Below are 122,957 nucleotides of genomic sequence, written 5' to 3'. Positions count from 1 at the left end.
CAGTGCTATCAGTGATTCTAGTAGGTCTAGTGATTAAGGGTATGAGGAAGCAGGAATTCATACAGTTGAGGAAGCTAACAGCAGTAGGGTGTTCTGGCTCGCAGAGGTCAATATTAAAGTCCCCTGCAATAATTAGGTGGTTTTTGTTCAGTCTGTTATCAAGTATTAGATTTCTAAGGTTTGAGTTGAATTCGGACACATCAGTGTTAGGAATTCTATAAACTGCACCCACAGACAGGATAGACTCGGCACCCTTGACTCTGAAGCTGGCGAAGATATACTCCCCATAGCAGTCTCTAGTTCTAATTTCTTTTAAGCATGTTAGTTCTTGGTGGTAGTAAAGAGCAGTGCCACCACCTCTCTGAAGTTGACGACAGTTGTGGATTGCTGAGTAGTTAGGCATGTTAAAGAGTTGAGTAGTATCATCTTTCAACCATGTTTCAGTAAGTATAATAAAAGAGAAATTGTTGTCAATAGCTTCAATCAAGGCACTAACATCATCGAAGTGTTTGCCTAGGGATCTAACGTTCAAATTGATTACAGAGATATTGTGACTATGAGTTAATACATTGTTTACATCATGTGCTGCAAAATATCTGCAATTTAGATCATTAAAGTGATTATTGTCATAGATAGTGGATAAGAGGTTAAGTTCTGGGTCTATACTTGACTGCATAAAAAAAAGCTGATTGCCGGAAAAACAAGAGAAACAAAAAGAAATAAATGTACACAATACTGTACCAAACAAACACAAAAGGGGCTTACAGGGGTACAATGGAGTATGGCTAGGCTAGGAAACCTAGGTAATGAATGAGATTAAAGAAAAAAACATATAAACATGGACTATACAAAACACAAGATATAGATATACAAAACAAAAATATAAACAAGACTAAGCAATACCAAAAAAATTGAGCAAAAATGAAAAATGAGGTAGATTGCTTACAGGTACTCTCAGGTACAATGTAAGTAACAATAGACAGAAAATATATATCAATATAGAAAAGAATGTCACAATACAATAAGATAACAATTACATGAACAGATGAAAAACAAATCTGCTGTAAAATAGGAAGTAATTATAGCAAAACACAATATACAAGTTTGGCGGAGAGAACAAAAAATCAGTAGAGACTGTCAAGATGAATATATAAAAAAATTTGACAAATGATAATTGTAAAGTAAAATAATCTTAAAGATAATAAATTTTATTAAGCTTAGTTTTAACTTATAATTAGTATGAACTTAATTAAAAGAACAAAAATGAGATCAATAATTGATTTAAAAAAAATGACATAGATCAATACAAATAAATTTAAAATATAAATGGAATAGGGTAAGATTAGATTTAAGAGTAAAATTTTACAATGAAACTGAGGTAGATGCTTGCATAAGTGCATGGAGACTTGATGGATTATTTAGGAAATTATAGGAATAGGAGAACATCAGGTAAATGGTATGGCAGAGACAGCACCTTAGACAAAGTTAGATTAAGTTAGGTTAAGTTAGGTTAGGCTCAGGCACTGAAAGAGTTAATTTAAGTACTGGCATTGGTCGGGTTCAGGTTTTCAGATATACCACAATCACTTAGGAAGGCCAGGAGTTGTTGGTCACATTTTATTTCATACCTTTTTCCTGTAGCTTCTTTCTTCGCAAAAATCGTACCATTCCTAGTGTAGCACTGCTTGATAAGACCAGGGTTTTGTTTGCGAACTTGGCGCAGCCTGTAGAGGAGGGATCCACGCTGCTTAGTAAGACACTCATTTATATAGAGGTTGGTTTTTTGCTTAGCAGCTGTTTGCATGAGGTCAAACTTCGCAGAGGGATTTGCAAGTTTGATGAGCATTCTTCTACAGTTACGGGGATTGTTTTTATCTATCCTAATAGCCGATTTGATTTGAACATTGAGACTGATCTTTGAATTAATTAGGGTGTTGGCTATGTTACAGCAATCCTCACCTTCTTGTTCAACAGGTAGATCAGTAGAGCTAATTATCAGGGAGTCATGAAGTTGTTGTTGCTCTTGGTCATCTTCGGAAGCCGCCTGGTGAGCCTGAAGGAGATTGATCTGTTTTTCCAGCTTTTTAAGGAGGTCACTTTGAGCTGAGAGGGTTTCTTCGGCCTGAATCTTACGTATTTGATCCATTGCACCATTTGCAACAGTTTGTATGTTGAGAATTTCTTGGTTGTTGTTCGTCGACGATTCAAGGAGGCGGTCTATGGTATGTTGTTGTCGGGTGACTGTGTCTTGGAGGGCCAAAATAGCTTCTGATTGCATTTTCACAAGGTTGTGCAGTTTCTGGAGCCATGGATTACTTCGGAGAGGTTTGAAGTTTAGACAGGGAGCCATAGATTGAGTGAATTCTAAAGCTAGAGATCCGAGGTGAGTTGAAGGGGGGGAGTGAGGAGGGGGAGCAGATGCTGTGTTTACAAACATCGGCGAGGGTTGCGGCGTTGCCAGTGTTTCATTCAGAGCTCTAGGAGTAATGGAACCAGTGCGGGAGGCACCCCTACCTTGCTTGTTGTTATGTTTGGGCATGTTTTCGACGAATAGATTCTTGGTAGCGTTTCTAATGGTAGATGCTTGGTGAATTATAGTAGGGGATGACTAGCGTATTGGGAACACTTGGCAGAAGGGTCGTAGAAAGGCAGGCGAAAATTGGTTAATTTTGGTTGATTTCTGTTGAGGTTCACTGTGAGTTATGTCATATTAAGTCTCCATGCACTTAACTCGTGCTAGGCAGCAGTTAGGCCATGCAACGTTGAGTGGAGACGAAATTAAACACGAAATTTCAGCAGCTGTGACGGAGCCGGTACCACCGCCAGCGTTTCCCGCCAATGGCCAAGATAACGTGATAGATAATAACAAGATACGTGCCACTCACAACAAGATACGTGCCACTGACAACAAGATACATGCCACAGACAACAAGATACGTACCACTGACACGATGATACGTGCCACTGACACGATGATACGTTCCACTGACAACAACGTACGTGCCACTGACATAATTATATGTGCCACTGACAACAAGATACATGCCACTGACAACAAGATACGTGCCACTGACAACAAGATACGTGCTACGGACAACAGGATACATGCCTCTGACATGATGACGTGCCACTGACAACAAGATTCGTGCCACTGACAACAGGATACGTGCCACTGACAACCTGATACGTGCCACTGACAACCGGATACGTGCCCTGACAACCTGATACGTGCCACTGACAACATGATACGTGCCACTGACAACAAGATACATGCCACTGACAACATGATACGTACCACTGACCACAAGATATATCACACTGACAACAAGATACGTGCCACTGACAACATGATACGTGCCATTGACAATCTGATACGTGCCACTGACAACATGATACATGCCCTGACAACCTGATACATGCCACTGACAACATGATACGTGGCACTGACAACAAGATATATCCCACTGACAGCCAGATATGTACCACTGACAACATAATACGTACCACTGACAACAAGATACATGCCATTGACAACATGATACGTACCACCGACAACAAAATATATCGCACTGATAAAAAGATACAAGCCACTGACAACATAATATGTGCCACTGACAACAAGATACGTGCCACTGATAACAAGATACTTGCCACTGAGAACAAGATAAATGCCACTGACAACAAGATACATGCCACTGACAACAAGATACATGCCACTGACACCATGATACGTGCCAATGACAACATGATACGTGCCACTGACAACATAACATGTGCCACTGACACCATAATACGTGCCACTGACAACAAGATACATGCCTCTGACAACCTGATATGTGCAACTGACAACTAGATACGTGCCACTGAAAACAAGATATGTGCCACCGACAACATGATACATGCCACAGACAACATGATACGTACGACTGACAACAAGATACGTGCCACTGACAACAAGATACGTGCCACTGACAACACGATACGTCCCACTGACAACATGATATGTGCCACTGACAACATGATACGTGCCACTGACAAAAGTGCCACTGATAACATGATACGTGCTACTGACAATAAGATATGTGCCACTGACAATAAGATACGTGCCACTGACAACACGATACGTCCCATTGACAACATGATATGTGCCACTGACAACATGATACATGCCACTGACAAACGTGCCAATGATAACAAGATACGTGACACTGACAACAGGATACATGCCAAAGACAAAATGACATGTGCCACAGACAACGTGATACATGCAACTGACAATATGATACGTGCCACTGACAACAAGATACGTGCCACTGAGAAAACGATATGTGCCACTGACAACAAGATATGTGTCACTGACAACAAGATACGTGCCATTGATAACAAGATACGTGCCACAGACAACAGGATACGTCCAACTGACAACAAGATACATGCAACTGACAACATGTTACGTGCCACTGACAAACGTGCCACTGATAACAAGATATGTGCCACTGATTACAAAATACGTGCAACTGAAAACAGGATATGTGCTGATTATAACAAGATACGTGCCAGTGACAACAAGATACATGCCACTGATAACAAGACACGTGCCACTGACAAAAAGATACGTGGCACTGACAGCAAGATACGTGCCACCTATAACAAGATACGTGCCACTGACAACAAGATACATGCCACTGACAACAAGGTACATGCCACTGACAACAAGATACGTGCAACTGACAACAGGATACGTGCCACTGACCACAAGATACATGCCACTAACAACAAGATACATACCACTGACAACAAGATACGTGCCACTGACAACAAGATACGTGCCACTGACAACAAGATATGTGCCACTGACAACAAGATACGTGCCACTGACAACAACATACGTGCCACTGACAAGAAGATACGTGCCACTGACAAGAAGATACGTGCCACTGACAAGAAGATACGTGCCACTGACAACCTGATAGGTGCTACTGACAACCTGATAGGTGCCACTGACAACAAGATACGTGCCACTGATAACAAGATACGTGCCACTGATAAGAAGATACGTGCAACTGATAACAAGGTACGTGCCACTGTTAGCATGATACGTGCCACCGACAACAAGATACGTGCCACTGAGAACAAGATACCTGCCACTGACAAGAATATACATGCCACTGACAAGAAGGTACGTGCCACTGACAACAAGATACGTTCCACTGACAACAAGATACGTGTCACTGACAACAAGATACGTGCCACTGACTGCATGATACGTGCCACTGACACCATGATACGTGTCATTGACACCATGAAACGTGATATTGACAACAGGTACATGCCACTGACAACCAGATATGTGCCACTGACAAAATGATACGTGGCACTGACAACAAGATACATGCCACTGACAACATGATACGTGCCACAGACAACAAGATACATGCCACTAACAACAAGATACATACCACTGACAACAAGATATGTGCCATTGACACCATGATACGTGCCATTGACAACATGATACATTCCACTGACAACAAGACACGGGCCACTGACACCATGATACGTGCCACTGACAAGATACGTGCCACTGATAACAAGATACATGCCACAGACAACAAGATACGTTCCACTGACACCATGACACATGCCACTGACAACAAGATACATGCCACTGACAAAATGATACGTGCCAATGACAACATGATACGTGCCACTGATAACAGGATACGTGCCACTGAAAACCTGATAGGTGCCACTGAAAACATGATACGTGCCACTGACAACCTGATACATGCTACTGACAACCTGTTACGTGCCCTTACAACCTGATACGTGCCACTGACAACATGATTCGTGCCACTGACAACAAGATACATGGCACTGACAACCTGATAAGTGCCACTGACAAGATGATACGTGCCATTTAAAACATGCTACTGATAACAAGATATGTGCCACTGAAAACAGGATACGTGCCACTGACAACAGGATACGTGCCACTGACACCATGATACGTGCCACTGACAACAAAATAAATGCCACTGACAACCTGATATGTGACACTAATAACAAGATACGTGCCACTCACAACAAGATACGTGCCACTGACAACAAGATACATGCCACAGACAACAAGATACGTACCACTGACACGATGATACGTGCCACTGACACGATGATACGTTCCACTGACAACAACGTACGTGCCACTGACATAATTATATGTGCCACTGACAACAAGATACATGCCACTGACAACAAGATACGTGCCACTGACAACAAGATACGTGCTACGGACAACAGGATACATGCCTCTGACATGATGACGTGCCACTGACAACAAGATTCGTGCCACTGACAACAGGATACGTGCCACTGACAACCTGATACGTGCCACTGACAACCGGATACGTGCCCTGACAACCTGATACGTGCCACTGACAACATGATACGTGCCACTGACAACAAGATACATGCCACTGACAACATGATACGTACCACTGACCACAAGATATATCACACTGACAACAAGATACGTGCCACTGACAACATGATACGTGCCATTGACAATCTGATACGTGCCACTGACAACATGATACATGCCCTGACAACCTGATACATGCCACTGACAACATGATACGTGGCACTGACAACAAGATATATCCCACTGACAGCCAGATATGTACCACTGACAACATAATACGTACCACTGACAACAAGATACATGCCATTGACAACATGATACGTACCACCGACAACAAAATATATCGCACTGATAAAAAGATACAAGCCACTGACAACATAATATGTGCCACTGACAACAAGATACGTGCCACTGATAACAAGATACTTGCCACTGAGAACAAGATAAATGCCACTGACAACAAGATACATGCCACTGACAACAAGATACATGTCACTGACACCATGATACGTGCCAATGACAACATGATACGTGCCACTGACAACATAACATGTGCCACTGACACCATAATACATGCCACTGACAACAAGATACATGCCTCTGACAACCTGATATGTGCAACTGACAACTAGATACGTGCCACTGAAAACAAGATATGTGCCACCGACAACATGATACATGCCACTGACAACATGATACGTACGACTGACAACAAGATACGTGCCACTGACAACAAGATACGTGCCACTGACAACACGATACGTCCCACTGACAACATGATATGTGCCACTGACAACATGATACGTGCCACTGACAAAAGTGCCACTGATAACATGATACGTGCTACTGACAATAAGATATGTGCCACTGACAATAAGATACGTGCCACTGACAACACGATACGTCCCATTGACAACATGATATGTGCCACTGACAACATGATACATGCCACTGACAAACGTGCCAATGATAACAAGATACGTGACACTGACAACAGGATACATGCCAAAGACAAAATGACATGTGCCACAGACAACGTGATACATGCAACTGACAATATGATACATGCCACTGACAACAAGATACGTGCCACTGAGAAAACGATATGTGCCACTGACAACAAGATATGTGTCACTGACAACAAGATACGTGCCATTGACAACAAGATACGTGCCACAGACAACAGGATACGTCCAACTGACAACAAGATACATGCAACTGACAACATGTTACGTGCCACTGACAAACGTGCCACTGATAACAAGATATGTGCCACTGATTACAAAATACGTGCAACTGAAAACAGGATATGTGCTGATTATAACAAGATACGTGCCAGTGACAACAAGATACATGCCACTGATAACAAGACACGTGCCACTGACAAAAAGATACGTGGCACTGACAGCAAGATACGTGCCACCTATAACAAGATACGTGCCACTGACAACAAGATACATGCCACTGACAACAAGGTACATGCCACTGACAACAAGATACGTGCAACTGACAACAGGATACGTGCCACTGACCACAAGATACATGCCACTAACAACAAGATACATACCACTGACAACAAGATACGTGCCACTGACAACAAGATACGTGCCACTGACAACAAGATATGTGCCACTGACAACAAGATACGTGCCACTGACAACAACATACGTGCCACTGACAAGAAGATACGTGCCACTGACAAGAAGATACGTGCCACTGACAAGAAGATACGTGCCACTGACAACCTGATAGGTGCTACTGACAACCTGATAGGTGCCACTGACAACAAGATACGTGCCACTGATAACAAGATACGTGCCACTGATAAGAAGATACGTGCAACTGATAACAAGGTACGTGCCACTGTTAGCATGATACGTGCCACCGACAACAAGATACGTGCCACTGAGAACAAGATACCTGCCACTGACAAGAATATACATGCCACTGACAAGAAGGTACGTGCCACTGACAACAAGATACGTTCCACTGACAACAAGATACGTGTCACTGACAACAAGATACGTGCCACTGACTGCATGATACGTGCCACTGACACCATGATACGTGTCATTGACACCATGAAACGTGATATTGACAACAGGTACATGCCACTGACAACCAGATATGTGCCACTGACAAAATGATACGTGGCACTGACAACAAGATACATGCCACTGACAACATGATACGTGCCACAGACAACAAGATACATGCCACTAACAACAAGATACATACCACTGACAACAAGATATGTGCCATTGACACCATGATACGTGCCATTGACAACATGATACATTCCACTGACAACAAGACACGGGCCACTGACACCATGATACGTGCCACTGACAAGATACGTGCCACTGATAACAAGATACATGCCACAGACAACAAGATACGTTCCACTGACACCATGACACATGCCACTGACAACAAGATACATGCCACTGACAAAATGATACGTGCCAATGACAACATGATACGTGCCACTGACAACAGGATACGTGCCACTGAAAACCTGATAGGTGCCACTGAAAACATGATACGTGCCACTGACAACCTGATACATGCTACTGACAACCTGTTACGTGCCCTTACAACCTGATACGTGCCACTGACAACATGATTCGTGCCACTGACAACAAGATACATGGCACTGACAACCTGATACGTGCCACTGACAAGATGATACGTGCCATTTAAAACATGCTACTGATAACAAGATATGTGCCACTGAAAACAGGATACGTGCCACTGACAACAGGATACGTGCCACTGATAACCAGATACATGCCACTGATAACATGATACGTGCCACTGATAACATGATACGTGCCACAGACAAAATGATACATGCCAGTGACAACATGATACATGCCACTGACAACAAGATACATGCCACTGAAAACAAGATACATCCCACTGACAAGAAGATACGTGCCACTGACAACATGATACGTGCCACTGAAAACAGGATACGTGCCACAGACAAAATGATACATGCCAGTGGAAACATGATATATGCCACTGACAACATGATCCATGCCACTGACAACAGGATACGTGCCACTGACAACTTGATACATGCTACTGACAACACGATACATGCCACTGATAACACGATACATCCCAATGACAACAAGATACGTGCCACTGACAACATGATACATGCCACTGACAACAAGATACGTGTCACTGACAACAAGATACGTGCCACTGACACCATGATACGTGCCATTGACAACAAGATACATGCCACTGACAACAAGACAAGTGCCACTGACACCATGATACGTGCCACTGACAACAAGATACGAGCCACTGATAACAAGATACATGCCACAGACAACAAGATACGTACCACTGACACAATGATACATGACACTGACAAAAAGATACATGCCACTGACAACATGATACGTGCTATTGACCACAAGATACGTGCCACTGACAACAGGATACATGCCACTGACAACATGATACGTGCCACTGACAACCTGACACGTGCCACTGAAAACCTGATACGTTCCCTTACAACCTGATACGTGCCACTGACAACATGATACGTGCCACTGACAACAAGATACATGCAACTGACAACCTGATACGTGCCACAGACTACATGATACGAGCCATTGACAACAGGATACGTGCCAAAGACCAAATGATACATGCCAGTGACAACATGATACATGCCATAGACAACAAGATACGTGCCACCGACAAAAAGGTACGTCCCACTGACAACAAAATACGTGCCACTGACAACATGATACGTGTTATTGACAAACGTGCCACTGATAGCAAGATATGTGCCACTGAAAACAGGATACGTGCCAATGACAACAGGATACTTGCCACTGATAACAAGATACGTGACACTGATAACAAACTACGTGCCATTGACAACAGGATATGTGCTACTTATAACAAGATACGTGCCACTGATAATTAGATACATGCCACTGATAACTAGACACATGCTACTGACAACAAGATACGTGCCACTGACAACAAGATACGTGCCATTGATAACAAGATACGTGCCACTGATAACAAGATTCGTGTGACTGACAACCTGATACGTGCCACTGACAACGTGATACGTCCCACTGACAACAAGATACGTGCCACTGACAACATGATACGTGCCATTGACAACAAGATACGTGCCACTAAGAAAACGATATGTGCCACTGACAACAAGATACGTGTCACTGACAACATGATATGTGCCACTGACAACAAGATACGTGCCACAGACAACAGGATACGTCCAACTAACAAGATACATGCAACTGACAACATGATATGTGCCACTGACAAACGTGCCACTAATAACAAGATATGTGCTACTGATAACAAAATACGTGCAACTGAAAACAGGATATGTGCTGATTATAACAAGATACGTGACAGTGACAACAAGATACATGCCACTGATAACAAGACACGTGCCACTGACAAAAAGATACGTGGCACTGACTGCAAGATACGTGCCACTGATAATAAGATACGTGCCACTGATAACAAGATACGTGAGACTGATAACAAGATACGTGCCACTGACAACAAGATACCTGCCACTGACAACAAGATACATGCCACTGACAACAAGATACATGCCACTGACAACAAGGTACATGCCACTGACAACAAGAAACGTGCAACTGACAACAGGATACGTGCCACTGACAACAAGATACATGCCACTAACAACAAGATACATACCACTGACAACTAGATACGTGCCATTGACAACAGGATATGTACCAATGATAACAAGCTCAGGCCACTGATAACAAGATATGTGCCACTGACAACAGGATACGTGCCACAGACAAAATAATACATGTCGTGACAACATGATACATGCCACTGACAACATAATACATGCCACTGACAATAAGATACGTGCCACTGACAACTTGAAACATGCCACTGACAACAAGATACATGCCACTGATAACAAGATACATCCCACTGACAACATGATACGTGCCACTGACAACATGATACGTGCCACTGACAACAAGATACATGCATTTGACAACCTGATACGTGCCACTGACTACATGATACGTGCCACTGATAACAAGATATGTGCCACTGAAAACAGGACTCCTGCCACTGTCAACAGGTTACGTGCCACTAATAACAAGATACATGCCACTGATAACAAGATACGTGCCACTGACAACAGGATACGTGCCACAGACCAAATGATACATGCTAGTGACAACATGATACCTGCCACTGACAACATGATACGTGCCTCCGACAACTAGGTACGTCCCACTGACAACAAAATACGTACCACTGACAACATGATACGTGCCATTGACAAACGTGCCACTGATAAAAAGATATGTGCCACTGAAAACAGGATACGTGCCACTGACAACAGGATACGTACCACTGATACATGCCACTGATAACAAGATATATGCCACTGACAACAGGATACGTGCCACAGACAAAATGATAAATGCCAGTGACAACATGATACATGCCACTGACAACATGATGCGTACCAATGACAACAAGATACGTGCCTCTGACAACATTATACATGCTCTTACAACCTGATACGTGCCACTGACAACATGATACGTGCCATTGACAACAAGATACATGCCACTGACAACCTGATACGTGCCACTCACTACATGATACGTGCCATTGACAAACGTGCCACTGATAACAAGATATGTGCCACTGAAAACAGGATACATGCCACTGACAACACGATACGTACCACTGATAACAAGCTCATGCCACTGATAACAAGATATGTGCCACTGAAAACAGGATACGTGCCACAGACAAAATGATACATGCCAGTGGAAACATGATATATGCCACTGACAACATGATCCATGCCACTGACAACAGGATACGTGCCACTGACAACTTGATACATGCTACTGACAACACGATACATGCCACTGATAACACGATACATCCCAATGACAACAAGATACGTGCCACTGACAACATGATACATGCCACTGACAACAAGATACGTGTCACTGACAACAAGATACGTGCCACTGACACCATGATACGTGCCATTGACAACAAGATACATGCCACTGACAACAAGACAAGTGCCACTGACACCATGATACGTGCCACTGACAACAAGATACGAGCCACTGATAACAAGATACATGCCACAGACAACAAGATACGTACCACTGACACAATGATACATGACACTGACAAAAAGATACATGCCTCTGACAACATGATACGTGCTATTGACCACAAGATACGTGCCACTGACAACAGGATACGTGCCACTGACAACAGGATACATGCCACTGACAACATGATACGTGCCACTGACAACCTGATACGTGCCACTGAAAACCTGATACGTTCCCTTACAACCTGATACGTGCCACTGACAACATGATACGTGCCACTGACAACAAGATACATGCAACTGACAACCTGATACGTGCCACAGACTACATGATACAAGCCATTGACAACAGGATACGTGCCAAAGACCAAATGATACATGCCAGTGACAACATGATACATGCCATAGACAACAAGATACGTGCCACCGACAAAAAGGTACGTCCCACTGACAACAAAATACGTGCCACTGACAACATGATACGTGTTATTGACAAACGTGCCACTGATAGCAAGATATGTGCCACTGAAAACAGGATACGTGCCAATGACAACAGGATACGTGCCACTGATAACAAGATACGTGACACTGATAACAAACTACGTGCCATTGACAACAGGATATGTGCTACTTATAACAAGATACGTGCCACTGATAATTAGATACATGCCACTGATAACTAGACACATGCTACTGACAACAAGATACGTGCCACTGACAACAAGATACGTGCCATTGATAACAAGATACGTGCCACTGATAACAAGATTCGTGTGACTGACAACCTGATACGTGCCACTGACAACGTGATACGTCCCACTGACAAACTGATACGTGCCACTGAGAAAATGATTCGTGCCACTGGCAACAAGATACATGCCACAGACAACATGATAAGTGCCACTGACAACAAGATACATCCCACTGACAACAAGATACGTGCTACTGACAACAAAATATGTGCCACTGAAAAAAGATACATGCCACTGACAACAAGATACATGCGACTGACAAAAAGATACATGCCACTGACACCATGATACGTGCCACTGACAACATGATACGTGTTACTGACAACATGATACGTGCCACTGATACCATGATACGTGCCACTGACAACCTGATATGTGCCACTAGTAACAAGATACATGCCAATGATAAAAAGATTCGTGTGAGTGATAACAGGTGTGGGAACCGACCTGTGAGATTTATATTTATTTAATTTATATGAATTTATATAGAATTTATATTTACGTTAATTTGTATGCTTCGATAGCAATTTGTATAATGTTAAGTGGACTGTATTTCTGCAATAATCTCAAAAATCGATCCTTTACACATTAGGGGGGAGTTTATATTGAATTTATATATATGCAGCCAATCAAACTACAGTATTAACTACACATTAGTGTACATTGAAGAGGTTCCTTATCTTATTGTACAGCAGGCCTTAGTGCACCAGGTATAACCAGGATGTAGACACCAAATTATCCTCTTTGAGGTAGCTTCCATCACCCAGTAACTGGTACATAAAGCATGCTTCCTCGTCTTGACCTGTCAAAAGGGCGCTAGCTATAGAAGCCAGAATCCTAATATATGACAGCTATATCAGAGAAAATACTGTACATGGAACCATAAAGACCTAGGCTTAATTACTTTGTTTGAGTCGATCATTCTTGTTCTAACCGGTACGCCCTATCTAATGACATTAATGGCCAAAAATGATTAGATAAACGGGTTTCGGAAAGACACTTCCCTTGAAATTGATGACAGCGTGTTGATGATGGCAGATCACTACTCTGATCTTCCATAACACTTCGTCCAAAAGAATTTATAGGAGCCGTAATTCGCTCCACGACTCTGTGGTCTTATACAATAACAATGGCTGACCACTCCCTCCTCCCTGACGCTACTCGCCTACATTGTCCAGATGACAGTAAGTGATAGAAGGGTCACATTTACTCTATTTTAATTTATATAATTAGGTTAATTTATATGAGATGTTTTTATGATAGTAAAGTCCAAAGACTAATGTATTTAAGAATAATTCCCACCATAATAGGTGGTGAATTTATAATAGTATGTGGTAATGATATCCCGTTTTCTATAGACGGAAATTTCACTACAAGTTACATTTTCTATGGGTTAACTTGTTTATACAACACAGAAATATTATCTGCCTATATGATATTATTAAATGGTGTCGAATTTTCCGACATAATTCCCCGGGGGCTGCTAAAGGTTCGAAGTCCTATTTAGAACAGACGAACACCGATACTCCTCCTTCGAATTATTAGATTAATTTGATGTTAGTAGTTAGTAATCACACATTTGTGCGTCTGTTCGTACAGGACGGATGTCCCGTACTAGAGTTGCAGGGGTTAGAAGTCTAATGCGATTTCATTTCCCTGTTAACTCTTGAAAGGCTAAAATTCAAGCCTAATTACATATTATTTAACTCAGAAGACTGAATGTGATCAAGTACTACAGTCAAGTATGATTCAGGGACTGCAGTGAGATCAGTGACAATAGATATAACTTGAAGTTTGTTCAGGTAACTGGTCACTGATATATAAACACTGAGGCCCATGGAATACATCTTGATTAAATAATAAATGTATCAAATCAGTCATCAGATTTATTGGGGTTTAATTTAGTTAATTGATTCAGAAGATTGAATAGCTCATCATTAAAGTAAAGTATGGTTCTGAGACTGCAGTGGGTTCAGTGACATTGGTCGCAGTGACTTGTAGCTGTTTAGGCTACTGTTCACTGATTTGCCACTGAGGCCTCATGAACTCATCTTCAGCTTTAAATGATGATACTAACATCAACCTCTGTTGGTATAGTCAGCTGTAATCTCCTTAGAATAATGCTACTGGAGAAATATAATCAGCTGACAAATTTAGATTTCTATTGGTATTGTTTATCTGCAGGCATAGGTCTTCTCAGGCTTGATACTGGGCCTGAGAGTAATTTACCTCCTGCAGGATTTAACATGGTTATGCCCTGATATTTAGTAGGGCTACCAATGAATTGATGGTAGTAGTCTGTCCCCACAAGGAGAGCTATTTGGCATTTGATTTGATCAAATTTACCTGCAGCTGCCTCATAATAGCTTTCCAGGTCAGCATAATCAACTTGAGATTGTTGTGACAAATCTTCACATTTCTTGATCTGTCTTGTTAAGTGGCCTTTAAGACCTGCAAGGGTTCTTCTCATTCTCCCTGCATTATCCATACTGGCTAGTTGGTGAGGCCTTGTGGGTCTTGTACTTGGGTCGCTCATAATACTGAACAAGTACTGATGGTAGCCTAGGGTAAAATTTCTGCACTCACAAGGCTGTAATCCTACCTCCACTAGAGGTTAGCACTTAAAATTAATACACATTATATATACACAATCATACACACTAATGATTTGAGTGATAAACCAGTGTCATTGGAAGTACCTTTAGATTAGCTCTTCTATATCACCCTAGGATGGTATAGACACTAATTAATCACTCAAAGGTGTAATGATCATAAGTAAATTATTATATATACACAACTCAACTCGAGTTGATAAGAGTTACACCCAAAATAGGGTCTGCACCATTCATTAATGGTGTTAGGTTGTTTAATATAGTACAACTAGACTATGGTAATAATGGGACTAGGATGAACAACAAATAGTTCAACTAGTCAATGGTAATATCCTACCCTGTTGTGGGTTGGCAATTAGTAAATATTATATTGAGATCACTAGTGCAATATATATTAAATAATTCTCTATTTTGGAGAAATAATATACACAATTATTGATAATAGCCTCTTAATCACCTCTATAAAACTTCTAATATTATCAAGAAGTATTAAATATTATTAGTGACATCGCGAAATAAACTCCACAAAATTCGTGGATAATCTCTCGCAAAATTTAACACCACGAAATCCGTGAACAATCTCGCGAAGACACAGCCACTAATTTGGCTGGCTTCAATATTAGCGCTGTCATATCACGGAATAACACGCCACCAAATTTGTGGGTGACCATATGAAACCTCTGATAAGGCTGAAATGAACTGAGGGGGGCTCCTGAGCTCGCACGAGGCAACGCCGCCGTCTTTGACTGCTGGCTTTGTATAAATCACACTGCACTAGCACATTTAATGAATCCACTGGTTAACTGGTTCATCCGGTACTAAGATGACCAAATAATCTGTAATCTGACTCGAAGATGACCAATAATGTGGGTTCATAGGACCAATAATCTGTCATCCGGTTCGAAGATGACCAAATAATATGGGAACCGACCTGTGAGATTTATATTTATTTAATTTATATGAATTTATATAGAATTTATATTTACGTTAATTTGTATACTATTTTATTTACTATTACTATTTTATACTATTTTATTTACTATTATATTTACGTTAATTTGTATAATTTGTATGTTCGTATGATGTTAAGTGGACTGTATTTCTGCAATAATCTCACAAATCGATCCTCTACACATTAGGGGGGGGTTTATATTAAATTTATATATATGCAGCCAATCAAACTACAGTATTAACTACACATTAGTGTACATTGAAGAGGTTCCTTATCTTATTGTACAGCAGGCCTTAGTCCACCAGGTATAACCAGGATGTAGACACCAAATTATCCTCTTTGAGGTAGCTTCCATCACCCAGTAACTGGTACACAAAGCATGCTTCCTCGTCTTGACCTGTCAAAAGGGCGCTAGCTATAGAAGCCATAATCCTAATATATGACAGCTATATTAGAAAAAACACTGTACATGGAACCATAAAGACCTAGGCTTAAATACCTTGTTTGAGTCGATCATTCGTGTTCTAACCGGTAGCTCTATCTACTGACATTAGTGGCCAAAAATGATTAGATAAACAGGTTTCGGAAAGACACTTCCCTTGAGATTGATGACAGCGTGTTGATGATGGCAGATCACTACTCTGATCTTCCATAACACTTCGTCCAAGAGAATTTATAGGAGCCGTAATTCGCTCCACTACTCTGTGGTCTTAAACAATAACAATGGCTGACCACTCCCTCCTCCCTGACGCTACTGGCCTACATTGTCCAGATGACAGTAAGTGATAGAAGGGTCACATTTACTCTATTTAAATTCTGATAATTAGGTTAATTTATATGAGATGTTTTTATGATATTATTAAATGGTGTCGAATTTTCCGACAACAGGATACGTGCCACTGAAACCATGATACATGCCACTGACAACATGATACGTGCCATTGACAACCTGATACGTCCCACTGACAACATGATACGTGCAATTGACAACAAGATACATGCCACTGACAACATGATACGTGCCACAGACAACAGATATATGCCACTGACAATACAATACATACCACTGACAACAAGATATGTGCCACTGACCAGATATGTGACATTGACACCATGATACGTGCCATTGTCAACAAGATACATTCCACTGACAATAAGATACGTGCCACTGACACCATGATATGTGCCACTCACAACAAGATCTGTACTACTGACAACAAGATACATGCCACACACAACAAGATACATACCACGGACACGATGATACGTGCCACTGACACGATGATACGTTCCAATGACAACAAGATAAGTGCCACTGACACCTTTATATGTGCCACTAATAACAAGATAAATGCCACTGACAACAAGATACGTGCCACTGACAACAAGATACGTGCCACTGAAAACAAGATACGTGCCACGGACAACAAGATTCATGGCACTGACATGATACGTGCTACTGACAACAAGTTTCGTGCCACTGACAACAGGATACGTGCCACTGACAACCTGATACGTGCAGTGACAACCTGATACGTGCCCAGACAACCTGATACGTGCCACTGAAAACAAGATACGTGCCACTGAAAAAAGATACATGCCACTGACAACAACATACATGCCACTGACAACAAAATACATGCCACTGACACCATGATACGTACCACTGACAACATGACACGTGCCACTGACAACATGGTACGTGCCACTGACACTATGATACGTGCCACTGACAACAAAATAAATGCCACTGACGACCTGATATGTGACACTAATAACAAGATACGTGCCACTCACAACAAGATACGTGCCACTGACAACAAGATACATGCCACAGACAACAAGATACGTACCACTGACACGATGATACGTGCCACTGACACGATGATACGTTCCACTGACAACAACGTACGTGCCACTGACATAATTATATGTGCCACTGACAACAAGATACATGCCACTGACAACAAGATACGTGCCACTGACAACGAGATACGACTACGGACAACAGGATACATGCCACTGACATGATGACGTGCCACTGACAACAAGATTCGTGCCACTGACAACAGGATACGTGCCACTGACATCCTGATACGTGCCACTGACAACCGGATACGTGCCCTGACAACCTGATACGTGCCACTGACAACATGATACGTGCCACTGACAATAAGATACATGCCACTGACAACTTGATACGTACCACTGACCACAAGATATATCACACTGACAACAAGATACATGCCACTGACAACATGATACGTGCCATTGACAACAAGATACGAGCCACTGATAACATGATACATGCCCTGACAACCTGATACATGCCACTGACAACATGATACGTGCCACTGACAATAAGATACATGCCACTGACAACATGATACATACCACTGACCACAAGATATATCGCACTGACAACAAGATACGTGCCACTGACAACATAATATGTGCCACTGACAACAAGATACGAGCCACTGATAACAAGATACTTGCCACTGAGAACAAGATAAATGCCACTGACAACAAGATACATGCCACTGACAACAAGATACATGCCACTGACACCATGATAAGTGCCACTGACAACATGATACGTGCCACTGACAAAATAATATGTGCCACTGACACCATAATATGTGCCACTGACAACAAGATACATGCCTCTGACAACCTGATATGTGCCACTGACAACTAGATACGTGCCACTGAAAACAAGATATGTGCCACCGACAACATGATACATGCCACTGACAACATGATACGTACGACTGACAACAAGATACGTGCCACTGACAACAAGATACGTGCCACTGACAACACGATACGTCCCACTGACAACATGATATGTGCCACTGACAACATGATACATGCCACTGTCAAACGTGCCACTGACAACTAGATACGTGCCACTGAAAACAAGATATGTGCCACCGACAACATGATACATGCCACTGACAACATGATACGTACGACTGACAATAAGATACGTGCCACTGACAACATGATACGTGCCACTGACAAAAGTGCCACTGATAACATGATACGTGCCACTGACAATAAGATATGTGCCACTGACAACAAGATACGTGCCACTGACAAAACGATACGTGCCACTGACAATACGATACGTCCCACTGACAACATGATATGTGCAACTGACAACATGATACATGCCACTGACAAACGTGCCAATGATAACAAGATACGTGCCACTGACAACAGGATACATGCCAAAGACAAAATGACACGTGCCACAGACAACGTGATACATGCCACTGACAATATGATACGTGCCACTGACAACAAGATACGTGCCACTGATAACAAGATACTTCCCACTGACAACAAGATACGTGCCACTGACAACATGATACGTGCCATTGACAACAAGACACGTGCCACTGAGAAAACGATATGTGCCACTGACAACAAGATACGTGTCACTGACAATAAGATACGTGCCACTGACAACATGATACGTGCCACTGACAAAAGTGCCACTGATAACATGATACGTGCCACTGGCAATAAGATATGTGCCACTGACAACAAGATACGTGAAACTGACAACACGATACGTGCCACTGACAATACGATACGTCCCACTGACAACATGATATGTGCAACTGACAACATGATACATGCCACTGACAAACGTGCCAATGATAACAAGATACGTGCCACTGACAACAGGATACATGCCAAAGACAAAATGACACGTGCCACAGACAACGTGATACATGCCACTGACAATATGATACGTGCCACTGACAACAAGATACGTGCCACTGATAACAAGATACTTCCCACTGACAACAAGATACGTGCCACTGACAACATGATACGTGCCATTGACAACAAGACACGTGCCACTGAGAAAACGATATGTGCCACTGACAACAAGATACGTGTCACTGACAACAAGATACGTGCCACTGACAACAAGATACGTGCCACAGACAACAGGATACGTCCAACTGACAACAAGATACATGCAACTGACAACATGATACGTGCCACTGACAAACGTGCCACTGATAACAAGATATGAGCCACTGAAAACAAAATACGTGCAACTGAAAACAGGATATGTGCTGATTATAACAAGATACGTTCCAGTGACAACAAGATACATGCCACTGATAACAAGACACGTGCCACTGACAAAAAGATACGTGGCACTGACAGCAAGATACGTGCCACTTATAACAAGATACGTGCCACTGATAACAAGATTCGTGCCACTGATAACAAGATACGTGCCACTGACAACAAGATATGTGCCACTGACAACAAGATACATACCACTGAAAACAAGATACGTGCCACTGACAACAAGATACGTGCCACTGACAACAAGATATGTGCCACTGACAACAAGATACGTGCCACTGACAACAACATACGTGCCACTGACAAGAAGATACGTGCCACTGACAAGAAGATACGTGCCACTGACAAGAAGATACGTGCCACTGACAACCTGATAGGTGCTACTGACAACAACATACGTGCCACTGACAACACGATACGTCCCACTTATAACAAGATACGTGCCTCTGATAACAAGATACGTGCAACTGATAACAAGATACGTGCCACTGTTAGCATGATACGTGCCATCGACAACAAGATACGTGCCACTGAGAACAAGATACCTGCCACTGACAAGAAGATACATGCCACTGACAAGAAGGTACGTGCCACTGACAACAAGATACGTGCCACTGACAACAAGATACGTGTCACTGACAACAAGATACGTGCCACTGACCGCATGATACGTGCCACCAACAACAGGATACGTGCCACTGACACCATGATACGTGTCACTGACACCATGAAACGTGCCATTGACAACAGGTACATGCCACTGACAACCAGATATGTGCCACTGACAAAATGATACGTGGCACTGACAACAAGATACATGCCACTGACAACATGATACGTGCCACAGACAACAAGATACATGCCACTAACAACAAGATACATACCACTGACAACAAGATATGTGCCACTGACACCATGATACGTGCTATTGACAACAAGATACATTCCACTGACAACAAGACACGGGCCACTGACACCATGATACGTGCCACTGACAACAAGATACGTGCCACTGATAACAAGATACATGCCACAGACAACAAGAAACGTTCCACTGACACCATGACACGTGCCACTTACAACAAGATACATGCCATTGACAAAATGATACGTGCCAATGACAACATGATACGTGCCACTGACAACAGGATACGTGCCACTGAAAACCTGATAGGTGCCACTGAAAACATGATACGTGCCACTGACAACCTGATATATGCTACTGACAACCTGTTACGTGCCCTTACAACCTGATACGTGCCACTGACAACATGATACGTGCCACTGACAACAAGATACATGCCACTGACAACCTGATAAGTGCCACTGACAAGATGATACGTGCCATTGAAAACATGCCACTGATAACAAGATATGTGCCACTGAAAATAGGATACGTGCCACTGACAACAGGATACGTGCCACTGATAACATGATACGTGCCACAGACAAAATGATACATGCCAGTGACAACATGATACATGCCACTGACAACAAGATACATGCCACTGAAAACAAGATACATCCCACTGACAAGAAGATACGGGCCACTGACAACATGATACGTGCCACTGACAACAAGATACGTGCCACTGACCACATGATACGTGCCACTGACAAACGTGCCACTGACAACAAGATACGTGCCACTGACAACATAATATGTGCCACTGACAACAAGATACGTGCCACTGATAACAAGATATATGCCACTGAGAACAAGATAAATGCCACTGACAACAAGATACATGCCACTGACAACAAGATACGTGCCACTGACAACAAGATACGTGCCACAGACAACGGAATACGTCCAACTGACAAGATACATGCAACTGACAACATGATACGTGCCACTGACAAACGTGCCACTGATAACAAGATATGTGCCACTGATAACAAAATACGTGCAACTGAAAACAGGATATGTGCTGATTATAACAAGATACGTGCCAGTGACAACAAGATACATGCCACTGATAACAAGACACGTGCCACTGACAAAAAGATACGTGGCACTGACAGCAAGATACGTGCCACTGATAACAAGATACGTGCCACTGATAACAAGATACTTGAGACTGATAACAAGATACGTGCCACTGACAACAAGATACCTGCCACTGACAACAAGATACATGCCACTGACAACAAGGTACATGCCACTGACAACAAGAAACGTGCAACTGACAACAGGATACGTGCCACTGACAACAAGATACATGCCACTAACAACAAGATACATACCACTGACAACAAGATACATGCCACTGACAACAAGATACATGCCACTGACAACAACATACATACCACTGACAACAACATACGTGCCACTGACAAGAAGATACGTGCCACTGACAAGAAGATACGTGCCACTGACAAGAAGATACGTGCCACTGACAACCTGATAGGTGCTACTGACAACCTGATAGGTGCCACTGACATCAAGATACGTGCCACTGATACCAAGATACGTGCCACTGATAACAAGATACGTGCAACTGATAACAAGATACGTGCCACTGTTAGCATGATACGTGCCACCGACAACAAGATACGTGCCACTGAGAACAAGATACCTGCCACTGACAAGAAGATACATGCCACTGACAAAAAGATACGTGCCACTGACAACAAGATACGTGCCACTGACAACAAGATACGTGTCACTGACAACAAGATACGTGCCACTGACAGCATGATACGTGCCACTGACAACATGATACGTGCCACTGACAACATGATACGTGACACTGACACCATGAAACGTGCCATTGACAACAGGTACATGCCACTTACAACAGGATACATGCCAAAGAGAAAATGATATATGCCACAGACAACATGATACGTACCACTGACAAAATGATACGTGCCACTGACAACATGATGCATGCTACTGACAACAAGATACGTGACCCTGATAACAAGATGCTTCCCACTGACAAAAATATACGTGCCACTGACAACATGATACGTGCCATTGACAACAAGATACGTGCCACTGACAAAACGATATGTGCCACTGACAAATGTGTCACTGACAACAAGATACGTGCCACTGACAACAAGATACGTGCCACAGACAACAAGATACGTCCAACTGACAACAAGATACATGCAACTGACAACATGATACGTGCCACAGACAAAATGATACATGAAAGTGACAACATCATACATGCCACTGACAACATGATGCGTGCCACTGACAACAAGATACGTGCCACTGACAACATGATACATACCACTGACAACAAGATACATGCCACTGAAAACAAGATACATCCCACTGACAACAAGATACGTGCCACAGACAAAATGATACATGCCAGTGACAACATGATACATGCCGCTGACAACATGATATGTGCCACTGACCACAATATACGTGCAAATGACAACATGATACGTGCCACAGACAAAATGATACATGCCAGTGACAACATCATACATGCCACTGACAATATGATACATGCCACTGACAACAAGATACGTGCCACTGACAACATGATACATGCCACTGACAACATGATACATTCCACTGAAAACATGATACATCCCACTGACAACAAGATACGTGCCACTGACAACATGATACGTGCTACTGACTACAAGATACGTGCCACTGACAACATGATAGGTGCCACTGACAACAAGATACGTGTCACTGACAACAAGATTCGTGCCACTGACAACAAGATACGTGCCACCGACAACAAGATACGTCCCAACAACAACAAAACACGTGCCACTGAAAACATGATACATGTTATTGAGAAACGTGACACTGATAGCAAGATATGTGCCACAGAAAACGGGATACAAGCCACTGACAACAGGATACGTGCCACTGGTAGCAAGATATGTGCCATAGAAAACAGGATACATGCCACTGACAACATGATACGTGCCACTGACAACAAGAAACGTGCCACTGACAACATGATACGTGCCACTGACGAACGTTCCACTGACAACAATATACGTGTCACTGACAACAAGATTCGTGCCACTGACAACAAGATACATGCCACCGACAACAAGATATGTCCCAATAACAACAAAATACATGGCCACTGAAAACATGATACATATTATTGAGAAACGTGCCAATGACAACAGGATACGTGCCATTGGTAGCAAGATATGTGCCACAGAAAACAGGATACATGCCACCGACACCATGATACGTGCCACTGACAACATGATACGTGCCTCTGACAACCTGATATGTGCCACTGACAACATGATACATGCCACTGAAAACAAGATATGTGCCACCGACAACATGATACATGCCACAGACAACATGATACGTGCCACTGACAACAAGATACGTGACACTGACAACATGATACGTGCCACTGACAAAAGTGCCACTGATAACATGATATGTGCCACTGACAATAAGATACGTGCCACTGACAACAAGATACGTGCCACCGACAACACGATAAGTTCCACTGACAACAAGATACGTCCCACTGACAACATGATATGTGACACTGACAAAAGTGCCACGAATAACATGATACGTGCCACTGACAATAAGATATGTGCCACTGACAACAAGATACGTGCCACTGACAACACGATACGTCCCACTGACAACATGATACGTGCCACTGACAACATGATACATGCCACTGGCAAACGTGCCAATGATAACAAGATACGTGCCACTGACAACAGGATACATGCCAAAGACAAAATGACACGTGCCACAGACAACATGATACATGCCACTGACAATATGATACGTGATATTGACAACAAGATACGTGCCACTGAAAACATGATACGTGCTACTGACAAAAAGATACGTGCCACTGATAACAAGATACTTCCCACTGACAACAAGATACGTGCCACTGACAACATGATACGTACCATTGACAAAAAGATACGTGCCACTGAAAAAACGATATGTGCCACTGACAAATGTGTTACTGACAACAAGATACGTGTCACTGACAACAAGATACGTGCCACTGACAACAAGATACGTGCCACAGACAGCAAGATAAGTCCAACTGACAACAAGATACGTGCAACTGACAACATGATACGTGCCACTTATAACAAGATATGTGCCACTGACAACAGGATACATGCCAATGACAACAAGAAACGGGCCACTGATAACAAGATACATGCCACTGATAAAAAGATACGTGGCACTGATAACAAAATACGTGCAACTGAAAACAGGATATGTTCTAATTATAACAAGATACGTGCCAGTGACAACAAGATACATGCCACTGATAACAAGACACGTGCCACTGATAACAAGATACATGCCACTGATAACAAGATACGTGCCACTGATAACAAGATACGTGCCACTGACAACAAGATACAGGCCACTGACAACAAGATACATTCCACTGACAACAAGGTACATGCCACTGAGAACAAGATACGTGCAACTGACAAGAGGATACGTGCAACTGACAACATGATACATGCCACTAACAACAAGATACATTCCACTGACAACAAGATACGTGCCACTGACAACAACATACGTGCCACTGACAAGAAGATACGTGCCCCTGACAACCTGATAGGTGCTACTGACAGCATGATACGTGCCACTGATAACAAGATACGTGCCACTGATAACAAGATACGTGCCACTGATAACAAGATACGTGCCACTGATAACAAGATACGTGCCACTGACAGCATGATACGGGCCACCGACAACAAGATACGTGCCACTGAGAACAAGATACCTGCCAATGACAACAAGATACGTGCCACTGACAACAAGATAGGTGCCACTGACAAAAATATACGTGCCACTGACAACAAGATACGTGTCACTGACAACAAGACACGTGCCACTGACTGCATGATACGAGCCACCAACAACAGGATACGTGCCACTGACAGCATGATACGTGCCACTGACAACATGATATGTGCCTCTGACAACATGATACGTGCCACTGACACCATGATACGTGCCATTGACAAAAGGTACATGCCACTGACAACCAGATATGTGCCACTGACAACATGATACGTGGCACTGACAACAAGATACATGTTACTGACAACATGATACGTGCCACAGACAACAAGATGCATGCCACTAACAACAAGATACATACCACTGACAACAAGATACGTGCCACCGACAACAAGATACGTCCCACAAACAACAAGATACGTGCCACCGACAACAAGATACGTCCCACAAACAACAAAAAACGTGCCACTGAAAACATGATACGTGCTATTGAAAAACGTGCCACTTATAGCAAGATATGTGCCACAGAAAACAGGATACATGCCACTGACAACAGGATACGTACCACGGATAACATGATACGTGCCACTGACAAAAGTGCCACTGATAACATGATACGTGCCACTGACAACAAGATACGTGCCACTGAAAACAAGATACGTGCCACCGACAACACGATACGTCCCACTGACAACAAGATACGTGCCACTGACAACATGATACGTGCCACTGACAAAAGTGCCACTGATAACATGATTCGTGCCACTGACAACAAGATATGTGCCACTGACAACAAGATATATGCCTCTGACAACCTGATATGTGCCACTGACAACTACATATGTGCCACTGAAAACAAGATATGTGCCACCGACAACATGATACATGCCACTGACAACATGATACGTGCCACTGACAACAAGATATGTGCCACTGACAACATGATACGTGCCACTGACAAAAGTGCCACTGATAACATGATACGTGCCACTGACAATAAGATACGTGCCACTGACAACAAGATACGTGCCACCGACAACACGATACGTCCCACTGACAACAAGATACGTCCCACTGACAACATGATACATGCCACTGACAAAAGTGCCACGGATAACATGATACGTGCCACTGACAATAAGATATATGCCACTGACAACAAGATACGTGCCACTGACAACATGATACGTCCCACTGACAACATGATACATGCCACTGACAACATGATACATGCCACTGGCAAACGTGCCAATGATAACAAGATACGTGCCACTGACAACAGGATACATGCCAAAGACCAAATGACACGTGCCACAGACAACATGATACATGCCACTGACAATATGATACGTGCCACTGACAACAAGATACGTGCCACTGACAACATGATACGTGCCATTGACAACAAGATACGTGCCACTGAGAAAACGATATGTGCCACTGATAAATGTGCCACTGACAACAAGATACGTGTCACTGACAACAAGATACGTGCCACAGACAACAAGATACGTCCAACTGACAAAAAGATACGTGCAACTGACAACATGATACGTGCCACTGACAAACGTGCCACTGACAACCTGATAGGTGCTACTGACAACCTGATACGTGCCACTGACAACAAGATACGTGCCACTGATAACAAGATACGTGTCACTGATAACAAGATACGTGCAACTGATAACAAGATTCGTGCCACTGACAGCATGATACGTGCCACCGACAACAAGATACGTGCCACTGACAAAATGATACGTGCCACTGACAACATGATACGTGCCACTGACACCATGATACGTGCCATTGACAACATGTACATGCCACTGACAACCAGATATGTGCCACCGACAACATGATACGTGGCACTGACAACTAGATACATGCCACTGACAACATGATACGTGCCACAGACAACAAGATACATGCCACTGACAACAAGATACATACCACTGACAACAAGATACGTGCCAATGACACCATGATATGTGCTATTGACAACAAGATACATTCCACTGACAACAAGACACGTGCCACTGACACCATGATACGTGCCACTGATAACAAGATACATGCCACAGACAACAAGATACGTTCCACTGGCACTATGACACGTGCCACTGACAATAAGAAACATGCCACTGTCAAAATGCTACGTGCCAATGACAACAAGATACGTGCCACTGACAACAGGATACGTGCCACTCAAAACCTGATACGTGCCAATGACAACATGATACATGCCACTGACAACCTGATACATGCTACTGACAACCTGTTACGTGCCATGATAACATGACACGTGCCACAGTGTAAATGATACATGCCAGTGACAACATGATACATGCCATTGAAAACAAGATACATGCCACTGAAAACAAGATACATCCCACTGACAACAAGATACGTGCCACTGACAACAGGATACGTGCCACTCAAAACCTGATACGTGCCAATGACAACAGGATACCTGCCACTAATAACAAGATACATGCCACTGATAACATGATACGTGCCATGATAACATGACACGTGCCACAGTGTAAATGATACATGCCAGTGACAACATGATACATGCCATTGAAAACAAGATACATGCCACTGAAAACAAGATACATCCCACTGACAAGAAGATACGTGCCGCTGACAACATGATACGTGCCACTGACAACAAGATACGTGCCACTGACAACATGATACGTGTCACTGACAAACGTGCCACTGACATCAAGATACGTGTCACTGACAACACGATTCGTGCATCTGACAACAAGATACGTGCTACCGACAACAAGATACGTCCCACAAACAACAAAAAACGTGCCACTGAAAACATGATATGTGCCATTGAAAAACGTGCAACTGATAGCAAGATATGTGCCACAGAAAACAGGATACGTTTCACTGACAACAGGATACGTACCACTGATAACATGATACGTGCCACTGACAAAAGTGCCACTGATAACATGATACGTGCCACTGAAAACAAGAAACGGGCCACTGATAACAAGATACATGCCACTGATAACAAGTTACATGGCACTGGTAACAAAATACGTGCAACTGAAAACAGGATATGTGCTGATTATAACAAGATACGTGCCAGTGACAACAAGATACATGCCACTGATAACAAGACACGTGCCACTTACAAAAAGATACGTGGCACTAACATCAAGATACGTGCAACTGATAACAAGATACGTGCCACTGATAACAAGATACGTGCCACTGATAACAAGATACTTGCCACTGACAACAAGATACAAGCCACTGACAACAAGATACATGCCACTGACAACAAGATACATGCCACTGACAACAAGATACATGCCACTGAAAACAAGATACGTGCAACTGACAACAGCATACGTGCCACTGACAACAAGATACATGCCACTAACAACAAGATACATACCACTGACAACATGATACGTGCCACTGATAACAAGATACGTGCCACTGACAGCATGATACGTGCCACCGACAACAAGATACGTGCCACTGAGAACAAGATACCTGCCACTGACAACAAGATACGTGCCACTGACAACAAGATACGTGCCACTGACAACTAGATGCATGCCACTGACAACAAGATACGTGTCACTGACAACAAGATACGTGCCACTGACCGCATGATACGTGCCACTAACAACAGGATACGTGCCAGTGACAGCATGATACGTGCCACTGACAACATGATATGTGCCACTGACAACATGATACGTGCCACTGACACCATGATACGTGCCATTGACAACAGGTACATGCCACTGGCAACCAGATATGTGCCACTAACAACATGATACATGGCACTGACAACAAGATACGTGCCACTGACACCATGATACGTGCCATTGACAACAAGATACATTCCACTAACAACAAGACAAGTGCCACTGACACAATAATACGTGCCATTGACAACAAGATACGTGCCACTGATAACAAGATACATGCCACAGACAACAAAATACGTTCCACTGACACTATGACACGTGCCAATGACAAGATACATGCCACTGACAAAATGATACGTTCCAATGACAACAAGATAAGTGCCACTGACAACAGGATACGTGCCACTGAAAACCTGATACGTGCCACTGATAACAAGATACATGCCACTGATAACATGATACGTGCCACTGATAACATGATACGTGCCACAGACAAAATGATACATGCCAGTGACAACATGATACATGCCACTGACAACAAGATACATGCCACAGAAAACAAGATACATCCCACTGACAAGAAGATACGTGCCTCTGACAACATGATACGTGCCACTGACAACAAGATACATGCCACTGACAACATGATACGTGCCACTGACAACAAGATACATGTCACTGACAACAAGATTCGTGCATCTGACAACAAGATACGTGCCACTGACAACAAGATACGTCCCACAAACAACAAAAAACGTGCCACGGAAAACATGATACGTGCCACTAACAACAGGATACGTGCCAGTGACAGCATGATACGTGCCACTGACATGATATGTGCCACTGACAACATGATACGTGCCACTGACACCATGATACGTGCCATTGACAACAGGTACATGCCACTGACAACCAGATATGTGCCACTAACAACATGATACATGGCACTGACAACAAGATACGTGCCACTGACTCCATGATACGTGCCATTGACAACAAGATACATTCCACTAACAACAAGACAAGTGCCACTGACACAATAATACGTGCCATTGACAACAAGATACGTGCCACTGATAACAAGATACATGCCACAGACAACAAAATACGTTCCACTGACACTATGACACGTACCACTGACAAGATACATGCCACTGACAAAATGATACGTGCCAATGACAACAAGATACGTGCCACTGACAACAGGATATGTGCCACTGAAAACCTGATACGTGCCACTGACAACATGATACGCGCCACTGACAACCTGATACATGCTACGGACAACCTGTTACGTGCCCTTACAACCTGATACGTGCCACTGACAACATGATACGTGCCACTGACACAAGATACATTCCACTGACAACCTGATACGTGCCACTGACAAGATGATACGTGGCATTGAAAACATGCCACTGATAACAAGATATGTGCCACTGAAAACAGGATACGTGCCACTGACAACAGGATACGTGCCAATAATAACAAGATACATGCCACTGATAACATGATACGTGCCACTGATAACATGATACGTGCCACTGATAACATGATACGTGCCACAGATCAAATGATACATGCCAGTGACAACATGATGCATGCCACTGACAACAAGATACATGCCTCTGAAAACAAGATACATCCCACTGACAAGAAGATACGTGCCACAGACAACATGATACATGCCACTGACAATATGATACGTGATATTGACAACAAGATACGTGCCACTGAAAACATGATACGTGCTACTGACAAAAAGATACGTGCCACTGATAACAAGATACTTCCCACTGACAACAAGATACGTGCCACTGACAACATGATACGTACCATTGACAAAAAGATACGTGCCACTGAAAAAACGATATGTGCCACTGACAAATGTGTTACTGACAACAAGATACGTGTCACTGACAACAAGATACGTGCCACTGACAACAAGATACGTGCCACAGACAGCAAGATAAGTCCAACTGACAACAAGATACGTGCAACTGACAACATGATACGTGCCACTTATAACAAGATATGTGCCACTGACAACAGGATACATGCCACTGACAACAAGAAACGGGCCACTGATAACAAGATACATGCCACTGATAAAAAGATACGTGGCACTGATAACAAAATACGTGCAACTGAAAACAGGATATGTTCTAATTATAACAAGATACGTGCCAGTGACAACAAGATACATGCCACTGATAACAAGACACGTGCCACTGATAACAAGATACATGCCACTGATAACAAGATACGTGCCACTGATAACAAGATACGTGCCACTGACAACAAGATACAGGCCACTGACAACAAGATACATTCCACTGACAACAAGGTACATGCCACTGAGAACAAGATACGTGCAACTGACAAGAGGATACGTGCAACTGACAACATGATACATGCCACTAACAACAAGATACATTCCACTGACAACAAGATACGTGCCACTGACAACAACATACGTGCCACTGACAAGAAGATACGTGCCCCTGACAACCTGATAGGTGCTACTGACAGCATGATACGTGCCACTGATAACAAGATACGTGCCACTGATAACAAGATACGTGCCACTGATAACAAGATATGTGCCACTGATAACAAGATACGTGCCACTGACAGCATGATACGGGCCACCGACAACAAGATACGTGCCACTGAGAACAAGATACCTGCCAATGACAACAAGATACGTGCCACTGACAACAAGATAGGTGCCACTGACAAAAATATACGTGCCACTGACAACAAGATACGTGTCACTGACAACAAGACACGTGCCACTGACTGCATGATACGAGCCACCAACAACAGGATACGTGCCACTGACAGCATGATACGTGCCACTGACAACATGATATGTGCCTCTGACAACATGATACGTGCCACTGACACCATGATACGTGCCATTGACAAAAGGTACATGCCACTGACAACCAGATATGTGCCACTGACAACATGATACGTGGCACTGACAACAAGATACATGTTACTGACAACATGATACGTGCCACAGACAACAAGATGCATGCCACTAACAACAAGATACATACCACTGACAACAAGATACGTGCCACCGACAACAAGATACGTCCCACAAACAACAAGATACGTGCCACCGACAACAAGATACGTCCCACAAACAACAAAAAACGTGCCACTGAAAACATGATACGTGCTATTGAAAAACGTGCCACTTATAGCAAGATATGTGCCACAGAAAACAGGATACATGCCACTGACAACAGGATACGTACCACGGATAACATGATACGTGCCACTGACAAAAGTGCCACTGATAACATGATACGTGCCACTGACAACAAGATACGTGCCACTGAAAACAAGATACGTGCCACCGACAACACGATACGTCCCACTGACAACAAGATACGTGCCACTGACAACATGATACGTGCCACTGACAAAAGTGCCACTGATAACATGATTCGTGCCACTGACAACAAGATATGTGCCACTGACAACAAGATATATGCCTCTGACAACCTGATATGTGCCACTGACAACTACATATGTGCCACTGAAAACAAGATATGTGCCACCGACAACATGATACATGCCACTGACAACATGATACGTGCCACTGACAACAAGATATGTGCCACTGACAACATGATACGTGCCACTGACAAAAGTGCCACTGATAACATGATACGTGCCACTGACAATAAGATACGTGCCACTGACAACAAGATACGTGCCACCGACAACACGATACGTCCCACTGACAACAAGATACGTCCCACTGACAACATGATACATGCCACTGACAAAAGTGCCACGGATAACATGATACGTGCCACTGACAATAAGATATATGCCACTGACAACAAGATACGTGCCACTGACAACATGATACGTCCCACTGACAACATGATACATGCCACTGACAACATGATACATGCCACTGGCAAACGTGCCAATGATAACAAGATACGTGCCACTGACAACAGGATACATGCCAAAGACCAAATGACACGTGCCACAGACAACATGATACATGCCACTGACAATATGATACGTGCCACTGACAACAAGATACGTGCCACTGACAACATGATACGTGCCATTGACAACAAGATACGTGCCACTGAGAAAACGATATGTGCCACTGATAAATGTGCCACTGACAACAAGATACGTGTCACTGACAACAAGATACGTGCCACAGACAACAAGATACGTCCAACTGACAAAAAGATACGTGCAACTGAAAACATGATACGTGCCACTGACAAACGTGCCACTGACAACCTGATAGGTGCTACTGACAACCTGATACGTGCCACTGACAACAAGATACGTGCCACTGATAACAAGATACGTGTCACTGATAACAAGATACGTGCAACTGATAACAAGATTCGTGCCACTGACAGCATGATACGTGCCACCGACAACAAGATACGTGCCACTGACAAAATGATACGTGCCACTGACAACATGATACGTGCCACTGACACCATGATACGTGCCATTGACAACATGTACATGCCACTGACAACCAGATATGTGCCACCGACAACATGATACGTGGCACTGACAACTAGATACATGCCACTGACAACATGATACGTGCCACAGACAACAAGATACATGCCACTGACAACAAGATACATACCACTGACAACAAGATACGTGCCAATGACACCATGATATGTGCTATTGACAACAAGATACATTCCACTGACAACAAGACACGTGCCACTGACACCATGATACGTGCCACTGATAACAAGATACATGCCACAGACAACAAGATACGTTCCACTGGCACTATGACACGTGCCACTGACAATAAGAAACATGCCACTGTCAAAATGCTACGTGCCAATGACAACAAGATACGTGCCACTGACAACAGGATACGTGCCACTCAAAACCTGATACGTGCCAATGACAACATGATACATGCCACTGACAACCTGATACATGCTACTGACAACCTGTTACGTGCCATGATAACATGACACGTGCCACAGTGTAAATGATACATGCCAGTGACAACATGATACATGCCATTGAAAACAAGATACATGCCACTGAAAACAAGATACATCCCACTGACAACAAGATACGTGCCACTGACAACAGGATACGTGCCACTCAAAACCTGATACGTGCCAATGACAACAGGATACCTGCCACTAATAACAAGATACATGCCACTGATAACATGATACGTGCCATGATAACATGACACGTGCCACAGTGTAAATGATACATGCCAGTGACAACATGATACATGCCATTGAAAACAAGATACATGCCACTGAAAACAAGATACATCCCACTGACAAGAAGATACGTGCCGCTGACAACATGATACGTGCCACTGACAACAAGATACGTGCCACTGACAACATGATACGTGTCACTGACAAACGTGCCACTGACATCAAGATACGTGTCACTGACAACACGATTCGTGCATCTGACAACAAGATACGTGCTACCGACAACAAGATACGTCCCACAAACAACAAAAAACGTGCCACTGAAAACATGATATGTGCCATTGAAAAACGTGCAACTGATAGCAAGATATGTGCCACAGAAAACAGGATACGTTTCACTGACAACAGGATACGTACCACTGATAACATGATACGTGCCACTGACAAAAGTGCCACTGATAACATGATACGTGCCACTGAAAACAAGAAACGGGCCACTGATAACAAGATACATGCCACTGATAACAAGTTACATGGCACTGGTAACAAAATACGTGCAACTGAAAACAGGATATGTGCTGATTATAACAAGATACGTGCCAGTGACAACAAGATACATGCCACTGATAACAAGACACGTGCCACTTACAAAAAGATACGTGGCACTAACATCAAGATACGTGCAACTGATAACAAGATACGTGCCACTGATAACAAGATACGTGCCACTGATAACAAGATACTTGCCACTGACAACAAGATACAAGCCACTGACAACAAGATACATGCCACTGACAACAAGATACATGCCACTGACAACAAGATACATGCCACTGAAAACAAGATACGTGCAACTGACAACAGCATACGTGCCACTGACAACAAGATACATGCCACTAACAACAAGATACATACCACTGACAACATGATACGTGCCACTGATAACAAGATACGTGCCACTGACAGCATGATACGTGCCACCGACAACAAGATACGTGCCACTGAGAACAAGATACCTGCCACTGACAACAAGATACGTGCCACTGACAACAAGATACGTGCCACTGACAACTAGATGCATGCCACTGACAACAAGATACGTGTCACTGACAACAAGATACGTGCCACTGACCGCATGATACGTGCCACTAACAACAGGATACGTGCCAGTGACAGCATGATACGTGCCACTGACAACATGATATGTGCCACTGACAACATGATACGTGCCACTGACACCATGATACGTGCCATTGACAACAGGTACATGCCACTGGCAACCAGATATGTGCCACTAACAACATGATACATGGCACTGACAACAAGATACGTGCCACTGACACCATGATACGTGCCATTGACAACAAGATACATTCCACTAACAACAAGACAAGTGCCACTGACACAATAATACGTGCCATTGACAACAAGATACGTGCCACTGATAACAAGATACATGCCACAGACAACAAAATACGTTCCACTGACACTATGACACGTGCCAATGACAAGATACATGCCACTGACAAAATGATACGTTCCAATGACAACAAGATAAGTGCCACTGACAACAGGATACGTGCCACTGAAAACCTGATACGTGCCACTGATAACAAGATACATGCCACTGATAACATGATACGTGCCACTGATAACATGATACGTGCCACAGACAAAATGATACATGCCAGTGACAACATGATACATGCCACTGACAACAAGATACATGCCACAGAAAACAAGATACATCCCACTGACAAGAAGATACGTGCCTCTGACAACATGATACGTGCCACTGACAACAAGATACATGCCACTGACAACATGATACGTGCCACTGACAACAAGATACATGTCACTGACAACAAGATTCGTGCATCTGACAACAAGATACGTGCCACTGACAACAAGATACGTCCCACAAACAACAAAAAACGTGCCACGGAAAACATGATACGTGCCACTAACAACAGGATACGTGCCAGTGACAGCATGATACGTGCCACTGACATGATATGTGCCACTGACAACATGATACGTGCCACTGACACCATGATACGTGCCATTGACAACAGGTACATGCCACTGACAACCAGATATGTGCCACTAACAACATGATACATGGCACTGACAACAAGATACGTGCCACTGACTCCATGATACGTGCCATTGACAACAAGATACATTCCACTAACAACAAGACAAGTGCCACTGACACAATAATACGTGCCATTGACAACAAGATACGTGCCACTGATAACAAGATACATGCCACAGACAACAAAATACGTTCCACTGACACTATGACACGTACCACTGACAAGATACATGCCACTGACAAAATGATACGTGCCAATGACAACAAGATACGTGCCACTGACAACAGGATATGTGCCACTGAAAACCTGATACGTGCCACTGACAACATGATACGCGCCACTGACAACCTGATACATGCTACGGACAACCTGTTACGTGCCCTTACAACCTGATACGTGCCACTGACAACATGATACGTGCCACTGACACAAGATACATTCCACTGACAACCTGATACGTGCCACTGACAAGATGATACGTGGCATTGAAAACATGCCACTGATAACAAGATATGTGCCACTGAAAACAGGATACGTGCCACTGACAACAGGATACGTGCCAATAATAACAAGATACATGCCACTGATAACATGATACGTGCCACTGATAACATGATACGTGCCACTGATAACATGATACGTGCCACAGATCAAATGATACATGCCAGTGACAACATGATGCATGCCACTGACAACAAGATACATGCCTCTGAAAACAAGATACATCCCACTGACAAGAAGATACGTGCCACAGACAACATGATACGTGCCACTGACAAAAGTGCCACTGATAACATGATACGTGCCACTGACAACAAGATATGTGCCACTGACAACAAGATACGTGCCACCGACAACACGATACGTCCCAATGACAACAAGATACGTGCCACTGACAACATGATACATGCCACTGACAAACGTGCCAATGATAACAAGATACGTGCCACTTACAACAGGATACATGCCAAAGACAAAATAATACATACCACAGACAACATGATACATGCCACTGACAATATGATACGTGCCACTGACAACAAGATATGTGCCTCTGAAAACAAGATACATCCCACTGACAACAAGATACGTGCCACTGACAACATGATACGTGAAACAGACAAAATGATACATGCCAGTGACAACATGATACTTGCCACTGACAACATGATATGTGCCACTGACCACAAGATACGTGCAAATGACAACATGATACGTTCCACAGACAAAATGATACATGCCAGTGACAACATCATACATGCCACTGACAACATAATACGTGCCACTGACAACAAAATACGTGCCACTGACAACATGATACATGCCAATGACAACATGATACATGCCACTGAAAACATGATACATCCCACTGACAACAAGATACGTGCCACTGGCAACATGATACGTGCCACTGACAACAAGATACGTGCCACTGACAACATGATACGTGCCACTGACAACAAGATACATGTCACTGACAACAAGATTCGTGCATCTGACAACAAGATACGTGACACCGACAACAAGATACGTCCCACAAACAACAAAAAACGTGCCACGGAAAACATGATACGTGCCATTGAAAAACGTGCAACTGATAGCAAGATCTGTGCCACAGAAAACAGGATACGTGCCACTGACAACAGGATACGTGGCACTGATAACGTGATACGTGCCACTGACAAAAGTCCCACTGATAACATGATACGTGCCACTGACAACAAGATACGTGCCACTGAAAACAAGATACGTGCCACCGACAACACGATACGTCCCACTGACAACAAGATACGTGCCACTGACAACATCATACGTGCCACTGACAAAAGTGCCACTGATAACATGATACGTGCCACTGACAACAAAATATGTGCCACTGACAACAAGATACGTGCCACCGACAACACGATACGTCCCACTGACAACAAGATACGTGCCACTGACAACATGATACATGCCACTGACAAACGTGCCAATGATAACAAGATACGAACCACTTACAACAGGATACATGCCAAAGACAAAATGATACATGCCACAGACAACATGATACATGCCACTGACAATATGATACGTGCCACTGACAACAAGATATGTGCCACTGAAAACATGGGACGTGCTACTGACCACAAGATACGTGCTGCTGATAACAAGATACTTCCCACTGACAACAAGATACGTGCCACTGACAACATGATACGTGCCACTGACAGCAAGACACGTGCCACTGACAAAACGATGTGTGCCACTGACAAATGTGCCACTGACAACAAGATACGTGTCACTGACAACAAGATTCGGGCCACTGACAACAAGATACGTGCCACCGACAACAAGATACGTCCCAATAACAACAAAATATGTGCAACTGAAAACATGATACATGTTATTGAGAAACGTGCCACTGATAGCAAGATATGTGCCACAGAATACAGGATATGTGCAACTGACAACAGGATACGTGCCACTGATAGCACGATATGTGCCTCAGGAAACAGGATACGTGCCACTGACAACAGGATACGTGCCACTGACAACATGATATGTGCCACTGACCACAAGATACGTGCAAATGACAACATGATACGTGCTACAGACAAAATGATACATGCCAGTGACAACATCATACATGCCACTGACAACATGATACATGACACTGACAACAAGATACGTGCCACTGACAACATGATACATGCCACTGACAACATGATACATGCCACTGAAAACATGATACATCCGACTGACAACAAGATAAGTGCCACTGACAACATGATACATGCCACTGACTACAAGATACGTGCCACTGACAAAATGATACGTCCCAATAACAACAAAATACGTGCCACTGAAAACATGATACATGTTATTGTGAAACGTGCCACTGATAGCAAGATATGTGCCACAGAAAACAGGATACGTGCCAATGACAACAGGATACGTGCCACTGGTAGCCAGATATGTGCCACAGAAAACAGGATACATGCCACTGACACCATGATACGTGCCACTGACAACATGATACGTGCCACTGACAACATAATATGTGCCACTGACAATAAAATACGTGCCACTGACAACAAGATACATGCCTCTGACAACTTGATATGTGCCACTGACAACTAGATACGTGCCACTGAAAACAAGATATGTGCCACAGACAACATGATACGTGCCACTGACAAAAGTGCCACTGATAACATGATACGTGCCACTGGCAATAAGATATGTGCCACTGACAACAAAATACGTCCCACCGACAACACGATACGTCCCACTGACAACAAGATACGTCCCACTGACAACATGATATGTGCCACTGACAAAAGTGTCACTGATAACATGATACGTGCCACTGACAACAAGATATGTGCCACTGACAACAAGATACGTGCCACTGACAACACGATACGTCCCACTGACAACATGATACGTGCCACTGACAACATGATACATGCCACTGACAAACGTGCCAATGATAACAAGATACGTGCCACTGACAACAGAATACATGCCAAAGACAAAATGACACGTGCCACAGACAACATGATACATGCCACTGACAATATGATACGTTCCACTGACAACAAGATACGTGCCATTGAAAACAGGAAACGTGCTACTGACAAAAAGATACGTGCCACTGATAACAAGATACTTCCCACTGACAACAAGATACGTGCCACTGACAACATGATACGTGCCATTGACAACAAGATACGTGCCACTGAGAAAACGATATGTGCCACTGACAAATGTGCCACTGACAACAAGGTACGTGTCCCACTGACAACAACAAAAAACACCCAACTGAAAACAAGATACGTCCCACTGACAACATGATATGTGCCACTGACAAAAGTGCCATTGATAACATGATACGTGCCACTGACAACAAGATACGTGCCACTGACAACATGATACATGCCACTGACAAACGTGCCAATGATAACAAGATACGTGCCACTGACAACAGGATACATGCTAAAGACAAAATGACACGTGCCACAGGCAACATGATACATGCCACTGACAATATGATACGTGCTACTGACAACAAGATACGTGTCACTGAAAACATGATACGTGCTACTGACAAAAAGATACGTGTCTCTGATAACAAGATACGTGCCACTGACAACATGATACGTGCCATTGACAACAGGATACGTGCCACTGAGAAAACGATATGTGCCACTGACAAATGTGCCACTGACAACAAGATACGTGTCGCTGACAACAAGATACGTGCCACTGACAACAAGATACGTGCCACAGACTACAAAATACGTCCAACTGACAACAAGATACGTGCAACTGACAACGTGATACGTGCCACTGATAGCAAGATATGTGCCACTGACAACAGGATACATGCCACTGACAACAAGAAACGGGCCACTGATAACGAGATACATGCCACTGATAACAAGTTACGTGGCACTGGTAACAAAATACGTGCAACTGAAAACATGATATGTGCTGATTATAACAAGATACGTGCCAGTGACAACAAGATACATGCCACTGATAACAAGACACGTGCCACTTACAAAAAGATACGTGGCACTAACATCAAGATACGTGCAACTGATAACAAGATACGTGCCACTGACAACAAGATACAAGCCACTGACAACAAGATACATGCCACTGATAACAAGACACGTGTCACTTACAAAAAGATACGTGGCACTAACATCAAGATACGTGCAACTGATAACAAGATACGTGCCACTGATAACAAGATACGTGCCACTGACAACAAGATACAAGCCACTGACAACAAGATACATGCCACTGACAACAAGATACATGCCACTGACAACAAGGTACATGCCACTGAAAACAAGATACGTGCAACTGACAACAGCATACGTGCCACTGACAACAAGATACATGCCACTAACAACAAGATACATACCACTGACAACAAGATACGTGCCACTGATAACAAGATACGTGCCACTGACAGCATGATACGTGCCACCGACAACAAGATACGTGCCACTGAGAACAAGATACCTGCCACTGACAACAAGATACGTGCCACTGACAACAAGATACGTGCCACTGACAACTAGATGCATGCCACTGACAACAAGATACGTGTCACTGACAACAAGATACGTGCCACTGACCGCATGATACGTGCCACTAACAACAGGATACGTGCCAGTGACAGCATGATACGTGCCACTGACAACATGATATGTGCCACTGACAACATGATACGTGCCACTGACACCATGATACGTGCCATTGACAACAGGTACATGCCACTGGCAACCAGATATGTGCCACTAACAACATGATACATGGCACTGACAACAAGATACGTGCCACTGACACCATGATACGTGCCATTGACAACAAGATACATTCCACTAACAACAAGACAAGTGCCACTGACACAATAATACGTGCCATTAACAACAAGATACGTGCCACTGATAACAAGATACATGCCACAGACAACAAAATACGTTCCACTGACACTATGACACGTGCCACTGACAAGATACATGCCACTGACAAAATGATACGTTCCAATGACAACAAGATACGTGCCACTGACAACAGGATACGTGCCACTGAAAAATTGATACGTGCCACTGATAACAAGATACATGCCACTGATAACATGATACGTGCCACTGATAACATGATACGTGCCACAGACAAAATGATACATGCCAGTGACAACATGATACATGCCACTGACAACAAGATACATGCCACTGAAAACAAGATACATCCCACTGACAAGAAGATACGTGCCTCTGACAACATGACACGTGCCACTGACAACAAGATACATGCCACTGACAACATGATACGTGCCACTGACAACAAGATACATGTCACTAACAACAAGATTCGTGCATCTGACAACAAGATACGTGCCACTGACAACAAGATACGTCCCACAAACAACAAAAAACGTGCCACGGAAAACATGATACGTGCCATTAAAAAACGTGCCACTGATAGCAAGATCTGTGCCACAGAAAACAGGATACGTGCCACTGACAACAGGATACGTGCCACTGATAACATGATACGTGCCACTGACAAAAGTGCCACTGACAACATGATACGTGCCACTGACAACAAGATACGTGCCACTGAAAACAAGATACGTGCCACCGACAACACGATACGTCCCACTGACAACAAGATTCGTGCCACTGACAACATGATACGTGCCTCTGACAAAAGTGCCACTGATAACATAATACGTGCCACTGACAACAAAATATGTGCCACTGACAACAAGATACGTGCCACCGACAACACGATACGTCCCACTGACAACAAGATGCGTGCCACTGACAACATGATACATGCCACTGACAAACGTGCTAATGATAACAAGATACGTGCCACTTACAACAGGATACATGCCAAAGACAAAATGATACATGCCACAGTCAACATGATACATGCCACTGACAATATGATACGTGCTACTGACAACAAGATATGTGCCACTGAAAACATGGTACGTGCTACTGACAACAAGATACGTGCTGCTGATAACAACATACTTCCCACTGACAACAAGATACGTGCCACTGACAACATGATACGTGCCTCTGACAAAAGTGCCACTGATAACATAATACGTGCCACTGACAACAAAATATGTGCCACTGACAACAAGATACGTGCCACCGACAACACGATACGTCCCACTGACAACAAGATGCGTGCCACTGACAACATGATACATGCCACTGACAAACGTGCTAATGATAACAAGATACGTGCCACTTACAACAGGATACATGCCAAAGACAAAATGATACATGCCACAGACAACATGATACATGCCACTGACAATATGATACGTGCTACTGACAACAAGATATGTGCCACTGAAAACATGGTACGTGCTACTGACAACAAGATACGTGCTGCTGATAACAACATACTTCCCACTGACAACAAGATACGTGCCACTGACAACATGATACGTGCCATTGACAACAAGATACGTGCCACTGACAAAACGATGTGTACCACTGACAAATGTGCCACTGACAACAAGATACGTGTCACTGACAACAAGATACGTGCCACTGACAACAAGATACGTCCAACTGACAATAAGATACGTGCAACTGACAACATGATACGTGCCACAGACAAAATGATACATGCCAGTGACAACATGATACATGCCACTGACAACATGATATGTGCCACTGACCACAAGATACGTGCAAATGACAACATGATACGTGCTACAGACAAAATGATACATGCCAGTGACAACATCATACATGCCACTGTCAACATGATACATGACACTGACCACAAGATACGTGCCACTGACAACATGATACATGCCACTGACAACATGATACATGCCACTGAAAACATGATACATCCCACTGACAACAAGATAAGTGCCACTGACAACATGACACATGCCACTGACTACAAGATACGTGCCACTGACAACATGATACGTGCCACTGAAAAACGTGCCACTGACAACAAGATACGTGTCACTGACAACAAGATTCGTGCCACTGACAACAAGATACGTGCCACCGACAACAAGATACGTCCCAATAACAACAAAATACGTGCCACTGAAAACATGATACATGTTATTGAGAAACGTGCCACTGATAGCAAGATATGTGCCACAGAAAACAGGATACGTGCCAATGACAACAGGATACGTGCCACTGGTAGCAAGATATGTGCCACAGAAAACAGGATACATGCCACTGACACCATGATACGTGCCACTGACAACATGATACGTGCCACTGACAACATAATATGTGCCACTGACACCATAATACGTGCCACTGACAACAAGATACATGCCTCTGACAACCTGATATGTGCCACTGACAACTAGATACGTGCCACTGAAAACAAGATATGTGCCACAGACAACATGATACGTGCCACTGACAAAAGTGCCACTGACAACATGATACGTGCCACTGGCAATAAGATATGTGCCACTGACAACAAAATACGTCCCACCGACAACACGATACGTCCCACTGACAACAAGATACGTCCCACTGACAACATGATATGTGCCACTGACAAAAGTGCCACTGTAACATGATACGTGCCACTGACAACAAGATATGTGCCACTGACAACAAGATACGTGCCACTGACAACACGATACGTCCCACTGACAACATGATACGTGCCACTGACAACAAGATATGTGCCACTGACAACAAGATACGTGCCACTGACAACACGATACGTCCCACTGACAACATGATACGTGCCACTGACAACATGATACATGCCACTGACAAACGTGCCAATGATAACAAGATACGTGCCACTGACAACAGGATACATGCCAAAGACAAAATGACACGTGCCACAGACAACATGATACATGCCACTGACAATATGATACGTTCCACTGACAACAAGATACGTGCCATTGAAAACAGGAAACGTGCTACTGACAAAAAGATACGTGCCACTGATAACAAGATACTTCCCACTGACAACAAGATATGTGCCACTGACAACATGATACGTGCCATTGACAACAAGATACGTGCCACTGAGAAAACGATATGTGCCACTGACAAATGTGCCACTGACAACAAGATACGTGTCGCTGAAAACAAGATACGTCCCACTGACAACATGATATGTGCCACTGACAAAAGTGCCACTGATAACATGATACGTGCCACTGACAACAAGATATGTGCCACTGACAACAAGATACTTGCCACTGACAACACGATACGTCCCACTGACAACATGATACGTGCCACTGACAACATGATACATGCCACTGACAAACGTGCCAATGATAACAAGATACGTGCCACTGACAACAGGATACATGCTAAAGACAAAATGACACATGCCACAGGCAACATGATACATGCCACTGACAATATGATACGTGCTACTGACAACAAGATATGTGTCACTGAAAACATGATACGTGCTACTGACAAAAAGATACGTGCTTCTGATAACAAGATACGTGCCACTGACAACATGATACGTGCCATTGACAACAGGATACGTGCCACTGAGAAAACGATATGTGCCACTGACAAATGTGCCACTGACAACAAGATACGTGCCACAGACTACAAAATACGTCCAACTGACAACAAGATTCGTGCAACTGACAACGTGATACGTGCCACTGACAAACGTGCCACTGATAGCAAGATATAGCAACGTGATATGTGCCACTGACAACAGGATACATGCCACTGACAACAAGAAACGGGCCACTGATAACAAGATACATGCCACTGATAACAAGATACGTGGCACTGGTAACAAAATACGTGCAACTGAAAACAGGATATGTGCTGATTATAACAAGATACGTGCCAGTGACAACAAGATACATGCCACTGATAACAAGACACGTGCCACTTACAAAAAGATACGTGGCACTAACATCAAGATACGTTCAACTGATAACAAGATACGTGCCACTGATAACAAGATACGTGCCACTGATAACAAGATACGTGCCACTGACAACAAGATACAAGCCACTGACAACAAGATACATGCCACTGACAACAAGATACATGCCACTGACAACAAGGTACATGCCACTGACAACAAGATACGTGCAACTGACAACAGCATACGTGCCACTGACAACAAGATACATGCCACTAACAACAAGATACATACCCCTGACAACAAGATACGTGCCACTGATAACAAGATACGTGCCACTGACAGCATGATACGTGCCACCGACAACAAGATACCTGCCACTGAGAACAAGATACCTGCCACTGACAACAAGATACGTGCCACTGACAACAAGATACGTGCCACTGACAACAAGATGCATGCCACTGACAACAAGATACGTGCCACTAACAACAGGATACGTGCCAGTGACAGCATGATACGTGCCACTGACAACATGATATGTGCCACTGACAACATGATACGTGCCACTGACACCATGATACGTGCCATTGACAACAGGTACATGCCACTGACAACCAGATATGTGCCACTAAAAACATGATACATGGCACTGACAACAAGATACGTGCCACTGACTCCATGATACGTGCCATTGACAACAAGATACATTCCACGAACAACAAGACAAGTGCCACTGACACAATAATACGTGCCATTGACAACAAGATACGTGCCACTGATAACAAGATACATGCAACAGACAACAAAATACGTTCCACTGACACTATGACACGTACCACTGACAAGATACATGCCACTGACAAAATGATACGTGCCAATGACAACAAGATACGTGCCACTGACAACAGGATATGTGCCACTGAAAACCTGATACGTGCCACTGACAACATGATACGTGCCACTGACAACCAGATACATGCTACAGACAACCTGTTACGTGCCCTTACAACCTGATACGTGCCACTGACAACAGGATATGTGCCACTGAAAACAGGATACGTGCCACTGACAACAGGATACGTGCCACTAATAACAAGATATATGCCACTGATAACATGATAAGTGCCACTGATAACATGATACGTGCCACAGATCAAATGATACATGCTAGTGACAACATGATACATGCCACTGACAACAAGATACATGCCTCTGAAAACAAGATACATCCCACTGACAAGAAGATACGTGCCACAGACAACATGATACGTGCCACTGACAAAAGTGCCACTGATAACATGATACGTGCCACTGACAACAAGATATGTGCCACTGACAACAAGATACGTGCCACCGACAACACGATACGTCCCAATGACAACAAGATACGTGCCACTGACAACATGATACATGCCACTGACAAACGTTCCAATGATAACAAGATACGTGCCACTTACAACAGGATACGTGCCAAAGACAAAATAATACATACCACAGACAACATGATACATGCCACTGACAATATGATACGTGCCACTGACAAAAGTGCCACTGATAACATGATACGTGCCACTGACAACAAGATATGTGCCACTGACAACAAGATACGTGCCACCGACAACACGATACGTCCCAATGACAACAAGATACGTGCCACTGACAACATGATACATGCCACTGACAAACGTTCCAATGATAACAAGATACGTGCCACTTACAACAGGATACGTGCCAAAGACAAAATAATACATACCACAGACAACATGATACATGCCACTGACAATATGATACGTGCCACTGACAACAAGATATGTGCCACTGAAAACAAGATACATCCCACTGACAACAAGATACGTGCCACTGACAACATGATACGTGAAACAGACAAAATGATACATGCCAGTGACAACATGATACTTGCCACTGACAACATGATATGTGCCACTGACCACAAGATACGTGCAAATGACAACATGATACGTTCCACAGACAAAATGATACATGCCAGTGACAACATCATACATGCCACTGACAACATAATACATGCCACTGACAAGAAAATACGTGCCACTGACAACATGATACATGCCAATGACAACATGATACATGCCACTGAAAACATGATACATCCCACTGACAACAAGATACGTGCCACTGGCAACATGATACGTGCCACTGACAACAAGATACGTGCCACTGACAACATGATACGTGCCACTGACAACAAGATACATGTCACTGACAACAAGATTCGTGCATCTGACAACAAGATACGTGCCACCGACAACAAGATACGTCCCACAAACAACAAAAAACGTGCCACGGAAAACATGATACGTGTCATTGAAAAACGTGCCACTGATAGCAAGATCTGTGCCACAGTAAACAGGATACGTGCCACTGACAACAGGATACGTGCCACTGATAACATGATACGTGCCACTGACAAAAGTGCCACTGATAACATGATACGTGCCACTGACAACAAAATATGTGCCACTGACAACAAGATACGTGCCACTGACAACACGATACGTCCCTCTGACAACAAGATACGTGCCACTGACAACATGATACATGCCACTGACAAACGTGCCAATGATAACAAGATACGTACCACTTACAACAGGATACATGCCAAAGACAAAATGATACATGCCACAGACAACATGATACAAGCCACTGACAATATGATACGTGCCACTGACAACAAGATATGAGCCACTGAAAACATGGTACGTGCTACTGACAACAAGATACGTGCTGCTGATAACAAGATACTTCCCACTGACAACAAGATACGTGCCACTGACAACATGATACGTGCCATTGACAGCAAGATACGTGCCACTGACGAAACGATGTGTGCCACTGACAACAAGATACGTGCCACTGACAACATGATACGTGCCACTGACAAACGTGCCACTGACAACAAGATACGTGTCACTGACAACAAGATTCCTGCCACTGACAACAAGATACGTGCCACCGACAACAAGATACGTCCCAATAACAACAAAATACGTGCAACTGAAAACATGATACATGTTATTGAGAAACGTGCCACTGATAGCAAGATATGTGCCACAGAATACAGGATATGTGCAACTGACAACAGGATACGTGCCAATGATAGCACGGTATGTGCCTCAGGAAACAGGATACGTGCCACTGACAACAGGATACGTGCCACTGATAACATGATACGTGCCACTGACAAACGTGCCACTGATAACATGATACGTGCCACTGACAACAAGATACGTGCCACTGACAACAAGATATGTGCCACCGACAACACGATATGTCCCACTGACAACAAGATACGTGCCACTGACAACAAGATACGTGCCACTGACAAAGGTGCAACTGATAACATGATACGTGCCACTGACATTAAGATATGTACCACTGACAACAAGATACGTGCCACCAACAACACGATACGTCCCACTGACAACAAGATATGTGCCACTGACAACATGATACATGCCACTGACAACAAGATACGTGCCAATGACAACAAGATACGTGCCACTGACAACAAGATGCATGCCACTGACAACAAGATACGTGCCACTAACAACAGGATACGTGCCAGTGACAGCATGATACGTGCCACTGACAACATGATATGTGCCACTGACAACATGATACGTGCCACTGACACCATGATACGTGCCATTGACAACAGGTACATGCCACTGACAAAACGATGTGTACCACTGACAAATGTGCCACTGACAACAAGATACGTGTCACTGACAACAAGATACGTGCCACTGACAACAAGATACGTCCAACTGACAATAAGATACGTGCAACTGACAACATGATACGTGCCACAGACAAAATGATACATGCCAGTGACAACATGATACATGCCACTGACAACATGATATGTGCCACTGACCACAAGATACGTGCAAATGACAACATGATACGTGCTACAGACAAAATGATACATGCCAGTGACAACATCATACATGCCACTGTCAACATGATACATGACACTGACCACAAGATACGTGCCACTGACAACATGATACATGCCACTGACAACATGATACATGCCACTGAAAACATGATACATCCCACTGGCAACAAGATAAGTGCCACTGACAACATGACACATGCCACTGACTACAAGATACGTGCCACTGACAACATGATACGTGCCACTGAAAAACGTGCCACTGACAACAAGATACGTGTCACTGACAACAAGATTCTTGCCACTGACAACAAGATACGTGCCACCGACAACAAGATACGTCCCAATAACAACAAAATACGTGCCACTGAAAACATGATACATGTTATTGAGAAACGTGCCACTGATAGCAAGATATGTGCCACAGAAAACAGGATACATGCCACTGACACCATGATACGTGCCACTGACAACATGATACGTGCCACTGACAACATAATATGTGCCACTGACACCATAATACGTGCCACTGACAACAAGATACATGCCTCTGACAACCTGATATGTGCCACTGACAACTAGATACGTGCCACTGAAAACAAGATATGTGCCACAGACAACATAATACGTGCCACTGACAAAAGTGCCACTGATAACATGATACGTGCCACTGGCAATAAGATATGTGCCACTGACAACAAAATACGTCCCACCGACAACACGATACGTCCCACTGACAACAAGATACGTCCCACTGACAACATGATATGTGCCACTGACAAAAGTGCCACTGTAACATGATACGTGCCACTGACAACAAGATATGTGCCACTGACAACAAGATACGTGCCACTGACAACACGATACGTCCCACTGACAACATGATACGTCCCACTGACAACAAGATATGTGCCACTGACAACAAGATACGTGCCACTGACAACACGATACGTCCCACTGACAACATGATACGTGCCACTGACAACATGATACGTGCCACTGACAAACGTGCCAATGATAACAAGATACGTGCCACTGACAACAGGATACATGCCAAAGACAAATTGACACGTGCCACAGACAACATGATACATGCCACTGACAATATGATACGTTCCACTGACAACAAGATACGTGCCATTGAAAACAGGAAACGTGCTACTGACAAAAAGATACGTGACACTGATAACAAGATACTTCCCACTGACAACAAGATATGTGCCACTGACAACATGATACGTGCCATTGACAACAAGATACGTGCCACTGAGAAAACGATATGTGCCACTGACAAATGTGCCACTGACAACAAGATACGTGTCGCTGAAAACAAGATACGTCCCACTGACAACATGATATGTGCCACTGACAAAAGTGCCACTGATAACATGATACGTGCCACTGACAACAAGATATGTGCCACTGACAACAAGATACTTGCCACTGACAACACGATACGTCCCACTGACAACATGATACGTGCCACTGACAACATGATACATGCCACTGACAAACGTGCCAATGATAACAAGATACGTGCCACTGACAACAGGATACATGCTAAAGACAAAATGACACATGCCACAGGCAACATGATACATGCCACTGACAATATGATACGTGCTACTGACAACAAGATATGTGTCACTGAAAACATGATACGTGCTACTGACAAAAAGATACGTGCTTCTGATAACAAGATACGTGCCACTGACAACATGATACGTGCCATTGACAACAGGATACGTGCCACTGAGAAAACGATATGTGCCACTGACAAATGTGCCACTGACAACAAGATACGTGCCACAGACTACAAAATACGTCCAACTGACAACAAGATTCGTGCAACTGACAACGTGATACGTGCCACTGACAAACGTGCCACTGATAGCAAGATATAGCAACGTGATATGTGCCACTGACAACAGGATACATGCCACTGACAACAAGAAACGGGCCACTGATAACAAGATACATGCCACTGATAACAAGATACGTGGCACTGGTAACAAAATACGTGCAACTGAAAACAGGATATGTGCTGATTATAACAAGATACGTGCCAGTGACAACAAGATACATGCCACTGATAACAAGACACGTGCCACTTACAAAAAGATACGTGGCACTAACATCAAGATACGTGCAACTGATAACAAGATACGTGCCACTGATAACAAGATACGTGCCACTGATAACAAGATACGTGCCACTGACAACAAGATACAAGCCACTGACAACAAGATACATGCCACTGACAACAAGATACATGCCACTGACAACAAGGTACATGCCACTGACAACAAGATACGTGCAACTGACAACAGCATACGTGCCACTGACAACAAGATACATGCCACTAACAACAAGATACATACCCCTGACAACAAGATACGTGCAACTGATAACAAGATACGTGCCACTGACAGCATGATACGTGCCACCGACAACAAGATACCTGCCACTGAGAACAAGATACCTGCCCCTGACAACAAGATACGTGCCACTGACAACAAGATACGTGCCACTGACAACAAGATGCATGAAACTGACAACAAGATACGTGCCACTAACAACAGGATACGTGCCAGTGACAGCATGATACGTGCCACTGACAACATGATATGTGCCACTGACAACATGATACGTGCCACTGACACCATGATACGTGCCATTGACAACAGGTACATGCCACTGACAACCAGATATGTGCCACTAAAAACATGATACATGGCACTGACAACAAGATACGTGCCACTGACTCCATGATACGTGCCATTGACAACAAGATACATTCCACTAACAACAAGACAAGTGCCACTGACACAATAATACGTGCCATTGACAACAAGATACGTGCCACTGATAACAAGATACATGCAACAGACAACAAAATACGTTCCACTGACACTATGACACGTACCACTGACAAGATACATGCCACTGACAAAATGATACGTGCCAATGACAACAAGATACGTGCCACTGACAACAGGATATGTGCCACTGAAAACCTGATACGTGCCACTGACAACATGATACGTGCCACAGACAACCAGATACATGCTACAGACAACCTGTTACGTGCCCTTACAACCTGATACGTGCCACTGACAACAGGATATGTGCCACTGAAAACAGGATACGTGCCACTGACAACAGGATACGTGCCACTAATAACAAGATATATGCCACTGATAACATGATAAGTGCCACTGATAACATGATACGTGCCACTGATAACATGATACGTGCCACAGATCAAATGATACATGCTAGTGACAACATGATACATGCCACTGACAACAAGATACATGCCTCTGAAAACAAGATACATCCCACTGACAAGAAGATACGTGCCACAGACAACATGATACGTGCCACTGACAAAAGTGCCACTGATAACATGATACGTGCCACTGACAACAAGATATGTGCCACTGACAACAAGATACGTGCCACCGACAACACGATACGTCCCAATGACAACAAGATACGTGCCACTGACAACATGATACATGCCACTGACAAACGTTCCAATGATAACAAGATACGTGCCACTTACAACAGGATACGTGCCAAAGACAAAATAATACATACCACAGACAACATGATACATGCCACTGACAATATGATACGTGCCACTGACAACAAGATATGTGCCACTGAAAACAAGATACATCCCACTGACAACAAGATACGTGCCACTGACAACATGATACGTGAAACAGACAAAATGATACATGCCAGTGACAACATGATACTTGCCACTGACAACATGATATGTGCCACTGACCACAAGATACGTGCAAATGACAACATGATACGTTCCACAGACAAAATGATACATGCCAGTGACAACATCATACATGCCACTGACAACATAATACATGCCACTGACAAGAAAATACGTGCCACTGACAACATGATACATGCCAATGACAACATGATACATGCCACTGAAAACATGATACATCCCACTGACAACAAGATACGTGCCACTGGCAACATGATACGTGCCACTGACAACAAGATACGTGCCACTGACAACATGATACGTGCCACTGACAACAAGATACATGTCACTGACAACAAGATTCGTGCATCTGACAAAAAGATACGTGCCACCGACAACAAGATACGTCCCACAAACAACAAAAAACGTGCCACGGAAAACATGATACGTGTCATTGAAAAACGTGCCACTGATAGCAAGATCTGTGCCACAGTAAACAGGATACGTGCCACTGACAACAGGATACGTGCCACTGGTAACATGATACGTGCCACTGACAAAAGTGCCACTGATAACATGATACGTGCCACTGACAACAAAATATGTGCCACTGACAACAAGATACGTGCCACTGACAACACGATACGTCCCTCTGACAACAAGATACGTGCCACTGACAACATGATACATGCCACTGACAAACGTGCCAATGATAACAAGATACGTACCACTTACAACAGGATACATGCCAAAGACAAAATGATACATGCCACAGACAACATGATACAAGCCACTGACAATATGATACGTGCCACTGACAACAAGATATGTGCCACTGAAAACATGGTACGTGCTACTGACAACAAGATACGTGCTGCTGATAACAAGATACTTCCCACTGACAACAAGATACGTGCCACTGACAACATGATACGTGCCATTGACAGCAAGATACGTGCCACTGACAAAACGATGTGTGCCACTGACAACAAGATACGTGCCACTGACAACATGATACGTGCCACTGACAAACGTGCCACTGACAACAAGATACGTGTCACTGACAACAAGATTCCTGCCACTGACAACAAGATACGTGCCACCGACAACAAGATACGTCCCAATAACAACAAAATACGTGCAACTGAAAACATGATACATGTTATTGAGAAACGTGCCACTGATAGCAAGATATGTGCCACAGAATACAGGATATGTGCAACTGACAACAGGATACGTGCCAATGATAGCACGGTATGTGCCTCAGGAAACAGGATACGTGCCACTGACAACAGGATACGTGCCACTGATAACATGATACGTGCCACTGACAAACGTGCCACTGATAACATGATACGTGCCACTGACAACAAGATACGTGCCACTGACAACAAGATATGTGCCACCGACAACACGATATGTCCCACTGACAACAAGATACGTAACACTGACAACAAGATACGTGCCACTGACAAAGGTGCAACTGATAACATGATACGTGCCACTGACATTAAGATATGTACCACTGACAACAAGATACGTGCCACCAACAACACGATACGTCCCACTGACAACAAGATATGTGCCACTGACAACATGATACATGCCACTGACAACAAGATACGTGCCACTGACAACAAGATACGTGCCACTGACAACAAGACGCATGCCACTGACAACAAGATACGTGCCACTAACAACAGGATACGTGCCAGTGACAGCATGATACGTGCCACTGACAACATGATATGTGCCACTGACAACATGATACGTGCCACTGACACCATGATACGTGCCATTGACAACAGGTACATGCCACTGACAACCAGATATGTGCCACTAACAACATGATACATGGCACTGACAACAAGATACGTGCCACTGACTCCATGATACGTGCCATTGACAACAAGATACATTCCACTAACAACAAGACAAGTGCCACTGACACAATAATACGTGCCATTGACAACAAGATACGTGCCACTGATAACAAGATACATGCCACAGACAACAAAATACGTTCCACTGACACTATGACACGTACCACTGACAAGATACATGCCACTGACAAAATGATACGTGCCAATGACAACAAGATACGTGCCACTGACAACAGGATATGTGCCACTGAAAACCTGATACGTGCCACTGACAACATGATACGTGCCACTGACAACCTGATACATGCTACGGACAACCTGTTACGTGCCCTTATAACCTGATACGTGCCACTGACAACATGATACGTGCCACTGACACAAGATACATTCCACTGACAACCTGATACGTGCCACTGACAAGATGATACGTGGCATTGAAAACATGCCACTGATAACAAGATATGTGCCACTGAAAACAGGATACGTGCCACTGACAACAGGATACGTGCCACTAATAACAAGATACATGCCACTGATAACATGATACGTGCCACTGATAACATGATACGTGCCACTGATAACATGATACGTGCCACAGATCAAATGATACATGCTAGTGACAACATGATACATGCCACTGACAACAAGATACATGCCTCTGAAAACAAGATACATCCCACTGACAAGAAGATACGTGCCACAGACAACATGATACGTGCCACTGACAAAAGTGCCACTGATAACATGATACGTGCCACTGACAACAAGATATGTGCCACTGACAACAAGATACGTGCCACCGACAACACGATACGTCCCAATGACAACAAGATACGTGCCACTGACAACATGATACATGCCACTGACAAACGTTCCAATGATAACAAGATACGTGCCACTTACAACAGGATACGTGCCAAAGACAAAATAATACATACCACAGACAACATGATACATGCCACTGACAATATGATACGTGCCACTGACAACAAGATATGTGCCACTGAAAACAAGATACATCCCACTGACAACAAGATACGTGCCACTGACAACATGATATGTGAAACAGACAAAATGATACATGCCAGTGACAACATGATACTTGCCACTGACAACATGATATGTGCCACTGACCACAAGATACGTGCAAATGACAACATGATACGTTCCACAGACAAAATGATACATGCCAGTGACAACATCATACATGCCACTGACAACATAATACATGCCACTGACAAGAAAATACGTGCCACTGACAACATGATACATGCCAATGACAACATGATACATGCCACTGAAAACATGATACATCCCACTGACAACAAGATACGTGCCACTGGCAACATGATACGTGCCACTGACAACAAGATACGTGCCACTGACAACATGATACGTGCCACTGACAACAAGATACATGTCACTGACAACAAGATTCGTGCATCTGACAACAAGATACGTGCCACCGACAACAAGATACGTCCCACAAACAACAAAAAACGTGCCACGGAAAACATGATACGTGTCATTGAAAAACGTGCCACTGATAGCAAGATCTGTGCCACAGTAAACAGGATACGTGCCACTGACAACAGGATACGTGCCACTGATAACATGATACGTGCCACTGACAAAAGTGCCACTGATAACATGATACGTGCCACTGACAACAAAATATGTGCCACTGACAACAAGATACGTGCCACTGACAACACGATACGTCCCACTGACAACAAGATACGTGCCACTGACAACATGATACATGCCACTGACAAACGTGCCAATGATAACAAGATACGTACCACTTACAACAGGATACATGCCAAAGACAAAATGATACATGCCACAGACAACATGATACAAGCCACTGACAATATGATACGTGCCACTGACAACAAGATATGTGCCACTGAAAACATGGTACGTGCTACTGACAACAAGATACGTGCTGCTGATAACAAGATACTTCCCACTGACAACAAGATACGTGCCACTGACAACATGATACGTGCCATTGACAGCAAGATACGTGCCACTGACAAAACGATGTGTGCCACTGACAACAAGATACGAGCCACTGACAACATGATACGTGCCACTGACAAACGTGCCACTGACAAGATACGTGTCACTGACAACAAGATTCCTGCCACTGACAATAAGATACGTGCCACCGACAACAAGATACGTCCCAATAACAACAAAATACGTGCAACTGAAAACATGATACATGTTATTGAGAAACGTGCCACTGATAGCAAGATATGTGCCACAGAATACAGGATATGTGCAACTGACAACAGGATACGTGCCAATGATAGCACGGTATGTGCCTCAGGAAACAGGATACGTGCCACTGACAACAGGATACGTGCCACTGATAACATGATACGTGCCACTGACAAACGTGCCACTGATAACATGATACGTGCCACTGACAACAAGATACGTGCCACTGACAACAAGATATGTGCCACCGACAACACGATATGTCCCACTGACAACAAGATACGTGCCACTGACAACAAGATACGTGCCACTGACAAAGGTGCAACTGATAACATGATACGTGCCACTGACATTAAGATATGTACCACTGACAACAAGATACGTGCCACCAACAACACGATACGTCCCACTGACAAGATATGTGCCACTGACAACATGATACATGCCACTGACAACAAGATACGTGCCACTGACAACAAGATACGTGCCACTGACAACAAGATGCATGCCACTGACAACAAGATACGTGCCACTAACAACAGGATACGTGCCAGTGACAGCATGATACGTGCCACTGACAACATGATATGTGCCACTGACAACATGATACGTGCCACTGACACCATGATACGTGCCATTGACAACAGGTACATGCCACTGACAACCAGATATGTGCCACTAACAACATGATACATGGCACTGACAACAAGATACGTGCCACTGACTCCATGATACGTGCCATTGACAACAAGATACATTCCACTAACAACAAGACAAGTGCCACTGACACAATAATACGTGCCATTGACAACAAGATACGTGCCACTGATAACAAGATACATGCCACAGACAACAAAATACGTTCCACTGACACTATGACACGTACCACTGACAAGATACATGCCACTGACAAAATGATACGTGCCAATGACAACAAGATACGTGCCACTGACAACAGGATATGTGCCACTGAAAACCTGATACGTGCCACTGACAACATGATACGTGCCACTGACAACCTGATACATGCTACGGACAACCTGTTACGTGCCCTTATAACCTGATACGTGCCACTGACAACATGATACGTGCCACTGACACAAGATACATTCCACTGACAACCTGATACGTGCCACTGACAAGATGATACGTGGCATTGAAAACATGCCACTGATAACAAGATATGTGCCACTGAAAACAGGATACGTGCCACTGACAACAGGATACGTGCCACTAATAACAAGATACATGCCACTGATAACATGATACGTGCCACTGATAACATGATACGTGCCACTGATAACATGATACGTGCCACAGATCAAATGATACATGCCAGTGACAACTTGATACATGCCACTGACAACAAGATACATGCCTCTGAAAACAAGATACATCCCACTGACAAGAAGATACGTGCCACAGACAACATGATACGTGCCACTGACAAAAGTGCCACTGATAACATGATACGTGCCACTGACAACAAGATATGTGCCACTGACAACAAGATACGTGCCACCGACAACACGATACGTCCCAATGACAACAAGATACGTGCCACTGACAACATGATACATGCCACTGACAAACGTTCCAATGATAACAAGATACGTGCCACTTACAACAGGATACGTGCCAAAGACAAAATAATACATACCACAGACAACATGATACATGCCACTGACAATATGATACGTGCCACTGACAACAAGTTATGTGCCACTGAAAACAAGATACATCCCACTGACAACAAGATACGTGCCACTGACAACATGATATGTGCCACTGACAACAAGATACGTGCCACTGACACCATGATACGTGCAAATGACAACATGATACGTTCCACAGACAAAATGATACATGCCAGTGACAACATGATACTTGCCACTGACAACATGATATGTGCCACTGACCACAAGATACGTGCAAATGACAACATGATACGTTCCACAGACAAAATGATACATGCCAGTGACAACATCATACATGCCACTGACAACATAATACATGCCACTGACAAGAAAATACGTGCCACTGACAACATGATACATGCCAATCACAACATGATACATGCCACTGAAAACATGATACATCCCACTGACAACAAGATACGTGCCACTGGCAACATGATACGTGCCACTGACAACAAGATACGTGCCACTGACACCATGATACGTGCCACTGACAACAAGATACATGTCACTGACAACAAGATTCGTGCATCTGACAACAAGATACGTGCCACCGACAACAAGATACGTCCCACAAACAACAAAAAACGTGCCACGGAAAACATGATACGTGTCATTGAAAAACGTGCCACTGATAGCAAGATCTGTGCCACAGTAAACAGGATACGTGCCACTGACAACAGGATACGTGCCACTGATAACATGATACGTGCCACTGACAAAAGTGCCACTGATAACATGATACGTGCCACTGACAACAAAATATGTGCCACTGACAACAAGATACGTGCCACTGACAACACGATACGTCCCACTGACAACAAGATACGTGCCACTGACAACATGATACATGCCACTGACAAACGTGCCAATGATAACAAGATACGTACCACTTACAACAGGATACATTCCAAAGACAAAATGATACATGCCACAGACAACATGATACAAGCCACTGACAATATGATACGTGCCACTGACAACAAGATATGTGCCACTGAAAACATGGTACGTGCTACTGACAACAAGATACGTGCTGCTGATAACAAGATACTTCCCACTGACAACAAGATACGTGCCACTGACAACATGATACGTGCCATTGACAGCAAGATACGTGCCACTGACAAAACGATGTGTGCCACTGACAACAAGATACGTGCCACTGACAACATGATACGTGCCACTGACAAACGTGCCACTGACAACAAGATACGTGTCACCGACAACAAGATACGTCCCAATAACAACAAAATACGTGCAACTGAAAACATGATACATGTTATTGAGAAACGTGCCACTGATAGCAAGATCTGTGCCACAGAAAACAGGATACGTGCCACTGACAACAGGATACGTGCCACTGATAACATGATACGTGCCACTGATAACATGATACGTGCCACTGACAACAAGATACGTGCCACTGAAAACAAGATACGTGCCACCGACAACACGATACGTCCCACTGACAACAAGATACGTGCCACTGACAACATCATACGTGCCACTGACAAAAGTGCCACTGATAACATGATACGTGCCACTGACAACAAAATATGTGCCACTGACAACAAGATACGTGCCACCGACAACACGATACGTCCCACTGACAACAAGATACGTGCCACTGACAACATGATACATGCCTGTTACGGCCCTCTCGGGACGCAACGGGGTTCTTACTCTGATGTAGTTAGAGGAAGATATATATATCCGGCCCCAAGCCAGTAGAGGCTATTAAGGGATGCGATCCGTGACGCAAGTAACTTAAAGGGAGTAGGGAAAAAAAGGTAAGAACTTAATATAATATATTGACCACCACCAATAAATAAATATTATATAAAAGGAGTACACAGGGGGAGGGGTATTAACACTTTGCAAGGGGATTATTCACTGTAGTCTTCTGCTGAAGACTCTGGTGCCACACCACTTTCGGTGCCGATTCCTTGGTGCTTTCTTCGTGGCCTCAAGACGTGTCCTCGGAGAACGCCGAGCCTACCCTGGCCACAGGTCAGCCACAACACAGGTCCACTGGGGGCACCGTCGTGGAGGCCGTCAACCACACGTCCAGCAGGTCTGCTGGCAGGTACTGAGCCACCAAGGCTGGTACGGCCACTCCACGAACGATATAAGGGGTACGCCCTAGACAGGAGTCTCGTGTGATATCACCAATCACCCTCCTGTCCTCAATACCCCAGTGGATTATCGTCTCCGACCGTCGGTCCCGGGTAAATCCTTCCACTGCCACTCCACTGGCAGGCTTAACACACCACAGTGTTCTTCCGGGGGGACGACGTCACGACAGCTGCAGCAAACTTCACTGTATGGAGACTGGCTGCCTCGGGTAGACTGACTTCACCTTCAACACAGTGGTCCCAGGTCGGCTCTGTAAGCAGACACGTCATCAATAACTGGGACACTAATACATCACACTCACAGGCTCAGATACTAACACCTGACGTATCCACTCCGTAGATGGCGCTGTCGTCGGAGCACCACCTCACCAGAGGTCAGGAGCGGCGGTGTTGAGCGCTGAACCAGACTGGAAACTGGTCCTCGAGGCCAGTACACGCTGTCCTCACTAGGTGTCGTCGTTCGTTTGGCGGGGGTTTCGGGAGCTGACCCACAGATGGCGTAGTTGTTACTGCTCCTTGCTCGGACGCTGGACTCGGGTCCGTAACACCTCCCCACCAAAAAGAATTTGGTTTGGGGTTCTATAAAAAGAAATACAAACCAAATTAGTACGGCGACACAACTCCAAATGGACTTACTTATACTATGAGCTGGAGTGATGAAACTGTCTTGTCCACAGAACTTTTCTACTGAGAAACCCTGGCACAAAGGGAGCTTAAAAATGGCAGGCGATGACCTGCCTGACGTAATCTTCCACACCTCCTCTGCGATGGCAAATAGGGGCATCATCTCACATCTCTCTAGTACGGATTGGTTTCGACACGATCTGGGGTGACTCGACACTTCCTTATGTCGTGGCACCGATGATGGCTGACCACAGACGGCATTTCTGGTGCCGGCCCGATGGTCCTTCAGGGAGACAGGAACCTGGAATACAGGGGTCTGATAATTCAGAGTGATAGCGACAGCGGGTAAAACAGTACTTACAGCATACTCCTCTACTAGGTCCACACCTAGTTCCAACAGGGCTGCTTGCTCACCGAAGATGGCATTCGCTCTGCCCCCGTCAGGTCGACCAACGTTCCGTATAACGCTGTGTTGAGGCTCAGCAGTCACGCGGGGGGTGTCAACCTGTCGGAAACAGTCACTCACATTATCACATATCGTACCTCCTGTATCATCTATTACCTCCCAGGTCCCTTCTTCAACTGCAACACTTGCAGTGCAAATCTCTAATCCCAGGGACCTCTTCTCGATGTTCACGGGAGCCATCATCCTTCGGGTCGTCCACTGATCCTTACTGAGAACACAGAGAGCACATAGGAGAACAAAACAAAATACTGCTGAGAAACATGGGGTCAATTGAGGGATATGCTTCCCGAGCCAGTCATGTCCATAGCCGGCAACATCCACTAGCCTGGCTTGGACCGAAGAGGGCACTAGACCTTTTGAACACACCTCACATACCTCTGAAGTCTGGGGAATCTCTGGCTGGTTCAATACACGCTGTACCTTGCCATACCGCAAGTACACATCCGCCTTCGCTCCAGACTCGTTGGTATCTGTGGGTGCCTGCACACAAGGCCTCTCTTCGTGCTCAGGTACCTCTGCCTTCTTAACTTTATGTTCCTTGTCGAGAGAATCAGGAGACACTGCTAAATAACTGTCGATCTGCGGGGGAGAGGACAAATTAGACATGTTCAAATCCGTGTCTGTCTTTACCTGGACATTACCATTGCCTGTTACCTCAGACCGTGCTGTTCCGGTAGACTCGTCCGCAACCTTGGGAAGATTGATGCTCCAATCTGTCACCAAGTCGTTGGCTAGTACCACGTCAATCCCAGCCACAGGGAGGGTATCGACTACTGCCAACACACATGTGCCGCTGAAATAAGGCGTGTCGAGATGTACTGGCACTAAGGGGGCGATGTACTGCGTCCTTGGAAACCCAACCAGGACAACCTCTTGTCTCCCGTTCACACTTACTCCCTCGGGTAACGAGCTCTTCACGATCAGGGACTGGGCTGCTCCACTATCTCTGAGCACGACAATTGATCTACCAGTATGATCACTCGTTACATACCCGGTTGAAGTGTGAGGGGCCAACAAACTTGGTCCTTCCTGCGTCGTCGTAGACTGGTTTCCTACTGGTGATGTAACACAGCTCACCAACATCACCTCCCTTCGTGCGCTGCCACCTCTTCTACCTCGGCACCTAGCAGCTATGTGCCCTTTCTGCCCACAAGTCCAGCACACCATATTCCTCCTTGGAATACGGTGTTTCGGACTACTGGGACTTGTTCTTCGGGGGCTACTTGGGGGTGTCTTCTTAGCACTTTGTGGGACGGGTCTTTCTTCTTCTTCGTCGTGAGGTCTGTCAAACCGGCGCTGGTAATTCCTCGAGACGTACTTAGCAGACGGCCTATGAGTCAGGATGTACTCTTCAGCCATGGTGGCTGCTGCACTCAAGGTCTCTACCTGCTGTTCCTCTAAGTACGTCTTCAGGTCTACAGACAAACAATCCTTGAAGTCCTCGAGCAGAATCAGCTGCTCGAGGTCTTCCTTGGTCTCCACCTTCCGAGAGGCGCACCATTCTTGAAAAAGTCGCTCCTTGATGGTGGCGAATTCGGTGAAAGTGTGCTCTGAGGTCTTCTTCAGGTTTCGGAACTTTTGCCTATATGCCTCAGGTACCAATTGGTACGCCATGAGCACCACTTTCTTCACCATATCGTAATCGCCGGAGTCGTCAAGGGATAACGTAGAGTAGGCGATTTGGGCCTTCCCAGTCAAGACTGACTGTATCATGATGGCCCAATTCTCCCTTGGCCACTCCAAAGAGGCAGCGACTTTCTCGAAGGCTGCGAAGAACTTCGAAACCTCTCTCTCGTTGAATTTGGGGACCATTTTGATATTTCTTACCGGATCGAAACCGCTTACTCCAGTTTGTCTCTGCCCAGTGCCTAGTCGTAAAACTTCTAGTTCATGTTGTCTCTGTCTTTCTTTTTCTTCTCTTTCTCGTTCTTCTCTCTCTCGTCTCTCTTCTAATTCTAGACGCCTCATCGCCAATTCTTTATCTTTTAACTCTCGTTCTAATTCTAACTTCTTCCATTCAATTTCTCGATTGATTTCCAAGGCACGCATTTTGACTGTTAGGAGGCTGATATTAAGCTCACCTGCATCACTGTCAATGTCACTGCCCTTATCTTCCTTTTCTGTGGAAGCTATTTCCTCACCTTCCCTTGTACTAGGAGTCTCGCCTTCCTGTTTCTCTTCTGCCTTCAGGTGCCGGTGAACCTTGGACAAGATCTCCACACGGGAATCACTGGCACGGATCTTGATCTCCAGGTAGGCGCTCACTAGTACAAGTTCCGGTTTGCTCAGATACTTTAATCTGGCAAGACAGTCCACTCTGTTCAGAAAAGCCTGAACATCGTCCAGATCATCGATGGTAGCTTTGTCTGCCATTGTCACAGATGGAACACTTTGCACTTAACACCTTGCTTACACGTTAGCACTTAACGCACCGAGCACTGTTCTACGCCAATATTGCACCAAACACTGCACTTGCCAATATTGCACGTAATCACTCCGGGCACCGCACTACCCAATATTGCACTGAGTCCAAGCGAACACCTCGCTCTACAATATTGCACTAAATCACTGAGCACCGCACTAGTCAATATTGCACTTAATCGCTTAATCACAGCGAGCACCACACTGCACAATATCGCACTTAGTCACTGAGCACCGCACAGGACGTATAACGTCACAATCGTCACACACAGGGGGAATTATATACAGGGATTACTCCACTTCACCACCCCTGTCAAACATACTTAACAAGGGGACGGATCCCGCTGGGGATGCCAATTATGTTACGGCCCTCTCGGGACGCAACAGGGTTCTTACTCTGATGTAGTTAGAGGAAGATATATATATCCGGCCCCAAGCCAGTAGAGGCTATCAAGGGATGCGATCCGTGACGCAAGTAACTTAAAGGGAGTAGGGAAAAAAAGGTAAGAACTTAATATAATATATTGACCACCACCAATAAATAAATATTATATAAAAGGAGTACACAGGGGGAGGGGTATTAACACTTTGCAAGGGGATTATTCACTGTAGTCTTCTGCTGAAGACTCTGGTGCCACACCACTTTCGGTGCCGATTCCTTGGTGCTTTCTTCGTGGCCTCAAGACGTGTCCTCGGAGAACGCCGAGCCTACCCTGGCCACAGGTCAGCCACAACACAGGTCCACTGGGGGCACCGTCGTGGAGGCCGTCAACCACACGTCCAGCAGGTCTGCTGGCAGGTACTGAGCCACCAAGGCTGGTACGGCCACTCCACGAACGATATAAGGGGTACGCCCTAGACAGGAGTCTCGTGTGATATCACCAATCACCCTCCTGTCCTCAATACCCCAGTGGATTATCGTCTCCGACCGTCGGTCCCGGGTAAATCCTTCCACTGCCACTCCACTGGCAGGCTTAACACACCACAGTGTTCTTCCGGGGGGACGACGTCACGACAGCTGCAGCAAACTTCACTGTATGGAGACTGGCTGCCTCGGGTAGACTGACTTCACCTTCAACACAGTGGTCCCAGGTCGGCTCTGTAAGCAGACACGTCATCAATAACTGGGACACTAATACATCACACTCACAGGCTCAGATACTAACACCTGACGTATCCACTCCGTAGATGGCGCTGTCGTCGGAGCACCACCTCACCAGAGGTCAGGAGCGGCGGTGTTGAGCGCTGAACCAGACTGGAAACTGGTCCTCGAGGCCAGTACACGCTGTCCTCACTAGGTGTCGTCGTTCGTTTGGCGGGGGTTTCGGGAGCTGACCCACAGATGGCGTAGTTGTTACTGCTCCTTGCTCGGACGCTGGACTCGGGTCCGTAACAATGCCACTGACAAACGTGCCAATGATAACAAGATACGTACCACTTACAACAGGATACATGCCAAAGACAAAATGATACATGCCACAGACAACATGATACATGCCACTGACAATATGATACGTGCCACTGACAACAAGATATGTGCCACTGAAAACATGGTACGTGCTACTGACAACAAGATACGTGCTGCTGATAACAAGATACTTCCCACTGACAACAAGATACGTGCCACTGACAACATGATACGTGCCATTGACAGCAAGATACGTGCCACTGACAAAACGATGTGTGCCACTGACAAATGTGCCACTGACAACAAGATACGTGCCACTGACAACATGATACGTGCCACTGACAACAAGATACGTGTCACTGACAACAAGATTCGTGCCACTGACAACAAGATACGTGCCACCGACAACAAGATACGTCCCAATAACAACAAAATACGTGCCACTGAAAACATGATACATGTTATTGAGAAACGTGCCACTGATAGCAAGATATGTGCCACAGAATACAGGATATGTGCAACTGACAACAGGATACGTGCCACTGGTAGCAAGATATGTGCCACAGAAAACAGGATACGTGCCAGTGACAACAGGATACGTGCCACTGATAACATGATACGTGCCACTGACAAACGTGCCACTGAAAACATGATATGTGCCACTGACAACAAGATACGTGCCACTGACAACAAGATTCGTGCCACCGACAACACGATATGTCCCACTGACAACAAGATACGTGCCACTGACAACATGATACGTGCCACTGACAAAAGTGCAACTCATAACATGATACGTGCCACTGACAATAAGATATGTGCTATTGACAACATGATACGTGCCACTGACAACATGATACATGCCACTGGCAAACGTGCCAATGATAACAAGATACGTGCCACTGACAACAGGATACATGCCAAAGACAAAATGACACGTGCCACAGACAACATGATACATGCCACTGACAATATGATACGTGACATTGACAACAAGATACGTGCCACTGAAAACATGATACGTGCTACTGACAAAAAGATACGTGCCACTGATAACAAGATACTTCCCACTGACAACAAGATACGTGCCACTGACAACATGATACGTACCATTGACAAAAAGATACGTGCCACTGAAAAAACGATATGTGCCACTGACAAATGTGTTACTGACAACAAGATACGTGTCACTGACAACAAGATACGTGCCACTGACAACAAGATACGTGCCACTGAAAAAACGATATGTGCCACTGACAAATGTGTTACTGACAACAAGATACGTGCAACTGACAACATGATACGTGCCACTTATAACAAGATATGTGCCACTGACAACAGGATACATGCCACTGACAACAAGAAACGGGCCACTGATAACAAGATACATGCCACTGATAAAAAGATACGTGGCACTGATAACAAAATACGTGCAACTGAAAACAGGATATGTTCTGATTATAACAAGATACGTGCCAGTGACAACAAGATACATGCCACTGATAACAAGACACGTGCCACTGATAACAAGATACATGCCACTGATAACAAGATACGTGCCACTGATAACAAGATACGTGCCACTGACAACAAGATACAGGCCACTGACAACAAGATACATTCCACTGACAACAAGGTACATGCCACTGAGAACAAGATACGTGCAACTGACAAGAGGATACGTGCAACTGACAACATGATACATGCCACTAACAACAAGATACATACCACTGACAACAAGATACGTGCCACTGACAACAACATACGTGCCACTGACAAGAAGATACGTGCCCCTGACAACCTGATAGGTGCTACTGACAACCTGATAGGTGCCACTGACAACAAGATACGTGCGACTGATAACAAGATACGTGCCACTGATAACAAGATACGTGCCACTGATAACAAGATACGTGCCACTGACAGCATGATACGGGCCACCGACAACAAGATACGTGCCACTGAGAACAAGATACCTGCCAATGACAACAAGATACGTGCCACTGACAACAAAATAGGTGCCACTGACAAAAATATACGTGCCACTGACAACAAGATACGTGTCACTGACAACAAGACACGTGCCACTGACTGCATGATACGAGCACCCAACAACAGGATACGTGCCACTGACAGCATGATACGTGCCACTGACAACATGATACGTGCCTCTGACAACATGATACGTGCCACTGACACCATGATACGTGCCATTGACAAAAGGTACATGCCACTGACAACCAGATATGTGCCACTGACAACATGATACGTGGCACTGACAACAAGATACATGCCACTGACAACATGATACGTGCCACAGACAACAAGATGCATGCCACTAACAACAAGATACATACCACTGACAACAAGATACGTGCCACCGACAACAAGATACGTCCCACAAACAACAAGATTCGTGCCACCGACAACAAGATACGTCCCACAAACAACAAAAAACGTGCCACTGAAAACATGATACGTGCTATTGAAAAACGTGCCACTGATAGCAAGATATGTGCCACAGAAAACAGGATACGTGCCACTGACAACAGGATACGTACCACGGATAACATGATACGTGCCACTGACAAAAGTGCCACTGATAACATGATACGTGCCACTGACAACAAGATACGTGCCACTGAAAACAAGATACGTGCCACCGACAACACGATACGTCCCACTGACAACAAGATACGTGCCACTGACAATATGATACGTGCCACTGACAAAAGTGCCACTGATAACATGATTCGTGCCACTGACAACAAGATATGTGCCACTGACAACAAGATACATGCCTCTGACAACCTGAAATGTGCCACTGACAACTACATATGTGCCACTGAAAACATGATACGTGCCACTGACAACAAGATACGTGCCATTGACAACAAGATACGTGCCACTGACAACATGATACGTGCCATTGACAACAAGATACGTGCCACTGAGAAAACGATATGTGCCACTGATAAATGTGCCACTGACAACAAGATACGTGTCACTGACAACAAGATACGTGCCACAGACAACAAGATACGTCCAACTGACAAAAAGATACGTGCAACTGACAACATGATACGTGCCACTGACAAACGTGCCACTGACAACCTGATAGGTGCCACTGATAACAAGATACGTGCCACTGATAACAAGATACGTGCAACTGATAACAAGATTCGTGCCACTGACAGCATGATACGTGCCACCGACAACAAGATACGTGCCACTGACAAAATGATACGTGCCACTGACAACATGATACGTGCCACTGACACCATGATACGTGCCATTGACAACATGTACATGCCACTGACAACCAGATATGTGCCACCGACAACATGATACGTGGCACTGACAACTAGATACATGCCACTGACAACATGATACGTGCCACAGACAACAAGATACATGCCACTGACAACAAGATACATACCACTGACAACAAGATACGTGCCAATGACACCATGATATGTGCTATTGACAACAAGATACATTCCACTGACAACAAGACACGTGCCACTGACACCATGATACGTGCCACTGATAACAAGATACATGCCACAGACAACAAGATACGTTCCACTGACACTATGACACGTGCCACTGACAATAAGAAACATGCCACTGTCAAAATGCTACGTGCCAATGACAACAAGATACGTGCCACTGACAACAGGATACGTGCCACTCAAAACCTGATACGTGCCAATGACAACATGATACATGCCACTGACAACCTGATACATGCTACTGACAACCTGTTACGTGCCTTTACAACCTGATACGTGCCACTGACAACATGATACGTGCCACTGACAACAAGATACATGCCACTGACAACCTGATACGTCCCACTGAGAAGATGATACGTGCCACTGAAAACATGCCACTGATAACAAGATATGTGCCACTGAAAACAGAATACGTGCCACTGTCAACAGGATACCTGCCACTAATAACATGATACATGCCACTGATAACATGATACGTGCCATGATAACATGACACGTGCCACAGTGTAAATGATACATGCCAGTGACAACATGATACATGCCATTGAAAACAAGATACATGCCACTGAAAACAAGATACATCCCACTAACAAGAAGATACGTGCCGCTGACAACATGATACGTGCCACTGACAACAAGATACGTGCCACTGACAACATGATACGTGTCACTGATAAACGTGCCACTGACATCAAGATACGTGTCACTGACAACACGATTCGTGCATCTGACAACAAGATACGTGCTACCGACAACAAGATACGTCCCACAAACAACAAAAAACGTGCCACTGAAAACATGATATGTGCCATTGAAAAACGTGCAACTGATAGCAAGATATGTGCCACAGAAAACAGGATACGTGCCACTGACAACAGGATACGTACCACTGATAACATGATACGTGCCACTGACAAAAGTGCCACTGATAACATGATACGTGCCACTGAAAACAAGATTCGTGCTACCGACAACACGATACGTCCCACTGACAACAAGATACGTGCCACTGACAACATGATACGTACCACTGATAAAAGTGCCACTGATAACAAGATTCGTGCCACTGACAACAAGATATGTGCAACTGACAACAAGATACGTCCCACTGACAACAAGATACATCCCACTGACAAACGTGCCAATGATAACAAGATACGTGCCACTTACAACAGGATACATGCCAAAGACAAAATGATACTTGCCACAGACAACATGATACATGCCACTGACAATATGATACGTGCCACTGACAACAAGATACGTGCCACTGAAAACATGATACGTGCAACTGAAAACAAGATAAGTGCTACTGATAACAAGATACTTCCCACTGACAACAAGATACGTGCCACTGACAACATGATAAGTGCCATTGACAACAAGATACGTTCCACTAATAAAACGATATGTGCCACTGACAAATGTGCAACTGACAACAAGATACGTGTCACTGACAACAAGATACGTGCCACTGACAACAAGATACGTGCCACAGACATCAAGATACGTCCAACTGACAACAGGATACGTGCAACTGACAACATGATACATGCCACAGACAAAATGATACATGCCAGTGACAACATCATACATGACACTGACAACATTATACGTGCCACTGACAACAAGATACGTGCCACTGACATGATACATGCCAATGACAACAAGATACATGCCACTGAAAACAAGATACATCCCACTGACAACAAGATACGTGCCACTGACAACATGATACGTGCCACAGACAAAATGATACATGCCAGTGACAACATGATACATGCCACTGACAACATGATATGTGCCACTGACCACAAGATACGTGCAAATGACAACATGATACGTGCTACAGACAAAATGATACATGCCAGTGACAACATCATACATGCCACTGACAACATGATACATGACACTGACAACAAGATACGTGCCACTGACAACATGATACATGCCACTGACAACATGATACATGCCACTGAAAACATGATACATGCCACTGACAACAAGATAAGTGTCACTGACAACATGATACATGCCACTGACTACAAGATACGTGCCACTGACAAAATGATACGTGCCACTGAAAAACGTGCCACTGACAACAAGATACGTGTCACTGACAACATGATTCGTGCCACTGACAACAAGATACGTGTCACTGACAACATGATTCGTGCCACTGACAACAAGATACGTGCCACCGACAACAAGATACGTCCCAATAACAACAAAATACGTGCCACTGAAAACATGATACATGTTATTGAGAAACGTGCCACTGATAGCAAGATATGTGCCACAGAAAACAGGATACGTGCCAATGACAACAGGATACGTGCCACTGGTAGACAGATATGTGCCACAGAAAACAGGATACATGCCACTGACACCATGATACGTGCCACTGACAACATGATACGTGCCACTGACAACATAATATGTGCCACTGACACCAAAATACGTGCCACTGACAACAAGATACATGCCTCTGACAACCTGATATGTGCCACTGACAACTAGATACGTGCCACTGAAAACAAGATATGTGCCACAGACAACATGATACGTGCCACTGACAAAAGTGCCACTGATAACATGATACGTGCCACTGGCAATAAGATATGTGCCACTGACAACAAAATACGTCCCACCGACAACACGATACGTCCCACTGACAACAAGATACGTCCCACTGACAACATGATATGTGCCACTGACAAAAGTGCCACTGATAACATGATACGTGCCACTGACAACAAGATATGTGCCACTGACAACAAGATACGTGCCACTGACAACACGATACGTCCCACTGACAACATGATACGTGCCACTGACAACATGATACATGCCACTGACAAACGTGCCAATGATAACAAGATACGTGCCACTGACAACAGGATACATGCCAAAGACAAAATGACACGTGCCACAGACAACATGATGCATGCCACTGACAATATGATACGTTCCACTGACAACAAGATACGTGCCATTGAAAACAGGAAACGTGCTACTGACAAAAAGATACGTGCCACTGATAACAAGATACTTCCCACTGACAACAAGATACGTGCCACTGACAACATGATACGTGCCATTGACAACAAGATACGTGCCACTGAGAAAACGATATGTGCCACTGACAAAAGTGCCACTGATAACATGATACGTGCCACTGACAACAAGATACGTGCCACTGACAACATGATACATGCCACTGACAAACGTGCCAATGATAACAAGATACGTGCCACTGACAACAGGATACATGCTAAAGACAAAATGACACGTGCCACAGGCAACATGATACATGCCACTGACAATATGATACGTGCTACTGACAACAAGATACGTGTCACTGAAAACATGATACGTGCTACTGACAAAAAGATACGTGTCTCTGATAACAAGATACGTGCCACTGACAACATGATACGTGCTATTGACAACAGGATACGTGCCACTGAGAAAACGATATGTGCCACTGACAAATGTGCCACTGACAACAAGATACGTGTCGCTGACAACAAGATACGTGCCACTGACAACAAGATACGTGCCACAGACTACAAAATACGTCCAACTGACAACAAGATACGTGCAACTGACAACGTGATACGTGCCACTGACAAACGTGCCACTGATAGCAAGATATGTGCCACTGACAACAGGATACATGCCACTGACAACAAGAAACGGGCCACTGATAACAAGATACATGCCACTGATAACAAGTTACATGGCACTGGTAACAAAATACGTGCAACTGAAAACAGGATATGTGCTGATTATAACAAGATACGTGCCTGTGACAACAAGATACATGCCACTGATAACAAGACACGTGCCACTTACAAAAAGATACGTGGCACTAACATCAAGATACGTGCAACTGATAACAAGATACGTGCCACTGATAACAAGATACATGCCACTGATAACAAGATACGTGCCACTGACAACAAGATACAAGCCACTGACAACAAGATACATGCCACTGACAACAAGATACATGCCACTGACAACAAGGTACATGCCACTGAAAACAAGATACGTGCAACTGACAACAGCATACGTGCCACTGACAACAAGATACATGCCACTAACAACAAGATACATACCACTGACAACAAGATACGTGCCACTGATAACAAGATACGTGCCACTGACAGCATTATACGTGCCACCGACAACAAAATACGTGCCACTGAGAACAAGATACCTGCCACTGACAACAAGATACGTGCCACTGACAACAAGATACGTGCCACTGACAACTAGATGCATGCCACTGACAACAAGATACGTTCCAATGACAAAAAGATACGTGCCACTGACAACAGGATACGTGCCACTGAAAACCTGAAACGTGCCACTGATAACAAGATACATGCCACTGATAACATGATACGTGCCACTGATAACATGATACGTGCCACAGACAAAATGATAAAAGCCAGTGACAACATGATACATGCCACTGACAACAAGATACATGCCACTGAAAACAAGATACATCCCACTGACAAGAAGATACGTGCCTCTGACAACATGATATGTGCCACTGACAACAAGATACATGCCACTGACAACATGATACGTGCCACTGACAACAAGATACATGTCACTGACAACAAGATTCGTGCATCTGACAACAAGATACGTGCCACTGACAACAAGATACGTCCCACAAACAACAAAAAACGTGCCACGGAAAACATGATACGTGCCACTAACAACAGGATACGTGCCAGTGACAGCATGATACGTGCCACTGACATGATATGTGCCACTGACAACATGATACGTGCCACTGACACCATGATACGTGCCATTGACAACAGGTAAATGCCACTGACAACCAGATATGTGCCACTAACAACATGATACATGGCACTGACAACAAGATACGTGCCACTGACTCCATGATACGTGCCATTGACAACAAGATACATTCCACTAACAACAAGACAAGTGCCACTGACACAATAATACGTGCCATTGACAACAAGATACGTGCCACTGATAACAAGATACATGCCACAGACAACAAAATACGTTCCACTGACACTATGACACGTACCACTGACAAGATACATGCCACTGACAAAATGATACGTGCCAATGACAACAAGATACGTGCCACTGACAACAGGATATGTGCCACTGAAAACCTGATACGTGCCACTGACAACATGATACGTGCCACTGACAACCTGATACATACTACGGACAACCTGTTACGTGCCCTTACAACCTGATACGTGCCACTGACAACATGATACGTGCCACTGACACAAGATACATTCCACTGACAACCTGATACGTGCCACTGACAAGATGATACGTGGCATTGAAAACATGCCACTGATAACAAGATATGTGCCACTGAAAACAGGATACGTGCCACTGACAACAGGATACGTGCCACTAATAACAAGATACATGCCACTGATAACATGATACGTGCCACTGATAACATGATACGTGCCACTGATAACATGATACGTGCCACAGATCAAATGATACATGCCAGTGACAACATGATGCATGCCACTGACAACAAGATACATGCCTCTGAAAACAAGATACATCCCACTGACAAGAAGATACGTGCCACAGACAACATGATACGTGCCACTGACAAAAGTGCCATTGATAACATGATACGTGCCACTGACAACAAGATATGTGCCACTGACAAGAAGATACGTGCCATCGACAACACGATACGTCCCAATGACAACAAGATACGTGCCACTGACAACATGATACATGCCACTGACAAACGTGCCAATGATAACAAGATACGTGCCACTTACAACAGGATACATGCCAAAGACAAAATAATACATACCACTGACAACATGATACATGCCACTGACAATATGATACGTGCCACTGACAACAAGATATGTGCCACTGAAAACAAGATACATCCCACTGACAACAAGATACGTGCCACTGACAACATGATACGTGAAACAGACAAAATGATACATGCCAGTGACAACATGATACTTGCCACTGACAACATGATATGTGCCACTGACCACAAGATACGTGCAAATGACAACATGATACGTTCCACAGACACAATGATACATACCAGTGACAACATCATACATGCCACTGACAACATAATACATGCCACTGACAACAAAATACGTGCCACTGACAACATGATACGTGCCACTGACAACAAGATACATGTCACTGACAACAAGATTCGTGCATCTGACAACAAGATACGTGACACCGACAACAAGATACGTCCCACAAACAACAAAAAACGTGCCACGGAAAACATGATACGTGCCATTAAAAAACGTGCAACTGATAGCAAGATCTGTGCCACAGAAAACAGGATACGTGCCACTGACAACAGGATACGTGCCACTGATAACATGATACGTGCCACTGACAAAAGTGCCACTGATAACATGATACGTGCCACTGACAACAAGATACGTGCCACTGAAAACAAGATACGTGCCACCGACAACACGATACGTCCCACTGACAACAAGATACGTGCCACTGACAACATCATACGTTCCACTGACAAAAGTGCCACTGATAACATGATACGTGCCACTGACAACAAAATATGTGCCACTGACAACAAGATACGTGCCACCGACAACACGATACGTCCCACTGACAACAAGATACGTGCCACTGACAACATGATACATGCCACTGACAAACGTGCCAATGATAACAAGATACGTACCACTTACAACAGGATACATGCCAAAGACAAAATGATACATGCCACAGACAACATGATACATGCCACTGACAATATGATACGTGCCACTGACAACAAGATATGTGCCACTGAAAACATGGTACGTGCTACTGACAACAAGATACGTGCTGCTGATAACAAGATACTTCCCACTGACAACAAGATACGTGCCACTGACAACATGATACGTGCCATTGACAGCAAGATACGTGCCACTGACAAAACGATGTGTGCCACTGACAAATGTGCCACTGACAACAAGATACGTGTCACTGACAACAAGATTCGTGCCACTGACAACAAGATACGTGCCACCGACAACAAGATACGTCCCAATAACAACAAAATATGTGCAACTGAAAACATGATACATGTTATTGAGAAACGTGCCACTGATAGCAAGATATGTGCCACAGAATACAGGACATGTGCAACTGACAAAAGGATACGTGCCACTGATAGCACGATATGTGCCTCAGGAAACAGGATACGTGCCACTGACAACAGGATACGTGCCACTGACAACAAGATACGTGCCACTGACAACATGATACATGCCACTGACAACATGATACATGCCACTGAAAACATGTTTCATCCGACTGACAACAAGATAAGTGCCACTGACAACATGATACATGCCACTGACTACAAGATACGTGCCACTGACAAAATGATACGTGCCACTGAAAAACGTGCCACTGACAACAAGATACGTGTCACTGACAACATGATTCGTGCCACTGACAACAAGATACGTGCCACCGACAACAAGATACGTCCCAATAACAACAAAATACGTGCCACAGAAAACAGGATACGTGCCACTGGTAGCCAGATATGTGCCACAGAAAACAGGATACATGCCACTGACACCATGATACGTGCCACTGACAACATGATACGTGCCACTGACAACATAATATGTGCCACTGACACCAAAATACGTGCCACTGACAACAAGATACATGCCTCTGACAACCTGATATGTGCCACTGACAACTAGATACGTGCCACTGAAAACAAGATATGTGCCACAGACAACATGATACGTGCCACTGACAAAAGTGCCACTGATAACATGATACGTGCCACTGGCAATAAGATATGTGCCACTGACAACAAAATACGTCCCACCGACAACACGATACGTCCCACTGACAACAAGATACGTCCCACTGACAACATGATATGTGCCACTGACAAAAGTGCCACTGATAACATGATACGTGCCACTGACAACAAGATATGTGCCACTGACAACAAGATACGTGCCACTGACAACACGATACGTCCCACTGACAACATGATACGTGCCACTGACAACATGATACATGCCACTGACAAACGTGCCAATGATAACAAGATACGTGCCACTGACAACAGGATACATGCCAAAGACAAAATGACACGTGCCACAGACAACACGATACATGCCACTGACAATATGATACGTTCCACTGACAACAAGATACGTGCCATTGAAAACAGGAAACGTGCTACTGACAAAAAGATACGTGCCACTGATAACAAGATACTTCCCACTGACAACAAGATACGTGCCACTGACAACATGATACGTGCCATTGACACCAAGATACGTGCCACTGAGAAAACGATATGTGCCACTGACAAATGTGCCACTGACAACAAGATACGTGTCGCTGAAAACAAGATACGTCCCACTGACAACATGATATGTGCCACTGACAAAAGTGCCACTGATAACATGATACGTGCCACTGACAACAAGATACGTGCCACTGACAACATGATACATGCCACTGACAAACGTGCCAATGATAACAAGATACGTGCCACTGACAACAGGATACATGCTAAAGACAAAATGACACGTGCCACAGGCAACATGATACATGCCACTGACAATATGATACGTGCTACTGACAACAAGATACGTGTCACTGAAAACATGATACGTGCTACTGACAAAAAGATACGTGTCTCTGATAACAAGATACGTGCCACTGACAACATGATACGTGCCATTGACAACAGGATACGTGCCACTGAGAAAACGATATGTGCCACTGACAAATGTGCCACTGACAACAAGATACGTGTCGCTGACAACAAGATACGTGCCACTGACAACAAGATACGAGCCACAGACTACAAAATACGTCCAACTGACAACAAGATACGTGCAACTGACAACGTGATACGTGCCACTGATAGCAAGATATGTGCCACTGACAACAGGATACATGCCACTGACAACAAGAAACGGGCCACTGATAACAAGATACATGCCACTGATAACAAGTTACGTGGCACTGGTAACAAAATACGTGCAACTGAAAACAGGATATGTGCTGATTATAACAAGATACGTGCCAGTGACAACAAGATACATGCCACTGATAACAAGACACGTGCCACTTACAAAAAGATACGTGGCACTAACATCAAGATACGTGCAACTGATAACAAGATACGTGCCACTGATAACAAGATACGTGCCACTGATAACAAGATACGTGCCACTGACAACAAGATACAAGCCACTGACAACAAGATACATGCCACTGACAACAAGATACATGCCACTGACAACAAGGTACATGCCACTGAAAACAAGATACGTGCAACTGACAACAGCATACGTGCCACTGACAACAAGATACATGCCACTAACAACAAGATACATACCACTGACAACAAGATACGTGCCACTGATAACAAGATACGTGCCACTGACAGCATGATACGTGCCACCGACAACAAGATATGTGCCACTGAGAACAAGATACCTGCCACTGACAACAAGATACGTGCCACTGACAACAAGATACGTGCCACTGACAACTAGATGCATGCCACTGACAACAAGATACGTGTCACTGACAACAAGATACGTGCCACTGACCGCATGATACGTGCCACTAACAACAGGATACGTGCCAGTGACAGCATGATACGTGCCACTGACAACATGATATGTGCCACTGACAACATGATACGTGCCACTGACACCATGATACGTGCCATTGACAACAGGTACATGCCACTGGCAACCAGATATGTGCCACTAACAACATGATACATGGCACTGACAACAAGATACGTGCCACTGACACCATGATACGTGCCATTGACAACAAGATACATTCCACTAACAACAAGACAAGTGCCACTGACACAATAATACGTGCCATTGACAACAAGATACGTGCCACTGATAACAAGATACATGCCACAGACAACAAAATACGTTCCACTGACACTATGACACGTGCCACTGACAAGATACATGCCACTGACAAAATGATACGTTCCAATGACAACAAGATACGTGCCACTGACAACAGGATACGTGCCACTGAAAACCTGATACGTGCCACTGATAACAAGATACATGCCACTGATAACATGATACGTGCCACTGATAACATGATACGTGCCACAGACAAAATGATACATGCCAGAGACAACATGATACATGACACTGACAACAAGATAAATGCCACTGAAAACAAGATACATCCCACTGACAAGAAGATACGTGCCTCTGACAACATGATACGTGCCACTGACAACAAGATACATGCCACTGACAACATGATACGTGCCACTGACAACAAGATACATGTCACTGACAACAAGATTCGTGCATCTGACAACAAGATACGTGCCACTGACAACAAGATACGTCCCACAAACAACAAAAAACGTGCCACGGAAAACATGATACGTGCCATTAAAAAACGTGCCACTGATAGCAAGATCTGTGCCACAGAAAACAGGATACGTGCCACTGACAACAGGATACGTGCCACTGACAACATGATACGTGCCTCTGACAAAAGTGCCACTGATAACATGATACGTGCCACTGACAACAAAATATTTGCCACTGAAAACAAGATACGTGCCACCGACAACACGATACGTCCCACTGACAACAAGATGCGTGCCACTGACAACATGATACATGCCACTGACAAACGTGCTAATGATAACAAGATACGTGCCACTTACAACAGGATACATGCCAAAGACAAAATGATACATGCCACAGACAACATGATACATGCCACTGACAATATGATACGTGCTACTGACAACAAGATATGTGCCACTGAAAACATGGTTCGTGCTACTGACAACAAGATACGTGCTGCTGATAACAACATACTTCCCACTGACAACAAGATACGTGCCACTGACAACATGATACGTGCCATTGACAACAAGATACGTGCCACTGACAAAACGATGTGTGCCACTGAAAAATGTGCCACTGACAACAAGATACGTGTCACTGACAACAAGATACGTGCCACTGACAACAAGATACGTCCAACTGACAATAAGATACGTGCAACTGACAACATGATACGTGCCACAGACAAAATGATACATGCCAGTGACAACATGATACATGCCACTGACAACATGATATGTGCCACTGACCACAAGATACGTGCAAATGACAACATGATACGTGCCACTGACAACAAGATACATGCCACTGACAACATGATACGTGCCACTGACAACAAGATACATGTCACTGACAACAAGATTCGTGCAACTGACAACAAGATACGTGCCACTGACAACAAGATACGTCCCACAAACAACAAAAAACGTGCAACGGAAAACATGATACGTGCCATTAAAAAACGTGCCACTGATAGCAAGATCTGTGCCACAGAAAACAGGATACGTGCCACTGACAACAGGATACGTGCCACTGACAACATGATACGTGCCTCTGACAAAAGTGCCACTGATAACATGATACGTGCCACTGACAACAAAATATGTGCCACTGACAACAAGATACGTGCCACCGACAACACGATACGTCCCACTGACAACAAGATGCGTGCCACTGACAACATGATACATGCCACTGACAAACGTGCTAATGATAACAAGATACGTGCCACTTACAACAGGATACATGCCAAAGACAAAATGATACATGCCACAGACAACATGATACATGCCACTGACAATATGATACGTGCTACTGACAACAAGATATGTGCCACTGAAAACATGGTACGTGCTACTGACAACAAGATACGTGCTGCTGATAACAACATACTTCCCACTGACAACAAGATACGTGCCACTGACAACATGATACGTGCCATTGACAACAAGATACGTGCCACTGACAAAACGATGTGTGCCACTGACAAATGTGCCACTGACAACAAGATACGTGTCACTGACAACAAGATACGTGCCACTGACAACAAGATACGTCCAACTGACAATAAGATACGTGCAACTGACAACATGATACGTGCCACAGACAAAATGATACATGCCAGTGACAACATGATACATGCCACTGACAACATGATATGTGCCACTGACCACAAGATACGTGCAAATGACAACATGATACGTGCTACAGACAAAATGATACATGCCAGTGACAACATCATACATGCCACTGTCAACATGATACATGACACTGACAACAAGATACGTGCCACTGACAACATGATACATGCCACTGACAACATGATACATGCCACTGAAAACATGATACATCCCACTGACAACAAGATAAGTGCCACTGACAACATGATACATGCCACTGACTACAAGATACGTGCCACTGACAACATGATACGTGCCACTGAAAAACGTGCCACTGACAACAAGATACGTGTCACTGACAACAAGATTCGTGCCACTGACAACAAGATACGTGCCACCGACAACAAGATACGTCCCAATAACAACAAAATACGTGCCACTGAAAACATGATACATGTTATTGAGAAACGTGCCACTGATAGCAAGATATGTGCCACAGAAAACAGGATACGTGCCAATGACAACAGGATACGTGCCACTGGTAGCAAGATATGTGCCACAGAAAACAGGATACATGCCACTGACACCATGATACGTGCCACTGACAACATGATACGTGCCACTGACAACATAATATGTGCCACTGACACCATAATACGTGCCACTGACAACAAGATACATGCCTCTGACAACCTGATATGTGCCACTGACAACTAGATACGTGCCACTGAAAACAAGATATGTGCCACAGACAACATGATACGTGCCACTGACAAAATTGACACTGATAACATGATACGTGCCACTGGCAATAAGATATGTGCCACTGACAACAAAATACGTCCCACCGACAACACGATACGTCCCACTGACAACAAGATACGTCCCACTGACAACATGATATGTGCCACTGACAAAAGTGCCACTGTAACATGATACGTGCCACTGACAACAAGATATGTGCCACTGACAACAAGATACGTGCCACTGACAACACGATACGTCCCACTGACAACATGATACGTGCCACTGACAACATGATACATGCCACTGACAAACGTGCCAATGATAACAAGATACGTGCCACTGACAACAGGATACATGCCAAAGACAAAATGACACGTGCCACAGACAACATGATACATGCCACTGACAATATGATACGTTCCACTGACAACAAGATACGTGCCATTGAAAACAGGAAACGTGCTACTGACAAAAAGATACGTGCCACTGATAACAAGATACTTCCCACTGACAACAAGATATGTGCCACTGACAACATGATACGTGCCATTGACAACAAGATACGTGCCACTGAGAAAACGATATGTGCCACTGACAAATGTGCCACTGACAACAAGATACGTGTCGCTGAAAACAAGATACGTCCCACTGACAACATGATATGTGCCACTGACAAAAGTGCCACTGATAACATGATACGTGCCACTGACAACAAGATATGTGCCACTGACAACAAGATACTTGCCACTGACAACACGATACGTCCCACTGACAACATGATACGTGCCACTGACAACATGATACATGCCACTGACAAACGTGCCAATGATAACAAGATACGTGCCACTGACAACAGGATACATGCTAAAGACAAAATGACACATGCCACAGGCAACATGATACATGCCACTGACAATATGGTACGTGCTACTGACAAAAAGATACGTGCTTCTGATAACAAGATACGTGCCACTGACAACATGATACGTGCCATTGACAACGGGATACGTGCCACTGAGAAAACGATATGTGCCACTGACAAATGTGCCACTGACAACAAGATACGTGCCACAGACTACAAAATACGTCCAACTGACAACAAGATTCGTGCAACTGACAACGTGATACGTGCCACTGACAAACGTTCCACTGATAGCAAGATATGTGCCACTGACAACAGGATACATGCCACTGACAACAAGAAACGGGCCACTGATAACAAGATACATGCCACTGATAACAAGATACGTGGCACTGGTAACAAAATACGTGCAACTGAAAACAGGATATGTGCTGATTATAACAAGATACGTGCCAGTGACAACAAGATACATGCCACTGATAACAAGACACGTGCCACTTACAAAAAGATACGTGGCACTAACATCAAGATACGTGCAACTGATAACAAGATACGTGCCACTGATAACAAGATACGTGCCACTGATAACAAGATACGTGCCACTGACAACAAGATACAAGCCAATGACAACAAGATTCATGCCACTGACAACAAGATACATGCCACTGACAACAAGGTACATGCCACTGACAACAAGATACGTGCAACTGACAACAGCATACGTGGCACTGACAACAAGATACATGCCACTAACAACAAGATACATACCCCTGACAACAAGATACGTGCCACTGATAACAAGATAGTGCCACTGACATCATGATACGTGCCACCGACAACAAGATACGTGCCACTGAGAACAAGATACCTGCCACTGACAACAAGATACGTGCCACTGACAACAAGATACGTGCCACTGACAACAAGATGCATGCCACTGACAACAAGATACGTGCCACTAACAACAGGATACGTGCCAGTGACAGCATGATACGTGCCACTGACAACATGATATGTGCCACTGACAACATGATACGTGCCACTGACACCATGATACGTGCCATTGACAACAGGTACATGCCACTGACAACCAGATATGTGCCACTAACAACATGATACATGGCACTGACAACAAGATACGTGCCACTGACTCCATGATACGTGCCATTGACAACAAGATACATTCCACTAACAACAAGACAAGTGCCACTGACACAATAATACGTGCCATTGACAACAAGATACGTGCCACAGACAACAAAATACGTTCCACTGACACTATGACACATACCACTGACAAGATACATACCACTGACAAAATGATACGTGCCAATGACAACAAGATACGTGCCACTGACAACAGGATATGTGCCACTGAAAACCTGATACGTGCCACTGACAACATGATACGTGCCACTGACAACCTGATACATGCTACAGACAACCTGTTACGTGCCCTTACAACCTGATACGTGCCACTGACAACATGATACGTGCCACTGACACAAGATACATTCCACTGACAACCTGATACGTGCCACTGACAAGATGATACGTGGCATTGAAAACATGCCACTGATAACAAGATATGTGCCACTGAAAACAGGATACGTGCCACTGACAACAGGATACGTGCCACTAATAACAAGATACATGCCACTGATAACATGATACGTGCCACTGATAACATGATACGTGCCACTGATAACATGATACGTGCCACAGATCAAATGATACATGCCAGTGACAACATGATACATGCCACTGACAACAAGATACATGCCTCTGAAAACAAGATACATCCCACTGACAAGAAGATACGTGCCACAGACAACATGATACGTGCCACTGACAAAAGTGCCACTGATAACATGATACGTGCCACTGACAACAAGATTTGTGCCACTGACAACAAGATACGTGCCACCGACAACACGATACGTCCCAATGACAACAAGATATGTGCCACTGACAACATGATACCTGCCACTGACAAACGTGCCAATGATAACAAGATACGTGCCACTTACAACAGGATACATGCCAAAGACAAAATGATACATGCCACAGACAAAATGATACATGCCACTGACAATATGATACGTGCCACTGACAACAAGATATGTGCCACTGAAAACAAGATACATCCCACTGACAACAAGATACGTGCCACTGAAAACATGATACGTGAAACAGACAAAATGATACATGCCAGTGACAACATGATACTTGCCACTGACAACATGATAAGTGCCACTGACCACAAGATACGTGCAAATGACAACATGATACGTTCCACAGACAAAATGATACATGCCAGTGGCAACATCATACATGCCACTGACAACATAATACATGCCACTGACAAGAAAATACGTGCCACTGACAACATGATACATGCCAATGACAACATGATACATGCCACTGAAAACATGATACATCCCACTGACAACAAGATACGTGCCACTGGCAACATGATACGTGCCACTGACAACAAGATACGTGCCACTGACAACATGATACGTGCCACTGACAACAAGATACATGTCACTGACAACAAGATTCGTGCATCTGACAACAAGTTACGTGCCACCGACAACAAGATACGTCCCACAAACAACAAAAATCGTGCCACGGAAAACATGATACGTGCCATTGAAAAACGTGCCACTGATAGCAAGATCTGTGCCACAGAAAACAGGATACGTGCCACTGACAACAGGATACGTGCCACTGATAACATGATACGTGCCACTGACAAAAGTGCGACTGATAACATGATACGTGCCACTGACAACAAAATATGTGCCACTGACAACAAGATACGTGCCACCGACAACACGATACGTCCCACTGACAACAAGATACGTGCCACTGACAACATGATACATGCCACTGACAAACGTGCCAATGATAACAAGATACGTACCACTTACAACAGGATACATGCCAAAGACAAAATGATACATGCCACAGACAACATGATACATGCCACTGACAATATGATACGTGCCACTGACAACAAGATATGTGCCACTGAAAACATGGTACGTGCTACTGACAACAAGATACGTGCTGCTGATAACAAAGTACTTCCCACTGACAACAAGATACGTGCCACTGACAACATGATACGTGCCATTGACAACAAGATACGTGCCACTGAGAAAACGATATGTGCCACTGACAAATGTGCCACTGACAACAAGATACGTGTCGCTGAAAACAAGATACGTCCCACTGACAACATGATATGTGCCACTGACAAAAGTGCCACTGATAACATGATACGTGCCACTGACAACAAGATACGTGCCACTGACAACATGATACATGCCACTGACAAACGTGCCAATGATAACAAGATACGTGCCACTGACAACAGGATACATGCTAAAGACAAAATGACACGTGCCACAGGCAACATGATACATGCCACTGACAATATGATACGTGCTACTGACAACAAGATACGTGTCACTGAAAACATGATACGTGCTACTGACAAAAAGATACGTGTCTCTGATAACAAGATACGTGCCACTGACAACATGATACGTGCCATTGACAACAGGATACGTGCCACTGAGAAAACGATATGTGCCACTGACAAATGTGCCACTGACAACAAGATACGTGTCGCTGACAACAAGATACGTGCCACTGACAACAAGATACGTGCCACAGACTACAAAATACGTCCAACTGACAACAAGATACGTGCAACTGACAACGTGATACGTGCCACTGATAGCAAGATATGTGCCACTGACAACAGGATACATGCCACTGACAACAAGAAACGGGCCACTGATAACAAGATACATGCCACTGATAACAAGTTACGTGGCACTGGTAACAAAATACGTGCAACTGAAAACAGGATATGTGCTGATTATAACAAGATACGTGCCAGTGACAACAAGATACATGCCACTGATAACAAGACACGTGCCACTTACAAAAAGATACGTGGCACTAACATCAAGATACGTGCAACTGATAACAAGATACGTGCCACTGATAACAAGATACGTGCCACTGATAACAAGATACGTGCCACTGACAACAAGATACAAGCCACTGACAACAAGATACGTGCCACTGAGAACAAGATACCTGCCACTGACAACAAGATACGTGCCACTGACAACAAGATACGTGCCACTGACAATTAGATGCATGCCACTGACAACAAGATACGTGTCACTGACAACAAGATACGTGCCACTGACCGCATGATACGTGCCACTAACAACAGGATACGTGCCAGTGACAGCATGATACGTGCCACTGACAACATGATATGTGCCACTGACAACATGATACGTGCCACTGACACCATGATACGTGCCATTGACAACAGGTACATGCCACTGGCAACCAGATATGTGCCACTAACAACATGATACATGGCACTGACAACAAGATACGTGCCACTGACACCATGATACGTGCCATTGACAACAAGATACATTCCACTAACAACAAGACAAGTGCCACTGACACAATAATACGTGCCATTGACAACAAGATACGTGCCACTGATAACAAGATACATGCCACAGACAACAAAATACGTTCCACTGACACTATGACACGTGCCACTGACAAGATACATGCCACTGACAAAATGATACGTTCCAATGACAACAAGATACGTGCCACTGACAACAGGATACGTGCCACTGAAAACCTGATACGTGCCACTGATAACAAGATACATGCCACTGATAACATGATACGTGCCACTGATAACATGATACGTGCCACAGACAAAATGATACATGCCAGTGACAACATGATACATGCCACTGACAACAAGATACATGCCACTGAAAACAAGATACATCCCACTGACAAGAAGATACGTGCCTCTGACAACATGATACGTGCCACTGACAACAAGATACATGCCACTGACAACATGATACGTGCCACTGACAACAAGATACATGTCACTGACAACAAGATTCGTGCATCTGACAACAAGATACGTGCCACTGACAACAAAATACGTCCCACAAACAACAAAAAACGTGCCACGGAAAACATGATACGTGCCATTAAAAAACGTGCCACTGATAGCAAGATCTGTGCCACAGAAAACAGGATACGTGCCACTGACAACAGGATACATGCCACTGATAACATGATACGTGCCACTGACAAAAGTGCCACTGACAACATGATACGTGCCACTGACAACAAGATACGTGCCACTGAAAACAAGATACGTGCCACCGACAACACGATACGTCCCACTGACAACAAGATACGTGCCACTGACAACATGATACGTGCCTCTGACAAAAGTGCCACTGATAACATGATACGTGCCTCTGACAAAAGTGCCACTGACAACATGATACGTGCCACTGACAACAAAATATGTGCCACTGACAACAAGATACGTGCCACCGACAACACGATACGTCCCACTGACAACAAGATGCGTGCCACTGACAACATGATACATGCCACTGACAAACGTGCTAATGATAACAAGATACGTGCCACTTACAACAGGATACATGCCAAAGACAAAATGATACATGCCACAGACAACATGATACATGCCACTGACAATATGATACGTGCTACTGACAACAAGATATGTGCCACTGAAAACATGGTACGTGCTACTGACAACAAGATACGTGCTGCTGATAACAACATACTTCCCACTGACAACAAGATACGTGCCACTGACAACATGATACGTGCCATTGACAACAAGATACGTGCCACTGACAAAACGATGTGTGCCACTGACAAATGTGCCACTGACAACAAGATACGTGTCACTGACAACAAGATACGTGCCACTGACAACAAGATACGTCCAACTGACAATAAGATACGTGCAACTGACAACATGATACGTTCCACAGACAAAATGATACATGCCAGTGACAACATGATACATGCCACTGACAACATGATATGTGCCACTGACCACAAGATACGTGCAAATGACAACATGATACGTGCTACAGACAAAATGATACATGCCAGTGACAACATCATACATGCCACTGTCAACATGATACATGACACTGACAACAAGATACGTGCCACTGACAACATGATACATGCCACTGACAACATGATACATGCCACTGAAAACATGATACATCCCACTGACAATAAGATAAGTGCCACTGACAACATGATACATGCCACTGACTACAAGATACGTGCCACTGACAACATGATACGTGCCACTGAAAAACGTGCCACTGACAACAAGATACGTGTCACTGACAACAAGATTCGTGCCACTGACAACAAGATACGTGCCACCGACAACAAGATACGTCCCAATAACAACAAAATACGTGCCACTGAAAACATGATACATGTTATTGAGAAACGTGCCACTGATAGCAAGATATGTGCCACTAAAAACAGGATACGTGCCAATGACAACAGGATACGTGCCACTGGTAGCAAGATATGTGCCACAGAAAACAGGATACATGCCACTGACACCATGATACGTGCCACTGACAACATGATACGTGCCACTGACAACATAATATGTGCCACTGACACCATAATACGTGCCACTGACAACAAGATACATGCCTCTGACAACCTGATATGTGCCACTGACAACTAGATACGTGCCACTGAAAACAAGATATGTGCCACAGACAACATGATACGTGCCACTGACAAAAGTGCCACTGATAACATGATACGTGCCACTGGCAATAAGATATGTGCCACTGACAACAAAATACGTCCCACCGACAACACGATACGTCCCACTGACAACAAGATACGTCCCACTGACAACATGATATGTGCCACTGACAAAAGTGCCACTGTAACATGATACGTGCCACTGACAACAAGATATGTGCCACTGACAACAAGATACGTGCCACTGACAACACGATACGTCCCACTGACAACATGATACGTGCCACTGACAACAAGATATGTGCCACTGACAACAAGATACGTGCCACTGACAACACGGTACGTCCCACTGACAACATGATACGTGCCACTGACAACATGATACATGCCACTGACAAACGTGCCAATGATAACAAGATACGTGCCACTGACAACATGATACATGCCAGAGAAAAAAAGGACAAAGACAAAGACACGTGCCAAAGACAACATGATACATGCCACTGACAATATGATACGTTCCACTGACAACAAGATACGTGCCATTGAAAACAGGAAACGTGCTACTGACAAAAAGATACGTGCCACTGATAACAAGATACTTCCCACTGACAACAAGATATGTGCCACTAACAACATGATACGTGCCATTGACAACAAGATACGTGCCACTGAGAAAACGATATGTGCCACTGACAAATGTGCCACTGACAACAAGATACGTGTCGCTGAAAACAAGATACGTCCCACTGACAACATGATATGTGCCACTGACAAAAGTGCCATTGATAACATGATACGTGCCACTGACAACAAGATATGTGCCACTGTCAACAAGATACTTGCCACTGACAACACGATACGTCCCACTGACAACATGATACGTGCCACTGACAACATGATACATGCCACTGACAAACGTGCCAATGATAACAAGATACGTGCCACTGACAACAGGATACATGCTAAAGACAAAATGACACATGCCACAGGCAACATGATACATGCCACTGACAATATGATACGTGCTACTGACAACAAGATATGTGTCACTGAAAACATGATACGTGCTACTGACAAAAAGATACGTGCTTCTGATAACAAGATACGTGCCACTGACAACATGATACGTGCCATTGACAACAGGATACGTGCCACTGAGAAAACGATATGTGCCACTGACAAATGTGCCACTGACAACAAGATACGTGCCACAGACTACAAAATACGTCCAACTGACAACAAGATTCGTGCAACTGACAACGTGATACGTGCCACTGACAAACGTGCCACTGATAGCAAGATATGTGCCACTGACAACAGGATACATGCCACTGACAACAAGAAACGGGCCACTGATAACAAGATACATGCCACTGATAACAAGATACGTGGCACTGGTAACAAAATACGTGCAACTGAAAACAGGATATGTGCTGATTATAACAAGATACGTGCCAGTGACAACAAGATACATGCCACTGATAACAAGACACGTGCCACTTACAAAAAGATACGTGGCACTAACATCAAGATACGTGCAACTGATAACAAGATACGTGCCACTGATAACAAGATACGTGCCACTGATAACAAGATACGTGCCACTGACAACAAGATACAAGCCACTGACAACAAGATACATGCCACTGACAACAAGATACATGCCACTGACAACAAGGTACATGCCACTGACAACAAGATACGTGCAACTGACAACAGCATACGTGCCACTGACAACAAGATACATGCCACTAACAACAAGATACATACCCCTGACAACAAGATACGTGCCACTGATAACAAGATAGTGCCACTGACAGCATGATACGTGCCACCGACAACAAGATACGTGCCACTGAGAACAAGATACCTGCCACTGACAACAAGATACGTGCCACTGACAACAAGATACGTGCCACTGACAACAAGATGCATGCCACTGACAACAAGATACGTGCCACTAACAACAGGATACGTGCCAGTGACAGCATGATACGTGCCACTGACAACATGATATGTGCCACTGACAACATGATACGTGCCACTGACACCATGATACGTGCCATTGACAACAGGTACATGCCACTGGCAACCAGATATGTGCCACTAACAACATGATACATGGCACTGACAACAAGATACGTGCCACTGACACCATGATACGTGCCATTGACAACAAGATACATTCCACTAACAACAAGACAAGTGCCACTGACACAATAATACGTGCCATTGACAAAAAGATACGTGCCACTGATAACAAGATACATGCCACAGACAACAAAATACGTTCCACTGACACTATGACACGTGCCACTGACAAGATACATGCCACTGACAAAATGATACGTTCCAATGACAACAAGATACGTGCCACTGACAACAGGATACGTGCCACTGAAAACCTGATACGTGCCACTGATAACAAGATACATGCCACTGATAACATGATACGTGCCACTGATAACATGATACGTGCCACAGACAAAATGATACATGCCAGAGACAACATGATACATGACACTGACAACAAGATAAATGCCACTGAAAACAAGATACATCCCACTGACAAGAAGATACGTGCCTCTGACAACATGATACGTGCCACTGACAACAAGATACATGCCACTGACAACATGATACGTGCCACTGACAACAAGATACATGTCACTGACAACAAGATTCGTGCACCTGACAACAAGATACGTGCCACTGACAACAAGATACGTCCCACAAACAACAAAAAACGTGCCACGGAAAACATGATACGTGCCATTAAAAAACGTGCCACTGATAGCAAGATCTGTGCCACAGAAAACAGGATACGTGCCACTGACAACAGGATACGTGCCACTGACAACATGATACGTGCCTCTGACAAAAGTGCCACTGATAACATGATACGTGCCACTGACAACAAAATATTTGCCACTGAAAACAAGATACGTGCCACCGACAACACGATACGTCCCACTGACAACAAGATGCGTGCCACTGACAACATGATACATGCCACTGACAAACGTGCTAATGATAACAAGATACGTGCCACTTACAACAGGATACATGCCAAAGACAAAATGATACATGCCACAGACAACATGATACATGCCACTGACAATATGATACGTGCTACTGACAACAAGATATGTGCCACTGAAAACATGGTTCGTGCTACTGACAACAAGATACGTGCTGCTGATAACAACATACTTCCCACTGACAACAAGATACGTGCCACTGACAACATGATACGTGCCATTGACAACAAGATACGTGCCACTGACAAAACGATGTGTGCCACTGAAAAATGTGCCACTGACAACAAGATACGTGTCACTGACAACAAGATACGTGCCACTGACAACAAGATACGTCCAACTGACAATAAGATACGTGCAACTGACAACATGATACGTGCCACAGACAAAATGATACATGCCAGTGACAACATGATACATGCCACTGACAACATGATATGTGCCACTGACCACAAGATACGTGCAAATGACAACATGATACGTGCCACTGACAACAAGATACATGCCACTGACAACATGATACGTGCCACTGACAACAAGATACATGTCACTGACAACAAGATTCGTGCAACTGACAACAAGATACGTGCCACTGACAACAAGATACGTCCCACAAACAACAAAAAACGTGCAACGGAAAACATGATACGTGCCATTAAAAAACGTGCCACTGATAGCAAGATCTGTGCCACAGAAAACAGGATACGTGCCACTGACAACAGGATACGTGCCACTGACAACATGATACGTGCCTCTGGCAAAAGTGCCACTGATAACATGATACGTGCCACTGACAACAAAATATGTGCCACTGACAACAAGATACGTGCCACCGACAACACGATACGTCCCACTGACAACAAGATGCGTGCCACTGACAACATGATACATGCCACTGACAAACGTGCTAATGATAACAAGATACGTGCCACTTACAACAGGATACATGCCAAAGACAAAATGATACATGCCACAGACAACATGATACATGCCACTGACAATATGATACGTGCTACTGACAACAAGATATGTGCCACTGAAAACATGGTACGTGCTACTGACAACAAGATACGTGCTGCTGATAACAACATACTTCCCACTGACAACAAGATACGTGCCACTGACAACATGATACGTGCCATTGACAACAAGATACGTGCCACTGACAAAACGATGTGTGCCACTGACAAATGTGCCACTGACAACAAGATACGTGTCACTGACAACAAGATACGTGCCACTGACAACAAGATACGTCCAACTGACAATAAGATACGTGCAACTGACAACATGATACGTGCCACAGACAAAATGATACATGCCAGTGACAACATGATACATGCCACTGACAACATGATATGTGCCACTGACCACAAGATACGTGCAAATGACAACATGATACGTGCTACAGACAAAATGATACATGCCAGTGACAACATCATACATGCCACTGTCAACATGATACATGACACTGACAACAAGATACGTGCCACTGACAACATGATACATGCCACTGACAACATGATACATGCCACTGAAAACATGATACATCCCACTGACAACAAGATAAGTGCCACTGACAACATGATACATGCCACTGACTACAAGATACGTGCCACTGACAACATGATACGTGCCACTGAAAAACGTGCCACTGACAACAAGATACGTGTCACTGACAACAAGATTCGTGCCACTGACAACAAGATACGTGCCACCGACAACAAGATACGTCCCAATAACAACAAAATACGTGCCACTGAAAACATGATACATGTTATTGAGAAACGTGCCACTGATAGCAAGATATGTGCCACAGAAAACAGGATACGTGCCAATGACAACAGGATACGTGCCACTGGTAGCAAGATATGTGCCACAGAAAACAGGATACATGCCACTGACACCATGATACGTGCCACTGACAACATGATACGTGCCACTGACAACATAATATGTGCCACTGACACCATAATACGTGCCACTGACAACAAGATACATGCCTCTGACAACCTGATATGTGCCACTGACAACTAGATACGTGCCACTGAAAACAAGATATGTGCCACAGACAACATGATACGTGCCACTGACAAAATTGACACTGATAACATGATACGTGCCACTGGCAATAAGATATGTGCCACTGACAACAAAATACGTCCCACCGACAACACGATACGTCCCACTGACAACAAGATACGTCCCACTGACAACATGATATGTGCCACTGACAAAAGTGCCACTGTAACATGATACGTGCCACTGACAACAAGATATGTGCCACTGACAACAAGATACGTGCCACTGACAACACGATACGTCCCACTGACAACATGATACGTGCCACTGACAACATGATACATGCCACTGACAAACGTGCCAATGATAACAAGATACGTGCCACTGACAACAGGATACATGCCAAAGACAAAATGACACGTGCCACAGACAACATGATACATGCCACTGACAATATGATACGTTCCACTGACAACAAGATACGTGCCATTGAAAACAGGAAACGTGCTACTGACAAAAAGATACGTGCCACTGATAACAAGATACTTCCCACTGACAACAAGATATGTGCCACTGACAACATGATACGTGCCATTGACAACAAGATACGTGCCACTGAGAAAACGATATGTGCCACTGACAAATGTGCCACTGACAACAAGATACGTGTCGCTGAAAACAAGATACGTCCCACTGACAACATGATATGTGCCACTGACAAAAGTGCCACTGATAACATGATACGTGCCACTGACAACAAGATATGTGCCACTGACAACAAGATACTTGCCACTGACAACACGATACGTCCCACTGACAACATGATACGTGCCACTGACAACATGATACATGCCACTGACAAACGTGCCAATGATAACAAGATACGTGCCACTGACAACAGGATACATGCTAAAGACAAAATGACACATGCCACAGGCAACATGATACATGCCACTGACAATATGGTACGTGCTACTGACAAAAAGATACGTGCTTCTGATAACAAGATACGTGCCACTGACAACATGATACGTGCCATTGACAACAGGATACGTGCCACTGAGAAAACGATATGTGCCACTGACAAATGTGCCACTGACAACAAGATACGTGCCACAGACTACAAAATACGTCCAACTGACAACAAGATTCGTGCAACTGACAACGTGATACGTGCCACTGACAAACGTTCCACTGATAGCAAGATATGTGCCACTGACAACAGGATACATGCCACTGACAACAAGAAACGGGCCACTGATAACAAGATACATGCCACTGATAACAAGATACGTGGCACTGGTAACAAAATACGTGCAACTGAAAACAGGATATGTGCTGATTATAACAAGATACGTGCCAGTGACAACAAGATACATGCCACTGATAACAAGACACGTGCCACTTACAAAAAGATACGTGGCACTAACATCAAGATACGTGCAACTGATAACAAGATACGTGCCACTGATAACAAGATACGTGCCACTGATAACAAGATACGTGCCACTGACAACAAGATACAAGCCAATGACAACAAGATACATGCCACTGACAACAAGATACATGCCACTGACAACAAGGTACATGCCACTGACAACAAGATACGTGCAACTGACAACAGCATACGTGGCACTGACAACAAGATACATGCCACTAACAACAAGATACATACCCCTGACAACAAGATACGTGCCACTGATAACAAGATAGTGCCACTGACATCATGATACGTGCCACCGACAACAAGATACGTGCCACTGAGAACAAGATACCTGCCACTGACAACAAGATACGTGCCACTGACAACAAGATACGTGCCACTGACAACAAGATGCATGCCACTGACAACAAGATACGTGCCACTAACAACAGGATACGTGCCAGTGACAGCATGATACGTGCCACTGACAACATGATATGTGCCACTGACAACATGATACGTGCCACTGACACCATGATACGTGCCATTGACAACAGGTACATGCCACTGACAACCAGATATGTGCCACTAACAACATGATACATGGCACTGACAACAAGATACGTGCCACTGACTCCATGATACGTGCCATTGACAACAAGATACATTCCACTAACAACAAGACAAGTGCCACTGACACAATAATACGTGCCATTGACAACAAGATACGTGCCACAGACAACAAAATACGTTCCACTGACACTATGACACATACCACTGACAAGATACATACCACTGACAAAATGATACGTGCCAATGACAACAAGATACGTGCCACTGACAACAGGATATGTGCCACTGAAAACCTGATACGTGCCACTGACAACATGATACGTGCCACTGACAACCTGATACATGCTACAGACAACCTGTTACGTGCCCTTACAACCTGATACGTGCCACTGACAACATGATACGTGCCACTGACACAAGATACATTCCACTGACAACCTGATACGTGCCACTGACAAGATGATACGTGGCATTGAAAACATGCCACTGATAACAAGATATGTGCCACTGAAAACAGGATACGTGCCACTGACAACAGGATACGTGCCACTAATAACAAGATACATGCCACTGATAACATGATACGTGCCACTGATAACATGATACGTGCCACTGATAACATGATACGTGCCACAGATCAAATGATACATGCCAGTGACAACATGATACATGCCACTGACAACAAGATACATGCCTCTGAAAACAAGATACATCCCACTGACAAGAAGATACGTGCCACAGACAACATGATACGTGCCACTGACAAAAGTGCCACTGATAACATGATACGTGCCACTGACAACAAGATTTGTGCCACTGACAACAAGATACGTGCCACCGACAACACGATACGTCCCAATGACAACAAGATATGTGCCACTGACAACATGATACCTGCCACTGACAAACGTGCCAATGATAACAAGATACGTGCCACTTACAACAGGATACATGCCAAAGACAAAATAATACATACCACAGACAAAATGATACATGCCACTGACAATATGATACGTGCCACTGACAACAAGATATGTGCCACTGAAAACAAGATACATCCCACTGACAACAAGATACGTGCCACTGAAAACATGATACGTGAAACAGACAAAATGATACATGCCAGTGACAACATGATACTTGCCACTGACAACATGATAAGTGCCACTGACCACAAGATACGTGCAAATGACAACATGATACGTTCCACAGACAAAATGATACATGCCAGTGGCAACATCATACATGCCACTGACAACATAATACATGCCACTGACAAGAAAATACGTGCCACTGACAACATGATACATGCCAATGACAACATGATACATGCCACTGAAAACATGATACATCCCACTGACAACAAGATACGTGCCACTGGCAACATGATACGTGCCACTGACAACAAGATACGTGCCACTGACAACATGATACGTGCCACTGACAACAAGATACATGTCACTGACAACAAGATTCGTGCATCTGACAACAAGATACGTGCCACCGACAACAAGATACGTCCCACAAACAACAAAAAACGTGCCACGGAAAACATGATACGTGCCATTGAAAAACGTGCCACTGATAGCAAGATCTGTGCCACAGAAAACAGGATACGTGCCACTGACAACAGGATACGTGCCACTGATAACATGATACGTGCCACTGACAAAAGTGCGACTGATAACATGATACGTGCCACTGACAACAAAATATGTGCCACTGACAACAAGATACGTGCCACCGACAACACGATACGTCCCACTGACAACAAGATACGTGCCACTGACAACATGATACATGCCACTGACAAACGTGCCAATGATAACAAGATACGTACCACTTACAACAGGATACATGCCAAAGACAAAATGATACATGCCACAGACAACATGATACATGCCACTGACAATATGATACGTGCCACTGACAACAAGATATGTGCCACTGAAAACATGGTACGTGCTACTGACAACAAGATACGTGCTGCTGATAACAAAGTACTTCCCACTGACAACAAGATACGTGCCACTGACAACATGATACGTGCCATTGACAACAAGATACGTGCCACTGAGAAAACGATATGTGCCACTGACAAATGTGCCACTGACAACAAGATACGTGTCGCTGAAAACAAGATACGTCCCACTGACAACATGATATGTGCCACTGACAAAAGTGCCACTGATAACATGATACGTGCCACTGACAACAAGATACGTGCCACTGACAACATGATACATGCCACTGACAAACGTGCCAATGATAACAAGATACGTGCCACTGACAACAGGATACATGCTAAAGACAAAATGACACGTGCCACAGGCAACATGATACATGCCACTGACAATATGATACGTGCTACTGACAACAAGATACGTGTCACTGAAAACATGATACGTGCTACTGACAAAAAGATACGTGTCTCTGATAACAAGATACGTGCCACTGACAACATGATACGTGCCATTGACAACAGGATACGTGCCACTGAGAAAACGATATGTGCCACTGACAAATGTGCCACTGACAACAAGATACGTGTCGCTGACAACAAGATACGTGCCACTGACAACAAGATACGTGCCACAGACTACAAAATACGTCCAACTGACAACAAGATACGTGCAACTGACAACGTGATACGTGCCACTGATAGCAAGATATGTGCCACTGACAACAGGATACATGCCACTGACAACAAGAAACGGGCCACTGATAACAAGATACATGCCACTGATAACAAGTTACGTGACACTGGTAACAAAATACGTGCAACTGAAAACAGGATATGTGCTGATTATAACAAGATACGTGCCAGTGACAACAAGATACATGCCACTGATAACAAGACACGTGCCACTTACAAAAAGATACGTGGCACTAACATCAAGATACGTGCAACTGATAACAAGATACGTGCCACTGATAACAAGATACGTGCCACTGATAACAAGATACGTGCCACTGACAACAAGATACAAGCCACTGACAACAAGATACATGCCACTGACAACAAGATACATGCCACTGACAACAAGGTACATACCACTGACAACAAGATACGTGCCACTGATAACAAGATACGTGCCACTGACAGCATGATACGTGCCACCGACAACAAGATACGTGCCACTGAGAACAAGATACCTGCCACTGACAACAAGATACGTGCCACTGACAACAAGATACGTGCCACTGACAATTAGATGCATGCCACTGACAACAAGATACGTGTCACTGACAACAAGATACGTGCCACTGACCGCATGATACGTGCCACTAACAACAGGATACGTGCCAGTGACAGCATGATACGTGCCACTGACAACATGATATGTGCCACTGACAACATGATACGTGCCACTGACACCATGATACGTGCCATTGACAACAGGTACATGCCACTGGCAACCAGATATGTGCCACTAACAACATGATACATGGCACTGACAACAAGATACGTGCCACTGACACCATGATACGTGCCATTGACAACAAGATACATTCCACTAACAACAAGACAAGTGCCACTGACACAATAATACGTGCCATTGACAACAAGATACGTGCCACTGATAACAAGATACATGCCACAGACAACAAAATACGTTCCACTGACACTATGACACGTGCCACTGACAAGATACATGCCACTGACAAAATGATACGTTCCAATGACAACAAGATACGTGCCACTGACAACAGGATACGTGCCACTGAAAACCTGATACGTGCCACTGATAACAAGATACATGCCACTGATAACATGATACGTGCCACTGATAACATGATACGTGCCACAGACAAAATGATACATGCCAGTGACAACATGATACATGCCACTGACAACAAGATACATGCCACTGAAAACAAGATACATCCCACTGACAAGAAGATACGTGCCTCTGACAACATGATACGTGCCACTGACAACAAGATACATGCCACTGACAACATGATACGTGCCACTGACAACAAGATACATGTCACTGACAACAAGATTCGTGCATCTGACAACAAGATACGTGCCACTGACAACAAGATACGTCCCACAAACAACAAAAAACGTGCCACGGAAAACATGATACGTGCCATTAAAAAACGTGCCACTGATAGCAAGATCTGTGCCACAGAAAACAGGATACGTGCCACTGACAACAGGATACATGCCACTGATAACATGATACGTGCCACTGACAAAAGTGCCACTGACAACATGATACGTGCCACTGACAACAAGATACGTGCCACTGAAAACAAGATACGTGCCACCGACAACACGATACGTCCCACTGACAACAAGATACGTGCCACTGACAACATGATACGTGCCTCTGACAAAAGTGCCACTGATAACATGATACGTGCCTCTGACAAAAGTGCCACTGACAACATGATACGTGCCACTGACAACAAAATATGTGCCACTGACAACAAGATACGTGCCACCGACAACACGATACGTCCCACTGACAACAAGATGCGTGCCACTGACAACATGATACATGCCACTGACAAACGTGCTAATGATAACAAGATACGTGCCACTTACAACAGGATACATGCCAAAGACAAAATGATACATGCCACAGACAACATGATACATGCCACTGACAATATGATACGTGCTACTGACAACAAGATATGTGCCACTGAAAACATGGTACGTGCTACTGACAACAAGATACGTGCTGCTGATAACAACATACTTCCCACTGACAACAAGATACGTGCCACTGACAACATGATACGTGCCATTGACAACAAGATACTTGCCACTGACAAAACGATGTGTGCCACTGACAAATGTGCCACTGACAACAAGATACGTGTCACTGACAACAAGATACGTGCCACTGACAACAAGATACGTCCAACTGACAATAAGATACGTGCAACTGACAACATGATACGTTCCACAGACAAAATGATACATGCCAGTGACAACATGATACATGCCACTGACAACATGATATGTGCCACTGACCACAAGATACGTGCAAATGACAACATGATACGTGCTACAGACAAAATGATACATGCCAGTGACAACATCATACATGCCACTGTCAACATGATACATGACACTGACAACAAGATACGTGCCACTGACAACATGATACATGCCACTGACAACATGATACATGCCACTGAAAACATGATACATCCCACTGACAATAAGATAAGTGCCACTGACAACATGATACATGCCACTGACTACAAGATACGTGCCACTGACAACATGATACGTGCCACTGAAAAACGTGCCACTGACAACAAGATACGTGTCACTGACAACAAGATTCGTGCCACTGACAACAAGATACGTGCCACCGACAACAAGATACGTCCCAATAACAACAAAATACGTGCCACTGAAAACATGATACATGTTATTGAGAAACGTGCCACTGATAGCAAGATATGTGCCACTAAAAACAGGATACGTGCCAATGACAACAGGATACGTGCCACTGGTAGCAAGATATGTGCCACAGAAAACAGGATACATGCCACTGACACCATGATACGTGCCACTGACAACATGATACGTGCCACTGACAACATAATATGTGCCACTGACACCATAATACGTGCCACTGACAACAAGATACATGCCTCTGACAACCTGATATGTGCCACTGACAACTAGATACGTGCCACTGAAAACAAGATATGTGCCACAGACAACATGATACGTGCCACTGACAAAAGTGCCACTGATAACATGATACGTGCCACTGGCAATAAGATATGTGCCACTGACAACAAAATACGTCCCACCGACAACACGATACGTCCCACTGACAACAAGATACGTCCCACTGACAACATGATATGTGCCACTGACAAAAGTGCCACTGTAACATGATACGTGCCACTGACAACAAGATATGTGCCACTGACAACAAGATACGTGCCACTGACAACACGATACGTCCCACTGACAACATGATACGTGCCACTGACAACAAGATATGTGCCACTGACAACAAGATACGTGCCACTGACAACACGGTACGTCCCACTGACAACATGATACGTGCCACTGACAACATGATACATGCCACTGACAAACGTGCCAATGATAACAAGATACGTGCCACTGACAACATGATACATGCCAGAGAAAAAAAGGACAAAGACAAAGACACGTGCCAAAGACAACATGATACATGCCACTGACAATATGATACGTTCCACTGACAACAAGATACGTGCCATTGAAAACAGGAAACGTGCTACTGACAAAAAGATACGTGCCACTGATAACAAGATACTTCCCACTGACAACAAGATATGTGCCACTAACAACATGATACGTGCCATTGACAACAAGATACGTGCCACTGAGAAAACGATATGTGCCACTGACAAATGTGCCACTGACAACAAGATACGTGTCGCTGAAAACAAGATACGTCCCACTGACAACATGATATGTGCCACTGACAAAAGTGCCATTGATAACATGATACGTGCCACTGACAACAAGATATGTGCCACTGTCAACAAGATACTTGCCACTGACAACACGATACGTCCCACTGACAACATGATACGTGCCACTGACAACATGATACATGCCACTGACAAACGTGCCAATGATAACAAGATACGTGCCACTGACAACAGGATACATGCTAAAGACAAAATGACACATGCCACAGGCAACATGATACATGCCACTGACAATATGATACGTGCTACTGACAACAAGATATGTGTCACTGAAAACATGATACGTGCTACTGACAAAAAGATACGTGCTTCTGATAACAAGATACGTGCCACTGACAACATGATACGTGCCATTGACAACAGGATACGTGCCACTGAGAAAACGATATGTGCCACTGACAAATGTGCCACTGACAACAAGATACGTGCCACAGACTACAAAATACGTCCAACTGACAACAAGATTCGTGCAACTGACAACGTGATACGTGCCACTGACAAACGTGCCACTGATAGCAAGATATGTGCCACTGACAACAGGATACATGCCACTGACAACAAGAAACGGGCCACTGATAACAAGATACATGCCACTGATAACAAGATACGTGGCACTGGTAACAAAATACGTGCAACTGAAAACAGGATATGTGCTGATTATAACAAGATACGTGCCAGTGACAACAAGATACATGCCACTGATAACAAGACACGTGCCACTTACAAAAAGATACGTGGCACTAACATCAAGATACGTGCAACTGATAACAAGATACGTGCCACTGATAACAAGATACGTGCCACTGATAACAAGATACGTGCCACTGACAACAAGATACAAGCCACTGACAACAAGATACATGCCACTGACAACAAGATACATGCCACTGACAACAAGGTACATGCCACTGACAACAAGATACGTGCAACTGACAACAGCATACGTGCCACTGACAACAAGATACATGCCACTAACAACAAGATACATACCCCTGACAACAAGATACGTGCCACTGATAACAAGATAGTGCCACTGACAGCATGATACGTGCCACCGACAACAAGATACGTGCCACTGAGAACAAGATACCTGCCACTGACAACAAGATACGTGCCACTGACAACAAGATACGTGCCACTGACAACAAGATGCATGCCACTGACAACAAGATACGTGCCACTAACAACAGGATACGTGCCAGTGACAGCATGATACGTGCCACTGACAACATGATATGTGCCACTGACAACATGATACGTGCCACTGACACCATGATACGTGCCATTGACAACAGGTACATGCCACTGACAACCAGATATGTGCCACTAACAACATGATACATGGCACTGACAACAAGATACGTGCCACTGACTCCATGATACGTGCCATTGACAACAAGATACATTCCACTAACAACAAGACAAGTGCCACTGACACAATAAAACGTGCCATTGACAACAAGATACGTGCCACTGATAACAAGATACATGCCACAGACAACAAAATACGTTCCACTGACACTATGACACGTACCACTGACAAGATACATGCCACTGACAAAATGATACGTGCCAATGACAACAAGATACGTGCCACTGACAACAGGATATGTGCCACTGAAAACCTGATACGTGCCACTGACAACATGATACGTGCCACTGACAACCTGATACATGCTACAGACAACCTGTTACGTGCCCTTACAACCTGATACGTGCCACTGACAACATGATACGTGCCACTGACACAAGATACATTCCACTGACAACCTGATACGTGCCACTGACAAGATGATACGTGGCATTGAAAACATGCCACTGATAACAAGATATGTGCCACTGAAAACAGGATACGTGCCACTGACAACAGGATACGTGCCACTAATAACAAGATACATGCCACTGATAACATGATACGTGCCACTGATAACATGATACGTGCCACTGATAACATGATACGTGCCACAGATCAAATGATACATGCCAGTGACAACATGATACATGCCACTGACAACAAGATACATGCCTCTGAAAACAAGATACATCCCACTGACAAGAAGATACGTGCCACAGACAACATGATACGTGCCACTGACAAAAGTGCCACTGATAACATGATACGTGCCACTGACAACAAGATATGTGCCACTGACAACAAGATACGTGCCACCGACAACACGATACGTCCCAATGACAACAAGATATGTGCCACTGACAACATGATACATGCCACTGACAAACGTGCCAATGATAACAAGATACGTGCCACTTACAACAGGATACATGCCAAAGACAAAATAATACATACCACAGACAACATGATACATGCCACTGACAATATGATACGTGCCACTGACAACAAGATATGTGCCACTGAAAACAAGATACATCCCACTGACAACAAGATACGTGCCAATGACAACATGATACGTGAAACAGACAAAATGATACATGCCAGTGACAACATGATACTTGCCACTGACAACATGATATGTGCCACTGACCACAAGATACGTGCAAATGACAACATGATACGTTCCACAGACAAAATGATACATGCCAGTGACAACATCATACATGCCACTGACAACATAATACATGCCACTGACAACAAAATACGTGCCACTGACAACATGATACATGCCAATGACAACATGATACATGCCACTGAAAACATGATACATCCCACTGACAACAAGATACGTGCCACTGGCAACATGATACGTGCCACTGACAACAAGATACGTGCCACTGACAACATGATACGTGCCACTGACAACAAGATACATGTCACTGACAACAAGATTCGTGCATCTGACAACAAGATACGTGCCACCGACAACAAGATACGTCCCACAAACAACAAAAAACGTGCCACGGAAAACATGATACGTGCCATTGAAAAACGTGCCACTGATAGCAAGATCTGTGCCACAGAAAACAGGATACGTGCCACTGACAACAGGATACGTGCCACTGATAACATGATACGTGCCACTGACAAACGTGCCACTGATAACATGATACGTGCCACTGACAACAAGATACGTGCCACTGACAACAAGATACGTGCCACCGACAACACGATATGTCCCACTGACAACAAGATACGTGCCACTGACAACATGATACGTGCCACTGACAAAAGTGCAACTGATAACATGATACGTGCCACTGACAATATGATACGTGCCACTGAGAACAAGATATGTGCCACTGAAAACATGGTACGTGCTACTGACAACAAGATACGTGCTGCTGATAACAAGATACTTCCCACTGACAACAAGATACGTGCCACTGACAACATGATACGTGTCATTGACAGCAAGATACGTGCCACTGACAAAACGATGTGTGCCACTGACAAATGTGCCACTGACAACAAGATACGTGTCACTGACAACAAGATTCGTGCCACTGACAACAAGATACGTGCCACCGACAACAAGATACGTCCCAATAACAACAAAATATGTGCAACTGAAAACATGATACATGTTATTGAGAAACGTGCCACTGATAGCAAGATATGTGCCACAGAATACAGGATATGTGCAACTGACAACAGGATACGTGCCACTGATAGCACGATATGTGCCTCAGGAAACAGGATACGTGCCACTGACAACAGGATACGTGCCACTGATAACATGATACGTGCCACTGACAAACGTGCCACTGATAACATGATACGTGCCACTGACAACAAGATACGTGCCACTGACAACAAGATACGTGCCACCGACAACACGATATGTCCCACTGACAACAAGATACGTGCCACTGACAACATGATACGTGCCACTGATAAAAGTGCAACTGATAACATGATACGTGCCACTGACAATAAGATATGTGCCACTGACAACAAGATACGTGCCACCAACAACACGATACGTCCCACTGACAACAAGATACGTGCCACTGACAACATGATACATGCCACTGACAAACGTGCCAATGATAACAAGATACGTGCCACTTACAACAGTATACATAACAAAGACAAAATGATACATGCCACAGACAACATGATACATGCCACTAACAATATGGTACGTGCCACTGACAACAAGATACGTGCCACTGATAACAAGATACATGCCACAGACAACATGATACGTTCCACTGACACCATGACACGTGCCACTGACAACAAGATACATGCCACTGACAAAATGATACGTGCCAATGACAACAATATATGTGCCACTGACAACAGGATACGTGCCACTGAAAACCTGATACGTGCCATTGACAACATGATACGTGCCACTGACAACCTGATACATGCTACTGAAAACCTGTTACGTTCCCGTACAACCTGATACGTGCCACTGACAACATGATACGTGCCACTGACAACAAGATACATGCCACTGACAACCTGATACGTGCCACTGACAAGATGATACGTGCTATTGAAAACATGCCACTGATAACAAGATATGTGCCACTGAAAACAGGATACGTGCCACTGACAACAGGATACGTGCCACTAATAACAAGATACATGTCACTGATAACATGATACGTTCCACTGACAACATGATACGTGCCACAGACCAAATGATACATGCCAGGGACAACATGATACATGCCACTGACAAAAAGATACGTGCCTCTGAAAACAAGATACATCCCACTGACAAAAAGATACGTGCCACTGACAACATGATACGTGCCACTGACAACAAGATACGTGCCACTGACAATATGATACGTGCTACTGACAAACGTGCCACTGACAACAAGATACGTGTCACTGACAACATGATACGTGCCACTGACAACAAGATACGTGCCACTGAAAACATGATAAGTGCCAATGAAACACGTGCCACTGATAGCAAGATATGTGCCACAGAAAACAGGATACGTGCCACTGACAACAGGATACCTGCAACTGATATCATGATACGTGCCGCTGACAAAAATGCCACTGATAACATGATACGTGCCACTGACAACAAGATTCGTGGCAATGAAACCAAGATACGTGCCACCGACAACACGATACGTCCCACTGACAAGAAGATACGTGCCACTGACAACATGATACGTGCCACTGACAAAAGTGCCACTGATAACATGATACGTGCCACTGACAACAAGATATGTGCCACTGACAACAAGATACGTGCCACCGACAACACGATAGTCCCAATGACAACAAGATACGTGCCACTGACAACATGATACATGCCACTGACAAACGTGCCAATGATAACAAGATACGTGCCACTTACAACAGGATACATGTCAAAGACAAAATAATACATACCACAGTCAACATGATACATGCCACTGAGAATATGATACCTGCCACTGACAACAAGATATGTGCCACTGAAAACAAGATACATCCCACTGACAACAAGATACGTGCCACTGACAACATGATACGTGCCACAGACAAAATGATACATCCCAGTGACAACATGATACTTGCCACTGACAACATGATATCTGCCACTGACCACAAGATACGTGCAAATGACAACATGATTCGTTCCACAGACAAAATGATACATGCCAGTGACAACATCATACATGCCACTGACAACATAATACATGCCACTGACAAGAAAATTCGTGCCACTGACAACATGATACATGCCAATGACAACATGATACATGCCACTGAAAACATGATACATCCCACTGACAACATGATACGTGCATCTGGCAACATGATACGTGCCACTGACAACAAGATACGTGCCACTGACAACATGATACGTGCCACTGACAACAAGATACATGTCACTGACAACAAGATTCGTGCATCTGACAACAAGATACGTGCCACCGACAACAAGATACGTCCCACAAACAACAAAAAACGTGCCACGGAAAACATGATACGTGCCATTGAAAAACGTGCCACTGATAGCAAGATCTGTGCCTCAGAAAACAGGATACGTGCCACTGACAACAGGATACGTGCCACTGATAACATGATACGTGCCACTGACAAAAGTGCCACTGATAACATGATACGTGCCACTGACAACAAGATACGTGCCACTGAAAACAAGATACGTGCCACCGACAACACGATACGTCCCACTGACAACAAGATACGTGCCACTGACAACATGATACGTGCCACTGACAAAAGTGCCACTGATAACATGATACGTGCCACTGACAACAAAATATGTGCCACTGACAACAAGATACGTGCCACCGACAACACGATACGTCCCACTGACAACAAGATATGTGCCACTGACAACATGATACATGCCACTGACAAACGTGCCAATGATAACAAGATACGTTCCACTTACAACAGGATACATGCCAAAGACAAAATGATACATGCCACAGACAACATGATACATGCCACTGACAATATGATACGTGCCACTGACAACAAGATATGTGCCACTGAAAACATGGTACGTGCTACTGACAACAAGATACGTGCTGCTGATAACAAGATACTTCCCACTGACAACAAGATACGTGCCACTGACAACATGATACGTGCCATTGACAGCAAGATACGTGCCACTGACAAAACGATGTGTGCCACTGACAAATGTGCCACAGACAACAAGATACGTGCCACTGACAATATGATACGTGCCACTGACAAACGTGCCACTGACAACAAGATACGTGTCACTGACAACAAGATTCGTGCCACTGACAACAAGATACGTGCCACCGACAACAAGATACGTCCCAATAACAACAAAATACGTGCCACTGAAAACATGATACATGTTATTGAGAAACGTGCCACTGATAGCAAGATATGTGCCACAAAATACAGGATATGTGCAACTGACAACAGGATACGTGCCACTGGTAGCAAGATATGTGCCACAGAAAACAAGATACGTGCCAGTGACAACAGGATACGTGCCACTGATAACATGATACGTGCCACTGACAAACGTGCCACTGAAAACATGATATGTGCCACTGAAAACAAGATACATCCCACTGACAACAAGATACGTGCCACTGACAACATGATACGTGCCACAGACAAAATGATACATCCCAGTGACAACATGATACTTGCCACTGACAACATGATATCTGCCACTGACCACAAGATACGTGCAAATGACAACATGATTCGTTCCACAGACAAAATGATACATGCCAGTGACAACATCATACATGCCACTGACAACATAATACATGCCACTGACAAGAAAATACGTGCCACTGACAACATGATACATGCCAATGACAACATGATACATGCCACTGAAAACATGATACATCCCACTGACAACAAGATACGTGCATCTGGCAACATGATACGTGCCACTGACAACAAGATACGTGCCACTGACAACATTATACGTGCCACTGACAACAAGATACATGTCACTGACAACAAGATTCGTGCATCTGACAACAAGATACGTGCCACCGACAACAAGATACGTCCCACAAACAACAAAAAACGTGCCACGGAAAACATGATACGTGCCATTGAAAAACGTGCCACTGATAGCAAGATCTGTGCCACAGAAAACAGGATACGTGCCACTGACAACAGGATACGTGCCACTGATAACATGATACGTGCCACTGACAAAAGTGCCACTGATAACATGATACGTGCCACTGACAACAAGATACGTGCCACTGAAAACAAGATACGTGCCACCGACAACACGATACGTCCCACTGACAACAAGATACGTGCCACTGACAACATGATACGTGCCACTGACAAAAGTGCCACTGATAACATGATACGTGCCACTGACAACAAAATATGTGCCACTGACAACAAGATACGTGCCACCGACAACACGATACGTCCCACTGACAACAAGATATGTGCCACTGACAACATGATACATGCCACTGACAAACGTGCCAATGATAACAAGATACGTTCCACTTACAACAGGATACATGCCAAAGACAAAATGATACATGCCACAGACAACATGATACATGCCACTGACAATATGATACGTGCCACTGACAACAAGATATGTGCCACTGAAAACATGGTACGTGCTACTGACAACAAGATACGTGCTGCTGATAACAAGATACTTCCCACTGACAACAAGATACGTGCCACTGACAACATGATACGTGCCATTGACAGCAAGATACGTGCCACTGACAAAACGATGTGTGCCACTGACAACAAGATACGTGCCACTGACAATATGATACGTGCCACTGACAAACGTGCCACTGACAACAAGATACGTGTCACTGACAACAAGATTCGTGCCACTGACAACAAGATACGTGCCACCGACAACAAGATACGTCCCAATAACAACAAAATACGTGCCACTGAAAACATGATACATGTTATTGAGAAACGTGCCACTGATAGCAAGATATGTGCCACAGAATACAGGATATGTGCAACTGACAACAGGATACGTGCCACTGGTAGCAAGATATGTGCCACAGAAAACAGGATACGTGCCAGTGACAACAGGATACGTGCCACTGATAACATGATACGTGCCACTGACAAACGTGCCACTGAAAACATGATATGTGCCACTGACAACAAGATACGTGCCACTGACAACAAGATTCGTGCCACCGACAACACGATATGTCCCACTGACAACAAGATACGTGCCACTGACAACATGATACGTGCCACTGACGAAAGTGCAACTCATAACATGATACGTGCCACTGACAATAAGATATGTGCTATTGACAACAAGATACGTGCCACCAACAACACGATACGTCCCACTGACAACAAGATACGTGCCACTGACAACATGATACATGCCACTGACAAACGTGCCAATGATAACAAGATACGTGCCACTTACAACAGGATACATAACAAAGACAAAATGATACATGCCACAGACAACATGATACATGCCACAGACAATATGGTACGTGCCACTGACAACAAGATACGTGCCACTGATAACAAGATACATGCCACAGACAACATGATACGTTCCACTGACACCATGACACGTGCCACTGACAACAAGATACATGCCACTGACAAAATGATACGTGCCAATGACAACAATATATGTGCCACTGACAACAGGATACGTGCCACAGAAAACCTGATACGTGCCATTGACAACATGATACGTGCCACTGACAACCTGATACATGCTACTGACAACCTGTTACGTTCCCGTACAACCTGATACGTGCCACTGACAACATGATACGTGCCACTGACAACAAGATACATGCCACTGACAACCTGATATGTGCCACTGACAAGATGATACGTGCTATTGAAAACATGCCACTGATAACAAGATATGTGCCACTGAAAACAGGATACGTGCCACTGACAACAGGATACGTGCCACTAATAACAAGATACATGCCACTGATAACATGATACGTGCCACTGATAACATGATACGTGCCACAGACCAAATGATACATGCCAGTGACAACATGATACATGCCACTGACAACAAGATACCTGCCTCTGAAAACAAGATACATCCCACTGACAAAAAGATACGTGCCACTGACAACATGATACGTGCCACTGACAACAAGATACGTGCCACTGACAACATGATACGTGCTACTGACAAACGTGCCACTGCCAACAAGATACGTGTCACTGACAACATGATACGTGCCACTGACAACAAGATACGTGCCACTGAAAACATGATAAGTGCCAATGAAAAACGTGCCACTGATAGCAAGATATGTGCCACAAAAAACAGGATACGTGCCACTGACAACTGGATACCTGCAACTGATATCATGATACGTGCCACTGATAACATGATACGTGCCACTGACAACAAGATACGTGCCAATGAAACCAAGATACGTGCCACCGACAACACGATACGTCCCACTGACAAGAAGATACGTGCCACTGACAACATGATACGTGCCACTGACAAAAGTGCCACTGATAACATGATACGTGCCACTGACAACAAGATATGTGCCACTGACAACAAGATACGTGCCACCGACAACATGATACGTCCCAATGACAACAAGATACGTGCCACTGACAACATGATACATGCCACTGACAAACGTGCCAATGATAACAAGATACGTGCCACTTACAACAGGATACATGCCAAAGACAAAATAATACATACAACAGACAACATGATACATGCCACACAATATGATACGTGCCACTGACAACAAGATATGTGCCACTGAAAACAAGATACATCCCACTGACAACAAGATACGTGCCACTGACAACATGATACGTGCCACAGACAAAATGAATCACGCCAGTGACAACATGATACTTGCCACTGACAACATGATATGTTCCACTGACCACAAGATACGTGCAAATGACAACATGATACGTTCCACAGACAAAATGATACATGCCAGTGACATCATACATGCCACTGACAACATAATACATGCCACTGACAACAAAATACGTGCCACTGACAACATGATACATGCCAATGACAACATGATACATGCCACTGAAAACATGATACATCCCACTGACAACAAGATACGTGCCACTGGCAACATGATACGTGCCACTGACAACAAGATACGTGCCACTGACAACATGATACGTGCCACTGACAACAAGATACATGCCACTGACAACAAGATTCGTGCATCTGACAACAAGATACGTGCCACCGACAACAAGATACACAAACAACAAAAAACGTGCCACGGAAAACATGATACGTGCCATTGAAAAACGTGCCACTGATAGCAAAATCTGTGCCACAGAAAACAGGATACGTGCCACTGACAACAGGATACGTGCCACTGACAACAGGATACGTGCCACTGATAACATGATACGTGCCACTGACAAAAGTGCCACTGATAACATGATACGTGCCACTGACAACAAGATACGTGCCACTGAAAACAAGATACGTGCCACCGACAACACGATACGTCCCACTGACAACAAGATACATGCCACTGACAACATGATACGTGCCACTGACAAAAGTGCCACTGATAACATGATACGTGCCACTGACAACAAAATATGTGCCACTGACAACAAGATACGTGCCACCGACAACACGATACGTCCCACTGACAACAAGATACGTGCCACTGACAACATGATACATGCCACTGACAAACGTGCCAATGATAACAAGATACGTGCCACTTACAACAGGATACATGCCAAAGACAAAATGATACATGCCACAGACAACATGATACATGCCACTGACAATATGATACGTGCCACTGACAACAAGATATGTGCCACTGAAAACATGGTACGTGCTACTGACAACAAAATACGTGCTGCTGATAACAAGATACTTCCCACTGACAACAAGATACGTGCCACTGACAACTTGATACGTGCCATTGACAGCAAGATACGTGCCACTGACAAAACGATGTGTGCCACTGACAAATGTGCCACTGACAACAAGATACGTGCCACTGACAACATGATACGTGCCACTGACAAACGTGCCACTGACAACAAGATACGTGTCACTGACAACAAGATTCGTGCCACTGACAACAAGATACGTGCCACCGACAACAAGATACGTCCCAATAACAACAAAATACGTGCCACTGAAAACATGATACATGTTATTGAGAAACGTGCCACTGATAGCTAGATATGTGCCACAGAATACAGGATATGTGCAACTGACAACAGGATACGTGCCACTGGTAGCAAGATATGTGCCACAGAAAACAGGATACGTGCCAGTGACAACAGGATACGTGCCACTGATAACATGATACGTGCCACTGACAAACGTGCCACTGAAAACATGATACGTGCCACTGACAACAAGATACGTGCCACCAACAACACGATACGTCCCACTGACAACAAGATACGTGCCACTGACAACATGATACATGCCACTGACAAACGTGCCAATGATAACAAGATACGTGCCACTTACAACAGGATACATAACAAAGACAAAATGATACATGCCACAGACAACATGATACATGCCACTGACAATATGGTACGTGCCACTGACAACAAGATACGTGCCACTGATAACAAGATACATGCCACAGACAACATGATACGTTCCACTGACACCATGACACGTGCCACTGACAACAAGATACATGCCACTGACAAAATGATACGTGCCAATGACAACAATATATGTGCCACTGACAACAGGATACGTGCCACTGAAAACCTGATACGTGCCACTGACAACATGATACGTGCCACTGACAACCTGATACATGCTACTGACAACCTGTTACGTTCCCGTACAACCTGATACGTGCCACTGACAACATGATACGTGCCACTGACAACAAGATACATGCCACTGACAACCTGATACGTGCCACTGACAAGATGATACGTGCTATTGAAAACATGCCACTGATAACAAGATATGTGCCACTGAAAACAGGATACGTGCCACTGACAACAGGATACGTGCCACTAATAACAAGACACATGCCACTGATAACATGATACGTGCCACTGATAACATGATACGTGCCACAGACCAAATGATACATGCCAGTGACAACATGATACATGCCACTGACAACAAGATACATGCCTCTGAAAACAAGATACATCCCACTGACAAAAAGATACGTGCCACTGACAACATGATACGTGCCACTGACAACAAGATACGTGCCACTGACAACATGATACGTGCCACAGACAAAATGATACATGCCAGTGACAACATGATACTTGCCACTGACAACATGATATGTGCCACTGACCACAAGATACGTGCAAATGACAACATGATACGTTCCACAGACAAAATGATACATGCCAGTGACAACATCATACATGCCACTGACAACATAATACATGCCACTGACAACAAAATACGTGCCACTGACAACATGATACATGCCAATGACAACATGATACATGCCACTGAAAACATGATACATCCCACTGACAACAAGATACGTGCCACTGGCAACATGATACGTGCCACTGACAACAAGATACGTGCCACTGACAACATGATACGTGCCACTGACAACAAGATACATGTCACTGACAACAAGATTCGTGCATCTGACAACAAGATACGTGCCACCGACAACAAGATACGTCCCACAAACAACAAAAAACGTGCCACGGAAAACATGATACGTGCCATTGAAAAACGTGCCACTGATAGCAAGATCTGTGCCACAGAAAACAGGATACGTGCCACTGACAACAGGATACGTGCCACTGATAACATGATACGTGCCACTGACAAAAGTGCCACTGATAACATGATACGTGCCACTGAAAACAAGATACGTGCCACCGACAACACGATACGTCCCACTGACAACAAGATACGTGCCACTGACAACATGATACGTGCCACTGACAAAAGTGCCACTGATAACATGATACGTGCCACTGACAACAAAATATGTGCCACTGACAACAAGATACGTGCCACCGACAACACGATACGTCCCACTGACAACAAGATACGTGCCACTGACAACATGATACATGCCACTGACAAACGTGCCAATGATAACAAGATACGTGCCACTTACAACAGGATACATGCCAAAGACAAAATGATACATGCCACAGACAACATGATACATGCCACTGACAATATGATACGTGCCACTGACAACAAGATATGTGCCACTGAAAACATGGTACGTGCTACTGACAACAAGATACGTGCTGCTGATAACAAGATACTTCCCACTGACAACAAGATACGTGCCACTGACAACATGATACGTGCCATTGACAGCAAGATACGTGCCACTGACAAAACGATGTGTGCCACTGACAAATGTGCCACTGACAACAAGATACGTGCCACTGACAATATGATACGTGCCACTGACAAACGTGCCACTGACAACAAGATACGTGTCACTGACAACAAGATTCGTGCCACTGACAACAAGATACGTGCCACCGACAACAAGATACGTCCCAATAACAACAAAATACGTGCCACTGAAAACATGATACATGTTATTGAGAAACGTGCCACTGATAGCAAGATATGTGCCACAGAATACAGGATATGTGCAACTGACAACAGGATACGTGCCACTGGTAGCAAGATATGTGCTACAGAAAACTGGATACGTGCCAGTGACAACAGGATACGTGCCACTGATAACATGATACGTGCCACTGACAAACGTGCCACTGAAAACATGATATGTGCCACTGACAACAAGATACGTGCCACTGACAACAAGATTCGTGCCACCGACAACACGATATGTCCCACTGACAACAAGATACGTGCCACTGACAACATGATACGTGCCACTGACAAAAGTGCAACTCATAACATGATACGTGCCACTGACAATAAGATATGTGCTATTGACAACAAGATACGTGCCACCAACAACACGATACGTCCCACTGACAACAAGATACGTGCCACTGACAACATGATACATGCCACTGACAAACGTGCCAATGATAACAAGATACGTGCCACTTACAACAGGATACATAACAAAGACAAAATGATACATGCCACAGACAACATGATACAAGCCACAGACAATATGGTACGTGCCACTGACAACAAGATACGTGCCACTGATAACAAGATACATGCCACAGACAACATGATACGTTCCACTGACACCATGACACGTGCCACTGACAACAAGATACATGCCACTGACAAAATGATACGTGCCAATGACAACAATATATGTGCCACTGACAACAGGATACGTGCCACAGAAAACCTGATACGTGCCATTGACAACATGATACGTGCCACTGACAACCTGATACATGCTACTGACAACCTGTTACGTTCCCGTACAACCTGATACGTGCCACTGACAACATGATACGTGCCACTGACAACAAGATACATGCCACTGACAACCTGATATGTGCCACTGACAAGATGATACGTGCTATTGAAAACATGCCACTGATAACAAGATATGTGCCACTGAAAACAGGATACGTGCCACTGACAACAGGATACGTGCCACTAATAACAAGATACATGCCACTGATAACATGATACGTGCCACTGATAACATGATACGTGCCACAGACCAAATGATACATGCCAGTGACAACATGATACATGCCACTGACAACAAGATTCCTGCCTCTGAAAACAAGATACATCCCACTGACAAAAAGATACGTGCCACTGACAACATGATACGTGCCACTGACAACAAGATACGTGCCACTGACAACATGATACGTGCTACTGACAAACGTGCCACTGACAACAAGATACGTGTCACTGACAACATGATACGTGCCACTGACAACAAGATACGTGCCACTGAAAACTTGATAAGTGCCAATGAAAAACGTGCCACTGATAGCAAGATATGTGCCACAAAAAACAGGATACGTGCCACTGACAACAGGATACCTGCAACTGATATCATGATACGTGCCACTGATAACATGATACGTGCCACTGACAACAAGATACGTGCCAATGAAACCAAGATACGTGCCACCGACAACACGATACGTCCCACTGACAAGAAGATACGTGCCACTGACAACATGATACGTGCCACTGACAAAAGTGCCACTGATAACATGATACGTGCCACTGACAACAAGATATGTGCCACTGACAACAAGATACGTGCCACCGACAACACGATACGTCCCAATGACAACAAGATACGTGCCACTGACAACATGATACATGCCACTGACAAACGTGCCAATGATAACAAGATACGTGCCACTTACAACAGGATACATGCCAAAGACAAAATAATACATACAACAGACAACATGATACATGCCACACAATATGATACGTGCCACTGACAACAAGATATGTGCCACTGAAAACAAGATACATCCCACTGACAACAAGATACGTGCCACTGACAACATGATACGTGCCACAGACAAAATGATACACGCCAGTGACAACATGATACTTGCCACTGACAACATGATATGTGCCACTGACCACAAGATACGTGCAAATGACAACATGATACGTTCCACAGACAAAATGATACATGCCAGTGACATCATACATGCCAATGTCAACATAATACATGCCACTGACAACAAAATACGTGCCACTGACAACATGATACATGCCAATGACAACATGATACATGCCACTGAAAACATGATACATCCCACTGACAACAAGATACGTGCCACTGGCAACATGATACGTGCCACTGACAACAAGATACGTGCCACTGACAACATGATACGTGCCACTGACAACAAGATACATGTCACTGACAACAAGATTCGTGCATCTGACAACAAGATACGTGCCACCGACAACAAGATACACAAACAACAAAAAACGTGCCACGGAAAACATGATACGTGCCATTGAAAAACGTGCCACTGATAGCAAAATCTGTGCCACAGAAAACAGGATACGTGCCACTGACAACAGGATACGTGCCACTGATAACATGATACGTGCCACTGACAAAAGTGCCACTGATAACATGATACGTGCCACTGACAACAAGAAACGTGCCACTGAAAACAAGATACGTGCCACCGACAACACGATACGTCCCACTGACAACAAGATACATGCCACTGACAACATGATACGTGCCACTGACAAAAGTGCCACTGATAACATGATACGTGCCACTGACAACAAAATATGTGCCACTGACAACAAGATACGTGCCACCGACAACACGATACGTCCCACTGACAACAAGATACGTGCCACTGACAACATGATACATGCCACTGACAAACGTGCCAATGATAACAAGATACGTGCCACTTACAACAGGATACATGCCAAAGACAAAATGATACATGCCACAGACAACATGATACATGCCACTGACAATATGATACGTGCCACTGACAACAAGATATGTGCCACTGAAAACATGGTACGTGCTACTGACAACAAAATACGTGCTGCTGATAACAAGATACTTCCCACTGACAACAAGATACGTGCCACTGACAACATGATACGTGCCATTGACAGCAAGATACGTGCCACTGACAAAACGATGTGTGCCACTGACAAATGTGCCACTGACAACAAGATACGTGCCACTGACAACATGATACGTGCCACTGACAAACGTGCCACTGACAACAAGATACGTGTCACTGACAACAAGATTCGTGCCACTGACAACAAGATACGTGCCACCGACAACAAGATACATCCCAATAACAACAAAATACGTGCCACTGAAAACATGATACATGTTATTGAGAAACGTGCCACTGATAGCTAGATATGTGCCACAGAATACAGGATATGTGCAACTGACAACAGGATACGTGCCACTGGTAGCAAGATATGTGCCACAGAAAACAGGATACGTGCCAGTGACAACAGGATACGTGCCACTGATAACATGATACGTGCCACTGACAAACGTGCCACTGAAAACATGATACGTGCCACTGACAACAAGATACGTGCCACTGACAACAAGATACGTGCCACCGACAACACGATATGTCCCACTGACAACAAGATACGTGCCACTGACAACATGATACGTGCCACTGACAAAAGTGCAACTGATAACATGATACGTGCCACTGACAATAATATATGTGCTATTGACAACAAGATACGTGCCACCAACAACACGATACGTCCCACTGACAACAAGATACGTGCCACTGACAACATGATACATGCCACTGACAAACGTGCCAATGATAACAAGATACGTGCCACTTACAACAGGATACATAACAAAGACAAAATGATACATGCCCCAGACAACATGATACATGCCACTGACAATATGGTACGTGCCACTGACAACAAGATACGTGCCACTGATAACAAGATACATGCCACAGACAACATGATACGTTCCACTGACACCATGACACGTGCCACTGACAACAAGATACATGCCACTGGCAAAATGATACGTGCCAATGACCACAATATATGTGCCACTGACAACAGGATACGTGCCACTGAAA

The 122,957-nt window shown here is 44.2% G+C and overlaps 25 protein-coding genes across 25 annotated transcripts; all 25 read left to right on the top strand.

The window, feature by feature from the left end:
- Nucleotides 1-4,159: 4,159 nt before the first annotated feature.
- Nucleotides 4,160-5,368, top strand: LOC138373497 (uncharacterized). Its single transcript, XM_069339709.1, has 3 exons — nucleotides 4,160-4,307; nucleotides 4,401-4,696; nucleotides 4,904-5,368. The coding sequence occupies exons 1-3, from the start codon at nucleotides 4,160-4,162 to the stop codon at nucleotides 5,366-5,368; spliced, it is 909 nt and encodes a 302-aa protein (XP_069195810.1).
- A 2,279-nt stretch (nucleotides 5,369-7,647) lies between these two features.
- On the top strand, nucleotides 7,648-8,568 carry LOC138373496 (uncharacterized). Its single transcript, XM_069339708.1, has 2 exons — nucleotides 7,648-7,896; nucleotides 8,104-8,568. Exons 1-2 carry the CDS (start codon nucleotides 7,648-7,650, stop codon nucleotides 8,566-8,568), a joined length of 714 nt encoding a protein of 237 aa, XP_069195809.1.
- Nucleotides 8,569-20,402: 11,834 nt separating this feature from the next.
- On the top strand, nucleotides 20,403-21,800 carry LOC138373495 (golgin subfamily A member 6-like protein 22). The gene is made up of 3 exons (XM_069339707.1): nucleotides 20,403-20,844; nucleotides 21,385-21,590; nucleotides 21,654-21,800. Exons 1-3 carry the CDS (start codon nucleotides 20,403-20,405, stop codon nucleotides 21,798-21,800), a joined length of 795 nt encoding a protein of 264 aa, XP_069195808.1.
- A 478-nt stretch (nucleotides 21,801-22,278) lies between these two features.
- On the top strand, nucleotides 22,279-25,090 carry LOC138373494 (golgin subfamily A member 6-like protein 22). Its single transcript, XM_069339706.1, has 5 exons — nucleotides 22,279-22,383; nucleotides 22,647-23,103; nucleotides 23,440-23,672; nucleotides 23,792-24,005; nucleotides 24,822-25,090. The coding sequence occupies exons 1-5, from the start codon at nucleotides 22,279-22,281 to the stop codon at nucleotides 25,088-25,090; spliced, it is 1,278 nt and encodes a 425-aa protein (XP_069195807.1).
- Nucleotides 25,091-25,889: 799 nt separating this feature from the next.
- On the top strand, nucleotides 25,890-28,630 carry LOC138373493 (golgin subfamily A member 6-like protein 22). Its single transcript, XM_069339705.1, has 3 exons — nucleotides 25,890-26,207; nucleotides 26,328-26,940; nucleotides 28,272-28,630. Exons 1-3 carry the CDS (start codon nucleotides 25,890-25,892, stop codon nucleotides 28,628-28,630), a joined length of 1,290 nt encoding a protein of 429 aa, XP_069195806.1.
- A 708-nt stretch (nucleotides 28,631-29,338) lies between these two features.
- Nucleotides 29,339-31,769, top strand: LOC138373491 (golgin subfamily A member 6-like protein 22). Its single transcript, XM_069339704.1, has 4 exons — nucleotides 29,339-29,629; nucleotides 30,541-30,877; nucleotides 31,013-31,261; nucleotides 31,555-31,769. The coding sequence occupies exons 1-4, from the start codon at nucleotides 29,339-29,341 to the stop codon at nucleotides 31,767-31,769; spliced, it is 1,092 nt and encodes a 363-aa protein (XP_069195805.1).
- Nucleotides 31,770-32,282: 513 nt separating this feature from the next.
- Nucleotides 32,283-35,023, top strand: LOC138373490 (golgin subfamily A member 6-like protein 22). Its single transcript, XM_069339703.1, has 3 exons — nucleotides 32,283-32,600; nucleotides 32,721-33,333; nucleotides 34,665-35,023. The coding sequence occupies exons 1-3, from the start codon at nucleotides 32,283-32,285 to the stop codon at nucleotides 35,021-35,023; spliced, it is 1,290 nt and encodes a 429-aa protein (XP_069195804.1).
- A 708-nt stretch (nucleotides 35,024-35,731) lies between these two features.
- LOC138373489 (golgin subfamily A member 6-like protein 22) lies at nucleotides 35,732-38,162 on the top strand. Its single transcript, XM_069339702.1, has 4 exons — nucleotides 35,732-36,022; nucleotides 36,934-37,270; nucleotides 37,406-37,654; nucleotides 37,948-38,162. The coding sequence occupies exons 1-4, from the start codon at nucleotides 35,732-35,734 to the stop codon at nucleotides 38,160-38,162; spliced, it is 1,092 nt and encodes a 363-aa protein (XP_069195803.1).
- A 1,554-nt stretch (nucleotides 38,163-39,716) lies between these two features.
- On the top strand, nucleotides 39,717-40,892 carry LOC138373488 (golgin subfamily A member 6-like protein 22). Its single transcript, XM_069339701.1, has 2 exons — nucleotides 39,717-40,383; nucleotides 40,675-40,892. The coding sequence occupies exons 1-2, from the start codon at nucleotides 39,717-39,719 to the stop codon at nucleotides 40,890-40,892; spliced, it is 885 nt and encodes a 294-aa protein (XP_069195802.1).
- A 321-nt stretch (nucleotides 40,893-41,213) lies between these two features.
- LOC138373487 (golgin subfamily A member 6-like protein 22) lies at nucleotides 41,214-44,392 on the top strand. The gene is made up of 5 exons (XM_069339700.1): nucleotides 41,214-41,466; nucleotides 41,778-41,936; nucleotides 42,045-42,518; nucleotides 43,448-43,789; nucleotides 44,376-44,392. The coding sequence occupies exons 1-5, from the start codon at nucleotides 41,214-41,216 to the stop codon at nucleotides 44,390-44,392; spliced, it is 1,245 nt and encodes a 414-aa protein (XP_069195801.1).
- A 221-nt stretch (nucleotides 44,393-44,613) lies between these two features.
- On the top strand, nucleotides 44,614-46,970 carry LOC138373486 (golgin subfamily A member 6-like protein 22). The gene is made up of 2 exons (XM_069339699.1): nucleotides 44,614-45,472; nucleotides 46,654-46,970. Exons 1-2 carry the CDS (start codon nucleotides 44,614-44,616, stop codon nucleotides 46,968-46,970), a joined length of 1,176 nt encoding a protein of 391 aa, XP_069195800.1.
- A 3,904-nt stretch (nucleotides 46,971-50,874) lies between these two features.
- LOC138373485 (golgin subfamily A member 6-like protein 22) lies at nucleotides 50,875-51,675 on the top strand. Its single transcript, XM_069339698.1, has one exon. The coding sequence runs from the start codon at nucleotides 50,875-50,877 to the stop codon at nucleotides 51,673-51,675; it is 801 nt and encodes a 266-aa protein (XP_069195799.1).
- A 404-nt stretch (nucleotides 51,676-52,079) lies between these two features.
- Nucleotides 52,080-52,997, top strand: LOC138373484 (golgin subfamily A member 6-like protein 6). Its single transcript, XM_069339696.1, has 2 exons — nucleotides 52,080-52,488; nucleotides 52,681-52,997. The coding sequence occupies exons 1-2, from the start codon at nucleotides 52,080-52,082 to the stop codon at nucleotides 52,995-52,997; spliced, it is 726 nt and encodes a 241-aa protein (XP_069195797.1).
- A 2,150-nt stretch (nucleotides 52,998-55,147) lies between these two features.
- On the top strand, nucleotides 55,148-57,057 carry LOC138373483 (golgin subfamily A member 6-like protein 22). Its single transcript, XM_069339695.1, has 3 exons — nucleotides 55,148-55,324; nucleotides 55,883-56,086; nucleotides 56,704-57,057. Exons 1-3 carry the CDS (start codon nucleotides 55,148-55,150, stop codon nucleotides 57,055-57,057), a joined length of 735 nt encoding a protein of 244 aa, XP_069195796.1.
- Nucleotides 57,058-67,924: 10,867 nt separating this feature from the next.
- On the top strand, nucleotides 67,925-71,046 carry LOC138373482 (golgin subfamily A member 6-like protein 22). The gene is made up of 3 exons (XM_069339694.1): nucleotides 67,925-68,215; nucleotides 69,251-69,863; nucleotides 70,730-71,046. The coding sequence occupies exons 1-3, from the start codon at nucleotides 67,925-67,927 to the stop codon at nucleotides 71,044-71,046; spliced, it is 1,221 nt and encodes a 406-aa protein (XP_069195795.1).
- Nucleotides 71,047-71,747: 701 nt separating this feature from the next.
- Nucleotides 71,748-73,736, top strand: LOC138373481 (golgin subfamily A member 6-like protein 22). The gene is made up of 3 exons (XM_069339693.1): nucleotides 71,748-72,297; nucleotides 72,427-72,893; nucleotides 73,365-73,736. The coding sequence occupies exons 1-3, from the start codon at nucleotides 71,748-71,750 to the stop codon at nucleotides 73,734-73,736; spliced, it is 1,389 nt and encodes a 462-aa protein (XP_069195794.1).
- A 1,764-nt stretch (nucleotides 73,737-75,500) lies between these two features.
- On the top strand, nucleotides 75,501-76,067 carry LOC138373480 (golgin subfamily A member 6-like protein 22). Its single transcript, XM_069339692.1, has one exon. It carries the CDS (start codon nucleotides 75,501-75,503, stop codon nucleotides 76,065-76,067), a length of 567 nt encoding a protein of 188 aa, XP_069195793.1.
- Nucleotides 76,068-79,300: 3,233 nt separating this feature from the next.
- Nucleotides 79,301-83,000, top strand: LOC138373479 (golgin subfamily A member 6-like protein 22). Its single transcript, XM_069339691.1, has 6 exons — nucleotides 79,301-79,553; nucleotides 79,839-79,997; nucleotides 80,106-80,474; nucleotides 81,404-81,745; nucleotides 82,016-82,666; nucleotides 82,987-83,000. The coding sequence occupies exons 1-6, from the start codon at nucleotides 79,301-79,303 to the stop codon at nucleotides 82,998-83,000; spliced, it is 1,788 nt and encodes a 595-aa protein (XP_069195792.1).
- A 4-nt stretch (nucleotides 83,001-83,004) lies between these two features.
- Nucleotides 83,005-85,712, top strand: LOC138373478 (golgin subfamily A member 6-like protein 22). The gene is made up of 2 exons (XM_069339690.1): nucleotides 83,005-83,446; nucleotides 84,919-85,712. Exons 1-2 carry the CDS (start codon nucleotides 83,005-83,007, stop codon nucleotides 85,710-85,712), a joined length of 1,236 nt encoding a protein of 411 aa, XP_069195791.1.
- A 2,179-nt stretch (nucleotides 85,713-87,891) lies between these two features.
- On the top strand, nucleotides 87,892-89,067 carry LOC138373477 (golgin subfamily A member 6-like protein 22). The gene is made up of 3 exons (XM_069339689.1): nucleotides 87,892-88,180; nucleotides 88,310-88,468; nucleotides 88,577-89,067. The coding sequence occupies exons 1-3, from the start codon at nucleotides 87,892-87,894 to the stop codon at nucleotides 89,065-89,067; spliced, it is 939 nt and encodes a 312-aa protein (XP_069195790.1).
- Nucleotides 89,068-90,479: 1,412 nt separating this feature from the next.
- On the top strand, nucleotides 90,480-95,624 carry LOC138373476 (golgin subfamily A member 6-like protein 22). Its single transcript, XM_069339688.1, has 5 exons — nucleotides 90,480-91,112; nucleotides 92,202-93,141; nucleotides 94,028-94,369; nucleotides 94,640-95,290; nucleotides 95,611-95,624. The coding sequence occupies exons 1-5, from the start codon at nucleotides 90,480-90,482 to the stop codon at nucleotides 95,622-95,624; spliced, it is 2,580 nt and encodes an 859-aa protein (XP_069195789.1).
- A 4-nt stretch (nucleotides 95,625-95,628) lies between these two features.
- Nucleotides 95,629-98,982, top strand: LOC138373475 (golgin subfamily A member 6-like protein 22). Its single transcript, XM_069339687.1, has 3 exons — nucleotides 95,629-96,070; nucleotides 97,543-98,109; nucleotides 98,768-98,982. Exons 1-3 carry the CDS (start codon nucleotides 95,629-95,631, stop codon nucleotides 98,980-98,982), a joined length of 1,224 nt encoding a protein of 407 aa, XP_069195788.1.
- Nucleotides 98,983-100,515: 1,533 nt separating this feature from the next.
- Nucleotides 100,516-103,267, top strand: LOC138373474 (golgin subfamily A member 6-like protein 22). Its single transcript, XM_069339685.1, has 5 exons — nucleotides 100,516-100,804; nucleotides 100,934-101,092; nucleotides 101,201-101,569; nucleotides 102,415-102,756; nucleotides 103,254-103,267. The coding sequence occupies exons 1-5, from the start codon at nucleotides 100,516-100,518 to the stop codon at nucleotides 103,265-103,267; spliced, it is 1,173 nt and encodes a 390-aa protein (XP_069195786.1).
- Nucleotides 103,268-103,271: 4 nt separating this feature from the next.
- LOC138373473 (golgin subfamily A member 6-like protein 22) lies at nucleotides 103,272-106,118 on the top strand. The gene is made up of 3 exons (XM_069339684.1): nucleotides 103,272-103,862; nucleotides 104,952-105,891; nucleotides 106,114-106,118. Exons 1-3 carry the CDS (start codon nucleotides 103,272-103,274, stop codon nucleotides 106,116-106,118), a joined length of 1,536 nt encoding a protein of 511 aa, XP_069195785.1.
- Nucleotides 106,119-109,849: 3,731 nt separating this feature from the next.
- Nucleotides 109,850-114,219, top strand: LOC138373472 (golgin subfamily A member 6-like protein 22). The gene is made up of 3 exons (XM_069339683.1): nucleotides 109,850-110,138; nucleotides 111,638-111,813; nucleotides 113,743-114,219. Exons 1-3 carry the CDS (start codon nucleotides 109,850-109,852, stop codon nucleotides 114,217-114,219), a joined length of 942 nt encoding a protein of 313 aa, XP_069195784.1.
- Nucleotides 114,220-122,957: the final 8,738 nt, after the last annotated feature.

The sequence above is a fragment of the Procambarus clarkii genome, chromosome 42 (genome assembly GCF_040958095.1).
Source record: "Procambarus clarkii isolate CNS0578487 chromosome 42, FALCON_Pclarkii_2.0, whole genome shotgun sequence".
NCBI classification, from domain to species: Eukaryota; Metazoa; Arthropoda; class Malacostraca; order Decapoda; family Cambaridae; genus Procambarus; species Procambarus clarkii.
This window is presented reverse-complemented; position numbering and strand designations above follow the sequence as displayed.

Bases quoted from the DNA above. Each gene is read 5' to 3' on its own strand.
- LOC138373477 (XM_069339689.1), top strand. From the start codon at position 87,892: ATGATACGTGCCACTGACAACAAGATATGTGCCACTGAAAACATGGTA. The intron at 88,181-88,309 runs GTGCCACTGACA...CACGTGCCACAG, and splicing joins TGCCACTGATAACATGATAC to GCAACATGATACATGCCACT. The intron at 88,469-88,576 runs GTGCCACTGAGA...TACGTGCCACAG, and splicing joins TGCCATTGACAACAGGATAC to ACTACAAAATACGTCCAACT.
- LOC138373472 (XM_069339683.1), top strand. From the start codon at position 109,850: ATGATACGTGCCACTGACAACAAGATACGTGCCACTGAAAACATGATA. The intron at 110,139-111,637 runs GTGCCACTGACA...AATGTGCCACAG, and splicing joins TGCCACTGACAACATGATAC to ACAACAAGATACGTGCCACT. The intron at 111,814-113,742 runs GTTATTGAGAAA...ACTGACAATAAG, and splicing joins CCACTGAAAACATGATACAT to ATATGTGCTATTGACAACAA.
- LOC138373479 (XM_069339691.1), top strand. From the start codon at position 79,301: ATGATACATGCCACTGACAAACGTGCCAATGATAACAAGATACGTGCC. The intron at 80,475-81,403 runs GTGCCACTGACA...TACGTGCCACAG, and splicing joins TGCCACTGATAACAAGATAC to ACAAAATGATACATGCCAGA. The intron at 81,746-82,015 runs GTGCCACTGACA...TACATGCCACAG, and splicing joins TGCCACAGAAAACAGGATAC to ACAACATGATACATGCCACT.
- LOC138373493 (XM_069339705.1), top strand. From the start codon at position 25,890: ATGATACGTACCATTGACAAAAAGATACGTGCCACTGAAAAAACGATA. The intron at 26,208-26,327 runs GCAACTGAAAAC...ACTGATAACAAG, and splicing joins GCACTGATAACAAAATACGT to ATACGTGCCACTGATAACAA. The intron at 26,941-28,271 runs GTGCCTCTGACA...TACGTGCCACAG, and splicing joins TGCCACTGACAACATGATAT to ACAACAAGATACGTCCAACT.
- LOC138373497 (XM_069339709.1), top strand. From the start codon at position 4,160: ATGATACATGCCACTGACAAACGTGCCAATGATAACAAGATACGTGAC. The intron at 4,308-4,400 runs GTGCCACTGAGA...TACGTGCCACAG, and splicing joins TGCCACTGACAACAAGATAC to ACAACAGGATACGTCCAACT. The intron at 4,697-4,903 runs GTACATGCCACT...GCCACTGACAAG, and splicing joins TACATGCCACTGACAACAAG to AAGATACGTGCCACTGACAA.
- LOC138373487 (XM_069339700.1), top strand. From the start codon at position 41,214: ATGATACATGCCACTGACAAACGTGCCAATGATAACAAGATACGTGCC. The intron at 41,467-41,777 runs GTGCCATTGACA...CACGTGCCACAG, and splicing joins TGCCACTGACAACATGATAC to GCAACATGATACATGCCACT. The intron at 41,937-42,044 runs GTGCCACTGAGA...TACGTGCCACAG, and splicing joins TGCCATTGACAACAGGATAC to ACTACAAAATACGTCCAACT.
- LOC138373474 (XM_069339685.1), top strand. From the start codon at position 100,516: ATGATACGTGCCACTGACAACAAGATATGTGCCACTGAAAACATGGTA. The intron at 101,093-101,200 runs GTGCCACTGAGA...TACGTGCCACAG, and splicing joins TGCCATTGACAACAGGATAC to ACTACAAAATACGTCCAACT. The intron at 101,570-102,414 runs GTGCCACTGACA...TACGTGCCACAG, and splicing joins TGCCACTGATAACAAGATAC to ACAAAATGATACATGCCAGT.
- LOC138373475 (XM_069339687.1), top strand. From the start codon at position 95,629: ATGGTACGTGCTACTGACAACAAGATACGTGCTGCTGATAACAACATA. The intron at 96,071-97,542 runs GTGCCACTGACA...CACATGCCACAG, and splicing joins TGACACTGACAACAAGATAC to GCAACATGATACATGCCACT. The intron at 98,110-98,767 runs GTGCCACTGACA...TACGTGCCACAG, and splicing joins TGCCACTGATAACAAGATAC to ACAACAAAATACGTTCCACT.
- LOC138373473 (XM_069339684.1), top strand. From the start codon at position 103,272: ATGGTACGTGCTACTGACAACAAGATACGTGCTGCTGATAACAACATA. The intron at 103,863-104,951 runs GCCACTGAAAAA...ATTGACAACAAG, and splicing joins CCACTGACAACATGATACGT to ATACGTGCCACTGAGAAAAC.
- LOC138373476 (XM_069339688.1), top strand. From the start codon at position 90,480: ATGATACGTGCTACTGACAACAAGATATGTGCCACTGAAAACATGGTA. The intron at 91,113-92,201 runs GCCACTGAAAAA...ATTGACAACAAG, and splicing joins CCACTGACAACATGATACGT to ATACGTGCCACTGAGAAAAC. The intron at 93,142-94,027 runs GTGCCACTGACA...TACGTGCCACAG, and splicing joins TGCCACTGATAACAAGATAC to ACAAAATGATACATGCCAGA.
- LOC138373482 (XM_069339694.1), top strand. From the start codon at position 67,925: ATGATACGTGCCATTGACAGCAAGATACGTGCCACTGACAAAACGATG. The intron at 68,216-69,250 runs GCAACTGACAAC...ACTGATAACAAG, and splicing joins CCACAGAATACAGGATATGT to ATACGTGCCACTGATAACAA. The intron at 69,864-70,729 runs GTGCCTCTGACA...TACGTGCCACAG, and splicing joins TGCCACTGACAACATGATAC to ACAACAAGATACGTCCAACT.
- LOC138373489 (XM_069339702.1), top strand. From the start codon at position 35,732: ATGATACATGCCATTGAAAACAAGATACATGCCACTGAAAACAAGATA. The intron at 36,023-36,933 runs GCAACTGATAGC...CATTGACAACAG, and splicing joins TATGTGCCATTGAAAAACGT to GTACATGCCACTGGCAACCA. The intron at 37,655-37,947 runs GTGACAGCATGA...TACATGCCACAG, and splicing joins TAACAACAGGATACGTGCCA to ACAACAAAATACGTTCCACT.
- LOC138373483 (XM_069339695.1), top strand. From the start codon at position 55,148: ATGATACGTGCCACTGACAACAAGATACATGTCACTGACAACAAGATT. The intron at 55,325-55,882 runs GTAAACAGGATA...ACTGACAACAAG, and splicing joins ATAGCAAGATCTGTGCCACA to ATACGTGTCACTGACAACAA. The intron at 56,087-56,703 runs GTATGTGCCTCA...ACTGACAACAAG, and splicing joins TACGTGCCAATGATAGCACG to ATACGTGCCACTGACTCCAT.
- LOC138373491 (XM_069339704.1), top strand. From the start codon at position 29,339: ATGATACATGCCATTGAAAACAAGATACATGCCACTGAAAACAAGATA. The intron at 29,630-30,540 runs GCAACTGATAGC...CATTGACAACAG, and splicing joins TATGTGCCATTGAAAAACGT to GTACATGCCACTGGCAACCA. The intron at 30,878-31,012 runs GTGCCACTGATA...TACATGCCACAG, and splicing joins TGCCACTGAAAACCTGATAC to AAAACAAGATACATCCCACT.
- LOC138373480 (XM_069339692.1), top strand. From the start codon at position 75,501: ATGCATGCCACTGACAACAAGATACGTTCCAATGACAAAAAGATACGT.
- LOC138373490 (XM_069339703.1), top strand. From the start codon at position 32,283: ATGATACGTACCATTGACAAAAAGATACGTGCCACTGAAAAAACGATA. The intron at 32,601-32,720 runs GCAACTGAAAAC...ACTGATAACAAG, and splicing joins GCACTGATAACAAAATACGT to ATACGTGCCACTGATAACAA. The intron at 33,334-34,664 runs GTGCCTCTGACA...TACGTGCCACAG, and splicing joins TGCCACTGACAACATGATAT to ACAACAAGATACGTCCAACT.
- LOC138373496 (XM_069339708.1), top strand. From the start codon at position 7,648: ATGTTACGTGCCACTGACAAACGTGCCACTGATAACAAGATATGTGCC. The intron at 7,897-8,103 runs GTACATGCCACT...GCCACTGACAAG, and splicing joins TACATGCCACTGACAACAAG to AAGATACGTGCCACTGACAA.
- LOC138373494 (XM_069339706.1), top strand. From the start codon at position 22,279: ATGATACGTGCCACTGACAACAAGATACATGCCACTGACAACCTGATA. The intron at 22,384-22,646 runs GTGCCACTGAAA...ACTGACAACAAG, and splicing joins TGCCACTGATAACAAGATAT to ATACGTGCCACTGACAACAT. The intron at 23,673-23,791 runs GTCACTGACAAC...CATTGACAACAG, and splicing joins CCACTGACAACAAGATACGT to GTACATGCCACTTACAACAG.
- LOC138373478 (XM_069339690.1), top strand. From the start codon at position 83,005: ATGGTACGTGCTACTGACAACAAGATACGTGCTGCTGATAACAACATA. The intron at 83,447-84,918 runs GTGCCACTGACA...CACATGCCACAG, and splicing joins TGACACTGACAACAAGATAC to GCAACATGATACATGCCACT.
- LOC138373485 (XM_069339698.1), top strand. From the start codon at position 50,875: ATGTGTACCACTGACAAATGTGCCACTGACAACAAGATACGTGTCACT.
- LOC138373481 (XM_069339693.1), top strand. From the start codon at position 71,748: ATGATACATGCCATTGAAAACAAGATACATGCCACTGAAAACAAGATA. The intron at 72,298-72,426 runs GTGCAACTGACA...TACTTGCCACAG, and splicing joins TGCCACTGACAACAAGATAT to ACAACATGATACATGCCACT. The intron at 72,894-73,364 runs GCCACTGAAAAC...ACTGACAACAAG, and splicing joins CCAATGACAACAAGATACAT to ATACGTGTCACTGACAACAT.
- LOC138373495 (XM_069339707.1), top strand. From the start codon at position 20,403: ATGATACGTGCCACTGGCAATAAGATATGTGCCACTGACAACAAGATA. The intron at 20,845-21,384 runs GTGCCACAGACA...ACAACCTGATAG, and splicing joins TGCCACTGACAACAAGATAC to GTGCTACTGACAACAACATA. The intron at 21,591-21,653 runs GTACGTGCCACT...ACTGACAACAAG, and splicing joins TACATGCCACTGACAAGAAG to ATACGTGCCACTGACCGCAT.
- LOC138373484 (XM_069339696.1), top strand. From the start codon at position 52,080: ATGATACGTGCCACTGACAAACGTGCCAATGATAACAAGATACGTGCC. The intron at 52,489-52,680 runs GTGCCACTGACA...CACATGCCACAG, and splicing joins TGCCACTGATAACATGATAC to GCAACATGATACATGCCACT.
- LOC138373486 (XM_069339699.1), top strand. From the start codon at position 44,614: ATGATACGTGCTACTGACAACAAGATATGTGCCACTGAAAACATGGTA. The intron at 45,473-46,653 runs GTAGCAAGATAT...CACATGCCACAG, and splicing joins CAACAGGATACGTGCCACTG to GCAACATGATACATGCCACT.
- LOC138373488 (XM_069339701.1), top strand. From the start codon at position 39,717: ATGATACATGCCACTGACAAACGTGCCAATGATAACAAGATACGAACC. The intron at 40,384-40,674 runs GTGACAACATCA...TATGTGCCACAG, and splicing joins AGACAAAATGATACATGCCA to AAAACAGGATACGTGCCAAT.